General features: G+C 36.4%; 1 protein-coding gene and 3 long non-coding RNA genes across 10 annotated transcripts; 2 read left to right on the forward strand and 2 right to left on the reverse strand.

Annotated features, from left to right (window-relative positions):
- Positions 1–30,980: 30,980 nt before the first annotated feature.
- Positions 30,981–41,257, reverse strand: LOC128256379 (uncharacterized). Its single transcript, XR_008267765.1, has 3 exons — positions 41,092–41,257; positions 38,090–38,211; positions 30,981–31,569 (listed from the first exon to the last, which is right to left on the reverse strand). It is a non-coding gene; the product is annotated as an uncharacterized LOC128256379 (long non-coding RNA).
- Positions 37,621–99,390, forward strand: LOC128256368 (uncharacterized). 4 transcript variants are annotated; one of them, XM_052986670.1, is made up of 8 exons: positions 37,624–37,983; positions 56,672–57,161; positions 64,770–65,530; positions 88,168–88,352; positions 90,566–90,761; positions 90,815–91,027; positions 93,051–93,281; positions 93,346–94,764. In XM_052986670.1, the coding sequence occupies exons 1-8, from the start codon at positions 37,863–37,865 to the stop codon at positions 93,492–93,494; spliced, it is 2,346 nt and encodes a 781-aa protein (XP_052842630.1). In that variant the 5' UTR covers positions 37,624–37,862; the 3' UTR covers positions 93,495–94,764. The 4 variants fall into 4 exon arrangements, with proteins under 4 accessions (XP_052842629.1, XP_052842632.1, XP_052842631.1 ...); XM_052986669.1 differs by lacking the exons at positions 90,566–90,761; positions 90,815–91,027; positions 93,051–93,281; positions 93,346–94,764 and adding exons at positions 97,374–97,569; positions 98,655–99,390 and having other exon boundaries at positions 37,621–37,804; positions 37,860–37,983; XM_052986672.1 differs by lacking the exons at positions 90,815–91,027; positions 93,051–93,281; positions 93,346–94,764 and adding an exon at positions 98,655–99,275 and having other exon boundaries at positions 37,621–37,983.
- On the reverse strand, positions 88,162–91,190 carry LOC128256376 (uncharacterized). 4 transcript variants are annotated; one of them, XR_008267760.1, is made up of 3 exons: positions 91,166–91,190; positions 89,498–89,598; positions 88,162–88,368 (listed from the first exon to the last, which is right to left on the reverse strand). It is a non-coding gene; the product is annotated as an uncharacterized LOC128256376 (long non-coding RNA). The 4 variants fall into 4 exon arrangements; XR_008267762.1 differs by having other exon boundaries at positions 89,498–89,594; positions 91,166–91,184; XR_008267761.1 differs by lacking the exon at positions 91,166–91,190 and adding an exon at positions 90,341–90,470.
- LOC128256377 (uncharacterized) lies at positions 88,361–89,530 on the forward strand. Its single transcript, XR_008267763.1, has 2 exons — positions 88,361–88,781; positions 88,842–89,530. It is a non-coding gene; the product is annotated as an uncharacterized LOC128256377 (long non-coding RNA).
- Positions 99,391–144,179: the final 44,789 nt, after the last annotated feature.

Below are 144,179 nucleotides of genomic sequence, written 5' to 3' on the forward strand. Positions count from 1 at the left end.
AGTTCTGAAATATTTAACCATTACTATATCTCGAAGAACTAAAAAAAAAATTAAAATAACACAAAAGTTATATTTTTTTTTTTTTTCGATTGTTCCTATGGTAGCTATATGCTATAGTCGTCCGATCCGGCTCGTTCCGACTTATATACTACCTGCAATAGAAAGACAACTTCTGGGAAAGTTTCATGCAGATAGATTCAAAACTGGGAGACTAGTTTGCGTAGAAACGGACGGACAGACGGACGGACAGACGGACATGGCTAGATCGACTCTCCTAGTGATGCTGATCAAGAATATATATACTTTATGGGGTCGGAGATGTCTCCTTCACTGCGTTGCAAACTTCTGACTGAAATTATAATTCCCTCTGCAAGGGTATAAATATATGGGCAAATCCAAGGCTTCCTGACAGCTTTAACATTCAAAATAATTGTGAAAAAGTTGATTTTTCTATTTTTTAATTTTTGTTAAGGATAGCTCCTAATCATCTCTGCCAATGCCCACGAGATTTGGCCAAAAGTCCAAAAATTAATAAAACAAGAATATACATTAAGCTCATTTATGCCAACATTTCAAATAATTTCATTGGGAGCTTTTTTATTTTAACATGCATATTCATGCAATATGGAATAATAAGTCAAAAAATCTAGTGAAAAGCGATGAATACTTAGCTTATCGAAATGTTTTTGAAGTCATTGAAATTGATTAAAGTGTTAAGTAAAACCTAAATTATCGACAAAAACTTAAAAAAATCATGAACTTCTTTTCGATGGGACACTTTGCTTTAAAATTACTTTAAAATAAATTCTTTGATCAATTAACTACCAAAATCAACCTCTGATTTCGCGCGGCTTGGCTTTAGTTTTCGAGAATGGAGGTTTTAAGTATAAACTTAGTTTGAAGAAGAGGCAGTTTTAGATGCCCGCTGGAGCACAAAATTATAAAACCGTTAAGTATTTATTTTATATTTTTATTTATTTCCATACGCCCGTAAGGGCATAGGTATTTTTATGCAGAGTTAATTCTCTGGAGTAAAATTTTTGACTTAACTAAAGAACCTATCCAACTGCAGCTTGAGGCCAGCCGGGTCAGCGTATTGTCCCGGCCCGTGGCGATCACTCGCTCCGCGAGTGCTCTGCTCTGACTCGGGCACTTGCACCCGGAACGCGCGGTCAGCGTTTTCCTCGTTGCGCGTGCAGGCCTCCGGATATGGTCTGCAACTCGGCAGTTTCTTCTCTTGGGAACTGCCTGTGTTAACTTCTCTCCCCTTCAAGTGGTCGACGTCCCGGGGACCCGCTCGTTCCACATCGTTGTCAGTTCTTGGTTCGGTGTGACTTCTGGCCCTTAGATAGTGATAGCCGAGCCAAACGGTGGAACACAGAAAAAAAGTAGCAAGTAGGGCAAAGGAGTTGCTGAGGAAGGACCCCAGTGTAAGTGGTTCTCTGAGGGTCCCGATGTGGTGGAGATTGCTCAGACTCAGCTCGTGAAGAATTGGGAGACTCAGCCGGTTCTGGTGGGCCGTGATGTTGACTATGGCCATGGCCGACACAGCAGGTTTATCTCATTGAACTTCCAAATTGATTTACGAACCAAGTTCCGTTGAGGGCTACCTAGTCAGAATAGGTTACCAGGTAGGTTCCAGATATTTTTTGCTCTCGCCCTTGGTTGTCGGTTATGATCAAGTTGGCATCGTTCACGATGAGGGTGCCATGATCCACAATGGTAACTGGATTCAGGTGACCTGGGAGCGTGGAGCAGTGCGCAATAGCCCCAGAAACTATTTGCTGGGCACAGGTGCCAGCTATAAGCTCCCTGCATATCGGAACTATCCATAATTTCTGGACTTAAGATGTTTAATTTTGCTAGGGTTAAGACCATTAAAACGTTTTCTAGATCCGTGATTACAATTCTATTTTTTGCTAGAATAATTTCCAAAAGGTTGGTTTATTTATCTGTTTCAAATTGATGGATTTGATTCATTGAATTTGTGAGTTCATTTAGACGTTTCTGTAATTTGATATTTAATTCTGTTTGTCCTTCATCTGTTCTCATTAATTGTTCTTGATTGAATTTTATTTTCTCCCAATCGTTAAAGTCGGGTGTGCCGGCAATAACTTTTAGTGCTGTCCCGATTAAGTTAATACTCCTAGCGGCTCTATGGTGGATTTTTAAGGTAGTCACCAACTAGCAAATATTTGTAAGATCCGTCATTATGACTGGTGTCCTGTGATCATCTGTAAATGTCTTCGTCATAGTTTCCGTCTGGTCGGCGTAGTCTTCATAAGTCGTCACGTTCGTTGAGTGATGTAGGTATCCCTAGGACTCTCAGATGACAATTTCGTTGTCTTCAATCGGGATGTAGTCTGCGTTCGTGTAGTCATTAAGTTTTACTGTCGCGTCCGTCTTGACAGCCGTAAGTACAAAAACTAAGACGAATTTTCCTAACCTAGAAAAATATAAAAATAATATAAAAAGGGGTTCAGCAATCTCGCGAAGATGGTTAGCGTAGATTGTCCTTGTGGACCACCCTCCCCTCAATTTGGACCGTGGTCCCCAGGTCTGCTTCAATGATTTTTTCCGAACATAGTGGCGAGAGCCAGCTGATAGCCCTTTTGGGTCCTATCTTTGTTTACCTGGTCAAGGGATTTTTCTTGAACCTGTTGGATTCCCTTACAAATTCTGCTTTCGAAATCCGCGGGTTTTGAGTGAACAATTTCTATGGGTTTTTTGTTAGTTACCGAGTGGATAGAATTGTTGTATTTGTTGGTTGCCAAAAGAATTAGTTCGGTCGTATCGCTAAAGTTGCCCTGTATTTTCAAGCATTTCGCTATTTCCGCCAGGGAGCATGAAACCTTTCAACTTGACCGTTTGAGGTGCTATGAAGAGGCGGGGCGTTGGAGATAGTGATATTGAAATGATTCATGAGAATCGATTTAATTGTTTCGGAGTTGAACATTCTTTCGTTATCACAATAAATTGTTTTGATTTTTGGGAAAAAATTTATTTTTTGTAATAAAGGGGATTTTACGTCCACTATGGCCCTCGATGCGATAGCCTGCACCGTGGCAAATTTTGAAAATTTATCGATGCATGTTAGAAAAAGGGTTCCATCTGTTGAAAAAATGTCGATGTGGAGAATTTCCCCACAATAGAAGGTATCGGTGTTTCTGCTTGTGCTGCTCGGTGAGCCCTGTTGTGTTCTGCTATGACAATTTCTCTTTGTTCGGTTGTATCCGTTATGTCCTGCACGAAGCTTTTCGTATATTTGAATGACGTGCTGGGGAACAATTCAACTAGTCGGTGATGAATAAATGCCAAGATCGGTAGGGAGCAATATATTGCGTTTACCACCTCAGCATTAACTAAATGTTGTAAAGTGTTAAGCTGATTTTTTCGGTTAGAAATTTTTATTACGTTTCGCACCTTCCTTTAAACAAGATGAATGTGTCAAAAGAGGAGCTGTTTCCTTCCTTAATTATTATTTGGTTCCGGAAACAGTTTACTGGGTTGTCCGTCGTGTCTATGGTGTATGTCAGTGACTGTTCGCTGTCTTCGTCTTCTAGGACGTTTATGTTCTGGCGAGACAGCGCGTCTGCCACAAGGTTTTCTTTGCCAGGTTTATAAACTTTTGGCGCCGTGATCGTCGATAATCCCCTTCCAGCGTTTTAGTTTCGCGTTAGAGTTTTTGTCCGAGACGGCAAAGGTAAGTGCCTGATGGTCGGTAAAGATCTGCCAGCCTTTGACTTGATTGTACAAGTAATTCCGGAGGTTTTTCAGTGCCCAAACTATAGCGAAGAGCTCTCGCTCGTTGGTTGCATAATTTTTTTCGTTGGCCCGCAGCGCAGTGATGGGGCGGCCATCTTGCGATAGTACCGCTCCCAATCCAGAGCCTGACGGATCAGTCGTCAAGGTTTTTTGAAGTCCGGGCAGGAAAGCACAACGTCTTTTGATGCCAAGATCTCTCTCAGCCTGTCAAACGTTTCTCTCTGTTCCTTGGTCATATATATGTCAACAGTTCTCGACTGATATTTGCTAGTTTTACCATTTTCTCCCTTTAGGATATTCGTTAAGGGTCATGCGAAAGCCGCGAAGTTTTTTATGAAGCACCTATAATAGCTTGCTAGTCCCAGGAAAGATCTGTGTTCGTTTAGGCGGGGGGAATTGTTTTATTGCTTTCACCTTCTCAGGTGAAGTTCGTAGCCCTGTTTGAGACACTATGAATCCCAAGTATTCTACACTTTTTTTAAAGAACTTGGACTTCTCTTGGGACACTCTCATGCCCGCCTCTAAGAGTTTTGTTAAGGCCCAATCCACGTCCCTAACAAGGTCGTGTCGACCCCCTTTGACGCCGTGGGCTGCTTGAACCTGGAGGAGGTGTCGACCTTCATTGGTTCTGGCGCTGGTTGGCTTTGACCTGCGCTATTATATGGTCTTTGCTTAAAAGAACTTGATTAGTTGCTCCCTTTTGGGTCCTGCCAAAGTGAGGGTTCTTTTTTATCGCCCCCTGACTTTGGTTCTGTTCATAGTTTTTCCACCCTGTTTGTCGCTGGTTGTTCGGCCTAACTCTCTTTTCCTCGCTATGGCGGGCAAAGGTGGATGCGAAAGCGCTTCTATCATTACTTGCTTCAGCTTCTTGAGCTAATGCCAAGGCTGATGGTAAGTCTCTTGGTTGCGCCGGAAAAAACGGCTATTTTTAATGACTTTTTTAAGCCAGATATGAACGCATACAAAGCGTCATCTCTGTGCTGTTCGTTTAGGACTGCCGCCGTTTTGTTTTGTTGGTAAGAAGCGTTAGCTTCCGTTCGATCTCGTAATAGTATTTAAGAAGGGGCAGTTCTCCCAGTCTTGATAGACTTAACTCTTGCTTAATTACGTGTGCCGGAGTTTTGTCCGCATACGTAAAATCCAACCTTGCCAGTATTGCATGAAAGTTATACCACTGCCGCGCCCCGTACCTTATTTTTAAGTATTCCCACAGCCTGGTAATGTCGGCTGCTAGCTTTGTATGGCTCAATTACCCTATACGCTGCAGTAGCAGCCTGCCTCCAGGAAAAATAGTTTTCCTGTATATAAAAAAAATATCGTGGGTGCCACAAAATTCAATCGAGAGCCTGTTAAAAATTTTTTAGCACCTATTATATTTCACAACAAAATTTAAATAACAAAATGAACGTTTTATTAACAACTACAAATTTTATTTAAAAAAATGTTTTGTAATATTTGTGACGGAAATTAGGCATAAAAAAATAAAAATTTTTATTACTAAAAATTATCCAAAAAATATAATTGGTTTATTTGTTAAAAGTTTTAGGAAATGTTATGGTTTGATTTTTGTATTTTTCTAGTGCCAGTTCTTGACCTCACTTTTAGTTATATTTTCACTTGCACTTTATTGCACTGGATCGCGTGAGCCGTTGATTTTAATTTTACTTTTTACTTTCACTTGCAATTTCTTGCACTTGGATCGCGTGAGTGTCGTTGAGTTGGGCGACAATTATAAAACCGTTAAGTATTTATTTTATATTTTTACTTATTTCCATACGCCCGTAAGGGCAGCTTGAGGCTTTTGCCTGGCTTCAGCGCTGAGCCAAGGTGCCGGGTCAGCGTTTTGTCCCGGCCCGTGGCGATTACTCGCTCCGCGAGTGCTCTGCTCTGACTCGGGCACTTGCACCCGGAACGCGCGGTCAGCGGTTTCCTCGACGCGCGTGCAGGCCACCGGATATGGTCTGCAACTCGGCAGTTTCTTCTCTTGGGAACTGCCTGTGTTAATTTATACATACAAAAATATTATAATACTGCATGCATATAATTATTTAAAAAATAAATAATTGTTTTTTAATTTTTTGATAATGCAGATGTAAAGCAGAAACAAACAAAAAACAAGAAAGGAAGCGAACTTCGGCAAGCAGAAGTTCATATACCCTTGCAGCTTTTTTAAAAATAAAATATTTTTGAAAACATTAAAATTATGATTTTCTTTCTATAAGTTTAAAAGCATTGAAGCTATGATGATTTGCAACTCAATTATATGAAAGCTCTTATAACAGCTATACGATATCGTTTTACGATTTTAATAGAATTAAAAGAGTAATTCTGAACTGTAAAATTATTAATAAGTCAAAAAGAATTTTAAAAAAATTACGATATAGAAACATTTAAAAAATCCTTTTGTTTTAATATTTTTATTGTTTCCATGGGAGCTATATGATATAGTATCCGATTTTGGTGAAATTTAAACCGTAAATCTGAAATATTTAATCATTAATATATGTCGAAGAACTACAAAACATTAAAAAACAGCAGTTATAGTTTTTTTTATTTATTTTTCCGATTGTTTCTATGGGAGCTATATAATACAGTCGTCCCGGCTCGTTCTGACTTATGTGCTACCTGCAATAGAAAATTAACTTTTTTTAAAGTTTCATGCTAGATCCTAGAAAACTACCTGATTTAATTGATTTTGCTGTGACAAAAAATATTTCTCGCAATCTAATATCTGCAAAATCGCTTTTGGATCTATCATCGGACCACTCACCAGTGCTAATAACTCTTCTTCAATGCCCGGAATTAATCGAGCACCCTTGCAGGCTGACGTCGCATCGAACCAACTGGCTGAAGTTCAAAAAGTACGTAAGTTCCCACATCGAACTAACTCCACAGCTCAACTTCAAGGAGGACATCGACTGCTATGCCAATGCACTGGAGTCGGTACTCGTCGCAGCAGCCAAAGTCTCTACACCGCAAGGGAGGGATGGGCACACACACCAACACAAAACTAACCTAAAAATCGAACAGCTTGTTTTGGAGAAAACATAGTCTTAAGGAAGCTGGTCGCAGACTTACCAGGGCTCTAAGGCACGAAGAAGAAAAAGCACAACGCCAGTACATTGAGAAACTTTCACCCACCAGCACCAAGCATCCCCTGTGGAGGGCCCACCCAAATCTAAGTGCGCCGGCCGAAACAGTAACTCCAATAGAGTAGCGACAAAGACAGAGCTTGTACATTTGCTTTACACCTTCAAAATGTTTTTCAGCCAAACCCTGCAAATAATTCATTCCCACTACCGTCGCCGTCAATTCGAGGTGGAACTGAGACGGCGCCAATTCTGTTCCAAACAAACGAAGTTGCAAAAGTCATCAGCGAGCAATTAAAAACAAAAAAGGGCCCCAGGCGGTGATCTAATAACTCCTAAGATGCTAATTGAACTCCCAAACTGTGCAGTTGAGGTAATTTGTAAACTATTTAACGGGATTACACGACTTGGCTACTTCTCAAAAAAATGGAAAAAGTCGGTAATCATAATGATCCCAAAGCCAGGAAAAGATCACACAATACCAGCCTCATATAGATCGATAAGTTTACTCTCGTGTCTGTCAAAACTGCTCGAAAAATGCCTTTTGACACGCATAATCCCATATCTGAAAGAGCACAACATTATTCCGGCGCATCAATTTGGCTTTTGAGAAAGCCATGGAACAATAACAGATTAACAACAGAAATACGAACTGCATTCGAGTCTCGGGAATACTGCAGTGCGGTATTCCTTGACGTTGCGCAGGCTTTCGACCGAGTCTGGCTCGATGGCCTTATGCATAAAATCAGAACGTTACTACCGGAAAACACTCACAGGATACTTGAATCGTACCTTTACAACAGAGCCTTCGCCGTGAGATGCAACACTACAATATCCGACGATTACAAGATAAAGGCTGGAGTTCCTCAAGGTAGCGCCCTTGGTCCAACTCTATTTCTCCTTTACACCGCAGATATTCCCACGAACGAGCGGCTAACTACTTCTACATTCGCAGACGATACCGCGATCTTAAGTCGGTCCAAATGCCCAATTCAGGCAACCGCACAACTAGCTGATCATCTCGTGGTAGTGGAGAGGTGGTTATCAGACTGGCGTATAAAAATAAATGCGCAAAAGTGTAAACACATAACGTTTACTCTTAACAGACAAACGTGTCCCCCGCTAACTCTGAATAACACGCCACTTCCACAAGCTGACGATGTAACGTCCACCTAGACAGGAGACTTACATGGCGGAGACATATCGAAGCTAAGAAAATTCATCTAAAACTAAAATCCAATTGCCTTCATTGGCTCATAAACGCTCGCTCCCCCCTCTGCCTGGACTTCAAGGTTCTGCTCTACAATTCAACGCTTAAGCCAGTCTGGACTTACGGCTGGGGCACCTTGGTATGTTCGGAACGACAACATCCACAGAGATCTTGGCATTCTACCCGTAAAAAATGAAATTTCAAAACAAAAGGCGTCCTACCACACCAAGCTAACTTCTCATCCAAACCAGCTCGCCAGGGGCCTAGCCAGGGTTTCCAACCGGACCCGATTGCAACGAAATGACCTTCCAGCTCAGCAATAGTTATTAGAGCACTTACATCCCGCGTCAGTCAACTTGACTGTCAGATATAGCTTTGTAATTTAAGATTTTATATATTTATTGTTAGTCTCAATTCAGAGAAGATTCAATAAATAAAATGCATATGTAGAAAAAAAAAAAAAAAGTTTCATGCAGATAGCTTTAAAACTGAGAGACTAGTTTGCGTAGAAACGGACGGACAGACGGTCTGACTGCCAGACGGACGGGCAGACATGGCTTGATCGACTCTAATAGTGATGCTGATCAAGTATATATATACTTTGTAGGGTCGGAAATGTCTCCTTCACTGCGTTGCAAACTTCCGACTGAAATTATAAATAGCCTCTGCAACTATATAAAATTATTGTTGGGTCGATTATTTTACCAATGGCAACTCGGGCACCGTGTTTCCGTTTCCTCTTTTTTTCTAGAAACAAAATATGCAAAAAATATAAATATTTTTCGACTTTGGATTAGATTACCTATATCTTTTAAAAATCCTTAAAATTGTGTTTTAAGATTGTTGAAAAGATCAATCTTTTAAGAAAATAATCTGCTTTATTTCAGCTTCCTAGCTGAACAGGGAAAGAAACGGCAAACCAACTAATAATAAATATGTGAAGATGCAGCATACTTTTGGGCTTCAGTGGGCTGCATAAAACATTTAAAACTACCTCTCCTTCAAAATAAGTTCATACTTAAAACCACGATTCTCGAAAACTAAAGCCAATCCGCGCGAAATCGGCGGCTGATTTTGAAAGTAAATTGATCAAATAACTTAAATTTAAAGGAATCACTTCATTTCCAGAGGGTTCTTGAAAGTAATTCTAAAGCAAAGTATCCCATTACGAAAAAAGTTATGATTTTTTATAGCTTTTTTCGATATTTTATAAAAAAGTAAAAAATCTAGCAAATTACTTTTTTTACTTGACGTTTTAAATTTCAATGCTTCACAAGACATTCGATCAGCTAAGTATTGTAATAGTTGCCTTGACCAAATTAAATGTGTGGTTTAAATATTTGAAGTTACCATATTCACAACTAATCTGTTCGATAATCTCGAGTAATTTGAGTATATCGAGTATGGTGAAAAAAAGAGATTAGCTGTTGGTGCAGTATCGAATTGCATCCACGTTTTTCAGAAAAACTTCGGCCACAACCTTTTTTTCTGTTTGCAACGTGAATGTAACCAGACGTACCAATTGGCCAGATCGTCAATTAAGCCCACATGATTATTTAAACCTATAAAAATCAAGTGCATCCTATACCTCCGCATTCCAGTTAATTAATTAACATTTATAATCATTGCAATTGGAATCGCCACGTCTAGGTTGCACTGGCTCTTAACTAATCGTGCCTTCTAAAACGGCAAGGTTACGTTGGAATACCAAGCAGATTCTTGGGAACGCCCCACAACTGCATTAGCTCGCCCTAACCGCGCCAGCCCTTTTCTATTACCACACACAGACCCCCCGATGTCAACCACTACTCTAAGGTCGTGCAAGCAAAGAAACATAATCACTAGTAGCTCCGGCGAGGGACGAAACATTTACGGGCGGATTTGCAAAACTAGCGCCGCCAAGTAGAGACCAGCAATTTACCAGCCCCAGCCCAGCTTATGCGCTCGGGTTAAACCCTCCACACTTAGATACATAAGCAATATGTGCATATACGTTTATGGCCAGACCCGAATGAGCCTTTGTGAATTCACTCGCAGGTTAGATACGTAAACACACAACACTGGCTGGAAAAGCGCATGCGATGCCATTCAGTTAAATAAAACTTCCTCCTCATACACTAAAGCACGGGAGTAATCAACTCGTCATCCGTGTATTCTTGAAGGCCTTCAACGAGGATTAAACGCGGGTAAGTGTACCAAAAAATGTATTCTAAATACGGTGAATCAATTTAAGCTTAATCCAAGTATTAGTTGTGTCCGTGTTATGCTTATACTCCATCGATGATGCCGTTATCGCGCAGTCAGTTACGTTCACAGCGGTTCTTTCTTTTGTTTTAAATATCCACCCGAAATTCTGAAAACACGTCTGCATTTTAAAAGGAAAATGTTTTTTTGTAATTAATAATCTCATACATTTTTTGCATATATATAGTGTATATAAGTGTGTGTGCTTACGTACTAATCCAATATTGTGCGTAAAGTCAATCAACGAAAACATACAAGAAAAATGTAATATTATTAAAGCTAATAATTTCATAAATAAATAGATATATAGTAAGAGACACAAAATGAATTTAACTGAGCAAGAATACAATAAGGAAGCAGAAAAAGGTTCTGCTGTACCGCAATAAATTGTTTGGTTTAGTTGCCAGCTTAATAAATCATTTGTAGTAACAATGCTTAAATTGAACATTATGCGTGAGTAGCTGATTTACTTTCGCGACCTGGGAATGTAAATATTTGATCAATTCCAATTTGGGTTCTTTAATAATCCTTCAAGGGTAAAAACATGGTCGGGCGGGTAGCGAATTCGTGTGAGTCAATCAACAGCTAAGACTTCACGCATATTATCTGGTTTCTGAAAAGTTCTACTTTTATTCAATGATTCGAGTCAATTCGCCTAGTTGTTTCTTTGTTTAGTTTACCCGTGCAGGTAACCTATTGCGTATTTCAATCATGATCGTGTGGCTATTTAGCTTAAAAGAGGGATTCTAAAAATTCTTCTTAAGGTAATGTTAGGCAGAAGGGTCAGAAGATCTACAGGCCGAGATTTTATAGAGTTCAGAAAAAATGATGTGAAGTGAAGCTCAAAAAGCGTTTCGGCGTTTCAGAATACAGTACGCTTGAAAAATTATTATGTTAATTTGAGAAATAAGCAAAAAAGAGAAATAGCTACCGTTTTTCAGAATAGGTCGGATAGAAGAAGCTATGCAAGTGTTTCTTTTCTGAATTTTACAGATTGGGGATTGCTTGACACCGGAGCAAATATAAGCTGTATAGGATCAGACCTAGCTTTTCAGGATTTTAGTAGTTTTTCAGGATATAAAACCATATGCTTCCGCACTTGGCGCTTGTATTTAAATCACTAGTTGTAGGGCGAGAGCGGGATCCAATAAAGCTTTCGTCCGTTCGCTCTTGCGAATTCGCCCAGTCTCTCGCCACCGTATCATAAGTTAGGTTCGCTGGAAATTTTCTGCCGTTCTTGAAGTTGCGCCTGACGTTTCGGCAAATTTAATTGCTCAATTTGCTGCTGCCGCCAAATGTAAGTCAAAAAGGAAGTTGCAATTATCAAGTCGGCCATCCAGGTATAGAGTGCCAAAAGTTGAAAGTTAATCTGTGGCGTTTTGTCAATTGTGTTTTGGCCCATCTTTCAACTTTTTGCATTCGTGTAAAAATCGGTAGATAGTGAGCATTCTAACCAAGAAATAAAAATTTGCATGTACTAACAACCAAAATTCTACAATAAACATAATATATTTCCAAATTTATGTGAATCGCTTTGGCCAAAAAACAAGCAAATAAAATACTCGTCGTCGACCCAATTAGTGCGAACTTAATTCCCCCAACTTTCGTCGTAGTGAGCACCAATTTGCTGGAAAAAAGTGCAAATTGTGAAAAGTGTAGCTCTCAAAAAAATTAGCGGCAATAACTTTCGCCGCAGTTTGTCCGAACATTTTCCGCGCTTTTCTGAATTTTCCCGCGCTTTTCCAATTTTTCCGCGCTTTTCATAATTTTTCGCGCATTTTCACGTCAGGCTTATATATTCGTTGCCCTTAGTTATCGGTCAGTGTATCATTCTCCCTTAGCATTTGCATAGGAAGAGCCGCTAGCCGCGTACACATACACACGCACACCGACACCGCTGCCGCTATTTCGAGTTATCTTTTGTCGTTTTCGTTGTCGATCGCTGCAGCAGTGCAATTTTCGGTCTGCCTAAACGTTTGTTCGTTTTTTCGGTACGCTTGAGCGGTAGCTCCCCTACAGTGCGTGCGTGCGGCATATACTGTCGCAGGGTTTATATAAAAAATATAAAAACCCTATTAAGATATTTTTCGCTGTAATTCTCTCGGCACTTAGCTCCCTTACACCGTATGCGATCGGTATATTACTCGTTGATTTTATTATATTATTTAACAAATAAATAATTTAATAAAAATAAATATTTAACACCTCTTCGATACCAACCAAATAAATACAAATAAACGCAATGGCAACTAAGGATATCGAAGAGCTTAAACACCAACGAGATGTTTGCATGAAAAGTATTAACCGAACTTATCGCCACTTAAAAGAAGCTAAATTATCTATAAATCCGGTCGAGCTTGAGTGTCGATTAGAGATTCTAAATACGCACATTGAAAATGCTTCCCTTTTGCAAAACCAAATAGAAGTGAAAGATACAAAAGTCGTATACCGCGAAGAGTTGGAAGAGAGTTGACAAAGTCATTGCTGATTTCAATTTTAAATAAGTGCAAACAAAATAATATCGAGAAATCCGCTCCGCCAGCAAATCGCCCGCCTCAATGCCGTCTGCCGAGCGTTGCTCTCCCAACTTTTAGCGGAAAACACTCCGAATTTAAAAATTTTATAAGCCTTTTCGAAACTTTAGTTGACAAAGATCATTTAATTTCGTGTTTAGCTGGAGACGCTTTAGGAACAGTTAGGGCCTTTCAAGTCACTGCGGAAAATTATCCCAAAGCCCTTGCTAGCCTGAAGCGGGTGTACGATAATGATTGTCTTATTTTTTTTGACAACATATCGACACTTTTTAATTTGCAAAAAATTTCCCAGCCTGAAGGCTACAGCCTTGAGAACCCTCATCGACACGGTCACAGCCTTGTATGACTCCTTGCTGTCTATTGGGGATGATAGACGCATTACTAATGCTATTTTAATACATCTGGTAATGAGCAAGGTCGATGCAGGAACTAAAAGAAAATGGGAAGAACAGTTAGATTATACTTCGCTTCCACTTTGGAGCGAATGTGAGGCGGCCCTCAACAGGCGATACCAACACATGGTAGCAGAAGAGGCTTCCAAGCCCAAACTGTTCAGCAGACCCAATCTAACCCTAAGAAGAATGGAAATAGGAGTTTTTCGTTTGTCGCTGCCAGGAACGACTCTGTTCAATGCATGTATTGCAACTCAGCTGAACATCAGATTGGAAACTGCGCTTCCTTCGCAGCCCTAACAGTTCAGCAAAGATTCGATTTCGCTAAAAGAGCACCCTTATGCATTAACTGCTTAAGAAAGGGGCACATGATCAAAAAATGCAAATCGAACAGATGTAGAGTGTGCAATTCCTCACATCACACTTTGCTACACATATATGCCCCAAACACAAATCTCGCGTTGCCACCCTCCTCTCAGCTCACGCTCATGCGGGAGACTCCATCCACTTTGCATGTTTTGCATGCGACTGGATCGGATTAAGTCATTCTTGCAACTGCTGTTGTGTTGCGTTCAATCCAAAAGTGGCGAGTTTGTATTAGCTCGAGCGTTGCTCGACTCTGGTTCACAAATAAACTTTGTAACCGATGAGCTCGCTCAGAGGCTCAAAATTACAAGAGAGGACGTGTGCATGAGCTTGCGAGGCATTGGTGGAACTAATGCCCAAGCCACAAAAAAATACACACGATAGTGAAGTCGCGAGTAGGGAACAGCCAATTGTCGTCCGATTTTTGGATTATGAAAAATATTTCTGGTTATCATCAGGATCAAGCGGTGAACACCAGCGGGTGGAGGGTGCCCGAAAATATTCAGTTGGCAGATCCATTCTTCTTCAAGCCCCAAAAAATAGATATGCTTATCGGCGCTGAAACATTCTTTGAACTTTTATCTATTGGCCAGATAAAGCAGGGGCCTGAATTCCCCATCTTACAAAAGACAGTTCTCGGCTGGATAGTGTCAGGGAGAAGTGCCTCTGAAAATAATAAAAACGCTGAAAAAATGGTACATCTCAGCTGCCAGGAGGAAGCGTTGGAGTCAATTGACACAACCCTGCAGAAATTTTGGTCTGTGGAGGACTTGCCGCCCAAGGCTAAAGTCCAAACTCCTGAGCAACAACTTTGTCAACAACACTTTGAGAAAAATACTCAAAGATTGCCGTCCGGTAGATTTTCGGTTCGTTTGCCGTTTAAATCTGACCCAAATACTCTTGGTTCGTCATACGAAGTTGCGAAACGTAGATTTTTGTCGCTAGAAAGGAAATTGTCAAAGGACCCTTCGCTGAAGAAGATGTATATTGAATTCATGGAGGAATATGTTTTACTGGGCCACATGTCCTCCACCAATGACAAAATGCCAAATACTCCGCACTATTTCATTCCGCACCAATGCGTTTTACGGCCACAAAGTACTTTAACTAAGTTGAGAGTAGTTTTCGATGCTTCGAGCCGTACTTCTACGCAGGTAGCGTTGAATGACATTTTGATGGTAGGCCCAACTATTCAAGAGGAGCTGTACTCGGCTCTGCTTTGGTTTAGATTGCATAAGTTTGCCCTTGCAAAAGGGCAAAAAGATGTATCGCCAAGTGATGGTGGACGAAGCTGATCGAAACTTCCAGCTCATAGTATGGAGACGAGATCCTTCTGAGTCCCTGAAAATCTTTAAGTTGAACACCGTTACATATGGAACTTTGCCAGCACCCTTTTTGGCGATTCGGTGTTTAATGCGGCTAGGAGAGATGGCGCAAGCAACTCATCCAAAAGCCGCAAAGGTTATTCAGAGTGATTTTTATGTTGACGATTTGTTGACTGGCGCCGGATGCGTTGAGGACCTGCAAAGCCTTCGAGACGAAGTTTCTCAGGTCTTGCAAGAGGCAGGCTTTGAATTGGCAAAGTGGTTTTCAAACTGCCCAGAGTTATCCGCATCTGATAGCGCTGTAATGCCACTTATGGCAGACTCAGACGTAACCAAGACCCTTGGCGTGGTTTGGTTACCGGTTAAAGATTACTTTCAATATCTTTCCTGGATCTTCGCGCGACATAACGAAATATTTTGTCGGTGACTGCTCGACTTTTCGACCCACTTGGCCTCTTGTGTCCTTTGGTCACAAAGGCAAAGATGTTGTTGCAGGAACTGTGGCTTCAAAAATTAGATTGGGACGAGTCGCTACTGATGCAGTTGCTCCCGTCGTGGGAGACGTTTAAAGCAACGCTTCTACAGCTGCCTAAAATTAAGGTATCGCGATTCGTCAACACAGATCCACAAGTCCCGATTCAAATACATGGTTTCGCTGACGCTTCCATGCGAGCGTATGGAGCGTGCATCTACGTTCGGACTCAAACTGCTGAAGGTTCGAAAGTGTCTTTATTGACCGCCAAATCGAAAGTGTCTTTATTGACCGCTAAATCGAAAGTAGCTCCCCTCAAGACGAAAACTTTGCCTCGCCTTGAGCTGTGTGCAGCTCACCTTTTAGCAGATCTCTATAATCGTGTCAGGCCATTGCTAAATTCTCCCATTGAGAATGTTTTTCTGTGGACAGACTCCGAGATCACTTTACACTGGATTAAAACCCATCCCTCGTCGTTGTCGGTTTTTGTTTCGAACCGGGTTGCAGAAATTCAGGAGTGGTCGGAGAAAGCAATTTGGAGACACGTTCCCACGAAAGTCAACCCAGCAGACATGTAACCCGAGGATGTGACGTAGAGGAGCTTACAACGTCCATTTGGTTCTGTGGGCCTTCGTTCTTGCTAGACTCAGAAAATAATTGGCCTGTAAATAAACATTTCGAACTGCCGGTTGATGTAGTGTCGATGGAGCTACGCAAATCGGCACTAGCTCTCGTAGTCAGTCCAGAGCCAAATGATGTGCTTCAGAAAATAGAGTCCTTTTCGTCGCACCTGAAGCTCCTGAGAGTTTTCGTGTGGGTTTTTCGTTTTATTCAAAGGTGCAGAAAGGTGTCGAAGCCCTTTGAAAAAAGTATTTCGCTAAGAGAACTGAATTTCGCTTTTGATAAAATTGTCGAAGATATCCAATTTCACGAATTTAGGGACGACATAAGTAAAATTCGGAAAAAATAAACCGGTAGCAACGAATATTCCTGAATATTCTTCAGGAAAATAAATTACATTGGTCCTCCTCGACATTTCTACGAGTTGGGGGTCGGTTATTGAATGCTCCTATCCCGTACGAAGCCAAATTCCCGTTGTTGCTGTCTAAAAGCTCACAGTTCGTCAGATCCTATGTGTCATACCTGCACGTTACGAATTGTCACGCCCACGAGCTCTCGTAAGTCGTCTGCGCGAGAAAATATGGCTAGTTAATGCTCAAGAAGTCTGCCGACGAACAGTTCGGTCGTGCATGCGCTGCTTTCACTGCAAGCCGCAACTCTTGACTCAGATTATGGGGAATTTGCCAGCAGATAGACTCTCCGAGCTCTCCGCCCGTTCAATATTTGTGGCGTTGATTTTTGTGGTGCATTCAGCACAACGTATCGTATCCGTGGTAAGCCACCATACAAGTCGTACGTGGCCTTGTTCGTCTGTTTTGCGTCCAAAGCGGTCCACTTAGAATTAGTGTCTGACCTAACCACTGATGCGTTCTTGTTGCCATTTCAAAGGTTCGTGAGTCGTCGCGGGATTCCGGAGAAGGTGTGGTGCGACAACGCCACCAGTTTCGTCGGCGCAGATCGCCACATGAGAGAGTTCCGAGCCCGTCTGGAGGAGCAGGGGGGCGGTATCGAAACATTCGCATCAAAAAAAGGATGCGAGTTTGCGTTCATACCGCCCAGAGCACCGCACTTCGGCGGACTATGGGAGGCAGGTGTGAAGTCTGCCAAGCACCTGTTCCTTCGGACGGTAGGCCAAGACCTCTTGACCGTGGAGGAGCTCGGAACTCTGCTCACCAGCGTGGAGGCCGTGCTCAACTCCAGACCCCTCGGCGCTCTAAGCAGCGACCCGAACGACGGCGAGGCCCTGACCCCCGGGCATCTGCTCATCGGCGGCCCTCTTCTGGCCCCACCTTCAGCGGCGCTCCCGGACCAGATCAGCCTGACCTGCTTGCGACGATGGCGAGGTGTCTCGTCTCTCAGGCACAGGTTTTGGCAGCGATGGTCCCGGGAGTACATCTCCAGCCTCCAGCAGCGGTCCAAGTGGCACCAGGGGGAGCCCAACCTCGTCGTGGGAGCGCTCGTCGTCGTCGCAGAAGACAACCTTCCGCCCCAGCAGTGGAGGATTGGCCGAGTGGTAGCTGTGCACGCCGGCAGCGATAGCAAGGTTCGCGTGGCGGACGTCAGGACGCAGGACGGGGAATATCGGCGAGCTGTCCACCGACTGGCCCTGTTGCCCGTTCTGGGCTGAAGGACGTCCTCCCTTCAGAGGTGGCGGTGTTTGCGCACTTGGCGCTTGTATTTAAATCACTAGTTGTAGGGCGAGAGCGGGATCCAAAAAAGCTTTCGTCCGTTCGCTCTTGCGAATTCGCCCCGTCTCTCGCCACCGTAGCATAAGTTAGGTTCTAAGAGAAATTATTGAAATATAATAGTCAGTGATCAATCGAACATCATCGTAGCCACTCTATTTCGTCGCGCTTTCGAAATAGTTTCACAATTCGCAATTTAACATCCTTGAACTACTGCAGTCACAAGTTTTCGCGTCGTTAATACAAAATAGTATTAAATTTTCACCATAGTATCACAAGTTAAAACAGCAGATGCTAAGCCGCATCATGTCTCCGGAAATTTGAAAGTCACCATGACGTATAAGGAGAAATTACAAGATATTGAACTTTATGTTCAATATTGCGCAGAGACTTATCTTAGGAATCGATTGTTGGCGAATTTTCGAATTGGCATCTAAGTAGAGAGTTCGCAGGTCGAAGATTTCTACCCACTAAATGAGACCCAGCGGCAACAATTAGAAGCGGTGAAGGAATTGTTTCCTAATTTTGTGGCATCACATAGACGTCCGGAGAGCCACTCCAGTTAAGCAGAGACACAATCCCCTTAGTCCAGCTGTCGAAAACGTCCTGTACGCTGAAATAGATCGTATGTGAGAGCCATCAACAAGTTCCTGGAGTTCACCAGTTCGTATGGTAGTTAAGCCGAATAAAGTCCGCGTTTTTTTGGATGCTAGAAAATTAATTGAGGCGACTAAAAAAGACGCATATCCATTGCAAAACATAGAAGGTATTTTCTCCAATATTATTAGTAAATTGGATCTAAAAGATGACTACACTCATAGAAAAAATCGAGAATTTCGGTGTCAAATCAAGAACGAACGATGTCAAAAGTAGGGTAAATTCGAATTTTTTGATTCAAGTACGAAAGGATATATTCAAGTATTATTTAATCCCGAAGTTCTACATTTAAGAATGAACGTCATCAGTCCAAGTACTCAAAAGTGCTTGAAGAAAGTGCGAAACATATTGGTTTGAGTACGAAAAATTCTTTATGCAAGTATAAAAATGTCTTAGTTTGAGTTCTGCAAGTGAACAAATTAAGTATAAATCGTATAATCGTTTTAACATGAACAGTTTTTATATTAAGTACGAATAGTTATAAATTTAAGTCGGAAAAATTCGTAGTTTAAGAATGAATACTCTTATTTTCAAGAACGAATAATTTCTCATGTAAGAAACAAATATTCTTATTTGGAGAGTAAACCATTCTTCTTTTAAAACCAAACCCTCTTTAATTTAGAATGAATATTTTTAATTTAAGAACAAATCATTTTTTATGTAAGAAAGCAAAATTTATTTGGAGAATAATCAATTCTTTTTTTAAGTACAAAACGTTTTTAACTTAAGAATACAATTTCATAATGAAAGGTATTTCAGTATTATATCTGATTCAGTTCTTAATATATAAAAGGACAACTTTTGTATTGTGTTTTTTGACTTTATATACCCTTGCAGCTTTTGCAAAAATCGATTTTTATTCGTATATGTAATAATAATATATTTATAAATATATAACAATATTCTTACCTTGTTCAAGCTTTCGTTGGGAAATATTTGACCAATTTCCCCAACAAGTTTCGGAAAGTCGTCGACTTTTAAAGGCAATGTTGATCAGCCAGATTCAATCCACCTCAACAAGATTCCCTTTGTTAATTAACGTTTTTCCGTGCTCCTTCGCCTCTATAATCGAACGAATGCTCAGCAACAAAAATAAATTGTTCATTTTATATATAGAAAATTTAAAAATATATTATCATTTATAAAAAATAATTACCTTGTGGAGCACAAAATTGAACTTGGTAATTTTCTAAATAAAAAATTGTGTTAAAAACTTGTCTAAAAAATGTCTATAATTAAACTTATATTTTTTTCTCTCCAAACTGTAAGCTTCCGCTTGAACAGCTTACGCAGTCTCAATTGGGGAACTGCTTCCTTTAGCTCCTCCTCTGTCACACTTTCTAATAGTGACAAAGTCACTCCAGCTTCTGTATGAAATAATATATGTATAAAACAATTAAAATGATTTTTCTAAGAAGCAAATACCAATACACGAACTAAAAAGAAAAACAGTAACAAACAGCAAGCGTATGCATGTACATATGTGCACGCGAATTTACAGTTCTTTTTGACTCCTTCTTTTACTAAGAAAAAAAAAGCAACGGTACAGCACTCAGTTCCGAAATAGGGGAATAGAAAACAAAAAGGAACGGTAAAGCACTCGTCCTCATACGATGTATATACATATGTATGTATTTTGTGCCCTTGTAAAAATTTCTGTCAGCCTTTTTATTTATTTTTAATAAACTCTGACTTAACACCAATTCTAATTATTACTAGTTTTTATTAGAAAAAGACGCGAAAACTGGCACAAGAATGTTGTGCATTGTTATGTGTGCGTGCGAACGTTTTACCGTTGCTTTTTCTTTCCATTTCACTTTGGCTTTTTCGGAATCAGGAAAGAGGCACATAAACACATGAACGAAAACGTAATTTGCACGATTTTTAATATTATTAACGACTACTCCGTTTTGTTGTACATTTCAATAATTGTTTGCTATTTGTTTTTACTTTAATTCGTATGGTAACGTTATTCACGCGAATTTTAATTTTATTGACGACATCAATTTTACTTTTTTTATAGATGTTACCACATTTGCTTATTCTTTATTCACATTTCTTCTTCCCGTGTCCTCCAGCTTTTTGGGCGAATCTCTTTCCATTTTTTTTTTGTGCTGCGACGCGGATCTCTTACTTGCATTTCACGTCTTTAAAGTAAGGCAGCTTTGCGATCGACTAGCCGAAAAGAACATGTATATCGATAATACCGATGTGTATATCGATACACAAATGTGCTCGATTGTACAAAATTAACGTGTTATCGAATGACTGCTAGTGAAACAAGGCTTAATTTATAAATTTAAATGTTTTTTTGATAATTCTGTCATTATTTACAGACATTATAAGCAGAATTAAAGCGATAAAATATAGTTTTCTCTGTGTATCGAAAAAAAAAAATTTAAAATATTATTATCAAGTAGGAGTTGTTTTTAATCTGTACACGTTCGTCCTAAAAATTTTAAGAAATATTCGGCCGATTTTCAAGTACGTCCGTACTAAAATTATTCGTTCTACTTTTTTCTGGGTGTATTGGCAGATTCCGTTAACTGAAGAAGCAAAGCCACTTACGGTTTTCACAGTGCCTTGACGCGCACTATTTCAATTTGTTGTAATGCATTTCAGCTTATGCAATGCACCATCCACAATGTATCGTCTCATGGATGACTTGATTCCTCCAGATCTACGGCACTGTGTGTTTGGATACTTAGACGATTTATGCGTGGTCACAGAAGATTTCCAAACCCATTTGTCTGTACTAATACGAATCGAAGATCAGTTTAGAAAGGCCAATCTAAGTTTTAACATTAGTAAAAGCCATTTCTGTGTGACTAAAGTCAATTATTTGGGTTATATATTTGGAGAAGGAGGTTTAACCACGGATCATGTATTTCAAACTGGCAATCGAAATATAAAACAAGTTACAGGATTTTTAGGAGTTTGTGGCTGGTACCGCCGTTTTATTTCGAATTTTGCGGAGTTGACGTGTTCCATAACTGAACTTTTGGCAAAAAGCAAGCCCTTTAAGTGGTCACCGGAAGCGCAGAAAGCCATGGATGCACTAAAAGCCAAACTTACCTCTGTATTTCATAATCGTCGATAAATTTACGAGTGCATGGAAAATTTGTTTACATTAGGACAGAGCATCCCTCAGGAAATACCGAGCAAGAAGCCAATAGCTGGATACTCTGGGTTCCCGAAACACTTCGAGCAGTTGCAATTTGGCAGGCACATGATAGTGTTGTTTCTGCGCATGGAGGTATTAAAAAAACCATCGAGCGGCTACGACGATATCTTTTCTAGCCAGGGTTGTCCAAAGAAATTCGAGACTATATCAATTCCTGCGTAATGTTTAAGCAAACCAAAGCTCCTAACCAAATTTTGAGACCGCCTACGGGTGAGCAAAGTGTTTCTTTTAGACTCTTGACATTGACCTTCTTGGCCCGTATCCACGCAGTAATAAAGGATGTACCGGATTATTGATTGTTTTAGACCATTTTAGTCGATATCACTGGCTCTGCCCATTGAAGAAGGGTTCGACCGCAGTAATTAACAATTTTCTATGTGAACGAATTTATGTGAATTTGGGGTACCTGAAACTATAATCAGTGACAACGGGTCACAATTTAAAGCTAAGGAATTTGAAGCAATGCTGACAAAATGGGGTATTCGGCATAGTTACACAGCCCCTTATTCCCCACAGAGAAATGCGCAGAATGAGTTCATCGCTTCTTAATAGCAGCAATACGTTCCTACCTCCGTCAAGATCAGACCGACTGGGATCTACATTTAACAAGCATTTCTTCAGCGCTTCGCTCAGCATTACATCAGTACATAGGTTGTTCTCCGTATAAAGCACTATTCGGGTTTAACTTAGTTAATCATGGATCGGATTATAGTTTGTTAAAGAAATTATCACTACTAGAAGAATCCACTCGGCTAGTAAGATTCGACCAATTAGCTTTATTAGGCGAGGAAATTAAGAGGAATAGTCGTAAAGCCTACGAAACCAATGTTAAACAATACAATCTCCGATCGAGACCAGATACATACTGAGAAGGCCAGGAAGTTTTCAAACGCAACTATAACTATAGTAACTTTAGTCAAAATTATAACAAAAAGTTAGCTCATTAATTTTCTAAGTGCAGAATAAAGAAAAAATTGGGCAATGCACTTTTCTTATTAGATCCGTTGGCAGGAAAAGAAATCGGAACTTATCACGTTATAAATATTCGATCCAAATTCCAGATTATCATGTCTCCGATTACTCGACAGATTATCTGTGGTTGACCAAATTAAATGTCTTGCTATTCACAACTACTCTGCAGCCCTGTTCAATAATATCGAGTATCGTGAAAAAAAGAGATGAGCTGTTGGTGCAGAGGAATTGCATCCACGTTTCCCAGAAAAACTTCGGCCACAACCTTTTTTTTCCGTTTACAACGTGAATATAACCAGACGTACCAATTGGCCAGATCCTCAATTAGGCCCACATGATTATTTAAACCTATAAAAATCAAGTGCATCCTATACCTCCGCATTCCAGTTAATTAATTAACATTTGTAATCATTGCAATTGGAATCGCCACGTCTAGGTTGCACTAGCTCCCAACTAATCGTGCCTTCTAAAACGGCCAGGTTACGTTGGAATACCAAACAAAGTCTTGGGAACGGCCCACAGAAATGGCTTCAGTTCGCCGTAACCCCAAACCGGCATAAGGTAAAAACTTTGCATTACGTCCAAAACCAAAGAGGAAAAGATATCCCTAACCAGAAATCACTTGCAGCATTCCGCTCACCATCAGCCATAATGAGACCATCAAATCCGGTCCTCTGCCACTGCCTTGCCGATCAGCCGCGCGCCAGCTCTTTTCTATTACCACAAACATACCCCCCCCGGTGTCAACCACTACTCTAGGATCGTGCAAGCGAAGAAACAGAATCACTAGTAGCTCCGGCGAGGGGCGAGAGACGATGCCATAACTCCTTCAGTGCAAATCGAATCAAAACAAATGAAACAATGCGTACTCAAATTTAAGGAACTAATCATTTGCATTAAGTTAAATAAAACTTCCTCCCCATACACTAAAGCACGGTAGTAATCAACTCGTCATCCGTGTATTCTTGAAGGCCTTCAACGAGGATTGGACGCGGGTAAGTGTACCAAAAAATGTATTCTAAATACGGTGAATCAATTTAAGCTTAATCCAAGTATTAGTTGTGTCCGTGTTATGCTTATACACCATCGATGATGCCGTTATCGCGCAGTCAGTTACGTTCACAGCGGTTCTTTCTTTTGTTTTAAATATCCATCCGAAATTCTGATAGCACGTCTGCATAAGTCTGCATTGGGTTTGCATTATTTTAAAAAGGAAAATGTTTGTTGTAATCATACATTTTTTATATATTATATATATATATATATTTTTTTTTTTATGCCTTTTCAGCTAGTGTGTGTGTTTACGTACTGATTATTTCATAAGTAAATAGATAAATAGTTAGAAATACAAAATTTAATTGAGCAAGAGAACTATAATGAAGCAGTACGTTAACTGTACTGCAATTAATTGTTTGCTTTAGTTGCCGACTTAATAAATCATTTGTAGTAACAATGCTTAAATCGAAAATTATGAGTGAGTAGCTGATTTACTTTAGTGACCTGGGAATGTATTGTAAATATTTGATCAATTACAATTTGGATTTTTTAATAATCCTTTCAAGGTTTAAGACATGGTAGGGCAAATAGCGAATTCGTGTGAGTCAACCAACAGCTATGACTTTACGCATATTATCTGGTTTCTGAAAAGTCCTATTTTTATACCCTTGCAGAGGGTATTATAATTTCAGTCAGAAGTTTGCAACGCAGTGAAGGAGACATCTCCGACCCTATAAAGTATATATATTCTTGGTCAGCATCATTAGGCGAGTCGATCTAGCCATGTCCGTCTGTCCGACCGTTTCTAGGCAAACTAGTCTCTTAGTTTTAAAGCTATCTGCATGAAACTTTCCCAAAAGTTGTCTTTCTATTGCAGGTAGTATAAGTCGGAACGAGCCGGATCGGACGACTATATCATATAGCTCCCAAAGGAACAATCGAAAATAATACAAAAAAAAAATATAACTTTGTTGTTTTCTAATTTTTTTTTTTAATTCTTGACATATAGTAATGGTTAAATATTTTAGAATTACGGTTTAAATTTCATCAAAATCGGACGATTATATCATATAGCTCCCATAGAAATAAAAAAAATATATAAAAAAAACTATCTAATAATTGAGCTGCAAATTATCATAGCTTCAATTTTTTTCAACATATACGCAAGTAAATAATATTTTAAATGTTTTCAAAAGTATTTAATTCTTGCAATATCTGCAAGGGTATATGAACTTCGGCTTGTCGAAGTTTGCTTTCTTTCTTGTTATTTAATAACTCGAGTCAATTCGCCTAGTTGATGCTTTGCTTGGTTTACCCCTGCAGGGGGTTTGAGTATTTCAACCTTGATCATGTGGGTATTTAGTTTCAGAAAGGGGCTCTAAAAGTTATTCTAAAAGTGATGTTAGGCAGAAGGGTCAGCAAAAACCAAAAAAAAAAATAAGAGTTTATTTTTAGTGTATATAAACCAATACATTGTTCATCTCTTTTCACTAGATTATTTTTTATTTTTTGTTCAATTTTGCATGAAAATATATCTTTAAAAATATGCCAAAAAAATCCATTCAGCGAAATTCTTTGAAATCTTGGCCTAAATTTGTTTAATGTTTATTAAAAAGGAGAACCCATACTTTATTTATTAATTTTCTAGAAAAAAAAAACGGACTTTTGGCCAAAACTTGGGCCTTCTGGCCCAGTGTGCAATGGCAAAAAACTTTGATAAATATTTTCAGTAACTTCTTGGAATTTAAAAAAAAAAATACGTGAATTTCAGACGCGACAAAAGTGGAACAGCAATTTACAAATTATGATAAAAACACAAAATGTCCGCGAATGTCCATTTTCAATATTCTTTGAGGGTGCTAGTATTCACCTAAGAAAATTTGCAAATGTTTTTTTTTTGTGTTAATAAATATAGATTTTTGACGCGACAATTTTGGACGCAACATGTTGCTACTAAACAAAAAATAAAAATTTTTTTTTTCTGAAATGATGCAGGAGTATGTTTTGGTAAACGTCGTTATGTAAATGATTTCCTGTTTTCAAGCATACTAGCTAAAATATTGAACACCTTTCTTCAATAAATAAATCAGATTTTGTACCATGTTGCTCGTTTTAAATTAATTTTTTTGTGCTGAAAGTGCTGAAAGGCATACGTAAATTTCAAATTTGTTATAACCAGTTGTGTAGTGTATTTTTCGTATTCCTGGAACCTGGGCAAAATTGTTATATATTTCATTTTGAAAGATTTAACGCAAAAAAACAAGAAATTCTTTTTGTTTGACTGAAAAATATACAATGAATATCAGAGAAATTAATTTAATGACAATGCAAATCCATTCATTTAAACAATTTAAAAAAAAAACAATTGGCGCTAATGCTCATTGATTTTTATTTAAACAAGAAGGAAAGCAAACTTCGGCAAGCCGAAGTTCATATACCCTGGCAGCTATTGCATTAATTAAATACTTTTGAAAACATTTAAATTATGATTTACTTGAGTATGTGCTGAAAAACATTGAAACTATGATGATTTGCAGCTCAATTATTATATAGTTATTTTATATATTTTTATTATTTCTATGGGAGCCATATGCTATAGACGTCCGATTTTGATAAAATTTATACCATAATTCTGAAATAATTAAACATTGCTATATGTCGAAGAACTATTTTTTCATTTATTTTTCCGATTGTTCCTATGGGAGCTATATGCTATAGTCGTCCGATTTTGATGAAATTTAAACCGTAAATCGGAAATATTTTAACATTACTATATGTCGAAGAACTAAACAAAAATTAAAAAACAGCAAAGTTATAATTTTTTTTCATTTATTTTTCCGATTGTTCCTATGGGAGCTATATGCTATAGTCGTTCCGACTTATATACTACCTGCAATAGAAAGACAACTTTTGGGAAAGTTTCATGCAGATAGCTTTAAAACTGAAAGACTAGTTTGCATATAAACGGACGGACAGACGGACGGACAGACGGACATGGCTAGATCGACTCTACTAGTGATGCTGATCAAGAATATATATACTTTATAGGGTCGGAAACGTCTCCTTCACAGCGTTGCAAACTTCTGACTGAAATTATAATACCATGTCCGTCTGTCCGACCGTTTCTAGGCAAACTAGTCTCTTAGTTTTAAAGCTATCTGCATGAAACTTTCCCAAAAGTTGTCTTTCTATTGCAGGTAGTATAAGTCGGAACGAGCCGGATCGGACGACTATATCATATAGCTCCCATAGGAACAATCGTAAATAATACAAAAAAAAAATATAACTTTGTTGTTTTCTAATTTTTTTTTTTAGTTCTTGACATATAGTAATGGTTAAATATTTTAGAATTACGGTTTAAATTTCATCAAAATCGGACGATTATATCATATAGCTCCCATAGAAATAAAAAAAATATATAAAAAAAACTATCTAATAATTGAGCTGCAAATTATCATAGCTTCAATTTTTTTCAACATATACGCAAGTAAATAATAATTTTAATGTTTTCAAAAGTATTTAATTCTTGCAATATCTGCAAGGGTATATGAACTTCGGCTTGTCGAAGTTTGCTTTCTTTCTTGTTATTTAATAACTCGAGTCAATTCGCCTAGTTGATGCTTTGCTTGGTTTACCCCTGCAGGGGGTTTGAGTATTTCAGCCTTGATCATGTGGGTATTTAGTTTCAGAAAGGGACTCTAAAAGTTATTTTAAAGGTGATGTTAGGTAGAAGGGTCAGCAAAAACCAAAAAAAAAAATAAGAGTTTATTTTTAGTGTATATAAACCATTACATTGTTCATCTCTTTTCACTAGATTATTTTTTATTTTTTGTTCAATTTTGCATGAAAATATATCTTTAAAAATATGCCAAAAAAATCCATTCAGCGAAATTCTTTGAAATCTTGGCCTAAATTTGTTTAATGTTTATTAAAAAGGAGAACCCATACTTTATTTATTAATTTTCTAGAAAAAAAAAACGGACTTTTGGCCAAAACTTGGGCCTTCTGGCCCAGTGTGCAATGGCAAAAAACTTTGATAAATATTTTCAGTAACTTCTTGGAATTTAAAAAAAAAATACGTGAATTTCAGACGCGACAAAAGTGGAACAGCAATTTACAAATTATGATAAAAACACAAAATGTCCGCGAATGTCCATTTTCAATATTCTTTGAGGGTGCTAGTATTCACCTAAGAAAATTTGCAAATGTTTTTTTTTGTGTTAATAAATATAGATTTTTGACGCGACAATTTTGGACGCAACATGTTGCTACTAAACAAAAAATAGAAATTTTTTTTTCCTGAAATGATGCAGGAGTATGTTTTGGTAAACGTCGTTATGTAAATGATTTCCTGTTTTCAAGCATACTAGCTAAAATATTGAATACCTTTCTTCAATAAATAAATCAGATTTTGTACCATGTTGCTCGTTTTAAATTAATTTTTTTGTGCTGAAAGTGCTGAAAGGCATACGTAAATTTCAAAAAACATTTTTTTTTTCGTTTTACTACCACAATGGTTACCAAACACATCTGTGCTTTTATGCCTCAAGGGTTATTTACAATTTTTTCACAACAAAATGTATAAATGGTTTTTTTTTTAAGTCAATTGCGTCCGAAATCAGTATTTTTAAACCCTTGCAGAGGGTATTATAATTTCAGTCAGAAGTTTGCAACGCAGTGAAGGAGACGTTTCCGACCCTATAAAGTATATATATTCTTGATCAGCATCACTGATAGAGTCTATCTAGCCATGTCCGTCTGTCCGTCCGTCTGTCCGTCCGTCTGTCCGTCTGTCCGTCCGTTTATATGCAAACTAGTCTCTCAGTTTTTAAGCTATCTGCATGAAACTTTCCCAAAAGTTGTCTTTCTATTGCAGGTAGTATATAAGTCGGAACGAGCCGGATCGGACGACTATAGCATATAGCTCCCATAGGTACAATCGGAAAAATAAATGAAAAAAAACTATAACTTTGCTGTTTTTTAATTTTTTTTTTAGTTCTTCGACATTTAGTAATGGATAAATATTTCAGAATTACGGTTTAAATTTCATCAAAATCGGACGACTATAGCATATAGCGCCCATAGGAACAATCATAAAAGTAAATAAAAAAAAATTATAACTTGGGTGTTTTTAAATTTTTCTATAAGTTCTTCGACATATAGTAATGGATAAATATTTCAGAATTACGGTTAAAATTTCATCAAAATCGGACGACTATGAAAAAAAATTATAACTTTTCTGTTTTTTAATTTTTTTTTTAGTTCTTCGAGATATATTAATGGATAAATATTTCAGAATTACGGTTTAAATTTCATCAAAATCGGACGACTATAGCATATAGCGCCCATAGGAACAATCATAAAAGTAAATAAAAAAAAAATTATAACTTGGGTGTTTTTAAATTTTTCTATAAGTTCTTCGACATATAGTAATGGATAAATATTTCAGAATTACGGTTAAAATTTCATCAAAATAGGACGACTATATCATATAGCTCCCATATAAATAATAAAATTATATAAAATAACTACCTAATAATTGAGCTGCAAATCATCATTGCTTCAATGTTTTTAGACATATACGCAAGTAAATCACAATTTTAATGTTTTCAAAAATATTTAATTCTTGCAATAGCTGCAAGGGTATATAAACTTCGGCTTGCCGAAGTTTGCTTCCTTTCTTGTTTTTTTAATGAACAGCAGCGGCGTAAATATTTTCACTTTTCTCTAAAAAAAAACCGTACGCTTTGTTATGTTGGTGGTAAATGACTTGTTAAAATTGTTCCTAAAATTATTCTGTAATATTAATTAATGTTTAATATTTTATTAATAATAATATTTAATGTATTTTATATTATATTAGAAAATTATTTATTTGAAGCAGTATGTTATATATTATTATTTTAGGTAATAATATATATAATTAATATAATAATTATTCTGTAATATTAATTAATGTTTAATATTTTATTAATAATAATATTTAATGTATTTATATTATATTAGAAAATTATTTATTTGAAGCAGTATGTTATATATTATTATTTTAGGTAATAATATATAACGATTACATGATTTCTTTTCAAATCGTGATTTTGATTTGAATTATTATTTTACATTTGCCGGCCCTATACTTTCCTCCGCCACTGTAATCACTGTAAAAGAAAACGACAAGAACGGAAGAGAAAATGCAAAAGAGCGCGCGGTCTTTTTCGTTTCTTTTGCATTTCTCGCCACTTGCGATTTGATTTTTCTTGGAGACAATCTCGTGAGCAGTTTTTCAAATTATAATTAAAATCGCTGCCGTTGAAATTTTCAAGTAAGTAAAGTGTTGATAAAAACAAACTAAAAAAAAAGGGAGTTTCAATACTCTTAGTAAATTAACATGAACCAAACACTGGATTAATTAAAACAATATGTAATGTGTACCTGTTCCAAAAAAATATTAAATTTAAAAACACTTATTAACAATCTTATATGCCGTGTACGGTCATAACAAATACTAATAATGTGAACGACAAAACACGAACAAAAACTGGACTAATTTTAAAACATGTGTCAAAAAAATATGCAATTTTTAAACACTTATTAACAGTCTTAAAAACAGTTTACGGTCAACACAAATGTAAACAAATTGTTCCTAAAACCGTGTGTGGCTGTTAATCAAATAAATAAAACGAATTATTTATTTTTGAGCGTACACTGCAATAAGATTTGAGTTGTAAAAAAACTATTTCAAAACAGAAGGTAATTTATATATGTATATTTCATAAATTTAACTTTTGTGTTTTGTGAAATCGGTGCGTTCATTTGTGTGCTCTCATTTTTCTCTCTTCCTTTTCCTTCTGCCTAGGGTGGACTTACAACTGCAGCTATATTTTTCAGATTGCAATATTCAAAACTCTTTTAGAGGAAAATTTGCCAAGGAATATTTGTAAGGTATCCAAGTTTAATATTGGAGTTTAGCTACGGCGGTACTAGGGACAAGGAAGGTTTTGCGTCCTACATTCATTTAAATTTGACATATTCGATAAGGGTTTTACAAACTTACAATCATATTTTAATAAAATTACATATTTTCTTCTATGTGATATTGTTTAATTTTTGCTCATTGTCCAATTTTTAAACTTTTTAGTGCTTTACAATTTTTGAGTAAAAACAAAAAACATAGTGTGTTAAATGACAAGCATTATAATTTTATAAATATTATATTTTCAAAATCTAAAAGGAGGGACGGCTACCGCTTCACCAAAGAGCTTCGACTGGCCTTCACTAGGGCTAAGTAAAACACTTACAAGGCTAAAAGTATGGCCAAAAAGATGAGAGGGGATTTAAACGACCCAGAGTGAAACAATTAATTTTAAAGCAAATGTTTATATAAAAAAAATTAAATAAATAAAAATATAAATTAAAAAATAGAACTGTTCCCAATACCTTTTTGGGGAACGATAATATTTGCACTCTTGGGTAAGACTATTAAAAGGCATGTTTTAGAATCATTCTAAATGTGTTCTTGTGGATCAATATTCATTCTTTAGAAGTGTTACGCAATGCTTGCTTTGGAAGCAATCCAGAAGGGTTCATTCTAACAGTGCGCTGTAGAATGCTTCCTTCGTAAAGTACAAATAGTTTCCGAAGTAGAAACTACATACCTTCCAATCAAACATATTAATATTCGTTCTTAGATCGGTTCTAAAAGATGTCTTGCTTCTTGTCCCGTCTCGAACTAAAAGGAAAGGGAGCTTTCAGGGATCTGGAATGCGTTTTTCGCATGCAAAGGAAGTGTAAAAGAACACATCCTGGGTGCGTGTTTTTCCGACTGGGATGTCACATGTTTTTTTTTTTTTTATTATTATATACAGGAGCAATGGTAGAAGAGGAACAGGTAGAAGAGTTCCGTTCCCGCGGGACCGCCGCAAAGCTATACTTTGCGGGACGGATGGCGGTCAGGTTGCCGCTCGTCCTTATTGCTCGTTGCCTCGACTCAGTTCTCGACGCCTTAAGTCCTTCAGGGTGCCAACAGCCATATTATACATGCATTTTCATTTCAAATTAAACTAGGGGAAAAGATGATAAAGACAAACATGTTAGGTAAAATTTACATAAGAACATTTTACAAATAATGCCTAAATTAAAAAAAAAAAAACTCTAATTTTTATCTTGTCGTCGGCTATTATCGAAAACGGGACTTCCACGCGGGAGATGGACAATGTAACACTAGGCTATGTTCGCACTCAAAGAAATAACGTCAAAAGCAAGGTCTGTCTCGTCAGCTTGGACGAGTCATGCTAGAATCTGAATCTATATATTCAGAAATAGTTTATTTTTTTATATTAACAATAAAAAGTCATGATCATTTAAGATCATTTCCTAATGTATGTTGTTTGCCTAAACTTAGCTAAGCACATTAAGACACATGAGAGTTTGTCCTTTCCTTGTGTTCTGTTTTGCACAGGCAAATCAAATAAAAAACAAGAAGGAAAGCAAAATTCGACAAAGCCGAAGTTCATTTACCCTTGCAGCTCTTGCAAGAATTAAATATTTTTGAAAACATTAAAATTATGATTTACTTGCGTATATTTTGAAAAACATTGGAGCTATGATGATTTGCAGCTCAATTATTAGATAATTATTTTATATATTTTTATTGTATCTATGGGAGCTATGTGATATAGTCGTCCGATTTTGATGAAACTCAAAACGTAATTCTGAAATATTCAACCATTACTATATATTGAAGAACTAAGAAAAAAATTAAAAAATAGCTAAGTTATAATTTTTTTTTCATTTTTTTTTTTCCAATTGTTCCTATGGGAGCTAAATGATATAGTCGTCCGATTTTGATGAAATTTAAACCGTAATTCTAAAATATTCAACCATTACTATGTTGTTACCATGTTGAAGAACTAAGAAAAAAATTAAAAAATAGCTAAGTTATAAATAAAATAACTAAGTTATAATTTTTTTTCATTTTTTTTTTCCGATTGTTCCTATGGGAGCTAAATGATATAGTCGTCCGATTTTGATGAAATTTAAACCGTAATTCTAAAATATTCAACCATTATTACATAATGAAGAACTAAAAAAAAATTAATAACAGCAAAGTTATAATTTTTTTTCATTTATTTTTCTGATTGTTTCTATGGGAGCTATATGCTATACTCGTCCGAAATGTCTCCTTCACTGCGTTGCAAACTTCTGACTGAAATTATAATACTCTCTGCAAGGGTATAAAGTTTGGAAAAAAAATATTCCGAGATGGTATTCGAACTCTTGCTGCTCAGAATTGCTGCTCAGGTATCTGGTCAAACGACTTAGCCGCTAGGATACCGATTAACCACCTAAGTCAAGGCTGACTCAAAGACAAATTTGACTTTAAAAATTAAATAAATGTTGTTTCTGTGTCTGTACATAACAAATAAATTAAAAAAAGGCCGTTATGTCGCCAATGGAACTTGAACTTGTGTTACTTAGATTTCCAGTTATATGCTCTTACCCCAAGCTAACAAGCTTGAATATTTCGTTCACACAGTTCAAGCATTTTTAGTTTTTAGAAAATATTTATAAATCTTAGGAAATATTTATAAGTTTAAGGGTTAGTTTCAGGTTACGAAATTTTAGAAATTGATTATTGTATCAAAGAAAAGATGTCCATATGTAAGAAAGTATATTTTATTCAACATTTCTATATTTTTAAAAACATTTATATATTTTAGGAAACATTTATATTTTATACGAGTATTTAATGTTTCCATTCGGACCGCTTCATCCAGATTTTTGCCTAAACAGGCATTTTTATCTTAGCGTGACGAATGGGAACATTTGAAAAGTGTAATTATTTAGGCCAATAGTTATACACTTTTCGTCACAAAATTTGATATCATATATTTTCTATGTTGAAGATGCGAGCGTCACGACTTTTTTACCTCGTTAAGAGGTGTTTTTGTTTGATATCAGAAGTTTTTGTTTGAAATATAGTCGAAGTGCCCCAATATTGTCACAAAAAAGACGTTTACCTATACTTCAGTACTATTTTGTTTTAACAAAGTACGTTTGGCAAGACTTTAAAGCTTAGCTAACTAGAAAGGAAACAAACTAGGGAAAGTCCAAGCTTATACACTCTTGCCACTGTTCAAAAAATTCAAATTTTTTAAAACAAAAATATATTTATTTTTGTGGTCTGATTTAAATATGATTAGAGCCGTAACTCTGAAACAATAAACCAATACTTTCGTTTCAACTTCTACTAATAGTTTTTAAACTGATTGGCTAGTTTGCGTAGAAACGAGTGGACAAACAATCGGACATGGCTAGATCGACTCTCCTAATGATGCTGTTAGGATCGGGAATGTGGCCTTCTGACTGAAATTGAAAATTCCATTTGTAAGGATATAAAATTCTTGCCTAAGCAGCGTTAACTTCTACAAACTTAGAGCAAACATTTTTTTACGACTTCCTTAAAAGTCCTTGAAAACTTAAAATTTTTTGAAATTGAGAAACGATATAAAAACACTTTTGTATTCTACTAAAAGAATAACTTTTGAACGGAGTATAGAATCCAAGCAAATTTGTGTGTCATTCCACGGGTTTTTTTTAATAAAATTTAAACTGTGTTAAAAAAGTGTAATATATTACCAACCCAAGCTCAGGATGTCCACTTAAAAAAAATTTTAGTATGTCACTTTCACCGCCCTTTCTCCTTAACCAATAAACTTCTCTAAAGACTAGGTATGATATTTATATTTATTTAGCGATACCTTTCGATTGGTAAATTACCATCACAGCAGTTTTTCAATTCTGCGGCTATGCACTCCTATGCACACGCTCTGGGTGCGCATCGTCACTACATGTTCTTTAGTCCCTACACTTATAGAAATTTTTCACTAAAATCCAGTAAAATCGCCTTTAAATTTTCGCCAAGGAGAAGAAAATTTCATTCTTAAAATAAAGGTGATTCCTTTCCTAAAACAAGAAATGCAGCTCTTAAACCAAGAAATATTATTTCTAAAACGAAGAAATAAAATTTCTTAAGTTAATAAGAAGTTATGTTATTAATATTGTTTCTTAAATCAAGAATGTTTCTTAAAATTAGAAAAAATATTTTTGAAACAAGAAAAATTATTTCTTAAAATAAAAATTATGTTTCTTAAAAATGAGATAATTTCTCCGAGTTCTGCCAGGGGAAGCGCCGCGACACGAACAGTATTTGTATGAAATCGCAGTCGGCAACAGTCGTCTGCGAGAATCCAACCTGGGCCTTATGCGCGGGAGTTGGACATTGTAACACTAGGCTATGTCCGCACTCAAAGAATGAGTTGTTTCGTCAGCTTGGACGAGTGATGTTAAAAAAATCAAAACAATCAAAATAAAAATAAAACATACATTTTTACAGATGGCTTATAATCTGATACTATCTATTCAAAAAGTGTTTATTTTTATGTTTCAACAATAAAAAGTTATGATCGTTTTAGATAATTTCCTAAAGTTTTTGTATGCCTTAACTTTAGCTAAGCACATTAGGACACGTGAGTGTTTTCCCTTTTTCATCAAATACGAAAAAAGGTGAGTTTAAATAGAAGAAAAAAGAACTGTTCAGATATCTGGTCAGGTAACTTAGCCGCTAGGGATACCTTTTCCTTGATCTCAAAGTCGATTTTTCCGTTAAAAACCTAATGAATGACGTTGTTATGTCGAACACCCTTTGAGCGTTCTGCAAAGTCATGCGTTGACTTCGTCTTCTACCGTTTTTCTTTCGAGTTGCTTTTGTAAGTCAAAGTCTGGTTTTCTATTTTTAAAGGATATTGCTAAATACTAAATTCATCTAAAAAAAAAGAATAAGAATTAAGAATTTTTTTTTTAAAGCTTACAATCAGAAAGGGTTTCCATTTTTAATTACAATTTTTTCTTGAACAAGAAATTTTTGTCACTGATCCAAAGACTGGCCGATTTAAAGGCGAGATTTTTAAATTTTGGGAATTTTTTTCTATGAGTGTAGAAATACCCTTGCAGAGGGTATTATAATTTCAGCCAGAAGTTTGCAACGCAGTGAAGGAGACAAAAAAATTTGAGCTTAGCTTCGACATAAATTTATTTAAATTTCATTAAAATCGGACGACTTTATCATATAGCTTCTATTTGAACAATTTAAATACAAAAAAAAATTAAAAAAAAAAATTAACTTTTCTGTTTTGTAATTTGGTTTAAATTATTTTTGACTTATTAATAATTTGATAGTTCAGAATTACGCTTTTAATTTTGTTCAAATTGGAAAACGGTATTACATAGCTGCCATAGGACCGATCGAATAATTGAGCTTCATCATAGCTTCAATGTTTTTAAACATAAAGGCAAATAAATCATAATTTAAATGTTTTAAAGAATATTTAATTTTTGGAGTAGGTGAAAGGGTATATTAACTTCGGCTTGCCGAAGTCTGTTTTTTTTTGTTTGTGATTCGGCTTTAATGGTTTAATTTTTCAGAATTACGTTTTTAATTTTGAATAAATGGAAAAATTATATCTTACAACTGTCTTAGGAACGATCGAATAATTGAAGTGAAAATCTTCATGCCGAAGTTGCTTACTTTCTTGAAAAAAAAAAAAAATTAAAATCAAAAAAAATCGATCGTTATTTTCAAATTAAAAATTTTTGTCTTTTTTTTAAGAAAATTTGACATTTAAAGTCAAAATGGTGTGTATGAAGAGTAAGAAGCATGATATTTTTCTGAGACTAAAGGCGATTTTATCATGATTGACGTGCGTACTTTTCTTAAAATTAAGGCGATTTTTTGTTATAAATTGAGGGCGAATCCGCACTTGATTTTAGAAAGTTCTATGAAGACAACATTTTTTTTGTACATTTTTAGCGTGGTCTAGCTGGTCAGGCCACTAAAGTATTGGCAAGTTCAAAATTAAAATTTGTTTAATTTTAGCTTTTGGTATTTTTTACTCCTCCTATTTGTATTAATTTTTTTTTTGTCGTTCCATTAAACAAGTTGCCAAAAACGTTATAAAAACCGTTTAAATTGAAGAAAATATACTTGGTTGCCCTCCCATTGGTTGAGAATACTTGTACATTGTGAGTTTAAGTAAAAGTTCTTATATTTATGAAAATCATTTTCTAAAACTAAAGTCGATTCGCCCTTCGCCGAAATTCGATGTCGAATACAGAAAAGTTTAGATAAGAACATAAAGAACTAAATATGTACAAATTTCTGCGTGTTTATGCTGACATTGCTGAACAAAGAAAATTTTTCTGTGTTTCAAAAAAATTGTTTGATTTGCATCTGAAAAAGTTATAGCCGTTTTCAGCAAAGTCAGCATAAACACGCAGATTTGTACTTATTTAGTACTTCATGTACTTACCTAAATTTTTCTGTATTCGACATCGAATTTCAGTCAATGGCGAATCGACTTTAGTTTTAGCCTTATGGTCTTAAGATATTTTTAAACAACTCAATTTTTATAAAATACAGAAAATTGTTAATAGAAAAATTTTGCCCTTAATTTTCGAAACCTTATTTCTGTAATATAGGAAAAATCACAAATTCAAAGGAGATTTTCTACGTCTAAGAAAAAAAATTTTATAAGTGTACCTAGTTGTATTATCGGGGTTGTCTCAGAAATCTACTTCAATCATACATACATAAGATGTTCTTTCCAGAAAATTTAAGCTTAATTAATTAATAAAAAAACAACTAAACCTTTAAGAATCCTGAAACTTTTTACATATATACACTTAAAGATGGTTTCCTTTAATTTTAAATGGCATAAAAATACATAATTTAATAATAGACCCGGGGTATGTACAATTTTACAAAATTAAAAAAAAAAAAAATTATACATATCGGTATGAACTTAAAAACACTCTTTTGACTTGGTTTAAGCAAATGCCAGTTTAATTTCGTGTGATCATCTTTTCTATTTGTGATTTGAGCTTTTGTGAGCTAAACTCGGCGAACTTGCTCTGAGATCGTGATCAAGTTGGCTGCTGCAATTTCTTGCGCTCTCTGAGCCATGTCATGATTCACTGAGCCATTCCCTTCCCTGACTCGTTCGTAAGCTCGTTTTGCAGTTTTTTCTGTTTTAAACATTTTATATAGTCTTACGTATGAAGCTACTGCTTCAGTTTGGTGCTTAAACGCGTTGCGCGTACATCATATAGCTGAAATCAGTTCAGCTGTTGTAGTTTTCGTTTAGTATACATACATACATACAAACAAGAGAAAATATTGACTTGTGTTGTGATTATCCTGACTCAAATATACTTACACATTTTACAATCTTTCGCAAAGTAAAGGTGCTCAGTGAATTAAAGAAAAATTTTAACATTTCAAATTTTACTGCAGGCCATGGAGCGCAAGGAATTTAATCAGACTTTTTTTTTGCTCCTGGCTATTATTATATTTTCTGATTTTCCTGAAACCTCTGCAGTACGTGTTGGTAACTCTCAGCTTAAGCAACGTATAAAAGGTAAAGAACCCCCAATAAATTATTCATCCAATTACTAAATAGTATTAGGTTTGTAAAGCTAAGAAATGTGAATGAGTTCACAGGTAAATTACTCTGGCAAACTTACATTCACTTTGGCGACTAGTTGAGAGAATGCTTCAATTAAGACAGCTCGTCATAATAACCGGTACATAGTTACAAAACACAAAAAAAGTAGGACCAGTAATGTTTCCCAAAACCTTTTATACCCTGTAAATATCAAATAAAAATAGTTTTTGTTCACAAAGTTACAAAAATACGTGTTGTTTTGTATCCCCCCCCTCTACTTAATTTCACCAATTTTCTTTTTTGTTTTGCTTCTTAAAACATCGGTAATATATTAAAAACCGGAAGTTCCCTAAGCACACATCCGCTAACAAACAATTTAACTATGTTTTAGACTATTGATAAACATAGGAATTAATTGACATCTAGTTTAAGTTTAACAACTAATATATATAATATTTTTTAGTAAAATTTAGTGTTAATAACCGCACACAGAGTTCATTCTTGAGCACATTTCCCTTAAATTAATTTTTTTTAAATGATCATCATTTGTATATAATTAAGCGAAAATAAATAATAAGTCTTATAACATATAAATGTTTTTACATATATTATTATATTATATACATTATTGTATATATTATTATATATTATATTATTTTAAACAATGGCAACTTTGCTTTACGTGTAGATAAGAGCGAAAGCTGTTTTTTACTCACCAAGTTAAGAGCAGAACTAAATCATATAAAAAATTCTTTTAATGTGAAAATTTCATATAAATACTGTGGTCTAGATATCTATGTTTATTTTTTATGATTCTATGCTATGGTTAATAGATTATTTTACAAGACTAAGATTGTTTTAATAAAAGGTAGTCCTTATCTTTCTTAGATTCTGGCCATGTATGAGTGCGTCAGTTTCAAGTCGGAAACCTTTTTAATTTCATTGTTTGTTCTGCTGTTAGAATATACTCGACTTAAATAAATTACTCCAAACTTTAAATCTGATAATCAGTAAAGTTTAACACTTCATCATTTATTGGCTTGTAAAAATTGTAATTGAAAAACTTTAGCAATTACTTTAAGTATAACATAAAATTTTACGAAATATCCTAATCAAGGAAAAAAAAAGAACAAGAATTTCTAAATTCGATATTTTTTAACATTTTGGAAGTTATTGGGCTATGAACTCATCTACCCTCCCCTTCTGCCGATCTCTGCCGGGTCCTTGCCGCCACTCTGCCGCTGCTCGGCCGGTGCTCGGCCACTGCTCTGCCTGTAATCGCTGCAGTAGAGAGACGGAACGAAAGAACTGTTATCTGGAGGTGAGGTGCTGCACGCACTTCGCTTCTAATGTTGGCTATGCAGTTCGACAGAGGGCGCCACCTAATCTTCGATCTTTATTTCAACATAATTTATATTGTTTTGAATTGTGCCATCAATTTTGCCTTCGGTCATATTTTGTGCTGCACTATAGTATCACTCTTACTTTACTAGTGAGTAGGTTCTAGGGTCGTCATAAATTTGAAGTAAACATAAGCTGCAAGTTAATGCATGCTGTAAAACAAACTAACTTGAGATTGCTTAGAATAAATGCCACGAAAATAATATTTTCATGTCAACCCTTATTAATATTGGGGGCTGCGCAAACTTTAACTTTGTATTTAAAATTGACAGAGACTACTGTAAGAATACTTGGTGGATTTCACTGGCTTAAAAATTTAAATAAACAAAGTCCTTCAGCGATCAAATCTTAATTTTCCGGTAAAGTTGGACTCCCTGATTTAGAAAGTGACACTCAAAATTTGTTGCATGGCACCATTTTTTTAAGAGTGTGAAGTATGTTTTTCACCTATTTCCCTGCCTATTTCAATTTTAAGTCCAGTTCTGCTTAACCGATCATCATAGGTCATCAATAGCTGATTTTACTACAAATAAAAAATTCTTCAACTTTTTGATACGTATTAGAAAACCTATCTAACATAACTTCTCTAACTTTCAATTTTTTTGTAAATCTTTTGGTTTAAAAATTCCAAATAAAGCTTTTAATTTTATTAAAATCGGAAAACGATACCATACAACTGCAATAAGAACGATAAAATAATTGAAGTGAATCATTAAAGCCTCAATGGTTTTAAATGGATACTATTATAGTTCGAAATTTAGAAGTTTTATTTTTGAAATAGCCTCAAGGGTATATAAACTGAGGCTTGGCGAAGTCTGCTTCCTTTCTTGTCTATAATTTATTGTTTCTAACCAATCAAATAGACTAACCAAATAAACCAATCTTAGTAACATATATTAAAAAGTTAAAGACAATATATTTTTAGTGAAATACGCTATAGATGACCGAAATTGGTTAGGCAGAACTGGATATAAAAAATAAAATAGGCATGAAAACTGTTTAAAACGTTTTTCCCCACTTTAAGTTTGATTTTCTAAATCTGTGAGTTCAACTGTACCGGAATATCAAGGTTTTTTCTCTGGAGGATATTGTCGATTTAAATTTGTAAGCCACCAGAAATCCGGTTTTCTTGTTCAAGTCTGGCAAAATAGATTAAATTAGAACTAATATAGTTGATCCTTTTGAATTCCAATTATTTGCTAAAAGCTGTAACTGATTCTGTGATTTTGTTTAGCAATGTCTCATTTTAGGAAAAGGTCGTTGAATTTTGCATAAATTCAAATTGGTTCACTGGAAGATCAAAAAGTATGAGGATTTAAAAAAAAGAAATAACAAAATTAATTTTTTTTTGTAATTCTGGACGGGGTTTTAATTACAAGATATTGATTTGCAATAAAACTTTGTTTTGCTCTGTAACCGTGTCATGAATTGTCGTTCATCTCAATCACTTTCATTAGATAAACCAATAATCCATAGGTATCTTACAATATGCACCACAAGACGCAATTATTTGTAATCAGAAATCCAAAATACATATGTACATACTGAAAGTCCGAAATGTGTCTTAAAAAGTTTATTTATATGTCTTTGAGTGGCGATTCAAGTTTTTATGTTGCAAAAATCGTAACTTCCAGTAATGAGACAGTTGAGTACTTGAAAAAGCATTAGGTAGATGCTTACTAATAAATTACGAAGGAATTAATCATTCATAATTTTTTAACGTTTTTTTTTATAAAATCGTACAAGCAATAACAATACAATACATTTTTAAAAACACAAAAAACTATATTATTTTTTCCTCGTGTTTTTGTTCTACGGCGGAACTGAACGTTCTCAGAAAAATCTATTTTTTGATTATCTCAAAAACGACTGATTAAAAGAATTATATATTTCTCGTTTTCTAACAAAAGCCCCAGCATTTTTATACAAGATGCCAAACCTAAAAATAACTTGGGATTGTAATAGGTAACAGAAATTTGTATGTATGTGTGTTTGTATGTATGTTTACTTATATCTTTTAAAATTATCTTTCTCTAGATGCAGTTGAGAAACAACATAAACGGCATTTTTAAATAATATGAATAAGTATAATTAAATAACTTCAACGTAAAAATATTTCTTAAGACTTATCAAGTTTAAAACCGGTCTGCAACGGGTATTAAATGGTCCAGCTTAAAAGTATGACTGATTCAAGGTAACTTTAAGCTTCAAATTTGAATACTAATGTCAATACATAGGTATTTTTATATACAATTTAAGAGACGTGGCTCTTATGTATGTACATACCTGCATTAGAAATTATCATTTTTATATTCAAGATTGAAAGAAAACCTAAAACATGAAACTTAAGGTGTATGATTGTTTATTTTGTGTACATAGGTTAATACTTTCTAAACCATTGCGACTATGTATGTAGCTACATGTTGACAGGTGTATGTATTTAAATTCAAAGTAAAAATGTCAAAAGCTTGTATCGCAAAATAATACAACGAATTCAAATTTTAAAAACAGTTGGGCATTTGTTAATTAAATACATACATACATATGTACATATATATTTGCAAGCCCGAAAAGTGTGCCAAAGCCTGTCGGATCAGTCAAACTATTTTTTTAAAAGCAAATATGTATATATGCATTAGCATGTATTTACTATGTTTTACTTTTCCAGAGGGTATTTTTATTTAATTCAGATGTTTGCAGCCAAATATTTCCCACCGCATGGCTCGTCCTTTTAAAAACCAAGCAGCTTATGACAAGGCATATAACATAAAGTATTGATATATTTTTTGTTTTTTCAAAAATCAAAAATTTATATCAATATCGTATTGTATTTTTTTTTCTGTGTACGCCAATATTGCCATACCAAGTAAGTTTAACAACTATACCCATGTTTAAAAAAAATTCTAGTTGCAAATCTCTAACATCATTTTATGTAGATCGCCCCTATTGATTCTTGACCATTTGGTTCAAAAAAATAAAGTAGTCAAAATAACTTTAAATTCGAGACTTAGTTGAGGAGCAAGTTTTCTGGTTAACTCTGAAACTGTATCTGTAAATCATATATGTACATACAGAAACAGTTAAGTGTATTAAGTGTCCATGCTTTGTATCGAGCTCTCTTTGCAGCTCAACGAAATGGAACAGAAAAACTAGTTGACGACGACCGACAAGAAAACTACTAATTTTGCTACATACATATAAAGTTGCTCTGGAACTTTTTTTTTTTGAAAAAAAAAATGAACAATATTAAACAGACTAAAAGCAAAGCCACAGACTAGGTAAGCAAACGAACCATAGAAAACAAAAACCAATCTAAATCGCGACTTAGTTTGGACACAACGGGGCCAGATCTTTAAAGTCTAAACGTTGAGTATACATACGAACATTAGGGTGGACTTTTATTATCTAAAATAAGATACAAAAGCTCTCAGTGTCTGAAAGGCTATGTTTTGGTGTCAAGAGAATTTATTTCAAAATCAAAAATGTCTATTTTTGTACATTTTTTTAAGGAAACTAATGGTTCATTAAAGTATACTAATTAAACAAAATTATATTTAATTTTCAAAGAGATACGGCAACGGCAGCTATTACATCAAAGCGTCTCGGAAGCCCAGATTGGATCATCTAAAAACTAAAAATCATAATTATATTGTTAAACAATCGATGGCCCGCTTTTCGAAATGTACTGTAATGTAAAAGGGTATATTGTAATCTTTAAAGTATATATATTCTTGATCAGGATCAAGCAGAGTCGATCTAGCCATGCCAGTCTGTCTGTCCGTCTGTATAAACGTCGAGATCCCTGAAACTATAAAAGCTAGAGATTTGGAATTTGGCAGGCAGATCTAGTAATCCCTACGCACTCTCTCGTGAATGTATGTAATGCCACTCTGAGACATGCTAGACCGTAGCTATTTGACTTTGTGTGTGTGTTTCGGTCATAACTATAGACACAAAAATCAATCTTTTATTTTAAAAGTTATAGGGTTAATAAGTCCTCTGCTGCCCTTCTGCAGCCCCTCTGCCGCTGCTCGGCCGCTTCTCGGCCGCTGCTCTGCCGGTGATCGCTCCAGTAGATAGACTGAACGAAAGAACTGATAACGGGGTGTTGGTGCTGCACGCTCGTAGCTTTTAGTGTTGCCTATGCATTTCGACAGATGACGCAACCTAAACTTTGATTGTCTTGTAGGGGGAATATTTAGTTTGAATTTTGTTGGATGAATAACGGGTATCTAAAAAGTTCTGTTTTGTTTAATATTTGTTTTTAGCGAAACAAATCTGTTAATTTAGTATTATAAAAATGATATATTAAGAAACTCGAAAAAAACTTAACGACGTAACCTAGCTTATGTTAAGAGATTGTTTTGAAAACTTCAGAACTAGTGCACTGATCGTTTTGAACATAAAATAAAAATCGCTTTAAAATTTTGAACAAGAGTGCACTTGTAGTAGTGAACAGATATAAACATTTGTCAATTTTTTTCCAATCGACTTGAAATTTAGAAACAACATTCTTTAAATAATAATATTATAATAATATTAATTAATTTAATAATATTAAAATAATATATTATAATTTTATTTTTAAACCAAAAAATTCAAAATAAAATTTTATACCATTAAGCCAATAAGAACTTAATTTAAAAATTGCTATATTTTTTGTTACTGTGTTACACTGAAATCGCGATCAGAATCCTATTTTAAGTAACTTATGATCGATAAAGAGAAATTAAAAAAATTGTACGAATTTTAAAAGCAATTTGCATTTGGATAAAGCAATTTATGAACATACCTATGACTAATACACACATTTTTTCTGTTTTTTGTTTTTGTTATGCATTAAAAACCCCAAAGGCAATATATAAGGCGGTGAGAGTATGGTCTTACAATTTACTAACAAATAAAGTCCGCCCTAATGAACATATATTCTTGTTTGTATAGATATATCCAATACACAGGCATTCAACACTTCATGCTTAAAAATGTAAATGTACTTCGTAGGGTTAGGCTTTCACTTTTTTCTACACACAACAAAATTAATTGGTTAATACGAGTCTAAAAGTACCCAGCCCATTGATGCCTAGCAAAAAGTATGTATATTGGACAATGTTATGTTAGAGGAACCTTTGTGTTCTTATCATTGCTTGTTTTCAGGTATAATATGGTAAAAATTAAAAAAAAATGTAAGAAATGTAAAAATAAAGAACAATATCTCGAGTTAAAAAAATTATCATAAAAATTTAATACTTGTGTATATTTGATTTATCCTTTACTTTTAAAGAAAAAATATTAAATAAATAAATATTGTATTTTTTGAAAAAAATGTAACAGGTAAAAAAAACGTTTTCAACCGATATATATTCTTGATTAGAATTAGTACACAGAAAAAAAAAATTGATTGTACTTGTTTTTATGAAATTCCGTAACAAAATGGTGTTGATAGATACCTGGCAAATCACATTAATAAGTTAGAAAATGAAAACAACATTTTGATAATATCAATTTGACCTTATACATTTTTTTTGTAAATTTGATTTTAAAATATCAAAACGTTTTTTTGTAAATTTTATATTATAATATGAACAACTTTGAATGCCGGGCCCCTGGCATATTTACGCACTCACATACATATATAAAATTTTTTTTTTCCTCATTTCCACTTACTTTAAAGCTTTCAATATAATCCTTGATTTTAATTTATTAACAATAACAGTTATAATAATTTGCGTTAAATATTTTGTCTGTCTGAACTTAGATAAGCACATAAAAGCACCTCTTGTTTCCGTCTGCTATTATTTTAAGAACCCTTTTCCCTGATTATTTAATACAAAAAAGGCAAACAAAAATATTATACAGGAGTGGAATTCGAACTTGAGCTGCTCAGATTTGTTGCTAAGCCTCGTAAGCTCTAGCTAGCAGCTCGGCCGGTTGCAAGATATCAATAAATGAACTGATTTGATTTTTTCTAACAAAAAACAAAAAACAATAAATACAATTTTTACATTAAAACCCGATTGTTTTTGGGGGAATATTTGTTTTAAAATTTGTTAGCACAAATTATGTTAGAGACAGAGTAAGAGAAAGAGATAGAATTTTTATAGATAGAGTTTTACGCTTGCAGTCGACGTCGCGGTCGGCATACTGATGAAATACTGAAATCATTACTTTGGGCCAGTAATGATTTTCAGAACTGCAACGATCATAGTTGTTAGCAGGGATGAGGGATTATTCATTTTTTTGTATAGGTTACAGTATAGGTTTTCACTTTAGAAAAATTAAATCGACCATGATCTAGCCTTATAGTAAATTTCTGGAATAGTTGCCCAAATTATTTTTTGACTGCAGTTTATAAAAAATCCACGTTTATTTTCTGACAAATGAGAAAATTTGGCTGCGAATAACATACAAATAAAATGTCATTAAATTTATATTTATATAATTATTTTGGCAAAAAATATTGTTTTAATATTATAAAATGTATATATATAAAGATATATGCTGTGATTGGCGAAAAAAATCATCAGGATTCCTGCAAAATTGCTCAAAATTGACTTTCAAACCCTTCTACTTCCGTAAGACTTCGCATATCGACGTCTAAATTATTTTTCTTTTTCTTGTGAAAAGGCCAACAAAATCAATGGAAATCTGACCTTTATAAATAAGGTGGTCAAGCTCTCACTTCTCTAGTTCCCGCATAATTTCTTGAAAATAATTTCTTGGTTTTGTTCATAATATTGTATTGTGTCAATTGGATTTTCAATACTTATCAATTTTGGCAGGCCTCAAAATTAGCCATAATCTTGCATTGTTCGTTCGATATAAAAAGCTATGTGAAGAAGGCCTATTAAAAGGCGGATTGTAATAAAACAGTAAATTATACACAATTTGGAAAGTTAAGACGTTGGACCGCACCTCTTGTCGAACAAACAGCCCAAAAATTAAAAAGGGTGTGGCTGACATATTATGACCTTCAACAGCTTCTAAGTAACGAAATCATAAATACGTGCATATGCATACTTACATACAAAACACTAATGGGTACCATTCCAATTAAGCTTGAATACTTAGTAAGCTAAAACACCAGAACGCTTTATTAGTATTAAGCTTAACGATCTACTCGCCGAAAATTTTTTCTTTAATTTGGATGTAAAACTAACTGAAAATGAAACTGTAAAAAGGGTCTGAACATACGTATAATGCCTTGTTAACGAACTTTCCCATTTCTTAACATTTCAAAGGTAATGATTGAGGTCAGCCTCTCACATATAAAATACATTTGTATGCGAAAATGATTTGAAAGTACCCATTGAGGCTCCGTTCCATTATTAAATACATTTCAAAACGACTCCACCCAGAAGACTTTTCTTTTTTTTTTACGCTCAAAAAAAAATGTACCCCAAAATAATGAAATTCGCCATAAAACTTAATTGTTTTAATATATTATATATATATATATATATATTTTTAAGTCTTATTTTCTAAAATATACATTTTTTTTGTTTCAAATCGAAATGTTTTTTTGAGTAAATGTTTTCTATAACACAGAAAGCTATAATTAACTCTATGATTAAATCATAGTTCTTAAGAACTATAAAAATTTAATTTAAAAAAAAATTTCAATTTGTGTTCTCTGATTTCTGTTATTGCTTTCTTAGGGTATAACCAGAAATAAAAAAGTAAAAATCCCACTGCCGGCACAATCATTTTCTTTTTTAATTTTTTTATTTTATGATTTCATAACTTAGTTTGGACAAAGTTAGTTTTCTTCAAAAGCAAAAATGCTTCCAACAATACATATAAAATTATGCTGAAAAAAAATTTATCATAAACAATCGGAGTTTTCAGCAGATCAACATGATCACTATTCACTGATGGATTTCTTTTGATAGTACTGCCAAACGCGTATGATCACTGAAACATAATGCAAAAATTATTCTGTCATGATCAGCAAAATAGGAGCGTAAAAATAGTATGCTGCTAGCCTATATCGATGGTGTAAATATCGATAAGAATAAACAGAAAAATCAGATTGTTTGCAGAAAAAAAATAATAACCAAACCAAACAAGCAAAAATTAATTAATTAATGCGTTCAAAGTTTGAAGAAATATTTTCAACATTTTGGAAAAGGTTTCATTATTTTAAAAGGTTTTCGCCCTAGATTTAAGAAAGGAAAAATTTACTTTTAAATTTATTTTGCGATGCCAGTGAAGAAATAGGCAATTTTCTTGTTTTTATACCCTTGCAGAGGGTATTATAATTTCAGTCAGAAGTTTGCAACGCAGTGAAGGAGACGTTTCCGATCCTATAAAGTATATATATTCTTGATCAGCATCACTAGTAGAGTCGATCTAGCCATGTCCGTCTGTCCGTCCGTCTGTCCGTCCGTCTGTCAAAAGTTGTCTTTCTATTGCAGGTAGTATATAAGTCGGAACGAGCCGGATCGGATGACTATAGCATATAGCTCCCATAGGAACAATCGGAATAATAAATGAAAAAAAATTATAACTTTTCTGTTTTTTAATTTTTTGTTTAGTTTTTCGACATATAGTAATGGTAAAATATTTCCGATTTACGATTTAAATTTCATCAAAATCGGACGACTATAGCATATAGCTCCCATAGGAACAATCGGAAAAATAAATGAAAAAAAATTATAACTTTGCTGGTTTTTAATTTTTTGTTTAGTTCTTCGAGATATAGTAATGGTGTTAATATTTCAGAATTACGGTTTAAATTTCATCAAAATCGGACGACTATAGCATATAGCTCCCATAGGAACAATCGGAAAAATAAATGAAAAAAAATTATAACTTTTCTGTTTTTTAATTTTTTGTTTAGTTCTTCGACATATAGCAATGTTTAATTAAGAAAATCATAATTTAAATGTTTTCAAAAGTATTTAATTAATGCAATAGCTGCAAGGGTATATGAACTTCGGCTTGCCGAAGTTTGCTTTCCTTCTTGTTAGGGTTAATTTTGTTTTGAGAGAGTTCAGCAGTAACAGTAGAGTTCCACTTCAAAGTTATCAGTTAGAAACTTATTTAATAAGCCAAATCAAACTTTAAAAAACGAAAATGTATTTCAAATATATTTGTTGATCAGTCTGAATAAAATAACTGCTTTCGGTTGTGGTAATTATTACACCCGTTACTCGTTGGGTTAAAATGATATTGTTACATTGAAAAGTGTTTTACATGCAGTGTTGGGAAAGGTACTAGTTTTTTGCATCTAGGCAAGGTAAAAGATATTTGTGAAAATACACTCACAACAAAATTATCCTAAAATTTAGAAATTCCCCCCTTTTTGTCATTAATGGCAACCCATAAATTTTAAGGTACATTTTTTTAAAATTAATGGTGTCTCTTTCTAAAATACCCCTTGACGCAAGGAAAACTTTTCTAGAGTTTAGAAAAATATTTCTCTAATGTAGGGCAGCTTACCATCAATTTTAGGTCAAATTGTCTAAAAATAAAAAAAAAATGTATACAAATGAAACTTTTTTATTCAGGATGAATTTGTATGTATGTATTTGTGTTGTTTGTTAGCAAACGTAACCTAGCTTATGTTAAGAAATTATTTTGAAAACTTCAGAACTAGTGCACTGATCGTTTTGAACATATAATAAAAATCGCTTTAAAATTTTGAACAAGAGTGCACTAGTAGTAGTGAACAGGTATAAACATTTGTCAATATTTTTCCAATCGACTTGAAATTTAGAAACAACATTCTTTAAATAATAATATTATAATTAATTTAATAATATTAAAATAATATATTATAATTTATTTTAAAACCAAAAAATTCAAAATAAAATGTTATACCATTAAGCCAATTAGAACTTATTTTAAAAATTGCTATATTTTTTGTTACTGTGTCACACTGAAATCGCGATCAGAATCCTATTTTAAGTAACTTATGATCGATAAAGAGAAATAAAAAAAAATGGTACGAATTTTAAAAGCAATTTGCATTTGGATAAAGCAATTTAGGAACATACCTATGACTAATACACACATTTTTTCTGTTTTTTGTTTTTGTTATGCATTAAAAACCCCAAAGGCAATATATAAGGCGGTGAGAGTATGGTCTTACAATTTACTAACAAATAAAGTCCGCCCTAATGAACATATATTCTTGTTTGTATAGATATATCCAATACACAGGCATTCAACACTTCATGCTTAAAAATGTAAATGTACTTCGTAGGGTTAGGCTTTCACTTTTTTCTACACACAACAAAATGAATTGGTTAATACGAGTCTAAAAGTACCCAGCCCATTGATGCCTAGCAAAAAGTATGTATATTGGACAATGATATGTTAGAGGAACCTTTGTGTTCTTATCAGTGCTTGTTTTCAGGTATAATATGGTAAAAATTAAAAAAAATGTAAGAAATGTAAAAATAAAGAACAATATCTCGAGTTAAAAAAATTATCTTAAAAATTTAAAACTTGTGTATATTTGATTTATGCAATTTAACCCTTTACTCTTAAAGAAACAATATTAAATAAATAAATATTGTATTCTTTGAAAAAAATGTAACAGGTAAAAAAAAAGTTTTCAACCGATATATATTCTTGATTAGAATTAGTACACAGAAAAAAAAAAAATGATTGTATTTGTTTTTATGAAATTCCGTAACAAAATAGTGTTAATAGATACCTGGCAAATCACTTTAATAAGTTAGAAAATGTTAGAAACAACATTTTAATAATATCAATTTGACCTTATACATTTTTTTTGTAAATTTGATTTTAAAATATCAAAACGATGTTTTTTTGTCTCTAATGTAGGGCAGCTTACCATAAATATTAGGTCAAATTTTTCTAAAAATTAAAAAACAAAATTATACAAATGAAACTTTTTTATTCAGGATTTGGAAAATAGAAATGTAGAATAAATAAATACACATACTTTAGTATTTAATGTTAAATTGTAATATTGTATCTATATGAAAAATGAACATTTTTATTTGACCGTCGTAGGGAATGGAACCCGGGTCTCGTGAGCTCGAGCCAGACAACTTCGCACTACGCCATTGGCGCTTTTGAATAAGGCTCGGCAAGTCAAAAGACTGTTTGTACTGCGTCAGCGTACAGCATGTATTTAATTTTTAGGGATTCGTTAAGTCGCAACTCCTCAAGTTCAAACAGTCGACTCAAATATTTGTACAGTCCAAATAAAGCTTTAAAAACAAAAAAAAAAAACAATGTAAAAAAAAAAAAAAAGTATCATGGCAGTAAATTTTTAACTCGGTTGGCTTAGATTGCTGGTTAGACGCTCTAACAACTTGTCGAGCAAGGAATATTTCTTTCTTGGCTAGTTACTTTTTAGGGTAAGCCTTCCTATTATAAATAGTATTTATTTTCGGTTTGTTTTTATGTGGTTAGAAGTGTAAATTATCTAAGATTAGATTTAAAGTGGTTTTGTTCTTAATACCCCTTAATTTGATATACTTGTGCAAAGCGTCTTGTTTCATCGTCTTTGGCAACTTTGGTTTGCAACACTGGTGCCAAGCAGCTGATTCACACGAGTTGTTCAACACTTTTGTTGGCCAGTTTCTATCACTGCCTTTAAAATAAGTACCGTTGACCGTTTGACTAGTTTATGTGATAAAGGTTACATATGTACAAGTATAAATTTGAGCCTAGGATGAAATTAAAAAGAGACTCAAGGAGACCTATTGTTGATTGTAGGGCTTCCCCACTGTGCGTCGAGAGCGATTACCAGGCCTAATTTGAGCGCCTCACTAGTTCGTCTGGAGGGTCCCCCTTTTCGAAGGTCTTGAAGACCGATGTTAGCCTGATCGAAGCTGCTGGTAGTTCCATCAGGGTTCCGGGGTGTTGTCTCCATTCTTTTCTAATTTTAGCCATAAATAATAGGGACTATTTTAAACAAAATGTTTATGTTAAGGAAAAGTTGATTTCTATATAAGTACCAATATATCTAAACTTAAAGGCGTTTTTCTTAATTTTAGAAAAGGCTGGTGTATTTATTTTCTAAAAGCAAGGGCGATTTTAGCTATATATATATAGAAAATTAGGAAGAGGTAGCTTAGAATTAAAACACCTTAAGAAAATGAAGCATAAATTTCTGTAGCTGAGAAAAAATTTCTAAACATTTTTTTATACCCTTGCAGAGGGTATTATAATTTCAGTCAGAAGTTTGCAACGCAGTGAAGGAGACATCTCCGACCCTATAAAGTATATATATTCTTGATCAGCATCACTAGGCGAGTCGATCTAGCCATGTCTGTCTGTCCGTCTGTCCGTCCGTTTCTACGCAAACTAGTCTCTCAGTTTTAAAGCTATCTGCATGAAACTTTCCCAAAAGTTGTCTTTCTATTGCAGGTAGTATATAAGTCGGAACGAGCCGGATCTGATGACTATAGCATATAGCTCCCATAGGAACAATCGGAAAAATAAATAAAAAAAAGTTATAACTTTGCTGTTTTTAACTTTTTCTTTTAGTTTTTCGACATATAGTAATCGTTAAATATCAAATTTCATCAAAATCGGACGACTATATCATATAGCTCCCATAGAAATAATAAAGTTATATAAAATAACTATCTAATAATTGAGCTGCAAATCATCATTGCTTCAATGTTTTTAGACATATACGCAAGTAAATCATAATTTTAATGTTTTGAAAAATATTTAATTCTTGCAATAGCTGCAAGGGTATATAAACTTCGGCTTGCCGAAGTTTGCTTCCTTTCTTATTTTTTTTTTAATTTAGAAAACACAAAAAATATTTACAAGTATCTCGAAACACCCCAAGACTGGTGACAGGATCAATAGCAGGGTCGATCTAGACATGTTCGTCAGTCCGTCCGTCAGTTTAACATTGAAATTTCGGAAACTAAAAAGGAATTCATTTTTCGTCACAAAATATGGTATCAGATATTTTATATGTCGAAGGCGCGAATTTTTTTTAAAGGAGTTTTGTTTAATATCATAAGCTTTTGTTTGATATATAGGCAAAGTACCAAAATATTGTGAACATGGTTAAAAAAAAAAACTTTTACCTATACTTTAGTATTTATTTTGTTTGAACTAACTATGTATGGCAAGATTTTAAAGCTTAACTGACAAGAAAGGAAGCCAACTTCGGCAACTATTTAATAATTTAAAATTTTTTTAAAACAACTATATTTAGATTTTTATTCTTTTATGTTTTAAAAGCAGCTATTTGATTAGAACCGATATTCTGAAACAATAAACCACTACTTTGGATCGAAGTATGTTCAAATTAATTGAAAAACAGCCAAATTATAATTTTTTCATATATTTTCCCGATTGTTCTTATGGGAGCTGATTGATATAGTCCGTCCGATCCGGCTCGTTTCAACTTCTACTAAAAGTTTTAAAACTTATGGGCTAGTTTGCGTAGTAACTAGTGGACAATCGGACATGGCTAGATCGACTCTCCTAATGATGCTGTTAGGGTCGGGAAAGATTCCTTCTGACTGAAATTAAAATACCATTTGTAAGGATGTAAAAATTAACGAAAAAATTATTCTTTTTTGAAAAGTATCTGATTTGAAATAAGTTTGCTTAAATTAAGATTAGTTTTAAATTTAAGCAATAATTAATATTTTACAACTCTCTAATGAAAATGTTTCTTCCTTTAACCTGAAACCATTTTTTATTGCATATTCCACACCAAATTGGTGGTGGATACTTTTAGGAGGAAATTCTTGCCTATGCAACGTGAACTTCTCCAAATGAGAAAAGTAGCCGCTTTCGTTGCTTTTAACTTTCGAAAACATTCATGCAGAAAAACTAGTTATATACCAAAAGTTAAGGAATCTCAAAGGCAACAATTTAAGCTATGCTAAAAAAGTGAAATATTTTACCAATCCGCGCTCAAGAACTCCCTTAACAAAATGTTAAGTAGGTCAATTTCTCCACTTTCTAATGTCTTGATATACAATTATTCATTCAGCGATAACTTTCGATTGGTGTATTACTCGATACGATCTGACCATCACAGCCGACTTTCAATTCTGCCTCTAAGTATGATATATATATATTTGTAGTCTCCTATGGCAACTGGCAGAGGCGTTTGATTAGTATGAGTTTTGCTGCCTTAGGACTAAATAAATATGTTTGTAATTGTTATCAGCAGGGTTGAGAACCAGAGTGGCAAAAGGCAATGAAAAAGGTCCCAACAAATCACGTCTCACAACAAAAACTTTTTTTTTAATTAGCTTACCATATTTGAAGAAACACATAAGGCCTGACTTAAAATAAGTCCCATGAAAGTTCTTGTTTTTTTCGTACCATAACAACCCTTGCAGCCTTCCCTACATTCGTTGCGAAACTACATAGAACAGGGACGGCGGACGTGCAAAAAATCGAAATCGAGCTTGAGACGCAACCACAAAATAATTTTTAAAATGTCAAATACTTATACCATATATATCTAATTGTTAAATTTTAATCGTCCGATTTTAATCAAATATAAATATCATAAAAGTCAAGTACTATATATCGAAAAAGTAAAAAAAAACAGCTAAAATATTATTTATTACATTTTTTACCGGTTTTTTCCTTTGGAAGCATTTGGGTATAGTCGTCCGTCAGACTTATCTACCTACTACATACACCATTACCTACTATATACATATACCTAAACCTATACACCTATACTACAGATTGCTTAATAGCTGAATATTTCTGCATACTAAGAAATTAAAACTATCTAACTATTGTCAACAGAAAACTCCTTCCTCAACAGCTTGCATTGATACTGCTTGCTGTCTAGAAGACTACACTTTTATTAATGACGGTAATTTTTAATGAAACAAATGTGTATGTATTGTCAAAACTGTGTTTCAGCTTTTTATACCCTTTCAGTCAAAAGTTTGCAACGCAGTAAAGGAGACATTTCCGACCTTAAAAAGTATATCAACATTCTTGAAAACATTAAAATTATGATTTACCTGCGTATATGTTTTAAAACATTAAAGCTATGATGATTTTCATTTCAATTGTTCGATCGTTCTTGTGGCAGCTATATGATATCGTTTTCCGATTTAATAAAATTAAAGGCGTAATTCAGACTTATTAAACCATTCCCATGCAAAAAACAATTACATTAATAATTTAAAAATTAGAAAAGTTAAAATTTTGTTTCACAATTTTTTTTTAATTTTTCGATTGTTGAAACGTCTTTATTTGCTGAGTTATAATTTCAAACTGTTTTATTTCATAAAGTTTCTAAGCAAATAATAGCCTTATTCCATTGCCGTATTAGTGCACTTTTTAAATGTGCCTGATTCCATTGGCGCATTAGCACTTAGCTAATGCTACTCCGACATGTGAGTGGCACGAACAGCTGATCTGGGTTTGCTTACTTTTGAATTTTTGCAAGTCAAAACGAAATGAATTAAAAATCATGAATATGAGCGAGTTTACAGATAATGCCCAACAGGACATCCATAATGCGACCGAGGCATTCGCCCACTTGGACGTCAAAGAAGGGGAGCGGATGGTGTTGTTTAACGGGTTTGCAAAGGAGACCACCACAGTTTCTAGGAAGGGCAAGGATCCCCGTATATGTGAGAGTATTTTCCTGCCAGAGATCCAGCTGTAATGCATTGTGGTACTGCGACCAGAATTTGCTGCGTGTGCTCTTGTTTCCAGTCATTTTTATACAAAATAGATTTTATATTCGAAATAAATCAAAATTGCATATAGAAAACAGCTGTTATAGTGGTGGTACGAACAAAATATCGTTAAAAATAATTATGTTCGGTGCGAATGATTTTTAATCGCATTTACTTATCGCATTTATTTTAAATGCGGCATTTAGCCTTATAAGATTCCCTGTGTAAATAATTGCACATTAGGCTAAATGCGTTTTAATGCGCTAATGGAATCCGGCTATAAAATTAGTGTGATTCGTATTCTATTCTTATCTATGGCCTACGCAGAGACCGCATCTGTTTGCCCTGGCGGGAGAGCTATATTCTGACGAGCAAAGAGCTCATAAAATCTTATAATCGGGATTATTATCTTATTTCTAATATCCCACGGAGTGGCTTGTTTATCCCTAACTTGGGAAAGCATTCTTAAGTGCGATAAGGGAGATCACAACTACCTTGATATCACTCGCTCCCATGTGGTCATTTTACATGTTATGTGTAAATGTGTTTTGTTTGACTCAAGTGGCTGCTACGTTCAGCTCATATACTTATATTTATACATGTTCTTGTTTAAACAACTGTTTTTATAGAAGCTTTATGATATGGTTTTCCGAATTTGATCAAATTTAAACCGTAAACCTTTAAATAACAAACTAACTTACTAAATATCAAAGAACTTTAAAAAAAATAATAAAAATTATATAATTTATTATTTATATAATTTATTATATAATTTATATTTTACCTCAACACTACCTGTATTAAGTCGGGCAACACAGCTGATTTCAACAAGAGTGGTTCAACACTTTTGTTGGACAGTGATGGACTGCCTTAAAAAATACAATTTGCTATTTTTGGCTACCAATCCCTTTTGGATTAATTTTAATCGTTAAATGTGAGTACCAATAATGCATATGGATTAGGAGAAGCAGAGCGCCAAATTTTGATCACCGCTATGGCTCAGACGAAACATTGGCTGTTGCTGAGAGCAGGAGCGGCAGTCAGCTGTTTTATTCCCCCCCGAACGGAAATTTCCCTTAGGGAATTTTTTAACAAGCACGGGAAATTTTCATATGTTAAAATAAAATCCGAAAATGTTATCAAATTCACTTCCGATTGAAAACCGGAACAGGCCCTATTCTATTGCTATCATCTGATTTTGATTTATTCATGTTAGTCACATAAAAACTGGAACTATTTTTGTTTAATTACGTCGGCGTACAAATTAAAATCGACAAAATCTTCCAGAGATCACACCTTGAGAGATCGCACCTGATTCTGGAAATGACATTTTTTTATGGTACCATTTTATTATAAGTGTAAATATGGTTTTTCACCTATTTTTTTTCGAAAGATTATAAATAAAATAATTATTTTATTTTTTTTAACAAGCCAACAAGACATTATAGTCAACAATCCGCTCGTAAATCTAAAGAAAGAGAGTTTTTTTTCGACACCTGCTGTCTTCTTTAACATCTGCAAAAGGTATGCTGTACAGCCGGTAACAGCCATAAAAGCACAGTTTTTTTAAGCTTAAAACATTTTTTTATACGAATATTTTTTCTCTAACTTATATTTGCGACTTTCTTCTTTGTTTTATCCAGAAAATCAACCGGATCTTAAACAATCGGAATCTTTCTGGCAGCAACATGTTGCCACTCCCAGTAGTTCAACTCCATTCGATTCACCATTTTATTCGGCAACACATGGACTTGTCCAAACTCACCCCTCTATAAGCGCGAGCAATGCTGGCCCCGTCCCACTAAATAGTAACAGTCTTGGGACTGGTATACCCTCCTCAAGCGTTGCTGGTAGTAAGCCATCCTTGACCGTAGGCAGCGGGTACCTTAACTCACGTGGAAGTCTGCCATCATCTGCTCGTTATCCAGCTAATAAGATTACAGGCACCGTGGTTGAACCCAATCCAAAGTCCCCGTTTCGGCATTTAGACTTCTCAACTAGCGCAACTGCTGAGCTGCGACGCAATCCTGCACTATCTGCTCCAGACGAATGTGCCCGCGCTTGTCGCGAGGGCGAGCCTCCAAGAATTTGCTATTATCATTTTACGTTGGAGTACTACACCGTTCTGGGCGCGTAAGTATTAAATTCTGCGGTATTTTCGATTTCCCTTACAGAAAATAAAACAACATATTGATCATAATATAAAACCAGTTATAAATAAAGAACAAACAAATTTGTTTTTAGTCTTTTTTGCAGAACAAATAAGGCTAAAATTTACATTTTTTACCAAGTAGCCAAACAGTAAGCCAACTTCGGCAGACCCAAGTTTTTATACACTCACAGCTACAAAAACATATATTATTCTATAAAACGACAATAATTATATCGATTATTAATTAATTTTTCGATTATTTCTATGGCAGCTATTTTGTTTATTATTTCTTTATAACCGAAAACGCATTTTTGAAATCGAAATTATGCATATCCCTGGTTATATTGGTGTTACAATAAAGCTGTGTCAAATTTGTTACTTTTATGGCGCCTTGCAATAGCTCATCCGATCGCCCAATTTTTCAGATCTCGATAGCGACTTCAATTTTGTACTTTAGGGTCTCTGGTTGGATGTGCATAACACTTATCGTTACAGAGGAGGTCAGTTGACATTCGATTTCCGAATGTACCGCAAAAAGTTGACTGTAGCGTTCGCTGTGTGGTACCTACGCCGTCCCCCTGGAACCATCTTCCATTCGAGGGAAGAATAACGTCCAAAATACAGCGTTGTAGATGTATTGGCATCTCCTAGACGAGGTGTGTGTTCTTGGAGCCCCAACTGCGGCAATTCAGCTTAATGACCACCAATAAACCACAAAGGTTAAATGCTCATTTAAAACCAAGCGCTTTTCGGCCCATTGCGCGAACTGAAAACGCATGAATTGGTCTCCCACAAATAAAAAGCAATATAAGGGTTTTATTAGCATTCTTTCTTCATCCACGCAGCTTATATTAAAGTCATTAACATGTCTTTAAATCTGCCTGCATCCTGCAAATACCAACTTAGTCTCCGAAGTTTTCAATTCTGTTTTTTTTGAATTGGTTGGCCAAGTTAGTTAAAGCTCACAAGGCTATTGGTGTGGCAGCCCCCCGGGGGTAAGTTGGAGCCCGTTCTTGCTAGCTTGTTAACCTGTGTCCCGAATTCTAAGCAAAGAAAATTTTGAGGTGCTTAGCAATTGCGTTCGATAAGCGATACATTTACTGCTTTTCAGTTCGACGTAATTTAGATTAATCTGTCCTAACCGAAGCTCTCCCTCCCATCCGCTTAAGTGCTTCCCGCGTTGTAATGATATCTGACTGGAACACACTTTAATGAAAGAGTACTTACTAACTTTGGATTTTCTCCTGTTAGTCGTTTTGAAGTAAATATAATTTTGAGCCGAATAATATTTAGACTCGCAGATCACCGGGAAGGGGTTCACTAGGAGTTCTACCGTGACGTGCCCAAGCACGACAACAACTGATCAAAACGTTCAAACAGTCAAGTAAATTGTTTTGGAAAATCGTCGAATCACTATCAGGGAAGTTGCTGATGAGATTGGTATATCGCTTAGCTCGTGCCATGAAATTATTTCAAACGTTTTAGGCATGACACGTGTGTCAGTGAAGTTTGTTCCAAAATTGCTAAATTTTGACCAAAAGAAACGTCGATTTGTTGGCCAAAAACAACACCACATTCATGCCTTAGCCACCGAATTTGGTCTCATGTGCTTTTTATTTTTCCCAAAACTAAAGAGACTTATGAAATGACGGAGATTTGCAACAGTTGAAGAGATAAAGACTGCATCGCTGGAAGAGCTGAAGGCTATACCGAAAAGGGCTTATGAGAAGGGTTTTTTTTTTACCGATTGTTCTTATTTGAGCTATATACTATAGTAGTCTTTTGGAAAAGTTTCATACAGATAGCTTTTAGAATTGCCTCATGTGACTTTTTCTTGTTCCTAAAACTAAAGAGACTTATGAAAGGACGGAGATTTGCAACAATTAAAGAGAGAGAAAGACTGCATCGCTGGAAAAGCTCAAGGCTATACCGAAAAGTGCTCCTATAGCTCCTACTATGAGAGTAGTTTGCGTAGAAACCATAGAGTAAGAACTATATAGGGGCACCGTTTGCTCTGCCGCTCTCTCGAGTGACTTTTCCAGTGATGCCACCTAAACTAAAAAAGGGGAAAATTTCAGTTTCTCACGGTTGGAATTCGAACTTGTAAATTGGCCCCGCGGTGAGTTTCTGCATCTAAACTGCTCCCACTGTTATTGTCTGACCTAAGTCTTTATTTTCTATTATTGGATCCTCCCCTTACTGTTGTATTCTATTTCTCTATCTTTTCTTAAAGACCAACATCTTTGCATTGCCAAAATCTGAGTTCTGACCAGTTGTGTGACCCAAAATCAGAGAGCGCTGATGACGTTTTTCTCTCTGATGTTAAGTCTCTACGTATGTTTGCAATCCGTAAAGTTAGATTGGTTAGAGTGCCACATCGTTAGAGGAAGGTTCCCCCTTTGAAGACCTTCAATGACTTCTTGCTTAAGTAAGCCGATCTGTCAATAGATCTGACTCCAAACTGTCTATGAGAAAAACCAACTAACACGTGTACCGGAGGTAGCTTCCGTTATGTGAAGAACATAGCTTCAAGACAGATACACATGAATGACTCTTTACTTGGCTTATTCTTCAATCAGCTCACCTGAATTAAATAGAGAATATCTAGACATTTAACTGTTACTTACTTTTTAACGAAGAAAATACCTTCTCTTGGGCTAATGAATTAAGCAGAAGTGATTGAATCCATTTTATGGCAATGAACGCAACTATGTAAAAGGGGAAAAGGAAAATACTTATTTTCCCGAGCTTTTTTGTTTGATGTGGACAATGTTGTGCTTTTTTTTATACGCCTTATATATTGTTGTTTTAGTTACCTTAAAAAAAAATTTCATCCAAAATATAGACTCATAGGGGCGTGGCAGACGGTTTGCGGTGAACATTATAGGGCATCAGATGGTCATCGAAAAAATATATAAATCATAATGCATTTAAATGGTAAAAAAAATTCCCCTGATAATAACGAAACTATTTTTTTTGTAAATTTTCATTTTTTTTTATTTTTGCACCATTTTTAAGTATCTTAGTATGTCCCTACTCGTTGAAGATGCGACTGCTCGAACCATCTGGTGTGGTTCAAGGTTGGCTATTTTAATGCGTGGTATGCACGCAAGGTTAAGTAGAGTGTACCTGCCAAAGTGGTTGTGCGCTGGGCACAAACACAGGAGGTGTTCTGTTGTTTCTTCCTCGTCTGTCTGCAACTACGGCAGAAGTCGTGATACTGGACTCGGACTCTCTCTGTCTATGAGGCAGTCCTGTTAGTGCACCGATTAGGACGGTTATATACTTCCTGTTGCTCTGAACAAAAGCCCTTGTTCTTTTTGGGTTACGTTTGGGCTAAGTAAGCCTGGAAATTTTGAAGGTGGTAAATAAGTTCCATCTGCTCTCAGAGAGACTAGTAGCAGCCTGTTTTAGGAGAAGCTTGCAAGTGGCCATGGGCATGCCTACCGTGGCCTTCTCGGGAACGATATCGGCAGTTGTCCCTTGTCTGGCCCGCTTATCAGCAACACAGTTGCCTGGGATGTCTCGGTGACGAGGCACCAATATGAGATTGATTTTGAGTTGGTTGGCCATCTCGTTAAGAGATCTGCGGCACCCAGAGATGATTACCGAGGTGGAGTTAAAGGGCTTTCAGTGCTGCTTGAGTGTCTGAGAAAAGGTATACATCTTTGTTATGAAGTAGGGCTGAATTCAGAAGGGTCATTGCGTCTTGTATTCCTAAGACCTCTGCTTGGAATACACTACAGTGGTCTGGCAGTCGAAAGGAGTATTTGATGTCCAGCTCAGGGGAGTAGACTCCGCCCCCTGCTTGTTTATTCAATTTGGACCTGTCCGCGTAGATGTTGATGGCAATCTCCACCCGGTGTGGGAGGTTTCATCCCGTGATGGGATGAAAACTTTGTATAGTTTCGTGAAGTATAAAAAGGGAGTGACATTGCCAGTTGTATTGCCTGGGTTAGTTATCAAAGGTTTGTAGGATGGAGGAGTGGCCCGTTGGTCCAGCTTGCCAGGCCGTTGGAGCATGCAATCTCAGTGCGGTTTTTGCAGCGCAGCCCTTTGCAAGGAGGCCCAGAGTTTCAATGCTCAGAATTGTATCTAGGGCGTCAGTGGGGGTTTTGCGGAGCGCGCCATTGATGCAGAGTTCAGCGCTTCTTTGAACCCCCATTTGCGTCCCATTGCTTTCTTGCTTCACGAGTGCGATCAACTATGTTTTCTGCCCAGAGAATTTTCCTGTCTAGTATCAGGCCGAGGTATTTGGCTTTTTCGCTAAATGCTATGCGAGTATGGTGAAGTTTGGGTGGGGTGAGTTCAGGTACTTCGGACTATAAGCAATGAGGCAGAGTTTATACTTGGCAGACGCAAGTATGCGCATCTGAACAGATTTTCATTGTTTTGATGTGTGGAGGAAAGGCAAAGTTGCTTAAAAACGGGTTAAAAATAAATGAAAATGAACGGGGACATTGATGATATCGAATTAATGCTAGTTTCTGCAGTGCAGCAACAAAATCCAACCATAATGAAAATGAAGGATTTGGCGGGGATGTCGGCAACAACATACCATACCATACATCATCATACCATAAAGTAAGAAATATATAGAGGCACCATTTGCTCTGCCCGAACCCCTGCCAAAGCTCTGCTGAGAGCCTTGTTCGAAGCTAAATTTGATTTCCCACCCCACTTTTCAGTTTTTGGTTAGAACTTGAAATTCGGTCACGCGGCGAATTCGCAACTGCACTGCTCGCCCTTAACAACTTACAAGTTGTAAAGCAACCGTGAGAAACTGCTATTTTCCTCTCTTTTTGTTCATGTGGCACTGGAAAAGTAACTCGACAGAGCGGCCGAGCAAATGGTGTCTCCATATAGTTCTTACTCTATGGTCATAGATGGTTTAAACTTGCTATTCGGTTTCGCGGTGAACTTGCAACTGCTCTGCTCGCACCAGCCCTTATCAATGAGAGCGAGAAGTTCAGCTCCAGAAACTCACCGCGGGGCCAAATTACAAGTTCGAATCGAACCATGAAAAACTGAAATTTTTATCTCTTTCTATCCATGTGGCATCATTGGCAGAGCAGCATCATTTACCAACACATAGCAGTTCATTTACCAACACATTAAAAAAAGATCACGAACACAAGTAAAGAATTCAGTGTAGACCCAGTCGGAAATAACACGCTTCCAGGATGTATTCTTTCACGCTTCCTTTGCATGCGAAAAAACGCATTCCAGATCCCTGAAAGCTCCCTTTCCTTTTTGTTCGAGACGGGACAAGAAGCAAGCCTACTTTTAGAACCGATCTAAGAACGAATATTAATACGTTCCATTGGAAGGTATGTAGATGTAACATTGCAAACGCCCAGCTTTCCCTTTCATTTTTTCTTTACGAAGGAAGCATTCTACAGCGCACTGTTAGAATGAACTCAGAAAAGTTCCTCGGGAACCTTTCTGGATTGCTTCCAAAGCAAGCATTGCGTAACACTTCTCAAGAATGAACATTGAATATTGAATGAACACATTTAGAATGATTCTAAAACCTGCCATCTAATAGTCTTACCCAAGAATGCAAATATTATCGTTCCCAAAAAAGTTGGGAACAGTTCTATTTTATAATTTCAATTTTTATTTATTTAATTTCTTTTTATTGTTTTACTCCGGGTCGTTTACTTCCTCTCTTATCTTTTTGGCCATACCTTTAGCCTTATAAGTGTTATTATTAGCCCTAGTGCAGGTCAGTGGAAGCTCTTTGATGTGGTCGGTGAAGCGGTGCTCAAGTTTGCTTCCTTTCTTGTTTTAAATTAGTCCAGTTTTTGTTAATGTTTTTTCGATTGTTATAAGTGTTTTTAAATTAAATAATTTTTTGGAACAGGTACACTTCATATATTATTTTAATTAATCCAGTGTTTAGTTCAAGTTTTTTTAATAACAGTATTAAAACTCCTTTTTCTTTTTAGTTTGTTCATATCAACACTACTACTTACTTGAAAATTTCAAAGCCAGCGATATTAATAATTATTTAAAACACAGCACACGAGATTGTCTCCAAGAAAATCAAATGGCGAAGTGGCGGGAAATGCAAAAGAACCGAAAAAACTGCGCGCTTTCTTGCATTTTTCCTTTTGTTCTTGTTGTTGCTTTTAAGAGTACCGTTTTGTTCGGTTACTCCTTGTGATTACAGTGGCGGCGGAAAGTATAGCGCCGGCAAATCTAAAATAATAATTCAACACAAAATCACGCTTCGAAAAGAAATCATGTAATCGTCTATTTATTATTACCTAAAATTAAAATGTTATATACATACATACTGCTTCAAATTAATAATTTTCTAATATAATATAAAATACATTAAAAATTATTATTATTAATAAAATTAAATATTAATATTTATTATAGAATTCATTTTAGGAAAATTTTAACAAGTCATTTACCACCAACCAACAGATTTAAAATTAAAAAACATGAAACTTATAATAACTTTAATAACTATATAGGGCCAGAGATGTCTTCTTCACTGCGTTGCAAACTTCTGACTGAAATAATAATACCCTCAGCAATGGTATAAGAACAGACAATTTTAGAGTAATTGATTTAGTATTTTAAGTGATAGGATGCTCACTGACTCCAGAACTGGGAAAATTCGTAAGAAGAATTCAAAAAACAAAAAAGCGCTGTTCGAGACACAGTTTAAAATTAAAAACTTAACAACCCTACACATGAAGCGGTTATTAAATATGTACTACAAATTTGTAGCCTGATTCCATTGGCGCATTAAAACGCATTTAGCCTAATGTGCATTTATTTACACAGGGAATCCCATAAGGCTAAATGCCGCAATTAAAATAAATGCGATTATTAAATGCGATTAAAAACCATTCGCCCCGAACGTTTTTAGGAAAAATACCGGAAAATACCGATGTTTAACGATAATTTGTTCATTCCACCACTACAACAGCTGTTTTCTAAAGGCAAGGTTGGCGCAATTTTTGATGTCTTTTGAGTATAAAATCTATTTTGTGTAAAAATTACTGAAACCTAGAGTGCACGCTGCAAATTCTGCTCGCAGTACCACAATGCATTACTGCTGGATCTCTGGCATAAAATAACTTTCACATATACGGGGATGCTTTCCCTTTTTAGAAACTGTGGTGGTTGCCAAGTTGGCTGAGCATTACAGAGTTTAGTAAACTCACTCATGTTCATTAATTTTAATAAATTTCTTTTGGACTTGCCAAAATTCAAAAGTAAACAAACCCAGATCAGCTGTTTGTGCCACTCACATGTCGGAGTAGCATTAGCTAAATGCTAATGCGCCAATGGAATCAGGCACTTTTAAAAAGTCCACTAATGCGGCAATGGAATCAGGCTATTAATCATTTAATTTAAAATGAATAAAATCAAAATACAAAATTTGTTTTATTTTTAAAATTGTAAGATATTGTTTACTTTTTGCTGTTATCATAATTGAAAATTTTGGCTACCTTTTTACGAATAACTACGAATAATTTTTAAATTTGTTTTTGAAAACATATCTATAAATTTTTTTAATCATCCCTTGTTTTTTACTACATCTTTTACTCCTTTTATATGTTTAGTGCTTGCCAGGTATGCACTCCAAACGCAACGAATACGGTTTGGAGTCATTGCCAGTGTGTCTTAGCTGACGGAGTTGAGCGCGGAATTCTGACTGCAAATCGTATGATTCCTGGCCCTAGTATTCAGGTATGCGAGAACGATAAGGTTGTCATTGATGTGGAGAACCACATGGAGGGAATGGAAGTAACTATTCACTGGCACGGTATATGGCAACGTGGCTCACAGTATTACGATGGTGTACCCTTCGTTACCCAGTGTCCCATTCAGCAAGGTAATACCTTCCGTTATCAATGGACAGGCAACGCCGGGACACATTTTTGGCACGCTCATACAGGTCTACAGAAACTAGATGGACTTTACGGTAGCGTCGTCGTTCGCCAACCACCATCAAGAGACCCAAATTCTCACTTATATGATTTTGATTTAACAACTCATATCATGCTTATCAGTGACTGGTTGCACGAAGACGCTGCAGAGCGGTATCCTGGACGCCTGGCAGTAAACACAGGCCAAGATCCAGAATCAATGCTGATCAATGGCAAGGGCCAGTTTCGTGACCCAAACACTGGCTTCATGACTAATACTCCATTAGAAATATTCACAATTACACCAGGCCGTCGATACCGCTTCCGGATGATAAATGCATTTGCTTCAGTATGTCCAGCACAAGTGACGATTGAGGGACACGGCATGACAGTAATAGCAACCGATGGGGAGCCTGTGCATCCTGTTGATGTCAACACAATTATTTCATTTTCAGGTATGTAGCGTTTAAAATTAATACTAACGAATTTTGAATAAAATTTAATAACACAAAAAGAAAACATTAATATTTACTACTTTTGAGATATATGAGCTAAAAATAATAATAATAAAAATAATTATAGTCTCGTGGAGATCGAGGTTAACTTTATTTGAAATAAAATGCCATTGGCAGTGTTTGGGAAAGTCTTTGTTTTTTGTATTTAGGTAAGGTGAAAAGTAATTGCAGATATTGCAGGTAAAGGTGCCAGAAATCTCAGTATTTGAGTAAAAAAAAGGGACATTTTTTTTAAACTATATAAACCTGTAATGCTAAATTAATATTAAAATGTTAATGTTGTTAAAACGTAAAATCGAAATCAATCAACTTTTAGGTAAGGTAAGAGGTCCATCATATTTTACAAAGTAATCAGGGTGGCCCACAAAAAGTTTGCGTTTAAAATGGATAGAAAGAAAAGGGAGGGTATACTCCAAGAAGACGTGCGGATTTTCGGATCTCAAATGTGGCAATTCTATTTATTGACGTAACCACCGAGGTGAATATGACCTTCATGTCAAATTTGGTTATCTTCCACCAAGCGCTCTTCGGTCCATTGCATTTTGTGGCATTAATTAATAACTTATGAACGACGTAACATTTTCGGGATCTGTTCTTTGAAATACGTTTATGATTCAAAAAGGAAGAATTAAAAAAAAAAAATGGGCGAAGTTCCGCCTTTTTTAAAAGTATTTCTTTATTTTATATAGAGAATTTATATATTTTTTTATTTATTGTAAAAAAATTGGTAAAATATTACACTTAAAAAAAGGGCGTGGTCCTACCTTTATTATTTAAGATGTTAAAGTTTGTTTCTTTTGCCTAAGTTTTTTTTAACATATGCAGGAATAGTGTTCATAAAAGTGTACAAAAAATCGATAATATTGAAATTTAGAATATCGTTTTAATTAATATGATCATGTTGGACATAATAATACTCATTTTTCAGCTGAATATCTCTTGAACTTCTGAAAAGATTATATTTGACCTTATTTTCCCTTCAAATCGCCTTTGTTATTTAGTTTGCAAGATAGTCATTTTTATGCGTTCAATACTTTTGGGATCTATAGGATCACCCAACCGCTCTCAAAAGCTTAGTTTAAAATTAACCTTTAAGTGCGAGCTTAGCCAAAAATAATAGTTTCACGTTTCTTTTGGGCTTAGGCCATTTTTGAGAAAATTTTTAAAACATGCATAAATTGACACATTCATAATGGAAAATGACAGTCCTGGCAGTTGGCAAATGTGATTTTGGGCCCCAAAAATCTTATAAACTACTAATTGGACTGCAGTTCAAAAACTTTAACTAAATTTGATTTAATTGACACTTTTTGTAATTTTAACTTTGAGGAAAAATAAACGATTGGACAGCGCTCGATTTATGTTGCAGCAACAAATGACTTTAACAGAGGATAACAGCATTACGATCTGTTAAATTTTTAAGTTTTTAACATTTAAGATTAATGTTATTCTGATACATCGCGCTTAAAAAAAAATATATATTTAACGACTTTTAAAAAATGGGTTTTGACCAAAAAATATGGTCGTTGGACCCATAGTGCGTTGCGCGAATTAAAAACGCAAAAAGTTGCACCACAAATAAAACGCAAAGTTGGAGCTATTAGAAAAAAAATATTTTACATATGTATATCCACTTTTTATTTTCCATCCGTTTTATCCGTTTTATAACTATTTTAAAACGCAAATTTTTTATGGGCCATGCTGTACATGTAATGTAAGGGTTCAAGAAAGATAGAAAAATGTATTTGTTAAAAACAACGAAATTATGTCCAGCTTTCTTTTATTTATTCCTATTAAATTTTGAAATTGTATGTAACATGTAACGCAGTGAAGGACATATTTCACTAATAAAAAATAAATAACTGTGAGCAGACGTATATTTAATTGCTCTCTCGTCAATGTTGTCCATATAATCGAATTTTTTTTCGGATAAAACACCTTTACGGTCAAAACTATCTATTAAACAGCATAGTCCCCAATTTTAAACAATATATTAAATAAAAGAACTGTTTAAAGTTATTTTCGCAGCCGCTGTGAGTTTTGTTTTTGTTTGCGGGTTCTACTTCTATCAAACATCTAACCCATACAGTGCACCGGTACCCACACACTAACACAGTTTATTTTTCAAGTGCACTCTTAAAATCCACACTTCAATAACTGTAGTCTAAAACTACACTGCAAAACAAAAATATAAACGCGTTACAAAACAAGCATATAAACACGTTACAAAACAAACATATAAACACGTTTAAAAACATAAATAAAAACACTTTACAAAACAAAACAAAATAAAATAAATAAACAATGGCGCAGCGGAGTAAGCGCACCCGTATTAATCCTGGGTTTGCCAGTGAACGCCTTTCGGACGCCCCCTCGCCACAACTGTTGGAGCTCCTTAAGGATCATCTTCAAGAGCAAACCAACAGATGGCAGATGGCTGCCTTGCATGCATTGGGTGAAAAAAAATGTGTGGACTAGAAGCGAAGCTGTCAGCCCAAAACATTGCTATCATCTCTTACGACGTGCGTATGCATGGTGTGCCATATGCCGTAAAACACAAAACACCCACGTCGGCCGGGGATTATTATCAAATTTGAAAACGTCCGGGAGAAGATATCACTGTTTACCGAAATTGGGTTGTACCGGCGCGAGAGAAAAAGTCAAATAAGCTTGCAGCTTTGGGGCTTCGGATCAGACGCTGTAGTATACATCAATAAGAAGTTTTCTAAAGAAAATTACAAAATATTTAAAGAGGCAATGCTGCTCTCTGTTGTTTTTACACGTCGCGGTCTTGTGCATGTTCGTTGCTCTGGTAAAGAGGACGTTCACTGCGTCGAGAGGATAGAAGAGCTTTCTTTGATGCACGCCGATCCTCTCACCACCTCTTCAAATGCTGCTTATACTCACGCTTCGGTGGGGAGAGAGACCACCTCATCTGCAGATAATAGCTTTCGCTCTTGCTTACTTTGAATACACTCTCTTCGAATCATTAGTTAAGATATCTTTATTATCTTTTTCTGTTCTTTAAAAACATTTTTAAAAATCTAAAAATTGAGCTTGCGCCTCTGGTAAGCCTTAAATATCAAATTGTCGGGTGAAACAGGTGGTTCCATAACTCAAATCAATTCACAAAGCTTTTTAAAAAAAATTGATGAGTTATGGTCAATTTTGTTTAGTCAAATGTGGATGTCACAAGTGTGTCAGAAACCAGGTTTACGTCTGATATGTTCGACTCGTCAATTATGTATGTGTGATGGCTATGATGTTTATCGTGCTAGTCATCCGGATAATGTCGCGATCTATGTTAATAAAACTTAAATGTAAATCAAAGTCGAGACATTCAAATGATAGTCCAATAGAATTTTTACTAGTGGAAATATCTGGCATATGTATGTAATACGAAAATCGATGGGCCAAACAGTACAATGCCATACGAACTCGTCTCTGATTTCATTGCGGATTTATCAGCTGCTAATGTTGAGATTATCCTAGCAGGTGACTTTAATAGCAACCTCTTAAGGGAAAATAATCTACTTGAGGATTTTGAGTCTATAGGCCTTTTTTCTTTAAAAGTAACGTCCTATTCCTCATAAATTACCCAAACAAGATTTTACTTTATGACCAGGTCTCAGTATCTTATTAAACAGTCAGGGTTTCGTAAAAGAAGAAGTTGTATCTCTGCCATAACTGACATTGTAGAGGATATTCGCCATCAAATCGACCAAAATGACGTTACTCTCCTCACTCTTCTTTATCATATCAAGGCCTTCGATTCTGTGAATCACAACATTCTTAGTACTAAACTAAAAAATCTTTTCAATTTTTCACGCACTGCAGTCAGGTTGATTAGGTCCTATTTGTCCAACAGACTTCAATCCGAATCCGCGGGAAATAATATTTCCTTTTTTTAGCATGTGTCACGAGGAATTCCACAGGGATCCGTAATAGGCCCTCTGTTGTTCACAATCTATGTAAACAATTTACCCAGTGTCCTGTCGAAATGTGAATGACGTACAAATCTATGTTAGTAGTCCAGTGTCAGTAGCAGCAATAGAATGTTATCTCTAATTGAGAAAAGGGCAAAAGAAAATGACTTGGGGATGAACCCAAAAAAATATAAATGTATTGTCATCGGCAAAAGACCCGTTGTTACTTCAATTCTACAGAATTTATTTATAAACAATACACCTATGGAATTTAAATAGATTTGAACATGTATAAAACCTGACTAATAAAATTGTTGACCTTAATTTAAACTCATGGATTTAATATAAATCAATAAATTACTTCTAATAAATTGTGACCAGCCACGAACCAATGTATTTAAGCAGCAAGCTCATTCCTGCAATATCTCAACGAACTAATAACTATATATTCCCGCGCAGTCGATCTCTCTGCTCGGAAAGGCAGTTCTACGTCAATGCAATCCGATATTGGAACAGTTTATAATACGAACTTAAATCAGTTAGGAGCGCAACTCTATTTAAAAAAAAGTAAAAAAAATTTACAAATACAAAAAATAAATTGTAATATGATAGTTTATATATGATAGTCTTAAGTCAATAATGTTTAAATTTAATTTTTGTATAGTATGTACATATAATGACAAGTGCTTTTATAATTAGCATATGCTTGTAGCGGTGAGCTAAAATTCAAAAAATTAAATCAAAATATATTTTTGATCCGCATAAATAGACGTTTTGATATAGCCTTTTCCATCTGCCCGTCTGTTTTTATACCGTTCAAGAGATTTTGCCTTAAAGCTTTTGCCACCTTCTTTTGTGGGAAAAATTTTTAAATTTCGCTGTTCTTTTTTTTTAATTTAAGTGTTAATGTTGTTTTTATTGTATTAATAACATATTTCTGTATATTTGCCAAATATCTGTCATACTGACAATACTGTTCTATGCCGCTTTTCGTGCAGTGTATATTTAACAAGAAAAGAAGAGAATTTTGATAAACCGAAGTTTATATACCCTTGAAGCTATTGAAAAAATTAAATATTTTTAAACACATCTAAATTTAGAATCATATGTGTATGTTGTTAAAGTCGTTCCTATGCCAGCTATATGATATGGTTTTCCGACTTTAATAAAATAAATCATAATTATGAGTTATTAAACCATAACTATGTTTGAAAGAATAAAAAAAGAAGAAGAACAAAAGATACATATTTAATAACAGTAAAGAAATATTTTTTATTTATTTTTACCTGATTTTTTGTATAGGCTATATATTATTATATTATATTATTATATTATCGTCCTATCCGGACTTATCTAATAACTTAAACAGGAATACAACTTTTGGGAAAGTTTCATGCAGATAGCTTTAAAACTGAGATACTTCTTGGCGTAGAAACGGACGGACAGACGGAAGTGGCATACATACATGAAAAAAAAACAAGTTAAATGTAATGCGCAAAATGTTTTAAAAACATCCTACTAGGCAGACGTAGGCGAGCAAGTATAAACAAAATTCTAAATAAAAACGAAGTTTTGAAAATTAAACTAATCGTTCTAATAGTTATTCTCAAAGCTATTAATTATAATAAAATTAATTAACCCCTTCGGGGTCCGTCTTCAGGGATATATGCACAACGACCGTTCATTCCGCTGAAGAGTTATTAACAATTAATTTGTATAACATTTTTTTTGTTTTTTTCAACACTTGACATTATTTTATTTATGACATATAAAACTCAGCCATAATTCGATAAGCACAGTAACAAATCCAATAGCATTGGCTCGACATTTTAATTCCCAAAAAGGGTTGAGAAGGCATTTGTTGTGATAAAGTCCTGATAAAATCTATCTAAGTAAAGGGGAAAATCTTTGTTAAGCCTACCAAAAAAATTATTTTTAAGCCAAAAAATTATAATACAATATACTTACTCACTTATACATACTAATTAACAATGAGAATAGAAGCTTTAATCTACAACCGAAGTTTTAATACCCTTGCAGTCAAGAAATGAATCAGTAATGCTATAAAGCCATTCAAAAGTGAAGTCGTCCCATCGGCAAGACTTTTTAACATGACTAGTGTACATACAGTGGCTCACAGCTAATTTTACCCACATTAAAAACGATATCTTAACTAATATGGAGGGTGATGAATTTAAATGGTAAACAGCATGGCCAAGTTTTATTAAATCAACAAAAGGCTTTATAGTTAATCAAATTAAACAAAACATTTTATTTGACGCATTGTATTTACTACGCTGCTTTTCTTCTAAGAAATTTAGCCTGACGGTACTTTTATTTAAAATCTGATACTTATATTTGGATCGAAAATTCTCACTTCGTTTTCGATTTCACCAAGAACGCACATGTGAAGACAATGCAACATTTGTAAAATACAAAATTGACACAAACCAAATAATATAGTAAAGCCCATAAATATTCGTTTTGTTTTTGAAAATCGCGTGGAAAACAAGGGAAAACAAGAAAGGAAGCAAACTTTGGCAAGCCGAAGTTCATATACCCTTGAAACTATTGCAAAAACTAAATATTCTTAATAACATTAAAATTATGATTTACTTGTTTAAAAACATTGAAGCTATGATGATTTGCCGCTCAATTACTCGCTAGTTCCCATGGCAGCTATATAATATCGTTTTCCGATTTCAATAAAATTAAAAGCGTATTTTTGAACTGTCATAAGACAGTGTCAAAAGAATTAAAAAAAGAAAGAATTAGAAAAATATGTTATGTTATTTTATATGATATAGTCGTCCGATTTTGATGAAACTTAAACCGTAATTCTGAAATATTTAATTGTTACTAAATGTCGAAGAACTAAAACAAAATTAAAAATCAGCAAATTTATAATTTGTTTTTTTCCGATTGTTCCGACTTATATACTACCTGCAATACAAAGGCAACTTTTGGAAAAGTTTCATGCAGATAGCTTTAAAACTGAGAGACTAGTTTGCGTGGAAACGGACGGATAGACGGACATGGCTAGATCGACTCTCCCAGTGATGCTGATCAAGAATATATATAATTTATAGGGTCGGATATGTCTCCTTCACTGCGTTGCAAACTTCTGATTGAAATATACAAAATATACAAATAATAAATACAGTGAGACGCAGGGCATAACAGAAAAGTCATTTTGCACGATTTTTAAGAAGCAAGGGAAACTGAAATATTTCTTTAAAATTTGATTAAAAAACACATAACGATGGACTCAGGGATCTGGGATGAAATAATATCTGCCGATAAGTCAAAATTCAGTATTTGGATTTTGCGTGGAGGAAGCCAAATACAGAACTGCAGGACAAGCTCTTCATGCCAACTGTTAAACAGGGCGGAGGACATGTAACGGTTTGGGCCTGCGTGTCCGCTGCAGGTGTTAGAAGGCTTTTTTTTTTTTGTTGTATTTAAATTTATTTTGTTCTAATGATTAGCACACTGTCACCAAAATGCAGGTTAATCTAATCTGTTTATACAATATAATAAAATACTAGGTCTAAACGTTGATAAGGGCAGGAAGTAAGTTCGTGATTTTGATATTAATATTGCGGGTGGTGAATTTGCTACGTCAAAATCCGGTCCGGTAGGTCTTGAGGGTGATGTGTAAGTCTTCTTTTGACTCGGTTGCTTGGTTCGGCGCTGTTGATAGCAACGGTGCCAAGTTTTCTGGCTAGGCTGTTGGGGTGTTGATTAAGCCTTTCCATATATTTACGAGCCAGATCCTGCAGCTTATCTCCAAGTTTGGGTACATTAAGCTCTCGTTCAATGTCTCTGGCTTGCATAAACCAAGGAGCTCCAGAGATCCTTTGAAGTGTCTTCGCTTGCAAAATCCGTTTTTTGTTCAGGTTAGATTTTTCAGCGATGCCATAAACCTGGAGTCCATAGAAAAGTCTTGGCGCTAGTATAGTCTTATAAATTTTGACCTTACAGTCAAGAGCGAACTTATTTCGTGGTGCTAGAAGCCATCCGAGTAACCTTAGCCCTGAAAGCATGTTGTATACATGTTGTTGCCTGCCGAAAGTAAGCTTTTTGTCCAAAGTGACACCAAGGTACTTATAAACAGAAACGGCTTTGATTGGGCTATCGTTGAGGTTGACTCCAGGGCAGCTACTTCGGAGATTGGTAAACGTCACATTGGCACATTTGTCTGCGTTTACTCGTTTGTTCCAATTCATGGCCCATTGGTGAAATGCGTCCAGATACTCCTGCAATGCAAATGTGGCAGCCAAAATGCTTTTGCTTTTTGCGATCACAGCTGTGTCATCAGCGTAGGTCGCGATTAGCACGTGTTGCTCTTTAACTTCAGTTATTGGAGCATAGATGGAGTATAGAGTAGGGCCAAGGACGCTACCTTGGGGAACTCCGTCAGAGATCGGTTTGGTGGACGATTTGTACCCATCAGCAAATACGTGGAAAGAGCGTTCTTCCAAAAAGCTTTCACGTGCTGGAATAGCTGCGGCGTTAACAGACTTTTTGGCTTTGTACAGTAGCCCAGGGTGCCACACTCTGTCGAAAGCCTGCTGTATGTCAAGGAAGGCAGCAACTGCATACTAATGCAAAGTTGACAACTCTGTGCAACTGCTCTGGAGTTCCATGTTGAAGACGAGATCCGAACTGGAATTCCGGAATCGCACTGGTGACATTCTCGTAGGTGAGCAGCCTGTTCAGGATCAGCCTTTCCATGATTTTTCCTAGGGATGGTAGAAGACTAATCGACTAATTTTCCCACAAGGTCTTTCACCTCTGTCAGTGAGACAGGGCTAGCAGGCAGGCTCATTTGGAATGGAGATTCCAGGCACTCTTTAACTGTTTCACGTATGCTTTCTGGCGAAAAGTCGTAAGGCTTAAAACGTTGCTCGAGGTTGTTAGCGAATGCTTCAGCTTTCTCTAGGCTCGTACGGCACCAGCCACCTGAGGTGTTTTTAATAGCCGATTTTGGGGTGGGCTGAGCCTTGTGCCGTTTCGTGATGCGCCGTAGCGAGAAATTAGAACTAGCATCTGTATCCAGGTTTTCCAAAAAGCTGTCTATGGATTCTAGTTTCCTTTGTGCAATCGCCTTGCTTAGACAGTTAGCCAGCCGATTGTATATCTGTTGGATACGGGCGTCTCCTGTTCTTGCATACTCTCTTCTAACTCTTCGCTTCAGATCGAGATGTGTCACAATTCTGGGAGGAAGCTGGAGATGTCTAGAGGTCTCCGTATTTTGGCGATTTCTGGGTGCAGCTATCTCAGCAGTCTGGTTTATCATACGCATGAAAGGGCTGATGGCATTGTCAATATCAGAAGGTTCCTGAATGTCTAAGATAACCTCGCTCAGCTGCTCTTGTTAGGCTTTGAAAGCGTTTATATTAGCCCCTCTGGCCAGGAGTCGTGGACGCTGTGGTTTTTTCACAGGTGTGGCATGCAGTATGGCCAGGATGGGAGTGTGGTCCGAGGAGAGGTCATGGAGCGTCCTTACTTGTAGCCTGTCTGAAGCGTATCCATTGGTTATGAAAAAGTCGAGCGCTGTCGGTGCTATCAGGGGGTTATACGAGTAAAAAGTGGGTTCACCTGTGGCACCTTCTTGCAACTGCTTACCCCTGCTACATGCTCGTGAGTTTCCCCACAATGCATGTTTGGCATTATAGTTTCCTCCAGCAATAAATTTGCCACCAAGACTGGCCAGCAAGGATTTAAATTCTGATTGAACCCATCTTTCTCCTGGAGGTAGATATGTCGCCGCTAGTGTGACATTCCCTTGTGCAGTTTGTGGTTGGACGCTCGTTGCTAGAGGCGGGGGGCAGGGGATTGTGACTTAGGGAATCCTTAATAATTATTGCAGATCAACCTCTGCTGTTGCCACTGGGGTGATGAGCATGGTAAATAAGATAGCCTGGTAAATATATGCGCTGACCAGCCCGCATGTGAGTTTTAGTGGCGAGCATAATGTGTATGAGCGCAGATAAATATTCGGAGCTCTTCAGATACTTTGACTAACCCACGAGCGTTCCACAACCCGATATTTAATGCTGGTTGAATCATTTCGGAAACCGCGCAATGAGAACCTTGACCAGCTCTTTGAAAGCCTTGTTGGACTCTGCATTTTCCAGCATCAGCTTAAAAAGAGTGTCCAGTTTGGTTATGATGTCGCGGAGGGCATTATCAATCGCTGAGAACTTATGGTTTAGCCTAGGGTCAGAAGCAGGGCTTGCGTCACTTAGATATATGGGTTTAGATATATCAGCATACGATATATTCGTTCTTAATGCCTCAGCTGGTATAAATCAACGCAAAAATGTATCGCTTAAATCGATAATGGAACCAGTAACATGAGGGCCACTACTTTTACCACAAACAGGGTCCAAGACACAGTAGTTTTTAGAGTGCCCAAAAATTTGGCATCTTTGACATAGAAGCAATTCCTTTCTACGGAAATCAGGTTCAAGAGTGACTGTATCTCTCAAGCTGTGTTATTTTTAGGGACTCTGCTACATTCGCAGCCTACTTGAGGTTAACATAAAACAAATTTTGTCTAGTTTTATAGCTTATTATATCTTCGTTATTACCCTCGTTAACCTGAATGTTCTTCCAATCGGGGCAGTATATGTTAAGAACCTCGATGCCGTTGTCAGTAAACCCCTGCTCTATCTGTGATTTCGGTACGTTTGAGTGGATCCCTTTAAGCACTACCCTGTAGGTCTTGTCTTCTTTTAGCTGATGGAAATTGGCAGTTAAGCGTTGTCAGTGTTTTTACAGCTACCCGAAAAGCGTCAGAATTGGCCGTACAAATTCTGGAGACACCAAATTTGGAAGTGCGAATGTTGTAGTTTGAGGAGCCAATGCTGAGATCAAGAGATTTTTTCAACAAGACCGCATCGCTTACATCCGGTACACAAAATATCAGGGATTTTGTTAGTTTTTGCAGATACACCATATCCACCACGAACTTCTGTATCGTCATTGAAAAAGTCAGCGTCATCCAGATCCTGTTCCATTTGTTCTGCTTCAGCAGCCAGAATCGCAAATCTATTGTCACCCAATGCCTTAGAAGAAGAAGAATGGTTCGGCTTGTTAAGCGGCATTGTGGCCTGCAACTTAGTTTTGCGGACCGGGGGCGGAGTAACTTCTTTGCGTTTTCAAATAATTTATCTTAACATTCTCAAATTACTCCAAAGTACGGTGGATTTGGGTATTAAGGACAATTTCCTTTATAAACAAGAATATTATCCTAAACATACTGCGGGAATTATTGAAACTTGGCTCATATACCTCCTAGTTAAACCGCCGGCAAAATCACCTGACCTAAATTTGATTGAAAATTTGTGGTCCATTTTAGATACCAATATCCGCCAGCATCATATTTCCAAAAAAAATTTACCTAAAAGTAGTTTTGATAGCAGAGTAGTTAAAATTACTGCCAGAAACTACAAAGAATCTATCGCCTAAAATTGGTCACAGACCAGAAGGAAGGACAAACTATTAATGTTTTTAAAACCATTTTTTTATACTTTTTTTGTTAATTAAATTAAGAAGTGGATCAAATAAGCTGTGACATTGAAACATTAGTATTTTTTGATGCAGTTGATTTATTATGAAACATTTTTTTTGATTTGATAAAACTAAGCCAATTTGTTAAACATATAATATTAGTTCACGTTGCGTTTTTATATTTATATTTGATAATATGAGGTTGGACAAATAAGCTGTGAGCCACTGTATAAAAAACAACAAGAAAACACTAAAGTGGAGTACCCATTACATCCCCAATTTCAAAGCAAATGTTCCCCCAAACAAGAAACCGGGTTTTAGAAAGCGCAATCTGCCAAACTACACTACACTAACACTAAATTAAATAAATATGCATTTAAAGATTCATTTAAAGTGAGTGTTGTTAAAATTTAAATTAATCTTGGGATCCGTAGGCATAACTAGAACCTGAATATTAAATTGCAAATCTCTGACAGACAGACAACCATGGCAACAGTGACAAGAATATACTATATAAAGTTTATATGATCAGACACTCTTCTAAATTAAAACATATTTCCTTTTATCGTTAACATTCTCAACTCTACGAGTAACGGGTATAAATAAAAACGATCTGAAAAGATTCAAGACCCTAGCTACGTATGACACTACATTTTCGTTGTCTTGCTCGCACTTACGTAAAATCGTATAGTTAAAACAATAAATGAGCAATGAATGAGGCCAACAATGTAGTGTCATAACCCCATAACCCTCATAGAACCGTATTTTCAGTAAAACAAAAATTATGGCAACAATAGGATATAGTAAACCCATTTTTATCAAACTCATGAGATAGGTTCGAAAAAAACAACGAAATTGAACAATTTTGACCTTTACTATGACAGCTTAAAATGTATCTGTCTACAAATAAAAAGGGGATTGCAATAGTTCCAAGTCTTTAGATCTAAAACTAAACTTACAAGCCGAAACATACGGACAGATAGACACACGGACATAGCTATATCAACTCGTCTAAGTTTTGCTGATAAAAATAATACATATACTCAACTGCGTTGCAAACTTTTAGTATACCCTTTAATATACCCTTTTCAAGGGTATTCAAATTTTTTTTGTACTACCTTCAAAAGTGAAGAGTTTTGGTTAAGTTTCCTAAATATTGCTGGATTAATGAGGGACTCTTTTGCGTACGGACGGACAAACGGAATAAAGGACGGACGAAGAGACGGATAGACTGACATGGCTAGATAGACTCTCCTGGTGAACATATTTTTAAATATTAAAACTAAAAAAAAATTTTTTTTACAAATCCCTGTTATAGGGTATTTTCGCAGAGATCCATCCAACTTCCACCATCCGTTGAAGGGATGGTCCATAAGGTTTTTATTTCTGCACGACCTAGCGGTCAAGTATGTTCTTTATTTTTTCACAGTTGAAGTGTCTCTGCCTTAGTAGAGTCTCAGAGTCTGGGAGCTGCGCTGCCCGAAAAGCAATGTGTAAGTCTATGCTCACATTAGGCTAATAAGGGCGAATGCTCGAGATAGGGTGTCTATGAATGCATCTAATGTAAATGTCGTCAATCCATGGGAATATGCTAACAGTCGCAGTTCACTTAACCACTGACAACTTAAGTTTATGGTTGGGAATTTGTGTTTATATAAATACACTGTAAAAGATAAAGGAATCGCTCAGTAGTCTTTAAGTCGCTACAATGTTATATTATATTATATTATTACTACATCTCCCTCCTCTTGAAAATTAACCTAATATATTAAGATTATATATTTTAGTTTTACGAATATTAGAGCCCTGAATGAATGCAAATAGCTGTAGTATCATAGCGTGCCTTGTAATTTCAGAATAAATGAATTTTAATGCCCAGTTCTATGAATATAAGTGAATGAGTTTATAGTATAAATGTAGACGCTCTATAAAAAACGTGTGAATTGAATTGAAATTCAAAAAGTTTCTGACCTGCCGACTAGAATTTTGGTTGTCACATGCATTCATTCATTCAGATTCAGTCAACCAAATTCATTCCTAGTGGATCATTGAAGTTGTGGTCACAATAAAATTCAATACAACAAGAACTCAGTTAAATAAATGTATTGTTTGGGGTATACAAGTTCGAAATTTCGGGGCACACTACGATTTATACAAATTGAGTACACTCATGCAGGGATTTAATCTTCACATCAAATAAACTTCAACATACAAATTGTCTGATATAAAATTTTGTGACTAAAAATGATTAAGCAATAAGCTTACAAAAATAAACTTTTCTAAATGTTTCCATTCGGACCGCTTTATCAAGGTATTTTGCCCACACACGCATTTTTTATCTAATTTTATCAAAATGAATTTATTTAGTCGAATGCTTACTAAATTTTCATTACATAATTTGGTTTTTTGTATGTTGAAAGTGCTATCATCACGACTATCAACCTCATGCTACGTCACAGAGTTGCCTATACCCGTCCTTTTTTAACAAGTAACCCGCTTGGGGTGGCGCCAAAACATCAATCAGTGAGGATTTGATTAAAAATCATTAAAAATGGTTCGAGCCTTTATGTGCTGCAATCCGCTGAACATTAAAAACCAAAAGAGTGATAGACATGGATACGTATTTTTGTCAGAGAAACGGAATCCAATATTTCGGAATTTCACTGGGCTCTACATGCCAGCCATGCCTCGCGAAAAACTAGGTGCTCTTCCCGAACAATATAAAACCAATTTTAAGTTATCAAGAAGAAAACGAGGAAGAAATTTAACATACAGATACCGATTTAACTTGAAATGATGTCAAGTAAAACACAAATAGAACATGTGAATCCCGATTCTGCCAAATAAGTGGACCACAGGGAAAACCAGCACGTCGCCTTGCGTCGGGAAATTATCTGGTTTAACTAATAAAAATGTTATAGATCTTGATGTGGGATTTGAATCTGGCGGGCTTTCATCACGGGAGACACGAAGTGGGTTGACTTATGTCAAAACACCATATTAGTTCGCCATTTAAAATGGCTTATAGTTTACTCGATACTTTAAGACCGTCGACACCTGCGCAAGTAAGCGAGGAGTCGTCTCATAGCATTGAAAGAGAAAATACCGATTTTGTAAAACTAATTAATGCACTCTTATGTTAAACTAATTTTAATAAAAACAATTAACCTGTGAATCTTACGATTCCTACAACTTGGGGCTCGTCCAGGATTGACCCCAACATAAAGTGCAACATAATTAAGCGCTATAGACGTTGGCGAACAGTGTATGTCAAACATTGCGAAATATTGTGTTGTACCAAGCCAAAACAGTCAAGGATCCTTAGAAGTAGATATAACTATATAACAAGGTCCGCAGCACATACAAGATGCCTTACAAAACTAAGCATGATTGGTTAATTTTTTACAAAAGTGGGTAAGTGCTTTAAGTGCGCTTATCCGTTCCACATGAAGAAATATTGCTAGAAAAAGGCAAGCATAATTGCTATCGTTGTGGACAGCCAGGTCATGGAGCTGCACAAACAAAGTCGAGGTCGAGGTGTAGTCTTACGAGGTCAAACAGAAAGAAACCAAAAAGCGAGTTCACAGCTTCTGGTCTGAACTAAATTAAGCATTCCTTCGTTGACACGGGTGCAAATCTGTGCCTGATGCGCAGAAACTTGACAGCGAAATTCTTACCGGAAAGGAAAAATGTTTGACGGGATTTGGCCAATGCTGACTTTTGAAAGCATCGAAATAGAAAGTATGCAAATTATGGTGGAGTTCACGTTGTTCTGGATGAAGACATGAGCTTCGATATTATTCTTGGTAGAACGTTTCTTGAGATAGTGCATATGAAAGAAGAGCTAACCAGTTACGGAAAGGATTTCTTACAGGGGTTTAAGACATGTGTGCAGCACAGTTGACAGTATCCGATCAAGTATAATTATGCCATTTAAATCCACCACAGAAGCTTGGGGTTCAAGGGTTAGTTGATGAAAATATTTCTGAACAAACTAACTGTATATCATCATCCGCGTCCGACCGAAGTGTTACTAACTGACAGATTAACTTATTGAATTTGCTTTAAGTGATATCAATAAAGAAAGAGAGGAATATCGTACAACAGCTTGAGATAATATTAAAAATCTGTAGGAGGAAAATAAAAAAGCGTTTGCTTTGACAAGAAAACTAGAGATGGTGGATCAGCTGAATGAAATAAAGCTCAAGGGCAAGTTTTTAGGACCTTACAAAATAGTTGCCAACAATAATTATGGGCGTTATGAAGTAGAATGCCTGTGAGATACCGAAGGTACTTTTAAAATATCTACGGTTTACAAGTACATAAAGCCATGGTCAGGTACATTCGAGACACGAAGTGGTTGACTTATGTGGCAACATCCTTATAGTTCGCCACTTAAAATGCCTTATAATTTACTCGACATTTTAAGACAGCCGTTACCTGCGCGAAGAGCGAAGAGTCGTCGCATAGGATTGAAATGGAAAATATCGATTTTGTGAAAGAACGTTGTAAACGTTCATTCTTATGTACAACTAATTCCAATAAAAACATTATAATTCTGAAACTAACGATCTTTACTTTTATATGACAGAATACGCGAGTAGAACTATGCCGGGTGTTAATGATTTTGTTTCTATTGTGAGGAACGGTAAATGGATTAAGGCGCAGAAGCGAATTTTATTCTTTATTTTATTCCGAGTCGCCGATAGGGCTCACGAATTTCTGAGAGCTTAGGCTTAGGGAATGCATTTGGCTGGTTACAGTGGAACACACAAACACGTTGTGTTTGCAAAACTCTAATAAATATAGAATTGTGCATCCCCAAAATATAAAATAAAAATTGAAGAATATTGACATCAACTTGCCGGAAACTGCAGAGATCTTGTGCAAAAATCAATGTGCGCTTATTCATCTCCCAGCAGTCTCTCTTTAAAGATAGTTTTGGAGTTGGAAAAATTGTGGCCCAAGTATAAAACTGTATGAAAATAAGAACACTTCAACGATTACCTTCACTTAATGGATAAGTACCGACAGGTAGTTTTAACAGATTATATACTAAATCAGCAACTGGAATAAAAAAAAAAATTCGGAAAAATAGAATTTATTTTATGTTTGGATTTTGCCGAAAATTACTCTTTTCATATACAAAATCCAGTCCAATCCCATCACTGAACCACCCACCCGTACCTGATTTGTTATGTTAAAAATTATTATTATAGTCTCCGAAAAAATCACATGATAACACAAAACTCGTTGCTTTCCTTAAACAAAATGGAACTAGAGCTATTAAGGAATTGGTGTACTTTTCGGGTAGGGCAGCCTCTTAATAAAAGAAATAAGTTAAGTTTCTAAAATTTGTTGCATTACGAAAGAGTTAAAGTCAAAGTTAAAGCGGAATGAAATTTCGTTGCGTCTTCGAATGGAAAAGGAGCTTGTGATGGCATTGCCGGCACTTTTAAATTCCATGCATACCGGGCAAGTTTGCAAAGAGTCAAAGGGGATCCAATTAACTCTCCTCGGGAATCCTTCGATTGGTCAAAACCATTTTTTTTTTTAAATTGATGTTAAGATTTGTAGAACTTGTCTTCTACTGTATTGTTCTGTAAAAGAACAAATAAATGTAACTTTCGTTTGTAATAAATATTTGGTGCTATTATCTCAATACCTAGAATTGTTTGTTTGTTGTCAATTTATTTCATACTGATTGATGTTTACGAGCCACTGCAAGCTTTTTACTTGTTAGTCCACTCTCAGCACGCCTAAAAAGCCGTCTTGCACATTGTGCTTTGGCCGCCTGATCCGAGCCGGATCGGATGAATATAGCAGATAGCTCCCATAGGTACAATAGGAAAAATATATGAACAAAACTATAACTTTGCCGTTTTTATACCCTTGCAGAGGGTATTATAATTTCAGTCATAAGTTGCAACGCAGTGAAGAAGACGTTTCCGACCCTATAAAGTATATATATTCTTGACCAGAATCGCTAAGAGAGTCGATCTAGCCATGTCCGTCTGTCCGTCCGTCCGTCTGTCCGTCCGTCTGTCCGTATGTCTGTCCGTCCGTCTGTCCGTCCGTCCGTCTGTCTGTCCGTCTGTCCGTCCGTTTCTACGCAAACTACTCCCTCAGTTTTAAAGCTACCTGCATGAAACTTTCCCAAAAGTTGTCTTTCTATTGCAGGTTGTATATAAGTCGGAACGAGTCGGATCAGACGACTATAGCATATAGCTCCCATAGGAACAATCGGAAAAATAAATAAAAATAAATTATAACTTTGCTGATTTTTAATCTTTTTTTAGTTCTTCGACATATAGTAATGGTTAATTATTTCAGAATTACGGTTTAAATTTCATCAAAATCAGACGACTATAGCATATAGCTCCCATGGAAATAAATATAACCGATAACATAATCAAAATATAAAAAAAAAATTAAATACTAAAAAATTTAAATTCTCCATTTTAAATTTGTTTTAATGATTTGATAGCTAAATACGCTTTTAATGTTATTCAAATCGGAAAACGATATCATATAGCTGCCATATGAACGATCGAATAACTGAGCTGAAAGTCATCATAGCTTCAATGTTTTTAAACAGAAACGCAAATAAATCAAAACTTAAATATGTTCAATTCCTTGATTGCAATACCTGGAAGGGTATATAAACTTCGGCTTGCCGAAGTTGGCTTAATTTCTTGTTTATAAATAAATTCTTATAAACAAATCTCCACTGAGATTCGAACCCTGACTCTCCGCACAAGAATTAGGAGACAACCCATGCGCTCATATAGAGCACTAGCTGCCCAACCAGGAACTACTTGTCGCAACCCAACTTAAAGTTCATTACTGCATTATATTTTAGAATTCTGTCATAAAATAAAATTTAAGGTCTTTTTTGATTGGAATAAAAAAAAAATTCGGAAAAATAGAATTTATTTTATGTTTGGATTTTGCCGAAAATTACTCTTTTCATATACAAATCCAGTCCAATCCCATCACTGAACCACCCACCCGTACCTGATTTGTTATGTTAAAAATTATTATTATAGTCTCCGAAAAAATCACATGATAACACAAAACTCGTTGCTTTCCTTAAACAAAATGGAACTAGAGCTATTAAGGAATTGGTGTACTTTTCGGGTAGGGCAGCCTCTTAATAAAAGAAATAAGTTAAGTTTCTAAAATTTGTTGCACCACGAAAGAGTTAAAGTCAAAGTTAAAGCGGAATGAAATTTCGTTGCGTCTTCGAATGGAAAAGGAGCTTGTGATGGCATTGCCGGCACTTTTAAATTCCATGCATACCGGGCAAGTTTGCAAAGAGTCAAAGGGGATCCAATTAACTCTCCTCGGGAATCCTTCGATTGGTCAAACCATTTTTTTTTTAAATTGATGTTAAGATTTGTAGAACTTGTCTTCTACTGTATTGTTCTGTAAAAGAACAAATAAATGTAACTTTCGTTTGTAATAAATATTTGGTGCTATTATCTCAATACCTAGAATTGTTTGTTGTTGTCAATTTATTTCATACTGATTGATGTTTACGAGCCACTGCAAGCTTTTTACTTGTTAGTCCACTCTCAGCACGCCTAAAAAGCCGTCTTGCACATTGTGCTTTGGCCGCCTGATCCGAGCCGGATCGGATGAATATAGCAGATAGCTCCCATAGGTACAATAGGAAAAATATATGAACAAAACTATAACTTTGCCGTTTTTATACCCTTGCAGAGGGTATTATAATTTCAGTCATAAGTTGCAACGCAGTGAAGAAGACGTTTCCGACCCTATAAAGTATATATATTCTTGACCAGAATCGCTAAGAGAGTCGATCTAGCCATGTCCGTCTGTCCGTCCGTCCGTCTGTCCGTCCGTCTGTCCGTATGTCTGTCCGTCCGACTGTCCGTCCGTCCGTCTGTCTGTCCGTCTGTCCGTCCGTTTCTACGCAAACTACTCCCTCAGTTTTAAAGCTACCTGCATGAAACTTTCCCAAAAGTTGTCTTTCTATTGCAGGTTGTATATAAGTCGGAACGAGTCGGATCAGACGACTATAGCATATAGCTCCCATAGGAACAATCGGAAAAATAAATAAAAATAAATTATAACTTTGCTGATTTTTAATCTTTTTTTAGTTCTTCGACATATAGTAATGGTTAATTATTTCAGAATTACGGTTTAAATTTCATCAAAATCAGACGACTATAGCATATAGCTCCCATGGAAATAAATATAACCGATAACATAATCAAAATATAAAAAAAAAAATTAAATACTAAAAAATTTAAATTCTCCATTTTAAATTTGTTTTAATGATTTGATAGCTAAATACGCTTTTAATGTTATTCAAATCGGAAAACGATATCATATAGCTGCCATATGAACGATCGAATAACTGAGCTGAAAGTCATCATAGCTTCAATGTTTTTAAACAGAAACGCAAATAAATCAAAACTTAAATATGTTCAATTCCTTGATTGCAATACCTGGAAGGGTATATAAACTTCGGCTTGCCGAAGTTGGCTTAATTTCTTGTTTATAAATAAATTCTTATAAACAAATCTCCACTGAGATTCGAACCCTGACTCTCCGCACAAGAATTAGGAGACAACCCATGCGCTCATATAGAGCACTAGCTGCCCAACCAGGAACTACTTGTCGCAACCCAACTTAAAGTTCATTACTGCATTATATTTTTAGAATTCTGTCATAAAATAAAATTTAAGGTAACAGTTACCTACAAATTTGCCACAACATAACCTTAAAAAATGAAACATAGGCCTAGTTTTATTATTTCTTTGATTGAAGTCCATACTTTGGTATTTAAGGTAACGCAATACATAAAATGCAATCGGCTACAAGTTAAATTAAACGAAATTTACATATACAAAATATTATTAGAAAAATAAACATTTACATTAAAATAATATACAATTCTTTAAAATAAGATAGTTTATAGGTGTAAGTCTTTAGTCAAAAATGTTTTTATTTCATTTTTTTTTATATTATAATGAGCAGTGCCTTAACAATAAGCATATGCTTGTAGCGCTGGGCTTAATATTGAATAATTTAAATTAAATTTAGTTTAAATATTTAAGCTAAACTTATGGGTTTTTAGGTAATATGACCCAATGGCAATTCCTTGTGCGGTGGCGTTTACTGAAACACACACCAGGCATAAGTTAAGTCGTTTAACTACATCTTATCTTTGCTGCTGAGTAAGAGACACACCATTTGGGCAAGCGCTTAAGTTATGTTTCCCTGAACAACTTTGGCAAATCTTGCGCTACAAAGGCCGTCAAAATAGACCTTTTCAAATCTGCCTTCAGACCTTCACTGGTTAACGATTTTTTCCTTACTTCCTAAACAGCTAGACTGATGCCTCTATTATTTAGAACCTGTGACATCCTCTCCCAAGAGGACAACTTAAAAAAATTGAGTTCTCCTTTCCCTTCCAAGGGCTCGCTATTTTTTTTCTTTGCGCTTTTGAAGTAGATGAAGAATCTTTTTATAGTTGGCTGTCGAAAGCTCTAAGCATTCAATATACCTTGGCGAAGTAGATTTTATATGATGAATTTGTTCACGTCTTCCATATCATTATCTGCATCAATTAACATTAAGGTACCAACTTCTATATTCAGAGAACTTCCCGGAAGATTCTGGAAATCGCACCTTGGGCAACATTTTTTGACGCGACACTGTCATTTGGTAACCCGACTGTCGAACAGGCGTAAAGAAACCTAAAGAAACCACCAATTCTTAATCACCAAATCACTAGTATCGTCGTTTTGCTGACCAATTCGGCTTTGTATTTTACAAAACTGCGAATAATTAGCTACAATCAAACTTTATAGAGCTTCCAATTCAGACGCCCACATCAAGGGACTGTATTCGTTACATAATTAACATTTCTCTTAAGCGAAGCGCGTAAAATCTCTCAAATGGTCTAAGTCTCAAGCCCTTGCGAACCTTTTTTGTTACCCATGTCGTAAGCGGTCCAAAAAAAACTGAAAAACACCTTGAACACCAAAAACAATACAATGTAAAAGCTTTGCACGTGCGTTGTTTAGTCTCTTTGTGTATGCATTAGTATGTATGACCTATTCTCTCGGCTCTACGGCTCGCAAAGTCAATGCACCCTTTTTCCCAATTTCCCAAATATACTAAATCAAAAACTGGCTTCGTGTTGTATTATGCAGCGCTGATGTATTCAATTGTTGCAATTCACACTCCTGCCGTAAGCTGGCAGTCAGACGATGAGCTGTTAAAATCTACTCCTACGGGTGTTATGAACTCCAGCCTTAATTTGAGTCCCATGATGAGTATCCCAATGGTGATAATTAGACCTTGGATTTGGCATATTTGCATACGTTTTAATGCTTAATGTAGGTAGGTCCCTGTTAGGGCGCCAAATTTATACCGGTCCTGCAGCCACATAAATTGCTCCTTACGTGCAAATTTTTAGTCGTCATGCCGTTGTGTTTGTGCTATAATAATGTTATAGGTTATTTTTAACTAGTTTCTCGGTGATTTCTGCTATGCTTAAAATAAATGTTTCCTTTTGGTTAGGTATTTAAGTGTGATTAACGTTGTGTAGTCTGGATGCTAACTTTCCTTTGAAAGGGCCAATCTGCTTTGTATCCTTTATTCCTTCAATGGCTGGTTTTAAGTCTGTTACTATATGTATTTAGGAGACCTTTGAAAAATACACATAACTTATTTTTTCGAATTCAAAAAACTGTACATCATATAACGAAAAATGATTAAACCATCGGCATATTCTCATTGAGCCCGCTCTAGCAACGAAATTGAGCTTTTTACTTACACAGGCATATTCACCCAGCGTGCCACCTGTCACAATTCCATACACCTGTTGATTTAGCCATGCCAGTCTGTTTCTCAATATATGATTTGGATTCGGGAACATATTGACATGATTTTCTGCCCTACTAAACGAAAAGTTCTCCTAATTTACACATAGTTGAAAATTACCCACGTACAGATAAATGGCTCAAATTTTTAAACATTCCAAAGTTTTTTTAATGTTCTGCGAAAACAAAAAACGTGTTGAAAAAATAGTTAATTTTTTATAATTAATTTTCTTTGTAAACTGTTACATAACAATACCTTACATTTTAGGTGAGCGCTATGATTTCGTTATAACGGCGAATCAGCCTGTTGGTGCATATTGGATACAACTACGTGGGCTTGGTGAGTGTGGTATTCGGCGAGCTCAACAACTGGCTATTTTGCGGTACGCTCGTGGACCTTATCAACCTACTTCTGCGGCGCCAACATACGATGTTGGAATACCGCAAGGTGTGGTAAGTATCATTTCGGCTAAAGATTTCACGAAAAGTATTTTTAAAAAAATATATATCAGTTTTATAAAAAAGATTCAACAGTTAAATCAAAAATTAATTTACAATTTTTTTACTTGCTGTATAAAATCTAAACGTACAGAATGTCATCAAAGCAACATACACACCAACAAAGTCAATATAAAAAGATTCAACAGTTAAATCAAAAATTAATTTAAAATTTTTTTACTTGCTGTATAAAATCTAAACGTACAGAATGTCATCAAAGCAACATACACACCAACAAAGTCAATTCATTATGTTAACATAGGCTTTTCTTAGCAATCAATACCACTTTTGAAATTAGTAGTTTATTCTGCGCGATTGAAGGGGGTACAAACAATACGCGTCTAAAGCCCGTTGAAAAGCGGGGTAAGTTGGCAACTTGGTAGAGTGAAGTTTAAAGAACTCAATGCTCAATTCGGGTTTATGCAAACATGTAAAATATAACAGACGAGGCTTTAGCTTACAAGTATGTTTCACCAGTTAGCCAACCTTGGATTATGAGCGATAAAATAACTATGATACTCAGCCCGATCGATGGGGATACAACCCATACGCAGGTAGAACCAGGAATAGAATGTCCTCTTTTCGGTGCTTTTAAAGAAAAACTAAAATAATTCAACAAATATTCAAGTTGCTAAAACTTACCGAGAATGCGAGGGAACATGTTAATTCTAAGCTTTGTAATACAGTGCGAAAAACTATCGTTCCCAAACATTTGCGATAATGATTAAATTGTTAAACCAATAAAATTTCGATTACCAGTTTTTTAAAATGACACCAATATTAGTAAATAGTTCTTACTTACAATAACAATAATTGAAATAAGTTAGGTTTGGTAAATTTTTTTTAAGCGATAGATAGTAACCCAATTAAACGTAAACAGCATTATAACTCTACCATGTTACATGCCGTGACAGCTTCTAGCGATTTGTGGGAGTTAAAGTGGCAGAGGCCACAATTTAAAATAAACAAACCTTTAATCTTCATGTCAAATCTTGCTTGTTTTGACTCAATATATCGAAGGAGGAGGAGAGGGTTCTAGACCCAGACAATGATATCTAAGGGAAATTGACCCTACTAGATCAGTCGGGAGTCCAACTTACCTTTGATGGATGAAATGGTGGCCACCACCTCCTGATCCACTTATTCTTGCTAGATTCCCTCAAAAAATGAATATTTTTTGTGCTCCTTGTATGTCGTCTAGCTTTTCGGTGCACAGGTCAATAAAACAAATTTCATCATTTCAAATTTCATAAAGAAAATGTTTTAAGTTGCAGATGTACTTAAAAAAAAAAACCAATGTTAACATAATATAATTGATTGGTGTCGTGTTTATTCTCTTTAACCAACGAGTTAAAGAATGTACTCTAATCGTTACAAATTCCGTCTGTCTGACGTCCATTCGTCTGTTTAAACGATTTCAGAAACTAAAATAGCAAGACAATTTTTATATAGTTGTGATAGTGACGCAGCTCAAGTTTATTAGAATCGATTGCTACTCGCACTTTAACGTCCGAAAAAATCTGACAGTTTTTAGCACGGTTGGTTTTAATCCCAACTGTAAAGCCCTCGAAAATTATAATAAATAAATATATTATAATTATATAATGTAATTGAGAGACAGAGTTATGGATTATTGTGAAGGAGAGTATTCGGGGGCTCCTGATTCGTTTTGGTTTTGTCAGTGAGAAAATAGGCATGATAAAGACTGTTTTTGTAAAATGTGGTTGGAAAAAATGTATGTGACACCCGAATAGTATTAAACCATTTTTTAGTCCAAAAATTTTTAAAAAGTTACCTATTTATTGTGGGTTTTGCATATAAATATAAGGACTTATTGTAAGCAGCACATGTTGGCTTTAAGTTCTGGTTCTTAAATTGGTGTAAATACGATTTTAAAAAGGTAAACGGCTTTAGAATTACTTTTCTGATCACTTTGTACATACCAATCTATACGTACACCCCGCAACAGCGAGGTTTGACGAAATACATATTCTAATAACTATATTAATATATTGTGTAAGCTAATCTGTATTTTTCTAAATTCCCAATATGTACAATATCACTACAACCAAAATCACATAAACTTTGTTTGATTGCACCTGTAAATATAAAACACAAAATATGATTTTGTTTTACGACCGACAAAAACGTACTGAAATAAAAAAAAGGTCATGAATCCTTTGGACGCCCAATGCAACCGTCAACGGAACGATGCCATTTGCGTGAGCCAACTAAAAAACGCTCTTGAGATTGATCGTGGTATTTTGTCAGAGAAGCCAGATGTTAAGATTTTCCTACCATTCCGTTTCTTTGTATATCGAGCTGAAGATCTTTTCCAACCGAACACGTATAACAGATTTTTAGGTATGTAATGGAAAGCAGTTTTTATATTAAATCGTTGATCCAAAATATTGCAGTGGCACCCACCGGCGACCATGTAATTTCACTTATCGATGAGATTTCGTACCTTTCGGCACCAGCGCCACTGACATCCCAGTATAATGATATTAATCCAGAACAATTTTGTAATGGAGACAATCGTCCTGCGGATTGTGGACCAAACTGTATGTGCACTCATAAAATTGACATCCCACTTAATGCAATTGTGGAAGTAGTTTTAGTTGATGAAGGTAAGCATTGTTTTCTATTTGTTATTACATAGATCAGTAAACTCTAGTTATACGCGTTGGCCTCATTTGTTGACGGATTCATTGAATCCAGAAAGAGACAACTATTTATTTTAACGTTTAAAAATTCTCAGTTTTTACCTTTATATGCTAAAAATTATTTCTTGAGCAGTATCCATATATTTGTCTTGTCTCTGAGCTTCAATGAATCCGTCAATGAATGAGGCGAACAATGTAGTGTCATACCCGTATGCAAAAACACGAGGCTTGGTTGCAGAATTTTGGGTGTGATACATACAAAAAATAAAATATTAAACTTTTCTAATAAAAGGCATTCTAGATTAACTTAAATTAAAGGTGGTGGTGGTTGTGGTTTTAAGTAAAAAAAAATTTATATAAATATGAAATATACATTCGAGATTGCTTATAATTTAAATTTGTAAAGAGAACCGTACAAAAAACGAAATTTTTGATATCGAATTTTCGCTCGCAAAACATCGAAAATAAATGGGATTACCATCGATAGTTTTTCAGCTCTACTTGACCATCAGAATCCAATTCTCTAGCTCTAATAAGTAGAGCTGCGGAAAAATCTATGTCAAGATCGACACTTTCGATTCTTTTGGTTTCGGGAAAACTTCGATTTGGTTTTGAAGTAATCGATGTTTTGATGAAGTTTTTAAATAAAATGTTCTCTTTGCTATTTGTTTTTTCCAGGCTTCATTATTCCGTACAGAAAATCCGAAAACGGTCAACAGACCTTTTTTTGCTACGAAAAAAATCAGAGCCTTTAAAATGTATTTTTGATTTTTTTTTTACGTTATGAAAAGCCAAAAATGGTTGACAGATTAACTTTAGATAGGAGAAGTCATTAGAGCCCTAAAATTTAATTTATGAGGGTATTATAATTTCAGTCAGAAGTTTGCAACGCAGTGAAGGAGACATTTCCGACCTTATGAAGTATATATGTTCTTTATCAGCAGTACTAGGAGAGTCGATCTAGCCATGTCCGTTTGTCCGTCTGTCCGCCCGTCTGTCCGTCCGTCTGGCAGTCAGTCCGTCTGTCCGTCCGTTTCTACGCAAACTAGTCTCTCAGTTTTAAAGCTATCTGCATGAAACTTTCCCAATAGTTGTCTTTCTATTGCAGGTAGTATATAAGGCGAAACGATCCGGACGACTAAAGCATATAGCTCCCATAGGAACAATCGGGAAAATTGATGAAAATAATTATAACTTTGCTGTTTTAAAATATTTTTTTAGTTCTTCGACATATAGTAATGGTTAATACTTCAGAATGACGGTTAAAATTTCATCAAAATCGGACGACTATAGCATAACTTTCCCATGAAAATAAAAGAATTATTAAAAAAAAATTAAATTTAAAAAAAATTTAACTTTTCCATTTTGTAATTTTTTCTTAAATTCTTTTTGATTTAATAATAATTTGACAGTTCAGAACTACGCTCTTTATTTTATTAAATAGGAAAACGATATCAAATAGCTGACATAGGAACTATCGAATAATTAAGCTGCAAATCATCATAGCTTTAATGTTTTTAAAAATATTTAATTTTCTGCAATAGCTGCAAGGGTATATGAACTTCGGCTTGCCGAAGTGTGCTTCCTTTTTTGTTTTTTTTATGTTTTGAAGGAATATTAACTGGATCTATACTTTCTTTTTAAAGTATGCAATATATTTTATCATAACTTTTTTCGATTTAAATAATTAAATCGATTTTTTTCATTAAAAGATCGAAAAGAACCGATGCACAGACAATCGATTTTTTTTTGCAACTCTACTAATAATTACCAATATCACTACGTTCATACGGACGTTTCCCGTATCAACGGATTATCAGATGGGTCTTCAAGCCAAAAGTCCTTTAGTTGTTAGTAAGTTAAGCCAGAGAGAACCACTTTGTAACAGTTGGTGAAAAGTACATAACATACATACATACATCTCTAAAAATGATATCTAAAAAATGCTAACCAAAAAAATTGTACTCAATAATTTTTCTTTATGCAGTTCAACAGCCTAACTTGTCGCATCCTTTCCATTTGCACGGATACGGATTTAGCGTCATTGGTATTGGTCGATCACCGGATTCGTCCGTGAAGAAGATTAATTTAAAGCACGCATTAGACCTAGACAGGCGTGGACTTTTACACCGACAGTATAACTTGCCACCGACTAAGGATACGATTGCAGTACCTAATAATGGATATGTTGTGCTACGTTTTAGAGCTGACAATCCGGGTAATAAAAATATTATACATTTATTTGTTCTATATACCTTATTAAATTTTTACATTTTTTTTAGGATTCTGGCTCTTCCACTGTCATTTCCTATTCCACATTGTTATTGGTATGAATCTGATTTTGCAGGTTGGCACTAACGCTGATCTACCACCCGTGCCACCTGGTTTCCCAACATGTGGCGATCACACACCACCCATACCAATAAACTAAGACAAAACTGTGCGACAAACCCCACAAATGAAGCCGCATGGCTAAAAAACGATCAACAGAATTTCTAAGGAATTAAAAAGACCAACATACCGATTGAACAGTTTGTAAAAAGCTTAATCAATCACAATATATTTACCATGATTGTATATATTTATGTAAAAATAGCACAAAGCACAGTTTCCCTTTCAGTAGTAAGAACACTGCCAACCTCTAATTGTATATTAATGACAATATTCTAAGGAGTATTTACCCTTTCCCTTAACGTTAACACCCAGGAGCCTACTATCAAATGTATATACCTAATAATATGTGTGTATTTGTAGAAACTGAAAAAACAATACATTTATTTATTTCATAAAAACTCAATACTATCACACTATAATATTAAAATGACTGCAAGCAACCGATCACTCTTATTACATTTTCTGCAAACTAATTTGAGCTGGCTATATCGCAAACTTTGTAAACTCCGTTTAGTTACAGTTTGAATGTGTTCAAATAAAAATTTAAAGATCAAAGTTGTGTTCAAAATGGTTAAACAAAATATTTCGAAAGCAATAATCAATGTTACTCAAACATTAAACACAGATGTTTGTCTCAATTATAATGCCTTAGTTTTTAGAATCAGAGCTATTCAATTGTATTCATATTTATCATTTAAATAAAATATAAAAATATCTGTTTTAATATTTACAAAAAATATTTTAAGAGTAATTATCTTATGAACTGATCCAATATTTTGTACAGAAAAATATAAATTTAAAATGGTTAATTCAATAAATATTATCAGCCTTTTATACGAACTCTAATATTTGCAAATATGACAATTTCGATTTAAGCACAGTAACCAATATCCCACTTTTTATATAATTGCTTCTTATTTAAGAAACAAACATTTATTTTAAATTATTCTATACTTTTTTGCATACAATGGTTTCGAAAAATCACTTGTCCCCTGATTTTGTATATGTCTGCAAAGGGTATTATTATTTCAGTCAGATGATTGAAGGAGACATTTCCGACCTTAGAAAGTACATTTATTCTTAATCAGCATCACTATGAGAGTTTATCTATCCGTATTTCTTTGTCCGTCCTTCAGTCCGACTGTCTGTTTCTACGCAAACTAATCTCTCAGTTTTAAAGCTATCTGCTTAAACTTTCCTAAAATTTGTCTTCCTTTTGAAGGTAGTGCATAAGTCGGGACAAGCTCTATCGGACGACTATAGCATAAAGCTTCTTTATGAAAAACCGGGAAAGTAGTTGAAAGTAGTTGAAGAAAAGAAAAACTTCGGCAAGCCGAAGTTCATTTACCCTTGCAGTTTTTGCAAAAACTAAATATTCTTGAAATCATTAAAAATATTATTTACTTGCGTATATGATTAAAACATTGAAGATTTGATGATTTGCACCTTAATTATTCGATAGTTCCTATGGCAGCTATATGATATCATTTTCCGATTTTAAGAAAATGAAATTCTGAACTGTCAAATTATTTATAAGTCAAGAAGAATTAAAAAAAATTTTTTTTTAAAAAAGTTACATTTAAAAAAAAAATTGTTTTATATTTTATAGTTTTCATGGAGCTATATGATATAATCGCCAGATTTTAATGAAATTTAAACCGTTATTCTAAAATATTTAACCACTATATGTCGAAAAACTAAAAATTTGCAAATTTATAATTTTTTTTATTTACCTTTTTTGATTGTTCCTATGGGAGTTATATGATATCGTCGTCCAATTTTGATGAAATTTCAACCGTAATTCTGAATTATTTAATAATTACTAAATGTCGAAGAACTAAAAAAATATTAAAAAACAGCAAAGTTATAATTTTTTTTTTGCAATTGTTCCTATGGGAGCTATATGCTATAGTCGCCCGATCCGGCTCGTTCCGACTTATGTACTACCTGCAATAGAAAGACAACTTTTGGGCAAGTTTCATGCAGATAGCTTTAAGACTGAGAGACTAGTTTGCGTAGTGATGCTGATCAAGAATATATACACTTTATAGGGTCGGAAATGTTTCCTTCACTGCGTTGCAATCTTCTTACTGAAATTATAATACCCTCTATTTTTATAATATAGTAATAATTTATTATTACAGGACTACGGTATAAAGTTGATTGAAATGGCACGACTGTATCATATCAAACAAAAGCAACTCTTGACGAGGTAACGTTGACGTCAAGATCGCACCTTCAACTCCAAAAACTTATAATATTACATTTTGTGACGATTATTTTATATTTTACCAAAAAAATGTCTATTTTTTTATTCAATTTTTTTTGTTATCGGAACGCTGCTTTGAATTGGTTAAGTAATAGGGATGATTTTGTTTTTAAATAGCCCTTAAAATAGTTTTTTAACGATATATAGCACGTAACTTTAGCTTTAGTCGTTTGGAAGTTGTGGGCGTGTGAAATTTAGCTTTTTTATCCGTTTTCCCGCTTAACTAGCGGGCTTTCCAAAAAGTGGTTTAAAAAAATTTTTCAGGACCCTAAAACATTGCTTTGATACGCACACACAACAATGCTGTATTTGTCTTGTTTATTGAATATATTTTTATCGGAGTATCGGATTGAGATAATTGTGCTGTCGTTGGACGCGTATTTCATGCCAAAATACAACCATGCCATAAAAATAATACTTTTTGCTCCACCTGCCCCAACAGCTTCAGTGAAATACAAATTGTCTTTTGCACTTTCATCCGCATTTCTCCGAAACCAAATGTCTTTTTAAAACTCTTATAAAAGCGATACCTTTTGATTGCTATATCCTTTTTTAAGATCGGACTATTCTTAGCTGACTTCTTGCGCACGCTTACTGGTGCTCGACATCACTACATGTACTGACTACCATAGTGATAGCTCTTATGTAAACAACCGAAATATTTCATAATAAATTTTTAAAAAATTTCAAATCCTCTATTTTTGATCGTTTTGGACCATTACTAGCCTAATAATACAGATTTACGCTTTTAATTTTATTCATATCGGAAAAAAATAGCAGAAATCATAGGAACGAAAGAATAAATGAACTGAAAATCAACATAACTTCAATGTTTTTAAACATATAAGCATATAAATCGAAACTAAGAGGTTTTAAAAATTATTTAACATTTCCAATAGCTACAAGGGTATATAAACTTCGGCTTGCCGAAGTTTCCTTCCCTTTTTGTTTTTGTTCATTTTATTGTCCATATGCTTCCGCATGTTTTACTTTAAAGAAATCCCATATATGTTAAAATTTTTTGAAACTAAATATTAGGACGTCTTCAATTTTTTGTATACGTATTCGTAGTGACAAAATATTGCGAAAGCTGGAGCAGGTTTGTATTTTCGAGATTAGGTTTTTTACTTGCTAAATTAATTTCGTATGAAAAATATTTCAGTAATTTTATTCAAAAAAATAGAGTACTATCAGGTGGATAAATTTGCATGCATTTGTTAACGGTTTATAATGGTATAATATTTGATTTTAATATTTATTATCCAAAATTGTTTATAATTGTTACATATACTTACATATTAAATAAATAATAAAGCAAATACTTAAAACTTCACGGACGATATACCTACCAGCAGCTGGTAAAAGCTAATTAACCTTGATATTTAAACTCGAAAACTCTTTATAAATATGTATGTATGTCTGTATGTATAATTCCACAATAAATTAACCAAAATGTTCAAATGTGTAAATTTTATGGTCCTGGTTTAAGCAAATTTTAAATTGAATTTGTCATATTTAGATATCTATTTCATACTCGCACTTAATAAGAATAACGCTATTTAAGTATGCACGGCTTTTCCCTTAGTTTAATGTTATTCTACCCAATAAAAATATGTGTGATTCTAAATTATTGTGCCGTATTCACAGATTCTCAACCCTTTGGATGCCATTTGTGATCGTAAAAGGTCAGATGCAGTATGCGTTTCTAATTTAAAGAATGCGAAAAAGGTCGACAAAGGCGTTTTGGTTGAGCGCCCTGATGTGAAAATCTTCTTACCTTTCAGATTTTATGTGTACGAGCCAAAAACTTTATTTATACCAAATACTTACAACCGATTTTTAGGTATGTGCATTTAAATTGGTGACCAAAACATTAACCTTTTCAGTAACTAACATTTTCTTTTTATATATGCACTCGTATATAATTGCTTAATGGGTATTAACCCCACTACGACACTATCAACATGTTCCTCTACTTATAGTTGTGCCTAGTGGAGATCATCTGACATCTTTGGTCGATGAAATATCATACATATCGCCACCGGCACCGCCCCTATCACAAAGCGAAGACATACCGCCCGAATACTTCTGCAACGGAGACAATCGACCGCCGAACTGTGGTCCAAACTGTGAATGCACACACATGGTTGACATACCTCTTGGAGCTATTGTTGAAGTTGTTTTGGTCGATGAAGTCCAGCAAGTGAATCTTAGCCATCCATTTCATTTGCATGGAACAGCCTTCTATGTGGTAGGACTGGGTCGTTCGCCGGATAAGTCAATAAAAAAAATAAACTTAAAGCATGCTCTGGAGTTGGACCAAATGGGCATGCTTGAGCGTGATTTTTCTAAGCCACCTCTTAAAGATACAATAGCCGTCCCCAACAATGGATATGTTGTTATGAGGTTTCGGGCAGATAATCCAGGCTATTGGCTTTTCCACTGTCACTTCCTTTTTCATATTGTCATAGGCATGAACCTCATCTTTCATATCGGAACACCAGCTGACCTACCACCAGTTCCCCCGCGGTTTCCTAAATGTGGTGACCATGTTCCGCCGGTGACGTGGTTCTAGTCCGCGTGGTTTTTAAACCGTAGCATAACTTTAAGTTTAGTTTTTATTATTTATTAACAATTTGCTTAGCTTAACTAATTTTAATCATAAACAAATTTTGTGTCTTCAAAATGTATTTAAATTTAAGAAATTATTTCATTCTCGTAGATCCCGTAAGTTTTGACACAAAAACCATTTTATATGGAAAACTTTTGTTTTGAGAGAAATTTTGCTAGCTTTTAAGGAATAAAGTTACATTTCAATAATTGTACCCTTAAACTCCCAAACAGAACTTTCTTAAAAACAGAAACTAATAAGCAATAACAATTAATAACAAATCTATTATAATCATATTGATCATTTCCAATTTATAGTCGCTTCAGACGCTGATCATCTTATATCTCTTATCGATGAGGTATCATACATATCGCCACCTTCCCCGATGCTGTCACAGTATAAAGACATACCCCAAGACCATTACTGTAATGGAGACAATCGACCAGTAGATTGTGGCGAAAACTGTCAATGTACTCATAAAATCGATATACCTCTTAACGCAATAGTCGAGGTTGTGCTTGTGGATGAAGTGCAACAGATTAATATCAGCCACCCCTTTCATTTACACGGTACTTCTTTTTATGTCCTAGGACTTGGACGCTCCCCCGATACGCACATAAAACGTATGAATTTAAAGCATGCTCTTGACCTAGACCAACGCGGACTGTTGGAAAGACAGTATCTTAAACCATCCCTAAAGGATACTGTTGCTGTACCAAATAATGGATATGCTGTTTTACGCTTTCGAGCTGATAATCCTGGATTTTGGCTCTTTCACTGTCATTTCCAATACCATATTGTTATAGGCATGAACTTGGTGTTTCAAATAGGTACAACTAATGATTTGCCTCCTGTACCACCAAATTTTCCACGTTGTGGAAACCATCTACCCCCCATAATAACAGATAGCGTATTCTAGCAGAATTTGTCTGACTCTGGGATGCTGTTTAGTTGTAATAAAATAAATAAAATTATATAAAAGAAAGCTCAGAGACAATACCTTGTAATGCCTATGTAAGTTTTTCAATCAATAAAATCGATTTTTAAAGTAAATCTATTGTCATCAAGTGTGTTTTACAAATCGGTGATGGTTTTCAGAAATTCGACATTTGATTTGAATACATTTTTGGGACTACCTTAATAAATTAAGATAGGTAAGGTAATTAAATTTTCCCCTAAAATAAATTAATTTTTTTATTGATAATATAGCTGTTACAAAGCAGATTTTACACATTTTTGTCCGACAACTTTAAAAATGAATAGCAACAATCAAATATATTAAAAATTAAATATTCTTGAAAACTCTTAAATTTCGATTTAAATGGGTATACGTTTAAAAACATTAAAAGCTATGATGATTTTCAGCTCAATTAATCATTAGTTCCTAAACTTTAATCGTAAGTCTGAACTATCAAATTATTAGTATTTTCAAAAGAATATGAAAAAAATTCAAAAATAGAGAAGTTAAATTAAAATTTTTTTTTTATTATAATTTTGGTTGTTTCCATGGGAGCTATATGACATAGTCGTCCGATTTTAATGAAATTTAAGCCGAAATTCTGAAATATTAAACAATAACTTCATCTCGAAGATCTAAAAAAAATTTAAAAACAGCTTAGTTTTTAATTTCTTTTCATTTATTTTCCGATAGTTCCTATGAGAGCTATATGCTATATTCGTCCGATCCGGTTCGTTCCGACTTATATAATACCTGCAATAAAAAGACAATTTTTGTTTCGGACGGACGGACAGAGGGACATGGCTAGATCGACTCTCCTAGTGTAGGCTTATCAAAAAAATATATACATACTAGCGTCGGGATGTCTTCTTCACTGCGTGGCAGGCTCCTGAATGAAATTATAATACTCTCAGCAAGGGTATAAACGTTATATTTATATCATTATGTGGCCAAAAAGCTGAGTTCTTTATAAAATTTTTTTGTTTGTTGGGTCATAAAGTGCCTAAAATTATTGTCAATTTCAATCAACAAAAAAACAGACTTTGCTAATTTTTTTGTGCTTTTTAGGGATTTTTTTTTCTGGGTGCAGAAATCACCGATTAATTAGTGCATTTACCGGAAACAAAGGCTTCACGTAATTGCCTCGTTCCGGCCTATGTACTACCTGCATCAGGAAGACAACTTTTGGGAAAGTTTCATGCAGATAGCTTTAAAGCCGAGTTACAAACGCCAATGAGTGAGACGGCAAAGGAGCAAGAGCTGAATTCTGAAGCTTACGGTCTGTACATATAGCAAATGTATGCACAGGCTCGTGCCAAGATGACGAATACTGCTAAATTGTTTTTGGATTCTACTCACGTACACCAATACACCGAAATGCGCCATTTGCTGGAGACGGAGTTTAGTCGTCAATAAGTTTACAGCAAGAATCTTTTCACGAGTATCTTTAGCAGAAGAGGAAGATTGCCGCACTTGTCAGCATAAATGCACGTTCTGTAATAAGCTACATTCTGGACGGCCTAAGTCTGAGCAGCGATTTCAAATGCATTCTCTATAGTTGCAATTCTTTCAGAGAGCTGCAGGAGCATTATGAGGTTTTTGAGCGCCGTAAGCCGTTCCCGTCGAACGACAGTAATTGGACCCAAAACCAGAAGAAGCCTCATGACTTTACCGTCAAAAAGATTCATTGCTTTATCTAAGAATCCGACGATTATTTGCGCAAGGATTGCAAGGCCGCCACGAAATGTTTTAAATGCAGAAAAGGGGGTCATATGTCTAAAAATTTCCCTGGATCAGCTGCTGGTTGTTGCGCGAGTTAACTAATGTAGATTCTTCAATAATTGTCCCGTGGTAGAGCCCGACCAAATAAATGCTTGGTCTCGAGTTGAAAATTTTTATAATTCTTTGTTCAAAGCTGAGTGTTTACATACAATATGCTGGGGCTTAGATTCAGGCCGCAATGTTTATTTGGTTGGCAACTTAGTTGCCAATAAAGTGTTTGGTTTCTAGCTGTTTGTCAACTGTAGGGGTTTAGGTGGGGGACCGCCGAGGGAATGTGCTGAGGCGGTAACTCGCGCCGTGCGAATCGCATGAGGGAGGTCACCCTTAACGAAGTAGAGTGCCTATTGGATAGTGGATCCTATGTATCCGTATTGGAAAAGTTAATCTTCAACAAAATTCCTAATATTAACTTGAATTAAAGTGAATCGAAAGGAAAAAAGATCACAAGCTAAGTTGGACGTTATGATTTCGTCTCTAAGTTCAACCTGTCATTGCGGATACAAGTTTTCTTCTCTGAACGGGAATTCTATACTGAAATAAAACTATAAGACAGCGGAACTGATAGCTGAGGTTCCAGTTAGGCTGCGAATCGTTCCAAACGGCGAGATCGATTCGCATTGCCGAAGAAAAGGATGTCGAGAAGCAGATCTACAAATGGTTAGCTGAAGAAAGTTTGTTTTTTTTTGTTCAGCTTGGAATTTTGCGCTTATTTTAGTACAAAGTGACCTTTGGAGACTAGCAAGATGCATCTCTAACTTTAGTGTCGGAAATTAGTTTTTAGGAAAAAAAATACTAATTAGTATTTTTGCGGGTGATGCCAGATAGTTCTACAATCAGCTGGTGCAAAAGAGCTTGTCCTAAGCCGAAATGGCGGATTTCTCAGCTGGCAGAAATTTCTGGAAAAGCGCCGAAATCGACGCCCCATGATTTTTGAACTTCCTTCTTAATTAAATTGGCGTGGCAGTCAGACGTGTGAAATTTCATTCGTTCCCATTCGATAAAGTTGTGATATAAAAAAAAAAGCACGCGGCATTTCGAATTTCCCGCAAAGTGATTTTTCCAACGTATTATTTCAATCAAAGAAGGTAGTTATATGGGTTTCCTCGGTAAATATTTTCAAAAGCTGAATTTTCGGTTTTTTAAAGGCTGAAATTCTACGTTTCCCGATACGTCCGCCACTGCAAACCAGCACGAGTGGATGTGCAAGGTGACGGGTAAACTTTCGCCCGTTGTCTAGGGGAGCACCCACATCGGCCGGCAATTGGATCTGCCCTGTGGAGCACCCACGCTGCCCAGAGATTCGGATCGGCCCGGAGGAGCACCTACATTGACCGGCGATCTGCAGTCGCCCTGAGGAGCACCCACATATGTCAGCGAACCGCAGTGCCTTCGGGAGCACCCCCAATTTTTGTTCGGCGATCAGCAGGAGCAGCAGGGAGCGCTCTCGTATAACTCAACGAGGAATTTCCTCGGCCAGACAAGCATATAAAATGTTTAATTAGATCGGCCCTAGTGCGCGGTTAATTTACGGTTTCTATCTCCCTGCCAAAAGTTTTCTTAAATTCGTTTTGATTCGAATAACAACAAAATAATTATGAAACGTTTATAAGTGCACATATAATCCCATGTCAAAGCAGGATTGCTTTGATTTCTTTTCTAGCCTGCCTGCGTCGGAAGATCGATCGTCCGCCAAGGAACCAGCTGTGTGAGTTGTTTTACCTTTATTTCAAATTACTAAAACAAAAAAAAAACAAAAATTAAATATTTGTGCTAAATAAATCCTCATAAACAAAAAAAATAAAACAACTATATATCAATAAAAATTAAAAGTAAATAACTAGCGAACCACTGATGATTGATGAAATAAGAATGAATATTAATACTTATAAAAGAATAAATTATTGAATTTCCTTTGAGTATAAACTATTTTTTTTTTTGAAATATCTTATTGTTTAATATACGCGATACTTATTTTTAACTATTTTTCACCATACATATGTCCTTTACATTAACAATTATATACACCTGTGAAACCCACTATTTACCCATGCGGTTTAACACTTATTATATTTTATCGTTTCTCGCCGAAATTGTTTCACCCTGTTGTAAATTATCTAAGAAAGATTAAATATGTTACTTGCAATTGAATTAAATATTAAAATGGAAGCTTAATGAACTAACTAACTGAACTCAACTGATGTCTCTGCGGTCTTAGGGTATACAAGGGATCACCAGAGTTATGCCCTAGCGGCAGGTGGTCATAGGTAGGGTGGGCAATATGCGAGCCAAATTACATCTAAGGCGTCTCAAACAACAAATTTCTCTCTCTTTCTTTTACACTGTCCCCTTTCATAAATTTCTCAAAACTTTTCTTTTCTAAGCTATGCAACTTTTCTTCCGGTTAAGCAACTAGCTTTTGATATTGTCGCATGCACGCTCAATTCTGAGCGTGTCAAGATCTATACGAGCAAGTCTTCCACCCCCCAAGACGACGAGCTAGAGCCGGAATATTTAGCGTGCCCAGCCAATACAGATCCTTGAAATCATTTAAAGTATTTTGCATTTTAGTCAAACGTTACACGCTACAGTTATAATTTATTATTATTAATAAGAAAAGTAGCGCCCAACGTGGGGCCTTAATGAATACAGTTTAATTCATTGAGACTCACAGATGCATAAATTTAACAGTCTTTAACATTTTCTTTACTCTTTTTTTTCTATAAATGGCAGAAAGGACAAGGTGTCTTGATCTGAGGAAAGCAGAGACACAAAGCAGAACTAGGTAGATTTTCTGTCCCGGAATCAAAAGCCGAGTCATTGAGCTAATCATCCTTATGAAATTAAATTGGTACATATACTTCTCTATACGGAAAATACTGGCATCACTCACGAGCTGTGCCATATCCAGAAAGAGGCTATGACCAAATTTTTTTTTTCCTTCTTGCGTCTAGAGGATTTATATTCTTTTAATCCGGAGTTGGAATACAAGTTTAGAACAATCCGCTGACCAAGTCCAAATAAGGTATAAAACTTCTTTCCTTTCTTCGTTTTTTATTTGCTAATTTCTGAGAAATTTTATAAAATATAGATACTCTTCGTCGCAGAGCATCAAGCAAAGAGTTCAGTTAATATTTAATTATTACGTTATTTCGATTTTTTCGTTAATTTAAAATATTTAGATTTTTGCTTAACTATTATCGTATATTTTATATTTTATCACTGAAACTACTATCGTACCGCTGAAATTGTATCACTGAAACTACTATCGTACCGCTGATATTTTTGAGGAAAATATTATCTTACCGTTTACATACGGTTGATTTGCTAAAACTATTTTTTTATTATCGTCCGTGTGCATGATGGGGATAGACCGATCTCCGGAACGGGTAGCCGAAAGGGTCGCAAACATCGTCTGTCCGAAATGCAAGGCCGAAGTATACCTAGTAGAGGTTTGATTACATCATGTCAACATGAATTTCACAAGCGATGCATAGAAGCGCATTGGAAGAAAAGCGCACTTTGTCCGGTGTGCAAAGCTTCCTGTAGGCCAACTCTCCCAAAGAGTGGGGATAGCCGACAAACTCGTAGCCAATCAAAGAACCGTCAGCCCGCAGATAACGCGGACAAACAAGTATCAGATGATATAGCTTCTTCGTCAGGATACAATTCCAATACTATTCCAAGTGCTATTACTGCAAACGCCATCACTTTACTAGCCATGAAGCGAAAATTACTAGCTACACTTACCGAAAGTATGGCCAGTTCAATTCAAAAGTCCGTTTCCGAAGCTATGTCAAGGATAATGTTCGATCAAGGTGCTAATAGAACCCCAAGCGAGCTGAGTCAACCGTTCAATTCTCAACAGTTCGGAAGTGGTTTCAATAGGATCGAAACCGGGGTGAATTCTAGGCAAGAGATTTTAGCTCCGTGTTCTCCTGCGTCGCTACGAAGTGCCGATGCAGATTTATTAAATCGACCAGATAAAGTAGTTCATATTTTGAACGGCTGGAAAATAAAATTTTCCGGTGCAGGAGTGTCAGTGGACAATTTTATTTACCGCGTTAAAGCACTAACTAAGGAGACGTTAGACAATAATTTCACTGTACTTTGTAGGAATGCTAGCGTTTTTTTCGAAGGGAAAGCTATTGGCGATATCACAAAGCTTATGGTGAAGTCCGATGGGATAGCTTTTGTTCAGCCTTGCGTCTACAGTTTCGACCGAGTTGGGATGATGGTGATCTTGAGGAGTTGATTAGGAACACCAAACAAAAGTCAAACGAAACTTTTGATTGTTTCTATGACTCCATTTCAAGTCTAGTCGACCAATTGGAACAGCCTTGGATGCCTTACAAGTTTATTCGGGTTCTCCAAAACAATCTTCGTCCCGAAATTAGACATGAAATCTTGAATATCGACATTCAATCAGTTTCAGAACTGAGAGACATTTGTCGCAGGCGTGAATCGTTTTTTTCTGATGCTAGACGTTGTCAGGTTTATTTCAGATCTTCCCCTTTCAAACTTGAAGTCTCGGAATTTAGTCCAAAACAGGAGATGTCTCCAGAATCGGAATCCGATAAAGAAGGCGATATCGAAGCCTTTTCCTTGTTGTGCTGGAACTGCCGAAAGGAAGGTCCCAGGCCGAAAGAAGAGGTTTTTGTTACAGTTGCTGAGCTGCCAACACATACAAAACCAGTTGTAAACAGTGTTCAAAAAACTCCAGAGCGGGCGGGTCGATGCCGCCATGCAAACAGAAAGCCTCCAGTGGCGTTCGAAGTCAAGCAACGATGACCGATCCAAAGACCACGCAACTATAGCTGCACCTACTTTATTCCCTGACGTACAAATATCCCCAGACTGTCCGTTGCTTCATAGCAAAATCCCAATATTAGAAAAAATTAATATCCCGGAAGTAAATAATGAACAAGAATTAGAAAAGCGAAAAACGCGAAGTTCCGTCCGAATGAAATCATTTTGGCAAGAGGTCAAAACGTGTAAAGCCGGACTGGAATATTTTAACACTCTACCTGCAGGACCAAAAGATCCTCTACACTTTTTATCAATTCGCATGTTCGATCGTACCGTTTACGGACTGATAGACTCTGGCGCGTCGATAATTTGCGTCGGTGGAAACCTTGCCAGTGACATAATTAACAGCAAAGAATTTAAGACTATAAAAGGCAGCGCTACAACTGCTGAAGGAACATCTCAGCATAAAGTTGGTCATTTAAAAGTGGTTGTAGAATACAACGACGTTAAAAGACCTTTAAAAATCTACGTGGTACCTTCGTTGAAGCAAAATTTGAATTTAGGCATAGATTTCTGGAAACTTTACGATTTGCTTCCGAAATGCATTAATATATCCTCACTAGAATCCGATCCCGACCGTAAGGTTTATGTTGATCAGCATTACTTGTCCGAGGTTGACAAAGCCAAATTAACGAACCTCATTAATTGTTTTCCGTCTTTCACTCAAGAAGGTATCGGCAAGACCAACTTGATAACGCACTCAAACGATGTCGGTACGGCTAAACCGATAAAACAACGACATTTTCCTGTCTCACCCGCAGTAGGAAAGGCCATGTATGCCGAGATTGACAGAATTTTACAATTGGGTGTGATAGAGGATTCCGAAAGTTCGTGGTCTTCTCCTATAGTAATGGTGACGAAACCCGGAAAAGTTAGGATCTGTCTAGATTGCCGAAAGGTAAACCGCTTCACGGAAAAGGATGCATACCCTCTTCCCCAGATAGCGGGAATTTTAAGTCGTTTGCCTAAGGCGGAATTCATATCCAGCATTGACCTTAAGGATGCCTATTGGCAGGTTCCTTTGGAGGTTTCATCACGAGACAAAACGGTTTCACTGTCCCTGGTAGACCGCTCTACCAGTTTGGGCTGTGCAATGCCACTAGTACAATGTCCCGTTTAATGGACAAGGTTGTGCCAGCTCATCTCAGAAACGAGTTGTTCATTTACCTTGACGATTTATTGGTAGTTTCTTCCAGCTTTGATAGGAATCTTGAAGTTCTCAGAGAGATCGCTCTGAAGATAAAGCGTGTAGGTTTGACGATCAATATTGGCAAAACTCCCTTCTGTATGCTTCGTGTGCGATATTTAGGTCATATAATCGGCGATGGTGGAATACGCACCGACCCAGAAAAGGTGGCCGCAATTAATAATTGTTCGTTACCAAAGACGTTACGCAGACTTACGCAAAGGATTTATAGTGGACATGAACTCAGAACATTTCCAATCAGCTGAGTATGTTTCTCTTGTAGAAAAGGTAAAAGCCAACCAAGAAAATTTTCCTGATCATAAGTCTGACAGTGGTTATGTTTATCGGAAAGCCGAACATTTAACGCAAGTCCATGATGAGTATGCCTGGAAGCTCTGGATACCTAAAGAACTGGTTCCAGAATTCCTCTCGCGAGCTCACGATAGTCCATTATCTTCTCACGGCGGCATACACAAGACGATTAAGAGAGTAAGGCTATACTATTTTTGGCCTGGCCTTGTTTCAGTCGTAAAGGCTTATATAAATGCCAACGGTTGTTCATAGATTTCCTTGGACCTTATCCCAGATCTAGATGTGGAAATATCGGTATATTTATCGTGCTCGACCATTTTTCAAAATATGTCTTTCTCAAACCCGTAAGGAAAATAGATACAAGTGCAGTTATAAAATATCTAGAAGAGGAGTTGTTTATGTCATATGGGACTCCTGAAACGGTGGTGTCCGACAACGGCTCACAATTTCGCTCTTACGCTTTTCAGAAATTAGTGCAGCAACACGGCATTACGCATACGCTGACAGCCGTTCATTCGCCTCAGGCTAATGCGTCCGAGCGCGTTAACCGCTCTGTAATTTCTGCAATTAGGCCTTATCTTGGACCTGACCAAAAGGACTGGGACGAGTAACTCAACAGAATATGTTGCGCGTTGAGATCGTCCGTTCATGCTAGTTTGGGAACCTCTCCCTACTACATGGTCTTCGGACAACATATGATTACACCGGTGGTACATATTCTTTGTTAAGGAAGTTAAATATACTAGATGATCGTTCTTTGAAATTCAATCGTCAGGATTAATTTCAAATAGTTCGAGATAAAGCTTGCAGGTTAATGCAGGAAAAGCACGATATAAACGAGAAGCGATATAATCTTCGATCTAGAGTTGTGTCTTTTGAAGAAGGGCAAGAGATTTTCCGTCGAAATTTTAAACAAAGCTGATTTCAAACTGGTTACAACGCCAAATTCGGTCCTTCCTTTGTGAAAGCGAAGGTTCGAAGACAGTTAGGAAACTCTTATTACGAATTGGAAGGTACCTATCATGCAAAAAAAAATTCGACAATAACGTGTTTTCAGTCGGTGTTTTCAGTAAGGAAAAAAATACTAAGTAGTATTTTTTCGGGTGATGCCAGATAGTTCTACAATCAGCTGTTGCTGAGAAGCTTGTCCTAAGCCGAAATGGCGGATTTCTCAGCTTGCAGAAATTTCTGGAAAAGGGCTGAAACCGACGACCCATGATTTTCGAACTTCCTTCTTAATTAAATTGGCGTGGCAGTCAGACGTGTGAAATTTCATTCGTTCCCATTCGATAAAGTTTTGATATAAAAAAAAAGCAAGCGGCATTTCGAATTTCCCGAAAAGTGATTTTTCCAACGTATTATTTCAAGCAAAAAAGTAAGTTATATAGGTTTCCTCGCTAAATATTTTCAAAAGCTGAATTTTCGGTTTTTTAAAGGCTGAAATTCTACGTTTCCCGATACGTCCGCCACGGCAAACCAGCACGAGTGCATGTGCAAGGTGCCCAGTAAACTTTCGCCCGTTGTCCAGGGGAGCACCCACATCGGCCGGCAATTGGATCTGCCCTGTGGAGCACCCACGCTGCCCAGCGATTCGGATCTGCCCGGAGGAGCACCCACATTGAGGAGCACCCGCATTTGCCAGCGAACCGCAGTGCCTTCGGGAGCAATTTTTGTTCGGCGATCAGCAGGAGCAGCAGGGAGCTCTCTCGTATAACTCAACGAGGAATTTCCTCGGCCAGACAAGCATATTAACCTTATTTGTAACCTAAAAAAAATCAAGCTTGCGAAAATTTTTCCGTGCATATCAGCCAAACAGGCTACACTGGAAGAAATTCCTAAACATGTGTTAACGTAAATCAAGAAGAAAATTTATTAAAAGATTAAGTGATTGAATGTTAAAGTGACAATAATTATGTTATGAGAAAAAAAAGAGAATTTAATTTAATAAAATAATTATAAGATCTAAAATAAGTTATGATTCATCTAGTGCGCGGTTATTTACGGTTTCTATCTCCCTGCCAAAAGTTTTCTTAAATTCGTTTTGATTCGAATAACAACAAAATAATTATGAAACGTTTATAAGTGCACATATAATCCCATGTCAAAGCAGGAATGCCTTGTTTCTTTTCCAGCCTGCCTGCGTCGGAAGATCAATCGTCCGCCGAGGAACCAGCTGTGTGAGTTGTTGTACCTTTGTTTCAAATTACTTAAAAAAAAAAAATATAAAAATTTAAGAAAGCCATTACTTATAAATTTAACCATGTTAAAATGAATTGAACAAAAAAAAATTAGTTCTTTAAATTTACACTGAGAATATTTCCTCTGGGAAAAAAAAAATAATTAATTTTAATAAAAATTAAAAGTAAATAACTAGCGAGCCACTGATGAATGATGAAATAAGAATGAATATTAATACTTATAAAAGAATAATTTATTGAATTTCCTTTGAGCATAAACTATTTTTTTTTTTGAAAAATCATATTGTTTAATATACGCGATACTTATTTTTAACTATTTTTCACCATACATATGTCCTTTACATTAACAATTATATACACCTGCGAAACCTAGTATTTACCCATGCGGTTTAGCACTTATTATATTTTATCGTTTCTCGCCGCAATTGTTTCACCCTGTTGTAAATTATCTAAGAAAGATTAAATAGGTATGTTACTTGCAATTGAATTAAATATTAAAATGGAAGCTTAATGAACTAACTAACTGAACTCAGCTGATGTCTCTGCGGTCTTAGGGTATACAAGGGATCACCAGAGTTATGCTCTAGCGACAGGTGGTCATAGGTAGGGTGGGCAATATGCGAGCCAAATTACATCTAAGGCGTCGCAAACAACAAATTTCTCTCTCTTTCTTTTACACTGTCCCCTTTCATTAATTTCTCAAAACTTTTCTTTTCTAAGCTATGCAACTTTTCTTCCGGTTAAGCAACTAGCTTTTGATATTGTCACATGTACGCTAAATTCTGATTTTATTAATAGTAATACGTAGACAGTGTCAATATCTGTACGTGCAAGACCTCCACCCACCAAGCCGACGAGGGTCAACTAACTAGTCAACGCTAATCAACTCCTCAAGATCACCATCATCCCTACTCGGTCGAAACTGTAGACGCAAGGCTGAACAAAAGCTATCCCATCGGACTTCGCCGTAAGCTTTGTGATATTGCCAATAGAATTCATTAGCTTTTCCTTCGAAAAGAACGCTAGCATTTTTACAAAGAACAGTGAAATTATTGCCTAACGTCTCCTTAGTTAGTGCTTTATCGCGGTAAATAAAATTGTCCACTGACACTCCTGCACCGGAAAATTTTATTTTCCAGCCGTTCAAAATATGAACTAATTTATCTGGTCGATTTAATAAATCTGCATCGGCACTTTGCAGCGACGCAGGAAAACACGGAGCTAAAATCTCTTGCCTAGAATTCACCCCGGTTTCTTCTCTTGTATCGATCCTATTGAAACCACTTCCGAACTGTTGAGAATTGAACGGTTGACTCAGCTCGCTTGGGGTTCTATTAGCACCTTGATCGGACATTATTTTTGACATAGCTTCAGAAACGGATTTTTGAATTGAACTGGCCATACTTTCGGTAAGTGTAGCTAGTAATCTTCGCTCCATGGCTAGTAACGTGATGGCATTTGCAGTAATAGCACTTGGAATAGTATCACCGCTGTTAATGGTATTGGAATTGTATCCTGACGAAGAAGCTATATCATCTGATACTTGTTTGTCCGCGTTATCTGCGGGCTGACGGTTCTTTGATTGGCTACGAGTTTGTCGGCTATCCCCACTCTTTGGGAGAGTTGGCCTACAGGAAGCTTTGCACACCGGACAAAGTGCGCTTTTCTTCCAATGCGATTCTATGCATCGCTTGTGAAATTAATGTTGACATGATGTGAGGCAAACCTCTACTAGGTATACTTTGGCCTTGCATATCGGACAGACGATGTTTGCGACCCTTTCGGCTACCCTTTCCGGAGATCGGTCTATCCCCATCATGCACACGGACGATAATAAAAAATAGTTTAAGCAAATCAACCGTATATAAACTGTGAGATAATATTTACCTCAAAAATATCAGCGGTACGAGGGTAGTTTTAGTGATAAAATTTCAGCGGTACGATAGTAGTTTTAGTGATAAGGTATAAGAGATACGATAATAGTTCAGCAAAGTTTGAATCCTTGAAACCAACGAAAAAATCGAAATTACGTAATAATGGAAATATTAGCTGAACTCTTTGCTTGATGCTCTACGTCGAAGAGTATCCATATTTTTTTTTAAATTTCAGAAATAAAAAAAAAGAAAAAGAAAGAAAAAAAGCTTCATACTTTATTTGGAGTTGGTCAGCGAACTTTTCGAAAACTTACTCGATTGTATTCCAACTCCGGATTAAAAGAATATAAATCCTCTAGTCACAAGAAGGGAAAAAAATTTCGTCATAAGCTCTTTCTGGATATGGCACAGCTCGTGAGTAATGCCAGTATTTTCCGTATAGAGAGATATATGTACTAATTTAATTTCATAAGGATGATTAGCTCAATGACTCGGCTTTTGATTCCGGGACAGTTCTGGTTTATGCCTCTGCTTTCCTCTGATCAAGACACCTTGTCCTTTCTGCCATTTATAGAAAAAAAAGAGTAAAGAAAATGTTAAAGACTGTTAAATTTATGCATCTGTGAGTCTCAATGAATTAAACTGTATTCATTAAGGCCCCACGTTGGGCGCTACTTTTCTTATTAATAATAATAAATTATAACTGTAGCGTGTAACTTTTGACTAAAATGCAAAGTACTTTAAATGATTTCAAGGATCTGTATTGGCTGGGCACTCTAAATATTCCGGCTCTAGCTCGTCGTCTTGGGGGGTGGAAGACTTGCTCGTATAGATCTTGACACGCTCAGAATTGAGCGTGCATGCGACAATATCAAAAACTAGTTGCTTAACCGGAAGAAAAGATGCATAATTTAGAAAAGAAAAGTTTTGAGAAATTAATGAAAGGGGACGGTGTAAAAGAAAGAGAGAGAAATTTGTTGTTTGCGACGCCTTAGATGTAATTTGGCTCGCATATTGCCCACCCTACCTATGACCACCTGCCGCTAGAGCATAACTCTGGTGATCCCTTGTATACCCTAAGACCGCAGAGACATCAGCTGAGTTCAGTTAGTTAGTTCATTAAGCTTCCATTTTAATATTTAATTCAATTGCAAGTAACATACCTATTTAATCTTTCTTAAATAATTTACAACAGGGTGAAACAATTTCGGCGAGAAACGATAAAATATAATAAGTGTTAAACCGCATGGGTAAATAGTGGGTTTCACAGGTGTATATAATTGTTAATGTAAAGGACATATGTATGGTGAAAAATAGTTAAAAATAAGTATCGCGTATATTAAACAATAAGATATTTCAAAAAAAAAAAAATAGTTTATACTCAAAGGAAATTCAATAATTTATTCTTTTATAAGTATTAATATTCATTCTTATTTCATCAATCATCAGTGGTTCGCTAGTTATTTACTTTTAATTTTTATTGATATATAGTTGTTTTATTTTTTTTTTTTGTTTATGAGGATTTATTTAGCACAAATATTTAATTTTTGTTTTTTTTTGTTTTAGTAATTTGAAATAAAGGTAAAACAACTCACACAGCTGGTTCCTTGGCGGACGATCGATCTTCCGACGCATGCAGGCTAGAAAAGAAATCAAAGCAATCCTGCTTTGACATGGGATTATATGTGCACTTATAAACGTTTCATAATTATTTTGTTGTTATTCGAATCAAAACGAATTTAAGAAAACTTTTGGCAGGGAGATAGAAACCGTAAATTAACCGCGCACTAGGGCCGATCTAATTGAACATTTTATATGCTTGTCTAGCCGAGGAAATTCCTCGTTGAGTTATACGAGAGCGCTCCCTGCTGCTCCTGCTGATCGCCGAACAAAAATTGGAGGTACTCCCGAAGGCACTGCGGTTCGCTGACAAATGCGGGTGCTCCTCAGGGCGACTGCAGATCGCCGGTCAATGTGGGTGCTCCTCCGGGCCGATCCGAATCGCTGGGCAGCGTGGGTGCTCCACAGGGCAGATCCAATTGCCGGCCGATGTGGGTGCTCCCCTAGACAACGGGCGAAAGTTTACCGGGCACCTTGCACATCCACTCGTGCTGGTTTGCCGTGGCGGACGTATCGGGAAACGTAGAGTTTCAGCATTTAAAAAACCGAAAATTCAGCACTTGAAAATATTTTGCGAGGAAACCCATATAACTCACTTCTTTGCTTCAATTACTACGTTGGAAAAATCACTTTGAGGGAACTTCGAAATGCCGCGTGTTTTTTTTCACAACTTTATCGAATGGGTAAGAATGAAAGTTTACACGACTGACTGCCACGCCGGTTTAATTAAGAAGGAAGTTCAAAAATCATGGGGCGTCGGTTTCGGCGCTTTTCCAGAAATTTCTGCCAGCTGAGAAATCCGCCATTTCGGCTTACTAAAGTTAGAGATGCATCTGGCTAGTCTCCAAAGGTCACTTTATACTAAAATAAGCGCAAGTTTCCAAGCTGAGCCAAAAAAACAAACTTTCTTCAGGCGCCGCTACAAGAAGTCTTTAAACTCACCACAAATCCCGATGCCGAAGAGCTGCAATGCAACAGCGAAGGAAACGACAATGCCCGAGAAGTCAAGGGTAAAGCGGAGACACCGTGAATTAACGGTACCACGCTGGACGTTGGACTCTCACACGGCAAGGGCAACAAGGTCGAATTGGCGGACTTCGGACCTGCACAAAGATGACGCACCGTGAAAAAAGGGTGCGGCAGTGGACCTTGGACCCGATCACGCGGGCGGGAGGAAAGGAATAACGGGACCATTGCAGGCCAAAAAGACGGCGGCGCAAGCGCAGCTCAGCCCGAAGTAATAGTGCGAGAATCAAAGCGAGTGCGTGTACGCGAGACTAGTAGCAAGCGTATCAAGTGCCGAGTGCCAGGATCAAGATCGCAAAGTCGAGACGCCGAACGACTATAAGTCCACAAGTTGAGACTACAACGCTGAGATCCAAAGGGTGCTAGGTCGTGGTTAAATCGAGCTCAGGGAGTCCTTGCGTGGAGTCTGCGATAAAGGTGGCTGGGCGAAGAGGCAGAACCAAGTTCTACCTGCTAGGCAAAACACCTTGCTAGTCCCGAAAGTGAGGTTCGCATAACATCCAGAGTCTCGGAGGAGCCGTTCAGTCAGACACCAGCATGCAGTTGACGACGAAGAGCGACGCCGCAGAGGACAGCAGTAGCGGAAGAGCCGCGAGGCTATATCTAAGGAGACGAATAAAAACCTTTACGATCCCAACATAACCCTTGCATTATTCTCGGTCACAGGCAACGTGGCCCTGACCAAGAAACCAAAAAATCAAAGATGTGAAAGTCCTGGATTTATAATCTCAGGAAGGAGGATTTCGCGAGGTGAGCAATGTTCTTGGAATAGAACTCGAGGGCTCAGTAGAGACGATGAGGAAGAACCTGGCAGACGCTATTGACCGTAGAGCAGAAGACCCGGTCAAGGCAGAGTTGGTGTCAGGTCTGGAGATTAAATCCCAAAAGCTGCCGGTCCCAAAATTCAAATTAACCAACGCGAATGCCGAAGGTCTGATATCTAGTCTGGAGCATGATAAGCGACGGCAGGCAGCGAGAAAGTAGAGGAGAGAAAGCGTACGGCCACATCCGCAGGACTACGCCAAGGTTGCCAAGCAAGTCCGAGAGTGGAACTTTCGGTATGACGGCAACGAAAAGCCACTGGAGCTCCTGAAACAGGTGGAGTGGTCAGCCGTGACATATGGTCTGGATATAAACCAGATCCCACGAGCAATGCCGGAGCTGCTGCAGGGCAGAGCCCTTAAGTGGTTCATAGCCAACAACCGGAAGTAAGATAACTGTGTGGGACATGGACCACCAGCCGATCGCAGTGGATTCATTCAGAATCCAGCCAACGCTTGCCGCAGACCATTGAACGAAGGAGTGCCGGAGTCGGCAACTTACGTTCTGCTGGCGATGCGGGAAAATGGGTATCCGAACGGTGGAGTTCTGTTCGGGAAACGCGCAACGATCTCAGCCTCCGCGGGGCGGCCAGGGATCGTAAGGTGCTGCCTCTCCAAAATAATGGGCGACCGGAAGGCGGAAGAAATGCAACTGTCCGCCACAGTGCTCATAGGTGACGGAAATATTAAGGCCACGGTGGACACCGAGCTTCATCAGCGAAAAGCTGGAGGACAGGCTGCAGGCGGCAGGAAAAGTTGGAACCACAAGAAGGAAAGTACAAAAATGCAGGGCGAGATCAACGCCAAAGTATACGAGCTACTTGAAAAGGGCTGCATCGAACCGTCAAGGAGTCCGTACAGCTCACCAATAGTCATGGTGAGGAAGAAGACCGGGAAATGGAGGCTGTGTGTGGATTTCAGGCAGATCAACGCAAAGTCCGTGAAGGATGCGTATCCAATGCCGATGATCAACTACAACCTGGAGCAACTCCGAGAAGCTAAGTATATTAGCAGCCTCGACTTAAAGGGCGGGTACTGGCAGATACCGTTGGAGGCAGCCAGCAGGCAGTACACCGCATTTAGAGTGCCAGGGAAAGGCCTGTTCCATTGGAAAGTTATGCCTTTTGGTTTTCACTCGGCATCAGCAACATTCCAGCGGACGTTGGACCAGGTAATAAGACCCGAAATGATGCCGCACGCCTTCGCGTATCAGGATAATCGTCATCGGACGGACGATAGAAGAGCACATGCGTGACCGAAAGGAAGTATTTAGAAGACTGCGAGAGACGAACAAGAAAGTAAACGATGATAAGTGTAAATAATCTTTCTTCGAAAGAGTGTCAAATGGGAATGGACCGACGACCACCAGCAGGCCTTTGAAGCTGATGATCTCCTATTCCAGCCGGACCCTAAACGGGTCGGAAAAGAACTACTCGGCCACTGAAATGGAATGTTTAGCAATCGTGTGGGCCATAAGGAAATTAAAGCCATACGTGGAGGGATACCACTTCAAAGTGATAACAGATCACATGGCCCTGAAGTGGTTGAAAAGCATCGAGAGCCCAACCGGAAGAATCGCACGGTGGGCACTGGAGCTCCAGCAATACGACTTCGAAATCACATAAAGGAAAGGCCAGCTGAATATTGTGGCGGACGCACTGTCGCGGCAGCCCTTACCGAAGAAACAACCGAAGAAACAAGCCGAATGTAGCTGGATAAGGGACATGAAGGGCACGATGGCACAGAACCCCCAAAAATATCCGGACTACCTAGTGGAGGCCGACCGGCTGTACCGGCACATTCCTCACAGAGCGGGCAACGAGGATGTGATCGCATGGAAGCTATGCGTACCAATCGGATCAAGGCAGCGAGTCATTGCTGAGAATCACGAGGGTGGCAGCGAGGTACCATTGGCCGGGCATGCACCGCGACATCAGGAAGTATGTGCGCAACTGTGAGACCTGCCTTAGGTACAAGCCCAGTCAGCTCCAGCCGGCCGGAAAAATGCTCATCTAGATCCCAGAGGATCCCTGGGCCACAATTATACGCCGATTTCGTTGGTTCACGATTGGTATCATTCTATACACAGTTAATGCTTCCTGATCGAACAACGGTATTTCTGCGTGTATGACGAGTTTCTCATTCATAATTATAGCTTGGGCTGTTATTAAATTGTATATTTCTCTTATTTCTGTTCCAGTTGCTGATCCAGGTAGCTGTAGGTGCGGTGCTAGTTTTTCCTTAATTAGTGTAATTTCCTTTTTTATTTGCGAAGGTTCTAACAATTGAGGGTTAACCCGCCCGTGATTGAAATCAATTAATAAATTTGTTATTGATCCTTGAGTTTTCTCACAACTTTCCAGCAATTGTGTAATTTGAAACAGCATCGTTTGATATGCTAGTGCCATCCGATTGACATATTGATTTTCGTGTACTTCCTTGTTCAACATCATTATTTCGTCTTCCATTGCTTTGAACTGTTCGTTCATTTCCTCGGATATTTTTGTTATGATATTTAACGTCAAATCTATTAAGGATGTTTGTTTCATATACATATGTTGCAGATCTTGTTGATTATCGAAAATGTTTTGTATATTTGCTTCAATTATATTTCTGTCTGTAGCATACATGGTTCCAAATAATATATGGTGTACTCAAAGGGTGCTCTTTTCTTTATTTGACAAGCTCCTTCATAAAAAATTAAAGCCTTGCAATTAACTGATAGCTCCCAGATATATATATCTATCTGTCTTAACTCGGTATTGTGTGGCTGGATGCATATTTGATATTCCGCTATCCGATTTTGCTAATGCACTTATCCTGGTAATAGGGGATAACATTAAAAGACAATTTATTAAAGCTGATGATTTTTTGTCAGGCCTCCTCCTATCTACCTTTTGACTTTGACCTTTCCATCGGCTCTACTACTACTACTATTCTACTATTTAGTTGGACTTGTACTTTCATTTTTTATAAGTACCACTTGCCCTTCCTCCAAATTAATTTTTTTCACCTTCCCATTTTGGTCGTTTCTGAAGCGTAACGAGTTATTCGTCTTTCCATTTCTGCCATAAATGAGTCTTCATTTTTGTTAACTGCTTCCATCTATGAAGAGGTGATGCATATTTTTTCGGTATGTCAAGTGTTAGTCTGCCAATCAATGCGATGGTGTCAAAATCTCTTCAAGATTGTTTTCATCCTTAATCGGATACAATGGTCTGGAATTAAATATAGCTTCAATTTCTGCTAATAATGTGCTCAGTTCTTCATAAGTAGCCTGCTATCTCCTATGACTCGTTTTAAATTATACTTTACTGACTTCACAAAGTTAGTACCATTCTCAGAATATATATATCTGCATCGTCCATTTCTTGCTACAAATCTTTTAAGGGCTGCCATAAAAGCTTCGGTAGTAAGATCACTTACTGCTTCTAAGTGAACCGCCTTTGTACTCATACATACAACAAAACGGCGATGTATCCTTTGTACGACTTTTGTCCTCTTCCTTTGGAAACTCTCATATTAATAGGTCCGGCGGTTGTAACTCTTTGTTCCGGAATCTGCCCCATTAATTGCTGTGCACATTGGTGTCGAAATCTGGTGCACCGTCCACAATGATGTACGACGGTTTAAATTGTATTTTTTAAACCCATTATCCAAATTTTTCCTCGGATCCGTGCCTTATTATCCGATTTCCTCTTAAATGTGTTTTTTCAAGTCACAAGTCATTGCTTAGTTAAATGTGACTTGTTTATTATAATTGGATGTTTTTGATTAAAATTAAGCTCCAAAAATTGTAGTCTGCCTTCGACTCTTAAAATTCCATTGCTATCCATAAATGTGTGTAAGGGTGCTAATTTACACTTGGAGTCTATCTCCTTTTTCCTTTTCAATTTTTTGACTTATTCGGGAAATTCTTTAAGCTGATGTAGCTGAAAATTTTAATTTCTGCTCGTTCCAATTCTTCCTGACACGATTTCTTTTTACATCGATTTATGAATCTCAGTACATAAGCCATTATTGCTATTTTCCATATTTTCCATATCATGCAGAACATTTTCCTGTTTTACCGTGCTCTAATTTAGTAGTACTGTATCCTCTTCTTCCAAGGACCAGTCTTTCTTTTTTTTACTAAGCCACTTCGGTCCTTTCCACCAAAGTTCAGAGTTTCCAAGCTTGTCCAATTGTATGCCTCTCGTTCTTAATCAGCATTATTTTCCTTTGACCGTATGTGTCTCCATGCAGTCATTGGTGCCAGTTGCTTGATTTGTTCTACTTTTGATCGTATAAACCTGTCTTTATTTCTGCAATTTTTTATCCAACTTAACGCAATTGTTGAACCACTCCAAGCCTAGACATCAGTTTTCGTCGCTATGGTCGCAGTAACTAAATTCCACAATTTTGCTAGCAGGTGTGCGGAACACAGCTCCAATTTTGGCAGAGTTTTTCGATTTTTTATTGGATTAACTTTTGTTTTGCTTGCAATTATGGTAATTCTACTTGATGTCTTCCCATATACTACTGATGCATATGCTAGCTCCGATGCGTCTGCAAACCCATATATTTCTATAGGTTCAATTTCCGATCCTCAATTCCATAGTGGAATCTTTTTGTTTTCTATTGCTTTTAATTTTGCATTTCATCCAGCACTGCATCCCATCCAACTTCAGTTATCCTCAGCCTTTGGATAAATAATATTGCTATGATTGTCGATGGTGCCAACCATCCCATTGGATCAAAAATTCTTGCTTAGGTCGATAGAGCTCCTCTTTTTGTTATAATCCGTTCTTCTGTCATATTGATTGTCCCATTGTCTTCACTGTCTCTTCATTGTTTACTTCAAACATTGAAGTTTCTGGTAACGATGCTAGAATTTCACGATGGTTTGCCGCCCATTTTCGTAAATGTAAGCCATATCTTCCCACCTCTGTTGATATTTTATTCTGAATTTTAGAACAGCTTTCGATGTTTTCGGCACCTGTCATTAAATCATCCATGGAAAAATCATTCTGAATTATTTATTTTATTCTTTCGTCGATACATCTTTTTCCAATTTCTAATAGAGTTCTTGTTGCTAAAAATGGAGCAGATGCAGTTCCATATGTTACCGTTTTTAGCTTTAATTCCTTAAAGTTTTCGTTTGATTTCCTCCTCCACAATATTCGCAAATAGTCTTGATCGTCTTTATGTACCCTTATTTGTCTGTACATTTTTTCAACATCAGCTGTTATAACATACTTTCAATTTCTCCATTTCATAATAATTTCCAATATAGTCTTCTGCATGTGTGGTCCAATCAATTGAATATCATTTAGACTTTTTCCATTTGTTGTTTTTGACGATACGTCAAACACCACCCGAAGTTTAGTAGTAAGACTATCCTCTCTTATATCCGGTTGATGGGGAATATAATATTTTCCTACATCATCGACCTCTGCTTCCTCCATGTTTCCTTGCGGAACACAGCTCCAATTTTGGCAGAGTTTTTCGATTTTTTATTGGATTAACTTTTGTTTTGCTTGCAATTATGGTAATTCTACTTGATGTCTTCCCATATACTACTGATGCATATGCTAGCTCCGATGCGTCTGCAAACCCATATATTTCTATAGGTTCAATTTCCGATCCTCAATTCCATAGTGGAATCTTTTTGTTTTCTATTGCTTTTAATTTTGCATTTCATCCAGCACTGCATCCCATCCAACTTCAGATATCCTCAGCCTTTGGATAAATAATATTGCTATGATTGTCGATGGTGCCAACCATCCCATTGGATCAAAAATTCTTGCTAAGGTCGATAGAGCTCCTCTTTTTGTTATAATCCGTTCTTCTGTCATATTGATTGTCCCATTGTCTTCACTGTCTCTTCATTGTTTACTTCAAACATTGAAGTTTCTGGTAACGATGCTAGAATTTCACGATGGTTTGCCGCCCATTTTCGTAAATGTAAGCCATATCTTCCCACCTCTGTTGATATTTTATTCTGAATTTTAGTACAGCTTTCGATGTTTTCGGCACCTGTCATTAAGTCATCCATGGAAAAATCATTCTGAATTATTTATTTTATTCTTTCGTCGATACATCTTTTTCCAATTTCTAATAAAGTTCTTGTTGCTAAAAATGGAGCAGATGCAGTTCCATATGTTACCGTTTTTAGCTTTAATTCCTTAAAGTTTTCGTTTGATTTCCTCCTCCACAATATTCGCAAATAGTCTTGATCGTCTTTATGTACCCTTATTTGTCTGTACATTTTTTCAACATCAGCTGTTATAACATACTTTCAATTTCTCCATTTCATAATAATTTCCAATATAGTCTTCTGCATGTGTGGTCCAATCAATTGAATATCATTTAGACTTTTTCCATTTGTTGTTTTTGACGATGCGTCAAACACCACCCGAAGTTTAGTAGTAAGACTATCCTCTCTTATATCCGGTTGATGGGGAATATAATATTTTCCTACATCATCGACCTCTGCTTCCTCCATGTTTCCTTGTCGTACATAATCATCCATGAATACCGAAAATTGTTGCTTTAATTTTGTATCTTTTCCAAACTTCTTTTCCAATTTTATTAATCGTGCCATTGCTTTTCTCTGGGATTCTCCCAACTCTTTATTTTCCACCAAGGGCATATTGACCAAAAACGCCCGTCGACATCAATCCTCGTCGTTTTTTCTTATGATTCCATAGATTTCTCATTATATGTTATGGTTATTGTTTCTGGAACTTCTTCCAATTCCCAAAATTTGTCCAAATTGACTGCCTAGTGAATGCGCTTACTACCCGGTATTTGCACCATTCCTGATAAAATCCATCCTAGTTTAGTACCTTGACCCATCATGGTTTCTTCCTGCTTCAATCCTTGAGTAATAATTTCGGCCAAGAGATCTCCTCCAATCAGAACATCAATCCTGCTACGCTTGTTAGAGGTTGGGTCCGCCAAGGTTGTATCTTTCCATTTTCGAATATCATACTCAAATGATTGCGGCGGTTGTGGGTTTAATAACTTCTTTAAAACCACTGCTTCGGTCTCAAATCGATTATTGCTGGAAAATCTTGGTCGAATTTTTAGCTGGATCGACGCTTTTGATTACCCAACTAAACTTTCTCCTAATCCATATATTTGGGTTCTCTTTTTCTTTTTGGGTACTCTTAACATTTGACATCTTCAGAAACGACAGTAATTTGAGATCCGTGGTCCACTAATGCTCGAAGGGTTATCCATGCTCCACTCGCATCTTGGACCCCAATCTGCGCTGCCCGTTCTTGATAAAAGAGTTGCTTTAGTTTCTTCTTGTCCATGTAACAACTCGTGATGGGGTCGTGATGTGAACCTTGTTCCACTTGACAGACCTTGTAAAGGGTATATTTGTGGCCCAAGCACTTGAAACAAATCCTTTCTCGACGAACAAAATTCCACTTTTCCGTAATAGCCAGTTGACAGAATTTAATGCAATCTTGTAATTTATGCCCTGGAGTTTTAAAGTATGGGCAGTTGCCACTCATAACCGCAGCCGGAGTTTCTCGGGTCATGTGTCTGGGCTGCCTTACTGCTGTTTCTCCAAGAATTCCAACACATCTTTGAGCGTCTGAACCTCTTTTGTTGTTTTCGAAGAATGTTCGAATTGTTGTTGTTTTTGTCGATCAAACTTTCTCAGTAATATTCCAGCGATGAAAACATCGGTGTCATCCAATGCGATACCCATGCCCTTGATGGCATGAGTGAATTTTTGCGCTGTGTCCGGCATGTTTAACACACTTCATTCTGATTCGCTCTTCATCATAGACAAATCAAGAATTTAATGAAAATTTTTCATAAACAACTGACGTCTGTTCTCGTATCTAATTTTTAAAATATCCAAAGCTATTTTATAATTTTCATCACATATCAGCAGATGCTTTGTCAAATATGTATGATGCTTCACCCTTTACAACTTCCTTCAGTCGCATTAGTTTCAGCTTAGGGTTCATCATTTTATCGCTGTCAACCATTTCCTTAAACATGTCAAAAAATCCCGACCATGCGGAAATGTCTCCAAAAAATGCGGGAATCTCCATCTTCCTAACAGACGTTCTTCGAATTTATTTTGTTGCATCCAAATTTCTTTATTTATTTTTTCCATTCTTATCTTCTCATACCCCTCTAAAATCGTTGGGGTAATTTGTCTTGGCCCGCAGTTTCCAAGGTTCCATGAAGCGCTTGTCTTGCTTGGTTGTACTCGTGAAACGCATTTCCTGATCCCGAACCAATTTTGCATCGAGTAGTTCATTGTTTCCTCGGCCGACTTCTTATTAAATTCCGCCAAAATGTTTTTTAGGGCTTGTGTTTTCCCATACCCATATTTTGAAAAGTAATGTCTTGTGAACGCAGATGCGTTTGCCAACAGCTCCTGATGCTGACTTTTGAATACTTCCCATTGACTCTGTACTTCAGATAGGAATTACCGATCGGTTTGGCAGTCTACATGAGCAAAGAAATCTTATGCTCGAAGGACTATATTTTAGAAGCGTATATCGCGTGTCTTGGGGCAGCTAAAACCGCTCCGATCAACTAGCAAATTGTACCGCTAACCGCCGAATCCCTGACTAAAACACAACAGTATTTTGTTAGGAACTCGTCTTTATTTGGCGCTCATCGCGTCATTTATACCCTTTACCAATTATGTACTAGTTACAGTGTTCCTATCTATAACAAATTCCAGAGGTTAATGTATACTCTATTTCGGGGACAAGTGTATGTCATAAATGTCAAATGTCAATTCTTTGGGTTATTCCATCCTATTTATGTGGGAAGGGGAACATACTTCTTAGGTCACAAGTGTAATCTGAAGTGGTGTTGCACCAGCAACCTAATTGTCCATCTTCAAACGTGAACAGTGAGAGTTACCTCAGAAATACGTGGTGAGTTGGAGACCCATTTGTCAAACTTCATTAGTTGAGTCAACTCATTTTGATTGAGAATAAGCTCTTCCTCTTTGTAAGTTAACCAACCCGTGAAACCGAGTCGCTTATGGAATTAATAAACAATTTTCAAAATTCAATTTAAGAAATCTTTGCCTATGCCTTTGCATTTGCCTTTGTGTTTGCCCATGCCTTTGGCATTGGAGTCCGTTCTTGGTTTCCCTGCCAAGATAAACAAACAAAACTTAAAGTAAACATAAGTTTCCACTCGAAGCCCAATCAATTGCGTTCTAAGTTCAAACTATTGCGATCCAAGCCCAAACAAACTGCATCGGTCAGCATATTTGAATTTCACAATAGGATGCCATGATTTCATCCTAAGCTTATATTCTAAACAAAAGGAAAAGTTTTTGAAGCTCAAAGAAAATCTTCTGGCTGAGGATCGTTGGATAAGATTTTAGAACGTGGGGCGGTGACTAAAAAAGTTCAAAAAAATTATTAATTATAACAAGTTAATTTAAAAAAGGAACTTGCGCCGCAAAAACCCAACCATTTTTAGTGGAAAAATTAAAACATCCACAACAAATCGACGACACCCAACACTGTGAAAGTGATCGTGATTTAAAAATTTAAATGGAAATCAATTAATGCAATAATCCATTTAAATAGCTGATAATATATAATATATAATAACTAATAATCAAAGAAGACAAGCTTAAAAATTAAAAGATCGTAAGAAATAAGAATAATTATATTTTAAGTAAAAATTTAATTTGAAAGATAAATTATATAATACATCCTGGAAGATCTAGAAGATTTGTTGAATCTATTTAATAAATTAGAAAAGACCGATACGCCAATCACAAGTAAAATGGCGAATCAAGAATTAGAAAAGCAAGCCTTTTTGACCAAAGAACTAATAAAACAGATTGATTCAACAGAGGTAAATTCTTTAAAAAACGAAATAAAAACACTAAAACAGAACTTCAAACGAATGTCAACAAAGTAGAAGATTATAAAATTGAAGAAGTTGACAATTCGATAAAATGTGAAGAATGAAATGAAATCATTAAATCAGTTCCAGAATTTAAGGGGGAACTTAAAAAATATTTGAGTTGGCGGGAAGCAGCAAAAAACGCTATGAGTCAGTATATTCGAAAAAGTAAGCGATATTTCGCAGCACTATCAATATTAAGGATCAAGATAACAGGAAAAACAAATGATGCTCTAACCATCCACGGAACAGTCCTAAATTTTGGTGCTATTTTAGCCAGATTAGATTTCGTTTTCAGCGATAGAACCAAGTGTACAGGAAACTAACATTACTGACAAACAAAACTATAATGACATATGGTCGTAATAACCCAATCACTTAAAAAATTAAGGTTAGACATAGACAGAGTGCACTATGAGTTGTCGCAACTGGCCCTAACGGCCCAATATCATCGACTCTGTATTCCAGAAACCCAACTGACTTGCCTAATGCAATAGCGTTTGTACAGGAGATGGAAAATAATAATATGAGAGCAAAATTCGCTCACAATTTCGTTGGAATGAGTTATAGAAATTATAACTCAAATTATAGTAATGGTCCAGAACAAAATAATAATTCTTTTAATCAAAAGACCACTAATTAAAATAATTCAAATTATTTGAGATACAATCAAAGATCTCCGCAACAAGTTAAAAATAATCAATGGAATCAGAGTCAGGATAATAATTATCAGTGGGGACAAAATGATAATTGGAAGTCTAATAACAATCAGGTACAGTCTGCTCCTGAACCTATGGAGATAGATGAATCAATCCAGTATCAAAATCGTCCTAATAATAATTTTAACAGGGGTAATAATAACAGACAAAATTATAATAATTATTATCCAAGAAATAATTATAATCAAAACCAAGCGCAATAAAACAAATATAAGCGCCACTCAAAACAAACCATCTGAATCACATCCACCGTTAAAGCGGGAACCAACCGGTTCAATTTATCAGCCTGCACAAAAAATTATGAGAGTAAATAATATAGAAGAGGATCATTTTTTAGATCAGAATCCGGAGTAGGATTGCCCTACTTGAAGAGAACAGACAAAAAAATCTAAAAAGAATTAAAAGTTTTAATTTACACAGGAGGAACATCTTGTTACATAAAAAGGAGAATTTATCAAAATTAGAACGAGCTCCCTATTTACAACAGAGTTTCAACCATTAATAGGTTTACAATAATAAAATATTATCATTTAATAACGATATTTAACACAAGACAAGCATTTTATGAAATAGAAGGGTTAGAATCCGACCTACTTATAGGTTTTAATCCTTTAAAAAAAATAGGAGCGGTAATTGATATTCAAAAAAGGACTATCAAAACGGGAAAAAAGAAACATTACTTTACGATGAGGATAATTCTTTAAACCAATTATCGCTAACAAATCCTTCAATTGAAAGAATATATTATAAAAAAACACTTTGAAGAGCAAAGTGGATATAAAACAAATTCACAAATGGTGGAAAAAGTTTATTTTTGCTTGGGATCTCAGAATCCTGAGCAAGCCGACGTAGAATTATCCGTCAACAAAAAAATGTATAGTTTGGGATCCAAAAATCCTGAACACGCCGACGTTGAATTATCCGTCAACAAAAAAAATGTATAGTTTGGGATCCAAAAATCCTGAACACGCCGACGTAGAAAAATCCGTCCACAAAAAATTATTTAGTTTGAGAAAAACAATTCCTGAACACGCCGACGAAGAACTTTCCGTCAACAAAAAGTTAAAACGTTTGGGAACACAAAACCCTCAACGCGCCGACGTCGAACTATCCGTCAATAAAAATGTAACAACTTTGGGATCAAAGGATTCTGAAAGAAATAAAATAAATAATATTAAAATGTTAAAATCAAGTAGAAGATTTGGAGAAAAGAATAATTGACATAATTGAAGAGGAACACTCTAAAATAAACCTACAAATTCCTTTTAGAACTGATATTCGGGGCGAAATAAATACAAATAACGACAGGGCCATTTATAGTAAACAATATCCCTATGCGTTATCAGTTTCAGATTTCGTTAACAATGAAATCAATAGAATGATAAATGAAAATATTATAAGGCCGAGTAGAAGTCCTTACAATTCGTCAGTACTGGTGGTACCCAAAAAGGGTCAAAACGAAGACGGTAGCCCTAGACTACAAAAAATTATATGAGAACACAATACCGGATAGATACCAGATGCAAGACCCATCTGTTATATTAGCCAACTTAGGCAAAATTTTTTTCTACAACTGATTTGAAATCAGGATTCCATCAAATTCTAATGAAAGACGCAGATTTTGAAAAAACATCTTTTTTTATGAACAACGGAAAATTTTAATTTTTTACGCATGCCTTTCGGGTTAACAAATGCGCCCAGAATTTTCCAGAGAGCAATGGATGATATTCTCAGAGAACAAGTAGGAAAAACATGCCACGTCTACATGGACGATATTATAATTTTTTCAAACACAATCGAGCAACATTTCTCAGATTTAACTCAAATAATAGGCATTTTACAAAGAGCAAATATGAAAATTTCTCTTGAAAAATCTAAATTCTTTAAATTAGAAACCTCTTTTCTTGGTTACATTGTTTCTTTTAATGTAATCAAAACAGATCCTAAAAAATTTCCACTATTTCAAGGTATCCGTTACCACAAAATATTAGAGAACTTCGAAGTTTTCTAGGCCTAACTGGCTATTACCGAAAATTTGTCCGTAATTGTGCAAAAATTGCAAAACCTCTTACATAATATTTAGGAGGGGAAAAAAGAAAATTTTTTAAAAGAATATCTACAAAAGTTTTAATACAGTTAGACGATTCAGCTATACAAGCTTTTAAGGAACTAAGAAAATCTAATAGCACAAGTTGAACTAGTTCAACAAGATTATAGTAAAAAATTCACTTTGACAACAGACGCTTCAGACGTAGCTATCGGAGCGGTATTATCACAGGATAACAAACCAATTACTTTCATTTCGAAAACACTTAATAAAACCGAGTAACTTTATGCCACAAACAAAAAGGAACTGCTAGCCATAGTATGGGCCTTAAAAAACTTGAGAAACTATTTGAGAGAAATCCAAACGGACCATCAATCTCTCATGTCTCTCACGATTTCGGACAAAAATCCCAACTTAGAAATGAAAGGATGGTATGGTACCCCAAAAATAATTTATAAACCCGGTAAAACAAATGTTGTAGCCGATGCATTATCTCGAATACAAATAAATAACATTACAAACAGTGATGTAGAACAAACAGAACAGTCAGACTCAGATCAAAACACACAGCATTCTGCTGACAGTAGTTTTGAAAATGTAATACAAGAGACCCGTAAACCGTTAAATCAGTTTAAACAACAACTGCTATTAACAACGGGGAGGTTTACAATACATGAGTCCCTGGAAGTTTTTGGCAGGACACGACACATAATTGAATATGATACCAGAAAATTTAATAACTATATTAAAAGAGTATATTCCACCGAATATTACGTTAGGAATTCATTGTTCATTAGAGGACTTATATCACATTCAATTACCCTTAAAAAATAATTTCACTAGCCCATTTCTTTTACGAGAATCTTTCTTCAAGACATAGAAAACGATGCAGATAAAGCCATAATTATAGAAGAAACACACAGTCGAGCTCATAGGGGACTAGATGAAAATTATAAACAAATCAGTAGGTTATATTATTGGCCAAACTTATTTAAAAAATTAAAAGAATATATCAACAAGAAGGAAAGCAAACTTCGGCAAGCCGAAGTTCATATACCCTTGCAGCTATTGCATTAATTAAATACTTTTGAAAACATGAAAATTATGATTTACTTGAGTATGTGCTAAAAAAAAACATTGAAACTATGATGATTTGCAGCTCAATTATTAGAAACTTATTTTATATATTTTTATTATTTCTATGGGAGCTATATGCTATAGACGTCCGATTTTGATAAAATTTATACCATAATTCTGAAATAATTAAAAATTGCTATATGTCGAAGAACTAAACAAAAAATTAAAAAAACAGAAAGGTTATAATTTTTGTTCATTTATTTTTCCGATTGTTCCTATGGGAGCTATAAGCTATAGTCGTCCGATTTTGATGAAATTTAAACCGTAATTCTGAAATATTAAACCATTACTATATCTCGAAGAACTAAACAAAAATTAAAAAACAGCAAAGTTATAATTTTTTTTCATTTATTTTTCCGATTGTTCCTATGGGAGCTATATGCCATAGTCGTCCGATCCGGCTCGTTCCGACTTATATACTACCTGCAATAGAAAGACAACTTTTGGGAAAGTTTCATGCAGATAGCTTTAAAACTGAGAGACTAGTTTGCATATAAACGGACGGACAGACGGACGGACAGACGGACATGGCTAGATCGACTCTACTAGTGATGCTGATCAAGAATATATATACTTTATAGGGTCGGAAACGTCTCCTTCACTGCGTTGCAAACTTCTGACTAAAATTATAATACCCTCTGCAAGGGTATAAAATTGTGTGATTTGTAATGAAAATAAATATAACAGGCACCCAATAAAAATTCCAATCGGAGAGGCCCCTATTCCAACTAAAGAAGGAGAAAATTTACGTATAGATATATATTACGCGCAAAATTTAACATTTATTACTTGTATAGACGCGTATTCAAAATACCTTGTTGTAAAAGAAATTCAAAATAAGTTAAACATTGAAATTAAGGTAATGGAACTACTTCAACAATTTCCCCAAGCAAAAGTAATTATGACCGCTAACGAACCTAGTTTTACCTCGGCCCAATTTAAATCATTTGTACAAAGGTGTGGAATTACTTAGCATTACGCAGACCCAAGACATAGTACTTCAAATGGACAAGTAGAAAGGGCACACTAGACATTAACAGAAATAGCTCGCTGCATAAAAGAGGAGTTTAATTTAACTAAATTTTCCGAAATAGTTATTAGAGCCGCTCAAAAATATAATCAGAGCATTCATTCCACAACAAACGAAAAACCATTTGATATCCTTTATAATAAATTGATCATAATAATATTCCCATTATCTTGAAAAATACACAATCAAGAATGTTAGAAACAGAACAGAAAAGAAAAAGATTATCATGTAGGACAAGTTGTTTATGAAAAGAAACATGGGGAACGAAACAAACTTAAATCCAGATATAACAAGAAAGGGAGCATACTTCGGCAAGCCGAAGTTCATATACCCTTGCAGCTATTGCAAAAATTAAATATTCTTGAAAACACTAAAATTATGATTGACTTGCGTGTATGTTTACATTGAATCTTTTTGAAGCTTATTTGATAGTTTCTATGGCAGCTATATGATATCGTTTTCCGATTTTAATAAAATTAAAAGCGTAATTCTGAACTGTCAAATTATTAATTAATCACAAAGAATTTCTAAAAAAATTACAAAATTAACAATGGGAGCTTTAAGTTATAGTCGTCCGATTTTGATGAAATTTAAACCGTAATTCTGAAATATTTAACCAGTACTATATCTCGAAGAACTAAAAAAAAAACTTAAAAAACACCAAAGCTATAATTTTTTTTTATTTATTTTTCCGTTTGTTCCTAAGGGAGCTATATGCTATGTCGTCCGATCCGGCTCGTTCCGACTTATAAACTACCTGCAATAGAAACCACTTTTGGGAAAGTTTCATGCAAATAGCTTTAAATCTGAGAGACTAGTTTGCATATGACATGGCTAGATCGACTCTGCTAGTGATGATTGCAAATTAAGTTTTGAAACTAATTGTTTTATAAATTTATTAAACGGTGAAAAAGCCAATAGCTCTAAAATAAGAGAAATTTATAATAAAATAGATATCTTACAGGATGGTGACATTTTAATATCAGGAAAAAATATAGTAAACAACACTCAATTAAAAGGTTCATATTTAGTTTTGTTCAATAACCCAATCATTATAAATTACAACACCTACATTAACAGCGAAATGAAAATATAAACTATATAGCTCAGCATAAATTCATAAATTATGATATTTCCGAATACATTGCTTCAAATAATTTGGAGCTAACTCTTGACAATATTGTCAATGTCAATCCATTAATAAAAATTAATACTACCAAATATCAGTTTCCTTTATATTATTTTTATCATTAATATTATTACTTTATATAATATACAGAAATTGTGTAACCAAAAAATAACGGCCAGAACTAGAAATCAGTACAAACCAAGAAAAAGTTTTAAAAGAAGAAAGTACAAACCAAGAAGAAATTTTAATAGAAGAAAATACAAACCACGAAGAAACTTTTAAAGAACCAAGACAAATGTTTTTTTTCAAAACTAAGAGAACGCTTAAAAGAAATTCATAATGAATCGGCGCGATCCATTTTAGAAGGGAGAGAGTTAATCAACCCGTGAAACCGCACCGCTTATGGAATTAATAAACAATTTTAAAAATTCAATTTAAGCAATCTTTGCCTATGCCTTTGCATTTGCCGTTGTCTTTGCCCATGCCTTTGGCTTTGGGGTCCGCTCTTGGTTTCCCTACCAAGATAAACAAACAAAACTTAAAGTAAACATATGTTTGCGCACTCAGCGCTTGTATTTAAATCACTAGTTGTAGGGCGAGAGCGGGAGCCAATAAAGCTTTCGTCTGTTCGCTCTTGCGAATTCGCCCCGTCTCTCGCCACGGTAGCATAAGTTAGGTTCTAAGAGAAATTATTGAAACATAATTGTTAGTGATCCATCGAACGTCATCGTAGCCACTCCTTTTCGTCGCGCTTTCGACATAGTTTTCACAAGTTTCGCAATTAAAATCGTCTCGAACTACTGCGTTCACAAGTTTTCGCGTTGTTAATACAAAATAGTATTAAATTTTCATGGTGACCCCGACGTGATCAGCAGTAGAGTTCGCGAGTTTTAATATTTTTTTTCGGTGAAAAACTATAAACAATACCAACAAAAACCAATTTATTCGTGTCGGTTCGGCCAATAAATTAAATTCAATAATTTCGTCGCTGGAAATTTTCTGCCGTTCTTGAAGTTGCGCCTGACGTTTCGGCAAATTTAATTGCTCAATTTGCTGCTGCCGCCAAATGGAAGTCAAAAAGGAAGTTGCAATTATCAAGTCGGCCATCCAGGTATAGAGTGCCAAAAGTTGAAAGTTAATCTGTGGCGTTTTGTCAATTGTGTTTTGGCCCATCTTTCAACTTTTTGCATTCGTGTAAAAATCGGTAGATAGTGAGCATTCTAACCAAGAAATAAAAATTTGCATGTACTAACAACCAAAATTCTACAATAAACATAATCTATTTCGAATTATATGTGAATCGCTTTGGCCAAAGAACAAGCAATAAAATACTCGTCGTCGACCCAATTAGTGCGAACTTAATTCCCCCAACTTTCGTCGTAGTGAGCACCAATTTAGGGTATAAATAAAAATAGCTGGAAAAAAGTGCAAATTGTGAAAAGTGTAGCTCTCAGAAAATTAGCGGCAATAACTTTCGCCGCAGTTTGTCCGAACATTTCCCGCGCTTTTCAGAATTTTCCCGCGCCTTTCCAATTTTTTCCGCGCTTTTCATATATAGGGCTTATATATTCGTTGCCCTTAGTTATCGGTCAGTGTATCATTCTCCGTTAGCATCTGCATAGGAAGAGCCGCTAGCCGCGTACACATACACACGCACACCGACATCGCTGCCGCTATTTCGAGTTATCTTTTGTCGTTTTCGTTGTCAATCGCTGCAGCAGTGCAATTTTCGGTCTGCCTAAACGTTTGTTCGTTTTTTCGGTACGCTTGAGCTTAAGCGGTAGCTCTCCTACAGTGCGTGCGTGCGGCATATACTGTCGCAGATTTTTCGCTGTAATTCTCTCGGCACTTAGCTCCCTTACACCGTGTGCGATCGGTATATAACTCGTTGATTTTTTATTTTTTTATTTAACAAATAAATAATTTAATAAAAATAAATATTTAACACCTCTTCGATACCAACCAAATAAATACAATTAAACGCAATGGCAACTAAGGATATCGAAGAGCTTAAACACCAACGAGATGTTTGCATGAAAAGTATTAACCGAACTTATCGCCACTTAAAAGAAGCTAAATTATCTATAAATCCGGTCGAGCTCGAGTGTCGATTAGAGATTCTAAATACGCACATTGAAAATGCTTCACTTTTGCAAAACCAAATAGAAGTGAAAGATACAAAAGATGTATACCGCGAAGAGTTGGAAGAGAGGGCCGTAATGACAAAGTCATTGCTGATTTCAATTTTAAATAAGTCCAAACAAAATAATATCGAGAAATCCGCTCCGCCAGCAAATCGCCCGCCTCAATGCCGTCTGCCGAGCGTTGCTCTCCCAACTTTTAGCGGAAAACACTCCGAATTTAAAAATTTTATAAGCCTTTTCGAAACTTTCGTTGACAAAGATGACACTTTATACGATATTGAAAAATTCAATCATTTAATTTCGTGTTTAGCTGGAGACACTTTAGGAACAGTTAGGGCCTTCCAAGTCACTGCGGAAAATTATCCCAAAGCCCTTGCTAGCCTGAAGCGGGTGTACGATAATGATTGTCTTATTTGTTTTGACAACATATCGACACTTTTTAATTTGCAAAAAATTTCCCAGCCTTCAGCTACAGCCTTGAGAACCCTCATCGACACGGTCACAGCCTTGTATGACTCCTTGCTGTCTATTGGGGATGATAGACGCATTACTAATGCCATTTTAATACATCTGGTAATGAGCAAGGTCGATGCAGGAACTAAAAGAAAATGGGAAGAACAGTTAGATTATACTTCGCTTCCACTTTGGAGCGAATGTGAGGCGGCCCTCAACAGGCGATACCAACACATGGTAGCAGAAGAGGCTTCCAAGCCCAAAACTGTTCAGCAGACCCAATCTAACCCTAAGAAGAATGGAAATAGGAGTTTTTCGTTTGTCGCTGCCAGGAACGACTCTGTTCAATGCATGTATTGCAACTCAGCTGAACATCAGATTGAAAACTGCGCTTCCTTCGCAGAACTGACAGTTCAGCAAAGATTCGATTTCGCTAAAAGAGCACCCTTATGCATTAACCGTTTAAGAAAGGGTCACACTGTCAAAAAATGCAAATCGAACAGATGTAGAGTGTGCAATTCCTCACATCACACTTTGCTACATATATGTGCCCCAAACACAAATCTCGCGTTGCCACCTCCTTCTCAGCCCACGCTCATGCAGGAGTCTCCATCCACTTCGCATGTTTTGCATGCGAATGCATCGGATCGAGTCATTCTTGCAACTGCTGTTGTGAGCGTCCAAACAAAAAGCGGCGAGTTTGTATTAGCTCGAGCGTTGCTCGACTCTGGTTCACAAATAAACTTTGTAACCGACGAGCTCGCTCAGAGGCTCAAAATTACAAGAGAGGACGTGTGCATGAGCTTGCGAGGCATTGGTGGAACTAATGCCCAAGCCACAAAAAAATACACACGATTGTGAAGTCGCGAGTAGGGAACAGCCAATTGTCGTCCGATTTTTGGATTATGAAAAATATTTCTGGTTATCATCCGGATCAAGCGGTGAACACCAGCGGGTGGAGGGTGCCTGAAAATATTCAGTTGGCAGATATGCTTATCGGCGCTGAAACATTCTTTGAACAGATAAAGCAGGGGCCTGAATTCCCCATCCTACAAAAGTCAGTTCTCGGCTGGATAGTGTCAGGCAGATGTGCCTCTGAAAATAATAAAAACGCTGAAAAAATGGTACATCTCAGCTGCCAGGAGGAAGCGTTGGAGTCAATTGACACAACCCTGCAGAAATTTTGGTCTGTGGAGGACTTGCCGCCCAAGGCTAAAGTCCATACTCCTGAGCAACAACTCTGTCAACAACACTTTGAGAAAAATACTCAAAGATTGTCGTCCGGTAGATTTTCGGTTCGTTTGCCGTTTAAATCTGACCCAAATACTCTCGGTTCGTCACACGAAGTTGCGAAACGTAGATTTTTGTCGCTAGAAAGGAAATTGTCAAAGGACCCTTCGCTGAAGAAGATGTATATTGAATTCATGGAGGAATATGTTTCACTGGGCCACATGTCCTCCACCAATGACAAAATTCCGAATACTCCGCACTATTTCATTCCGCACCAATGCGTTTTACGGCCACAAAGTACTTCAACTAAGTTGAGAGTAGTTTTCGATGCATCGAGCCGTACTTCTACGCAGGTAGCGTTGAATGACATCTTGATGGTAGGCCCAACTATTCAAGAGGAGCTGTACTCGACTCTGCTTCGGTTTAGATTGCATAAGTTTGCCCTTGCGGCCGACGTCAAAAAGACTGGCGCCGGATGCGTTGAGGACCTGCAAAGCCTTCGAGACGAAGTTTCTCAGGTCTTGCAAGAGGCAGGCTTTGAATTGGCAAAGTGGTTTCTAAACTGCCCAGAGTTATCCGCATCTGATAGCGCTGTAATGCCACTTATGGCAGACTCAGACGTAACCAAGACCCTTGGCGTGGTTTGGTTACCGGTTAAAGATTACTTTCAATTTCGGTTGGTGCTCGACTTTTCGACCCACTTGGCCTCTTGTGTCCTTTGGTCACAAAGGCAAAGATGTTGTTGCAGGAACTGTGGCTTGGAAAATTAGATTGGGACGAGTCGCTACCGATGCAGTTGCTCACGTCGTGAGAGACGTTTAAAGCGACGCTTCTGCAGCTGCCTAAAATTAAGGTATCGCGATTCGTCAACACAGATCCACAAGTCCCGATTCAAGTTCATGGTTTCGCTGACGCTTCCATGCGAGCGTATGGAGCGTGCATCTACGTTCGGACTCAAACTGCTGAAGGTTTGAAAGTGTCTTTATTGACCGCCAAATCGAAAGTAGCTCCCCTCAAGACGAAAACTTTGCCTCGCCTTGAGCTGTGTGCAGCTCACCTTTTAGCAGATCTCTATAATCGTGTCAGGCCATTGCTAAATTCTCCCATTGAGAATGTTTTCCTGTGGACAGACTCCGAGATCACTTTACACTGGATAAAACCCATCCCTCGTCGTTGTCGGTTTTTGTTTCGAACCGGGTTGCAGAAATTCAGGAGTGGTCGGAGAAAGCAATTTGGAGACACGTTCCCACGAAAGTCAACCCAGCAGATATAGTGTCCCGAGGATGTGACGTAGAGGAGCTTACAACGTCCATTTGGTTCAATGGGCCTTCGTTCTTGCTAGACTCAGAAAATAATTGGCCTGTAAATAAACATTTCGAACTGCCGGCTGATGTAATGTCGATGGAGCTACGCAAATCGGCATTAGCTCTCGTAGTCAGTCCAGAGCCAAATGATGTGCTTCAGAAAATAGAGTCCTTTTCGTCGCACCTGAAGCTTCTGAGAGTTTTCGTGTGGGTTTTTCGTTTTATTCAAAGGTGCAGAAAGGTGTCGAAGCCCTTTGAAAAAAGTATTTCGTAAAGAGAACTGGATTTCGCTTTTGATAAAATTGTCGAAGTTGTTCAATTTCACGAGTTCAGGGACGACATAAGTAAAATTCGGAAGAATAAACCGGTAGCAACGAATATTCAAAAGTTAAACCCTTTTCTTCAGGAAAATAAATTAGATTGGTGCTCCTCGACATTGCTACGAGTTGGGGGTCGGTTATTGAATGCTCCTATCCCGTACGAAGCCAAATTCCCTTTGTTGCTGTCTAAAAGCTCACAGTTCGTCAGATCCTATGTGTCATACCTGCACGTTACGAACTGTCACTCTGGCCCACGAGCTCTCGTAAGTCGTCTGCGCGAGAAAATCTGGCTAGTTAATGCTCAAGAAGTCTGCCGACGAACAGTTCGGTCGTGCATGCGCTGCTTTCGCTGTAACCCGCAACTTTTGACGCAAATTATGGGAAACTTGCCAGCAGATAGACTTCGAGCTCTCCGCCCGTTCAATATTTGTGGCGTTGATTTTTGTGGTCCCTTCAGCACAACGTATCGTATCCGTGGTAATCCACCGTACAAGTCGTACGTGGCCTTGTTCGTCTGTTTTGCGTCCAAAGCGGTCCACTTAGAATTAGTGTCTGACCTAACCACTGATGCTTTCTTGTTGGCATTTCAAAGGTTCGTGAGTCGTCGCGGGATTCCGGTGAAGTGCGACAACGCCACCAATTTCGTCGGTGCAGATCGCCACATGAGAGAGTTCCGAGCCCGTCTGGAGGAGCAGGGGGGCGGTATCGAAACATTCGCATCAAAAAAAGGATGCGAATTGCGTTCATACCGCCCAGAGCACCGCACTTCGGCGGACTATGGGAGGCAGGTGTGAAATCTGCAAAGCACCTGTTCCTTCGGCCAAGACCTCTTGACCGCGGAGGAACTCGGAACTCTGCTCACCAGCGTGGAGGCCGTGCTCAACTCCAGGCCCCTCGGCGCTCTACGCAGCGACCCGAACGACGGCGAGGCCCTGACCCCCGGGCATCTGCTCATCGGCGGCCCTCTTCTGGCCCCACCATCAGCGGCGCTCCCGGACCAGATCAGCCTGACCTGCTTGCGACGATGGCGAGGTGTCTCGTCTCTCAGGCACAGGTTTTGGCAGCGATGGTCCCGGGAGTACATCTCCAGCCTCCAGCAGCGGTCCAATTGGCACCAGGGGGAGCCCAACCTCGTCGTGGGAGCGCTCGTCGTCGTCGCAGAAGACAATCTTCCGCCCCAGCAGTGGAGGATCGGACGAGTGGTAGCGGTGCACGCCGGCGCCGATAGCAAGGTTCGCGTGGCGGACGTCAGGACGCAGGACGGTGAATATCGGCGAGCTGTCCACCGACTGGCCCTGTTGCCCGTTCTGGGCTGAAGGACGTCGTCCCTTCAGAGGGGGCGGTGTTTGCGCACTCAGCGCTTGTATTTAAATCACTAGTTGTAGGGCAAGAGCGGGAGCCAATAAAGCTTTCGTCTGTTCGCTCTTGCGAATTCGCCCCGTCTCTCGCCACCGTAGCATAAGTTAGGTTCTAAGAGAAATTATTGAAATATAATTGTTAGTGATCCATCGAACGTCATCGTAGCCACTCCTTTTCGTCGCGCTTTCGACATAGTTTTCACAAGTTTCGCAATTAAAATCGTCTCGAACTACTGCGTTCACAAGTTTTCGCGTTGTTAATACAAAATAGTATTAAATTTTCAGCGTTCAAAGTTCAAACTATTGCGATCCAAGCCTAAACAAAGTGCATCGGTCAGCATATTTGAATTTACAATAGGATGCCATGATTTCATTTTAAGCTTATATTCTAAACAAAAGGAAAAGTTTTTAAAGCTCAAAGAAAAGCTTCTGGCTGAGGTTCGTTAAATAAGATTTTAGAATTAAGCCGGCAGTGCATCTTAGATCAAGAAACAGTTCGGAAGTAAAAAATTCGAATGTGAAAAATGAAGTGTATTGTATTTGGGAAATTAAATATAAAATGTTTAACACCAAATTACATAAAATTAAATATATATTTTTTTAACAAAATTACTAGTGATAAACTTAATTTGTATGCTCCCTTCAGTACGTCGTCCACATAAACTGCTCCTTTATAAGTTTCGCAGCAGTGGAATATTCGCGTTGATGGTCGTGAGCTAACTCATCCAAGACACTGACTGTCTTTACATTTTGACTATACCTGCAGAAAAGACAAATTTATTCGTTATGAAGCGTATATAAATTGAGAACAATTTTCGCAGATTACCATGTCCAATGTGTAACGCGTCCTTCAAGGTGAATAAGTTAGCCGGTGGCTATCCTAGGAATTGTTGGATATTGAATAGAATGTCGATGACGCCTCTGCTGCTGATCCTGGTGCGGATTGGTGAAGGCTTCTGCAGGTTTGCTTGGTCTTGCTGGATTGATGGTGAATCGGCCGAAGATAAAAATAAAACACGCGGAGCTATTTTCGTCTATGTGAACACGGTTCGGTTTTAATTTGAAAGAGAGGCAGAGTGCCCATTTGCACCTGTATTTATAGGCCTAATTTTAAATCTGTTATCCTCTTATTTGAAACTACGCACTTAAGATTACAATGGAATGGAATTAGAAATGCTTGTCCTTCACTTACAATGAAATTAAATCAATATTTACAAAATGCTTTTTCCTCTCTCCAGATTACAATGAAAAAATGGAATTAATATTTACAAAATGCTTTTTCTTCACTCAAGATTACAATGAAAATGGAATTAATATTTACAAAATGTTTTTCTTCAATCAATGGGTTAGCATACGCTAACATGCCACCTCCTCTTACCGAACGGCGGTCCAAGGCCAGCAAGGATTTCAGTTTGGTGAGGCTTTAATGGCCTCCTGAAGCTGCTGCATCGTGCGGGACGGCGAGAGACTGCGTCTCGAAGCTTGTCAGTCGGATGGCGTCCTGGTCTTCGACCGACTCTTGCGACCTGCAGGGTTGCTGATGGCGTGGACGGTCTGCTGCGCTTCCTTCCTTCCGTTTTTGTCCATCCTTCTTGGCCGCGTCGGTAGCGGGTCCGCTATTGCAGTGTGATGCAGGGCCCCACACTCGTGGCACACCTCCTTTGATTTGCAATCGTGCAAGGTGCATAATTTAAGGAATTTGGTGCACAGGCGTAACGGGTGCCCTTTCTGGCACGTACGGCTCTTGAACATCTAGGAAAAGGAATAGTGAATTAGTACTGAGAAATTATTGGGAGGACTTTTACAGAGAGAGAACGAGAGATGGTGGCGGAATATTCTGCTATCGCAGATGAGCGGATGAGTTTTCTTTTATGCGAAGTGGGACCAGTTTTACAATGGGTCTGGTCCATTGACCGGTGCTGGTTTGTAAACACACTACGCGAGTATTTTGGTCTTTGTCTGGGTGCAAGCGTATGTAGGTGGACAAGCGTCATCCTTGATGATGACAACGACATCGATGCATACGTTGGCCTTTGGGTGTTTCCATTTATATCTTCGATAGATAGTAGGGTGGAAAACTCTTCGAATGTGAAAACTATGGTCCCGGCTGTTCTGGTGAAATGTTTTTTAAAACAGTTAACGGCAACCTCCCACAGTCCGGCTATATGTGGCGCGTATGGTGGCATGAATTGCCATTCCAGTTCACGGGTAGTGTATGTTTTGCGCACTTGTTCCGATGCGGATTTTGTGAACTCAGCGAAGTTCTTGGAGAGTTCTCTGCTGGCGCCAAGGAAATTTCGGCCATTATCAGACACAACCTTCTACGGCTGACAAAGCGGTCAAATGCTTGCAGGAATGCCTTTAGCATTCCGTCCTTTGAGGACGGACTTGGTTTGCTTGCTTTTAAATTAAACGGACCCGAAAAAAAACTCCCGTTATAGTATATGCGGGAGACAATTGCGTTCTTTCGGGGGGAAGTGTTACGAGTGTTACGAGAGTTACACATTTGCGAATGCATGCTTTGAGTAGATTGGTTAATTTGCGTGCAAAGATTTCTTGGCGAATAGCTCTTATCATCAGTTGATTTTGAGCGTGAAGTAGTGTGCTGTGAATAAAATCAATAAAGAGGCTAGCAGGTCTAGATTGGGGGGGCAGCAATATGGGGAATCGCTCCTTATAGGGTATGTTTGCGTTGGCTAACCGACTTATTTGGCCATCCTGAATCCGTGATGGGTTATAATGCGCTTAACGTGCTTTTCTTGGAAATTTGTTGTTTATTGTGGGATTGTGCATATTCTTTGGGTAGAATAGCCGCTGTGCTGCTATGATGAACCTTGATTTGGCGTCTTGGATTGCAGAGCTAAATTGTTGAGAGTTGTTGGATTTGAATAGTACCAACGCATAATTTTTGCTCTTGCTCGCAGTGCCAGTGAGTAAGTCCTAAATTGTTCACACAAATTAGCTTCCGTGAAGAACTGCTGAGCATTCTTATGTTCTGGGGGCGAGATGGCTGCCACGTGTGCCTAGGTCAGCAGGATTATCGTGGGATATCACGTGGTTCCATTTGGCACTAGCAGTTTTTGTTTGAATTGTGGCAGTGCGATTTGCGACAAAGGTTTTCCAAGTACTTGGGCGTTTTTCCAACCATGCTAGAACGATGGTGGAATCGGACCCTAAAAACATTTTTAATTCCGGAAGTTGAGTTGTTCTGGGGGTGTGTTGCACCACTAACCATACGACGATTTTGGATACAAAAAACGGAAAGCGGGGGGCCCACCGTGCTCACAGCAGCAGGCCCCTGCACTTCGTGTGCGTTCGGGTTTTTTGCTCTCTCATTCTTATTCTCATTCTTATGCACGCGCACTCATTGCAGTCGTTCAATCGCAGAGAGGCGCTTTTTAAAGAAGGCTGCCCTGCGCTTAAATTCGTCTTTGTATGTATGCGTGATCATGCATTCTCATACACGGGCGCATGTGTGCGTTTATTTCATTTCGGCGCATCAAGAAAATTTTGTCTTTGGACACTGGGGAAACTTCAAGCTAAATCAGTTTGTGTCGATGTTTTGCGAGCGGTTGGTGCCTGCATACCCTACCGACGATTGCTTTTAAGGGGAGCGGGCTTTTAGGACACTTGTTTTAAATGTTGTGTTTAGCGATCTTTGGTTGATTTATTTTTTAATGATTCGCAGTGTAATTTTAATTGTCTTTAAACAAGTAATAAATAATAAAATACTTTATATATTTTGTAAAGGTAAATGGAACAAATTAAAAATCCGAATTTTTTGTTTAAATGTTATTTTAATGATAATAATTTTAAATTTTAATTGCACCAATATCTTGGATTAAAACTAATTGTTTAAAGACAATAACAATTGTTAAAGACAATTAAAATTACACTGCGCATCATTAAAAAATAAATCAACCAAAGACACAAAAAGCCAGCTCCCCTTAAAAGCAATCGTCGGTAGGGTATGCAGGCACCAACCGCTCGCAAAACATTGACACAAGCTGATTTAGTTTGAAGTTTTCTCAACCACTGAAGAGCAGTCGGTGTTTTAAGTGACACGACTGCGATATACCCTGTTCTCATCTCAGTGGACTGATTTTTATTAATTCGAATACATACATATATGTAAACATTTTACTGCTACCACTGATTTCAATTTGTAAAAAAAAATAAAATGTATCCTGAAATATTAAAAAAATATATTATAACATATAATGTTCATATTTTTATCATAACCCAATAATAATACGCCCATATTCTTAGGTTACCAAGTTCGAAAAGTGGCAAAACTTGCGCCGAAGTGAAATAAACACACACATGCTCCCGTGTATGAGAATGCATGATCACGCATACATACAAAGACGAATTCAAGCGCAGGGCAGCCTTCTTCAAAAGCGCCTCTCTACGACTGAACGACTGAACTCGTGCAATGAGTGCGCGAGCATAAAATAAGAATAAGAATGAGAGAGCAAGAAACCTAAACGCACACAAAGTGCAGGGGCCTGCTGCTGTGAGCAGCAGGGGCCTATCGCTTTCCCGTTTTTTTGTGTCTTAAATCGTTGTATGAAATGACCAGTCTATATGTTGTATGGTTAGTAATTGCACTTACCTTGCCAATAGATGCGCGACGCATAATTCAAGCAAGGTAGGCTTAGAGCTTTGAGTGGAGCAACTTTTTTTTTGTGACTTATACATGGGGTTGGATATGCGACTCATTGTAGTGCTGCGCAATAAGCCTTTTCCGATGCGTCAGAAAATCCATACAGTTGGATGAGTTTTTTTCGGGCTGTACCCTACCCATCTTGGTATGCTGACCGTCTTTATGCTTGGGAGTATTTGTATTTGTATTTATTATAAAATTCATCCTAACGCTACAAGTTTGGAACTTATAAGTTAATGCGCTAGTCACTACGAGTTTGCAAATATCTAATTGTTACATTATACTTAAAACTAATTTTCATAAAAACTAACCTAAGTCGCCTTCTATTTTTACTTAATTTACGTAATACTGTTTTAAGGTGTGTGAATAATTTATCTTGAATTGCGTGGCACTGCTAATATTTTTAAGATGGTTTGGGAGCTGATTCCAAGATCGAATAGCATTAATTAAATATTGTCTTTCGGATGTCAATGATCTAGGTCTTATGCAAGTAAGGTTGTTTGCTCTTCTAGAGGATGTAAATTGAAGTTTTTCGAAAAGATACAAAGGTTCTTTTTGGAAAATAATTTTTTGCAGAAAAATTAAGTTCCGCATCTTTATCCATTCATTTAGCGAGATATCGAATATTTTCAGCGAAATTCGGATACGTGATCTGTACGTGGTTGGTTGAATATATACCTGGCTATGCAATTAAATAGAACTTTAATTCTGTTCTTACTGGTAGTGTCACAGTTTGAAAAAACTTCTACTCCATAAAATAGCCCTGGAACAATGCAAGTTTAGCTATTAGTAAACGTTATGGGTGGGCAGGCAATTTTTAGTTACGGATAATGTCCTTATTATGCCATATGTTTTCCCTACAGACTTTTTAATATGATCATTCCAGGTAAGAGTTCTGTGAATGTAAAACCTAAGTTACAGCTGTATCAACGTACTCAAGTGGCGTGCTATTCATACTCAGTGGCTGCAAATTGTTAAAAATCATCTTTCTCTTACTTATGACAAGACATTTGATTTTGATGGGTTGATCCCAAGTCCATTGTTGCCGGCCCACTCATTTACACTTCAAGTTCTCTGTTACAAACATCTATACATTCATTTATTCTGTTTAAAGGACGACTCACATACATTTGGACATCATCAGCATACAAGTGTACATTACATTCAGATAACGCATTGCGAAGGTCATTAACATATAAGGTAAACAATAAGGGACCAAGCACAGACCCTTGGGGTACACCACGATTAACATTTTCGTATGAGGACGAAACGCTAGACAGTACAACAGATTGACGACGATTTTGTAGGTACGAGGACACAAGTTTGACAGAACTTTTAGAAAACATAAACATATTACGTAGTTTGGCACAAAGGACATTATGGTTTGCTGTATCGAAGGCCTTACTATAGTCCAGTAAAACTAAGAGTGTAACATTGTTTTCGTCTATTTGTTCCCTTATGTCGTCTGCAATTTTTATAATAGCTGAGGTACAGCTTCTGTTTTTCCTAAAACCAGACTGATTATTAGTAAGCATTGCATTGTCGGACATAAATTTATTAATTTGATCAGCCATGAGATTCTCAAATACCTTTGATAGGTATGGTAAAATGGAGATGGGTCTGTACTCATTATTTGATTTAGGAATCGGAATTATTTTTGCCGCTTTCCAACAGTCCGGATAAGTAGATTTTGTCAGTACAGTATTAAAGGTATAGGTTATGTATGGCAGGATTTTTGGCAGCAGAATTTTTATGAATTTAGGGTTTATGTTGTCCGACCCAGTGGCGTCACTCTTAATTCTTAGTATACTTTGTAGGACATCAC

This window comes from Drosophila gunungcola, assembly GCF_025200985.1.
Source record: "Drosophila gunungcola strain Sukarami chromosome 2R unlocalized genomic scaffold, Dgunungcola_SK_2 000017F, whole genome shotgun sequence".
Lineage (NCBI taxonomy): Eukaryota > Metazoa > Arthropoda > Insecta > Diptera > Drosophilidae > Drosophila > Drosophila gunungcola.

Excerpts from the sequence above, each read along its gene's own strand:
- LOC128256368 (XM_052986669.1), top strand. The coding sequence starts at position 37,863 with ATGGAGCGCAAGGAATTTAATCAGACTTTTTTTTTGCTCCTGGCTATT. Across the intron at positions 37,984-56,671 it reads GCTTAAGCAACGTATAAAAG|AAAATCAACCGGATCTTAAA; the intron begins GTAAAGAACCCC and ends TGTTTTATCCAG. Across the intron at positions 97,570-98,654 it reads TACTTACAACCGATTTTTAG|TCGCTTCAGACGCTGATCAT; the intron begins GTATGTGCATTT and ends TCCAATTTATAG.